Source organism: Gossypium arboreum, chromosome 3 (assembly GCF_025698485.1).
Source record: "Gossypium arboreum isolate Shixiya-1 chromosome 3, ASM2569848v2, whole genome shotgun sequence".
NCBI lineage: Eukaryota > Viridiplantae > Streptophyta > Magnoliopsida > Malvales > Malvaceae > Gossypium > Gossypium arboreum.
The window spans coordinates 4,343,931-4,485,845 of NC_069072.1; the positions used below are offsets into that span (position 1 = coordinate 4,343,931).

A 141,915-nucleotide genomic window follows, 5' to 3' on the forward strand; every position below is an offset into this window, starting at 1 on the left:
AAGTCTTCCTGGAGAATATCTTTGAATGCACGCAATTCAAACCAGTTTTTGTGCCAGAATTCACTTTTTGGCCATCCCTTATCACCTATCTAAGGCCTGATGCAATGATATGACTTATTTTCTTGAGTGACTTTCAAGTCATTGAAGTATTACCTATTGCTTAAAGGTTTCTAGGGTCCTGAACATATTTTGGTAGCAAAGTCTTAGCTCAAAAAGTATCTTTCCCCTTAATGAGTTTCCATCATCTCTCTCACTCAAGAAAAAATCTCGATTCATTTGGTTAAATTGATTAAGAATCCAAATAAATAGCATTCAAAATTACATAAAATAATTCGAGATGATTATCATAGATTGTATATCAACAAGTCTCCCCTAAGGGGAGGAGATTCGCTCTTCAGGTTTGTTTTTTTTGAACAATCTTATTATAGATTTTGATCATATCTGCTCTTTTTAACATAACGTCTTAAATGGGAGGATAATACGCTTCAGTACACTCGAATCCACGTCTTTTTATACTGACAACAATGCCGATGCCAATCAAATTAAGAATCAATCCACATTCAACTTATCTTTTCTTTCTAAACAAAAAAATAAAATAAAATACGTGGCTTAATCACTCAGCAAACTAATGTATATATATATTCATGATGAATGTGTTATACGGTCCAACTTAATTTATTGTGGAACATATGTAAAATCTATATTAATTAATAGGACAAGATTGAGAAGCCAAAAACTTTTTAAGACAGGTGCACCATGACTCACACACAGTCGTATGTATAGCAAATTGATTTGAAGATTTTGGCAAAAAGAAAAAGTGAAAATCCCAGAAGATGCTACAGCTTTGTCCTTTGCATAAAGGAGTGGTTCAAAATGATAGTATAAACTATATATATATATACAAATACATAAATATCATCTGTACTAGAAAAAAGAAAAAGGAAAAATACATTAAAAAAAAAGAAAGAATTGTACGACGACTTTACTAGAACTCTACACAATTTTGAAAATACAAAAACAGAATATGAAAATGTGTAATAGTTTTGAGTGATGGTTTCTTAAAAATGAGTAAAAAATATCGATTGAGTCTTAACTCGATTGGTACGAGTATTATTGTCAATGTAGAATGATATGGATTTGAATGCGCTGAAAAACATTCTCCTCCTATTTATGGGTTCGGGAGGAACTATGGGTAGTTCTAGATATAATGTAAAAAAAATAGATATAATCAAAACATATAATAAATTTATTTTAGAAGTAAGTATAAAATATAAAAATAAAATTTAAAATTATATACTAATTTTGATTTAACGTGTAATTTGGTATATAAATAATGATTTGGTATCATTATAAACATAGAATTTAAATTGTGGCTCAAATGTATACATAAAACACTAGTTTTTATTTAAACATACACGTTTAAATAAATACATCAATTTATTTTTATATTGAATAAATATAATTAATCATGAATATGATACGTAAACATAAAATGTTGCTATTGTATCCGCACATAAAATTTGAAATTATAATTATAAAAATATTAGTACATAAAGATTATAAAGAAGAATCGGATCAGATACAAAATTGTAAGGAATCAATTATATGGGGAGTGGCAAGGTAATATCACCTTTTAAATGGATTTTCAGTGCTACAAGCCTACACAGAATATAATCTCTAGACTTATTTATTTTCATTATTGAATAAATCATAAACTTTAATGCTACTTTCAACTTATTAATTATTTCATGACAATAATGTGTTTTTATTTATTCTTATATTATATACAAACAGTGTGTGTGGTGAGGCTACACCTTACGTATTTCCTTTATATTTTTATATTATTTTGTTTGTACAATTTTCTTTAGGGATAAATATTAAAATTATACATAAATTATGATTTAATTTGTAGTTGTATACATGAAATTTTAATTTGATCCGATTCTTATAAATTATTAATATAATTATTGATATAACATTATTTTATGTTCGTATATTGCATACACAAAATAATTGTATTTATCTAATATAAAAATAAATTGATGTATTTATTTCTTTAAATGTGTATGATTAAATCAAAATTAAAGTTTCAAGTATACATTTGAACTAAAATTAGAACTTCACTTGTATAATTGCACCAAATTACAGTTCATGTATATAATTGCACGTTAAATTAAAATTCACGTATAATTTTAAGATTTATGAGGATAGAAATTATTCGAATTTCGAATTTGAGATGGGCTGTTTAACTAAAATTTAGTGTTTTATTAATTAAATGAACACTATTCTTTGATTTTTGTTAATTAAAGCCCTTGAACTAAAAGTCTAAATCCCTTTGGGAGAAATCCGATACTCAAAATTTAATGTTTTTGAGATATGATACTGATATCACTATATTTTATGCATAGTTTGCGAATTTAGTCCCTATATTTTAATTTAGCTAATTTTAATCTATGTAGTTTTTAGTTTTGAAATTAATATGGTAGTAGTTAGATTCATAATTTAAATTATACTATTTTTAAAATTTTATGCGACAAACATATTATTACTATGCAATACCATGTTAATTTCTTATTCCTACATCATATTCACACAAAAATAAAGCACATCATTTTAGTTAATATATTTAACAGCTACTATTCGTGTTATGATTAAAATTTTAAGATTTGAAAAGTATATCATAGGGATTAAAATTGATCAAACTAAAGATTATGGGCTAAATTCACAACTTATGCATACTACAAGATTAATAACATGATTTGACCTAAAAATTTAACTACTACACTGAAATTTTAAAAATTAAAAAGTATAAGGTTTACAAATGATCAAATTAAAGTAAAAAGATTAAATCTATAAATTATACATAGTAAAGGGACTAGAAATACAATTTAACCTATTTAATTTCAGTATTTTTTTATAGATTAAAATAATAGTTTCTTTAAAATGTGTTTGTCCAAAGATGTTTTTTAAAAAAATAAAAGTCAAGAAAATTAAGTATTTTCATGAAAAGGATTTATCGGTAAAAGCATCATAAAACCTTTTGTACTATATTTTATAGATTGTATTTTAGTTTTTTTATTGAAAAATTGGACAAATTAGCCCTTGTATTAGTGAGCAAAACAATCCCTTTGTTAGAATTTGGTATTTGTAGATAAGATATAATAATAAATTTAGCCCTCAATTTTTACACATTTATTTAATTTGACTCTATAAACAAAATTTTTTAAAACTAATAAGGCTAAAAGGTCAAAAAGTCTTAGTAACAAATTGTAAAAAATCAATTAAGCCCTTTTAAAATTTAAAATTATTAAAAAATCATAAAAATATAAACAAAATTTATTTAAAAGTTATAACAAATTTTATTAAAAATAACAATACCGATCCAATAAAAGAGTAGGGTCAAATTGAATAAATTTGTAAAGATTGAGGGTTAAATTTGTTATTATACCTTATAAACACCAAAATAAACATTTAACCATGCAATTTTAACGAAGAGGTTGTTTTGCTCACTCATCGACATACAAGGGTTAATTTGTATCCCTTTTTAAATAAAAAACTAAAATACAATCTATAATATAATACAAGAAGTTTTGTGATACTTTTATTGGATTTATTTAATTAAAAACATAAAATTTACTACTTTGAGAGTATTTTTGGTAGTAAATCTTTTTCCATTTTAGAAAATGGAAAATAACTTTTTTTTTGCTAGTACAAAATATTAAATTAAAACATAAATGCTCTATATTTTTTTTTGTTAAAATTGAAGTTCTTTATTCTTCATTAAAATTTTCCTATTCTACTTATTTCTTTTCTAGAATTATTGTCATCATTCTATCACGAGTTCGTGTTTTTAATATCGAAAAAAAAATTAAAACACAAGTTTCTTTTTTTATCTAATTATTTTTTAAATTTTTAGGTGTCGCCTGAAACATCAGCGGCACTAAATAAATTTTTTTTACTTTTTTTCCTGTATACTGAAAAAAACTCGTATTTACTATACAAAATATGGGTGCCGCCGATTGATCCGGCTGCACCCAAAAAATGAATTTTTTTTATTAGAAATAAAGTGGTGTCGCCGATTAATTAAGTGACACTCATATTTTACTATGTATTTTGCCTATTCTCGTAGATATTATTCTTGTTATCCTATTTTCGTATATATTAATTTATTTTATATTATTCATGTAAGGAACCCATAATAGTCTTCTACTTATTGAATTTAAACATATTATTTTAATTTATTAACATCATTAAATTTTTTATATTAAATTTATATTTAGATGTGATCGTATAAAAATGGCACGGTCTTTGGAGACTAAAAATTTGATTCTCAAAATGGACAGCTTGACAGCTATTAATTTCATTGACAAAGTCAATAAACAGCTTTCATCAAATGCGTTAATCCGTTCAATACAATATATATCGAAGCGGAAATAATTTGTTCGTATTAAACATATATATTGAGACAAATGATCTAGACAACTTTTATGAAAACGAGAACAATAAAATACCATGTTTTCATTGATGCCTCCATAAAAATCTAAGTTGACTTTGAAGGCTGACCAAATTGAAATAATGTTCATGAGAATAGTCAGAAGTTAGATTTGAGTTTCTTTCCTGTTTATGGATAAATAAAAAAAACTATAAAGGGATAAATTCCTAAAAATAAAATCCAAATTCAGATTTACGAAAATTAATAGCAAATTTTCTTCCCCCCCTACTCTTAAAAGCCGCTTAGTGCGAAGCATATATACCTTCACCTATTAAAGCTTCTCCACTACTAAAGAACGAATAGCTTAATTTCAGAGAAAAAAATAAGTCATAAACTTCCGGAAAAAAGAAAGGGTTCCATTTTTTTCTTAATTGTGCAATCACTATAATCTTTAAAATTGTTGTAATAGCCGATTGAGTCTTAACATGATTGGTATTGGTATTGTTATCAATACAGGAGGACATAGATTCAACTACACTGAAACACATTATCCTATAATTTAAATGTTAAGAAAAAACATATAATGAAATTAATGTTTAAAAATATTATAATATTAGTAATTTAAAGTTTTCAATTATGTGTAATAATTTATATTTAAAAATAAAATTAATTTTTAAAAAATGTTTAGAATTTTATTTTAGGACACTATTAAAAATAAAAATAATTATATAAAAAATAATTATTTATCATTCTTTTATTAAAAATAACAGAGATAATATGAAATCACAATTTCGTTTAGTATGGTACCTACCATAAATCTTCCTTTTAGGCATTATTCTTTTGATTGGCAAATCACAGGAGTTCCAATTAATTTTTTTGACAAGACTAGAATTTAACTTAACTCGAAAAGTACTTTACAGATAATGTGAATTAGTACTTTTTTTCTTTGACCTTAAAAGTTAAAATTTACTATTAGTCTTTGTAAAAGTTGTAGATTTAATTTTTATATTTTAATTTGATTAATTTTAAACTTTTATTTTTAAATTATTCAATTTTAGTCCTTAAATTTTTAATTTTAAAATTTTATTTAAATTCATTTATTTATGTATTATGTATATGGTTAAAGATTTTGTCCATATTCTTCAATTAAATTATTTTAATATCTATATTGTTGTTAATTTATTGACTAAAATTTTAATGAGTAATATGCATATAATTTCACCATTTATTTACACTAATCTTCATCATCGATGCTTATAAAACCCAAAGATCAGTCGCCTCATAATCCGTGGATTACAAAATTAATTAGTTATAAGTAACAATTTGTAAAACCCTCTTTTTTCTTCTCGCCAAGATCTGAGAAATCATCCATCGGCAAGCATGGATATGCGAAGAAGCACACCTTGCTCAAGATGCAGGCAAAGATTTATGGCGAAATCAGTGACCAAAGGTGCAGATGTTGAATGCCCTTCATGCAAACCTAACTATCTTCCCATTCCAGCCGATGAACAATATTCTTCGAGCCAGCAGCAGCACTATGGGCTACGCAGCCGAATGAGATGCTTCTATAGCCAAGTCAGAGGAAAAGTGCATCAAAGTACGGTAACTCCTTCCTTAAATCCCGACCCCTCGGCTTTCAACTCGATGAAGAGATCAAGCAAGCGTGCAGTGCTTTGCGGAATCACTTACAACAACTGGAAGCAGTATAGGCTTAAAGGAACCATTAACGACGTCAGAAACATGAGAGATTTGTTGATTAATAATTTCGGGTACCCTGGACATTTCATTCGGGTTCTCACCGGTATGTTCTTCAGTTATATTTGTTTAATGTTTTACCATTTTCGTTGTGATGATTAATGGAAAAAGAAAAACTGCAGAAGAGGAGGCGGACCCACGGTTTATACCGACGAGGAAAAACATCGAGGATTCATTGAGTTGGTTGGTGAGTGACAGCCGGCAGGGAGATTCGTTGGTGTTTTTCTACTCCGGTCATGGGTTACGGCAACCGGATTTTAACAACGATGAGGATGATGGGTTCGATGAAACTATATGTCCGGTTGATTTCCAAGAAGCAGGGATGATAGTGGATAATGATCTTAATACCCTCATCGTTCGGCCACTCACCCCTGGCGTTACGCTTCATGCCATTGTTGACGCTTGCCATAGCGGAACCATTTTAGATCTTCCCAAAGTTTATATGAGTGAAGAGTAAGCTTCTCATATTCCCAAAGAAATTTTTTTGCCTTTCTATGATAAGTAAGAATATCAGATAAACAGATATTCTATTCTCTAAGTTCAATGAACTGAACTTTTTTTCCCATTTGAAAGTGAGAGGCACTACTCAAACAACCTGTTCATTATGCCCTTACTTTATCATCGTCCTCATTAAACAGGAAAAATTGGGTAAACAGCATTCCTCCGTCGGGAGCGGAGAAACGTACAAGTGGTGGATTAGCTATTTCTATTAGTGCTTGTCTTGATCACCAAGCCGCTGCCGATACCTCTGTAAGTGTTAATTTTTTTTCATTTTTCAAATATTAACCAGCCATGGATGATGATGATGAATTTAGAACTTAAATTCTCATAATGAATTTACAACACATGAATACTGGTGCAGGCCTTTACCGCCGGCAAGATGAACGGTGCACTGACCTACATATTGGCGGAGATTCTGAAGAAATTACCAGGCCCGACGTATGGAGACTTATTCGATTTAATTAATGAAACCCTTAATAACGTTAACCAATCTAGTTGCCTTGCAAATACAAGATTCTTGAGGAGACTCTTCAACTCCAATTTCTCACAGGTCATTTACTATACAATTAATCCATTTCTTGATTAACATTACATTTCAATATGCATGGCTTAATTCCTTGTTTTTGATTTCTATGTAGACACCACTTCTTTCGTCTTCGGCAGAGTTCGACGTTTACAAAAAGCATTTGTTCCTGTAAACAAATTATATTGTTGCAACATTATATATGTATACATATATGTATGTATATATATATCGCTGATTGACTCAGAGCTATGAGATGTTGACTGAACAAAGATCGTTATTACCCAAAATCAATAAAAAGGTTGAAGAAAAATAAGGTTGGATCATCGTCATTAGGTGATCTCTGGTGTGTACCTAAAACATTTTTATTATTGCACTGTGTGGATTCTCTCTGTATGATGAACAATGTACAATGTACAATGCTTCCAAATTAATGATAAATGCTTAATGTTGACTGTTGGGTTGAAAAATATCTTATTTAATCACATTATAGAATCGAAACAATCATAAAAAAAACTTAGTGAAAATTAAAATATACAACGAATCAAATTCCATTTAGAATTAGTTTAAATGATTTTATCATGTCATCATATGCAAAATATAGTAGAAGAATTTATACCTTGAATAAAGGTGGTTGTCATCCTCGTTCAATTCTTTCTTTGTTTTCGCACAAATACTAGGTTCGGTTATTGAGAACCTGTAGCCATCTAAACATACTGTCACTATGGGTAATCTACACTAGAAATTTAGAAAACCTTTATAAGGTTGAGATTCACTTTGTCAAAATAGTGTTAGCAATCTAATCACTTGGATCCACACCCTTTTTGGTTTCAATCTCAATACCGAAAAGAAAACTAAAAACATAAATTTAAAGAATAATTTTGGCCTGTTTTCTTTTTGTTTATTCTGAAAAAAAAAGGAGAAAAAAAAAAACTACCAGAGATATGTCGCTATGGTTTTAATCAACTTTTGATTAATTGTATTTTAACCCTTGAATTTTGTTGAATTATTCAATTTAATATTTTTTTTCATTTTAATTTTCAAATTTAATTATCATGTGCGACCCATTTTGCTTCCAATATTATGTTGGCAAGAAATATATATAATTTATTTCAATCTGTAAATAATTATATTCGTAGATTGATGAGCGATATCTAGCAATCCATAATGACCCCAAATTATTAAAATAGTCAAAATATATTTTCGACAAAATCTTTTAGTATTCGGTATTTATATGTAATTTGAACATTTCATCATATATCCCAAATTAATAAGCTAAAAGTCATGGCACAGTGTCTACCTTTGCTTATTCATGTTAGTCTACAACTCGTATTAACTCTGACTAATTGTCTTGGCCAAAGACTTGTAGCTAGTACAAGTCAAAAGAATATAGATCATGTCCCCTCATATTAGTTGGAGTGATGGATCATCTCTGGACCACTCTACCACCTTCGTATGCCTCATACTCAAAACTACCTTAAGCATTTGTCAATAGGGACCCATTTCGTGATGAATCAAAGTATGACACTGAACGTACAAGGTGAGTCAGTGCCACAAGTCTAAGGATTATTTACACTATCGACATATGAGAGTATTTTCATAGACACATGAGTGAAATGTCAAATGAAACTTTTATAACAAGTCATGTTCAATGTATCTGATCTTATAACAAGCACCTACATATTATCCTCAAGTATCCTATATTTCAATTTATGAAATTAGTTGCATGCATTCTATGCATGAAGTTTTAACATGTGTTGACCTTTGAGCATTATCAATGTCCTATCTCGATAATACAACAACCAAAAACAATTTAGGAATAATGAGTAATGCATAGAGAGATAATAATTATAATTCCTTATAATTTTGTTCCATGAGCTTTATCTATACAAGTGTTAAATATCATATACTTTACTTATGGATAAAGAAATACTTCAATTTATTATTATAAAACTATAATAATATCACTACAATTAAATATTGTTTAATCTTTACAAATGAATCACGATTGACTTGTAGGCTCACACTAACATATAATTTACTCTCTAGTGGTGTGATCAAACATTTTTAATTTTATTTATTAAATTATTAATTATTTTATGACAATAATTGTTTTATTTATCTTATATTATATATGTATACAAAGTGTATCTATTAGTGTCATGAGGCTAGAACTTACGTATTACATTTATATTATTAGATTTGTACAATCTTCTTTAGGGATAAATATTAAAACTATACATGAATTATGATTTAATTTGCAATTGAATACATGAAATTTTGATTTGATTCAATTCTTGTAAATTATTAACACAATTATTGATATAACATTATTTTATGTTTATATGTTGCATACACAAAATAATTATATTTATCTAAAATAAAAATAAATTGATGTATTTATTTCTTTAAATGTGTATGATTAAATCAAAATTAAAGTTTCAAGTATACATTTGAGCCAAAATTAGAGCTTCACGTATATAATTGTACCAAATTATAGTTCATATATATAATTACATGTTAAATTAAAGTTCATGTATGATTTTAAGATTTATCGGGATAGAAATTATTCAAATATCGAATTTGAGATGGGTGTTAATTCAAAACACATTGTTTAACTAAAATTTAGTGTTTTATTAATTAAATGAACACTATTCTTTGATTTTTGTTAATTAAAGCCCTTGATTGAACTAAAAGTATAAAAATACCTTTGGGAGAAATCTGATACTCAAGTTAAAATTTAATGTTTTTGAGATATGCTACTGATATCACTATAAAAACTACCATAGTTTCAAAATTTTGTTACATATATGATATAATGCGAAGCATATATACCTTCACCTATTAAAGACTAAGCTTAATTTCAGAGAAAAAAAAAATAAGTCAAAACTTCTAGGAAAAAGAAAGGGCTCCCTTTTTTTTTTTTTCTTAAATGTGCAATCACTATAATCTTTAACATTATTGTAATAGCCGATGGAATCTTAACTCGATTAGTATTGATATTATTATTAATATAGGAGGACGTAGATTTGACTACAGTGAAACACATTATCCTCTAATTTAAAGGTTAGAAAAAGAATTTATAATAAAACTAATGTTCAAAAATGTTGTAATATTATTAATTTAAAGTTTTCAATTATGTGTAATAATTTATATTTGAAAAAATTAAAATTAATTTTAAAAAATGTTTAGAATTTTATTTTGAGATACTATAAAAAATAAAAGGTAATTATATGAGAAAAATGATTGTATGAAATTATCATTCCACGTCATCCTTATCCCCAGAGGCAGATACAAGGGGCTGGCAGGGGCCCTGGCCCCCTTAAAATGGAAAATTTATATTTAGACCCTTAAATTTTTTTTAAATTTTAAATTAGTAAAGGTAAAATTGTACTTTAGCCCCCTAAAATTATAAAAATTCGATTTAATTCTTTAAAAATTATAAAGATATAGAATATAAAAAATTAAAATTTCATTCGACCCCCTAAAAATTTATTCTGGCTTCGCCCTTACCTATCCCTTTTCAAAAGAAGAATAACAAATCTGATTTTTTTCTCCTAATTTTTAGCTTTTTTCTTTGTTGAATTTAAATTTTTTTCAAGAAGAAAAAGATGAAAATCAGGATAAAAAATTTGATTTGTCATTCTCCTATTGAAAGGGATGACGTAAAATCACATTTTTATACAATCCTTATTTATTATATAGAAAGTCTTTATTAATTTTTTTCGAAATTAATTTAATCATTTTTAGCTTAGATTCCTTTTAGGCATTAGTATGATACCTACCATAAATCTTCCTTTTAGGCATTATTCTTTTGATTGGCAAACCACAGTAGTTCCAATTAATTTTTTTTGGGACAAAACTCGAATTATAACTTAACTCGAAAAGTACTTTACGGATAATGTGAATTAATTTTTTTTTTTCACAAGACTTGAATTAGACCTTAAAGTTAAAATTTATTATTAATCTCTAATTTGATTAATTTTAGCCTTTGTATTTTTAAATTATTCAATTTTAGTTCTTGAACTTTTGAATTTTGAATTTTGGTTAAATTCAATTACTCATTTATTATGTATATGATTGTAGATTTTGTCTATATTTTTCAATTAAATCATTTTAATCCCTATACTGTTGTTAGTCCATTAACTAAAATTTTAGCTAGTGAGTAATATGTAGATAATTTCACCATTTCTTTACACTAATCTTCATCATCTATGCTTATAAAACCCAAAGATCGGTGGACTACAAAATTAATTAGTTATAAGTAACAATTTGTAAAACCCTCTTTTTCTTCTCGCCAAGATTGAGAAGCATCCATCGACAAGCATGGATATGCGAAGAAATACATCTTGCTCGCGATGCAGGCAAAGTTTTATGGCGAAATCAATGACCAAAGGTGCAGATGTTGAATGCCCTTCATGCAAACCAAACTATCTTCCCATTCTAGCCGATGAACAATATTCTTCGAGCCAGCAGCAGCACTATGGGCTATGCAGCCGAATGAGATGCTTTTATAGCCAAATCAGAGGAAAAGTGCATCAAAGTACGGTAACTCCTTCCTTAAATCCCGACCCCTCGGCTTTCAACTTGATGAAGAGATCAAGCAAGCGAGCAGTGCTTTGCGGAATCACTTACAACAACCGGAAGCAGTATAGGCTTAAAGGAACCACTAACGACGTCAGAAACATGAGAGATTTGTTGATTAATAATTTCGGGTACCCTGGACATTTCATTCGGGTTCTCACCGGTATGTTCTTCAGTTATATTTGTTTAATGTTTTACCATTTCCGTTGTGATGATTAATGGAAAAAGAAAAACTGCAGAAGAGGAGGCGAACCCACGGTTTATACCGACGAGGAAAAACATCGAGGATTCATTGAATTGGTTGGTGAGTGACAGCCGGCGGGGAGATTCGTTGGTGTTTTTCTACTCCGGTCATGGGTTACCGCAACCGGATTTTAACAACGATAAGGATGATGGGTTCGATCAAGCTATATGTCCGGTTGATTCCCAAGAAGCAGGGATGATAGTGGATAATGATCTTAATACCCTCATCGTTCGGCCACTCACCCCTGGCGTTACGCTTCATGCCATTGTTGACGCTTGCCATAGCGGAACCATTTTAGATCTTCCCAAAGTTTATATGAGTGAAGAGTAAGCTTCTTATATTCCCAAAGAAATTTTTTTGCCTTTCTATGATAAGTAAGAATATCAGATAAACATATATTCTATTCTCTAAGTTCAACGAACTGAACTTTTTTTCCCATTTGAAAGTGAGAGGCACTACTCAAACAACCTGTTCATTATACCCTTACTTTACATCGTCCTCATTAAACAGGAAAAAATGGGTAAACAACAGTCCTCCGTCGGGAGCAGAGAAACGTACAAGTGGTGGATTAGCTATTTCTATTAGTGCTTGTCTTGATCACCAAGCCGCCGCCGATACCCCTGTAAGTGTAAATTTTTTTTCATTTTTCAAATATTAACTATCCATGGATGATGATGATGAATATAGAAATTAAATTCTCATAATGAATTTACAACACATGAATACTGGTGCAGGCCTTTACCCCCGGCGAGATGAACGGTGCACTGACCTACATATTGGCGGAGATTCTGAAGAAATTACCAGGCCCGACGTATGGAGACTTATTCGATTTAATTAATGAAACCCTTAATAACGTTAACCAATCTAGTTGCCTTGCTAATACAAGATTCTTGAGGAGACTCTTCAACTCCAATTTCTCACAGGTCATTTACTATACACTTAATCCATTTCTTGATTAACATTACATTTCAATATGCATGGCTTAATTCCTTGTTTTTGATTTCTATGTAGACACCACTTCTTTCGTCTTCGGCAGCGTTCGACGTTTACAAAAAGCATTTGTTCCTGTAAACAAATTATATTGCTGCAACATTATATATGTATACATATATGTATGTATACATATATATATATATCGCCGATTGATTCAGTGCTGTGAGATGTTGACTGAACAAAGATCGTTATTACCCAAAATCAATAAGAAGGTTGAAGAAAAATAAAAGGTTGGATCATCGTCATTAGGTGATCTCTGGTGTGTACCTAAAACATTTTTATTATTGCACTGTGTAGATTCTCTCTGTATGATGAACAATTACAATGTACAATGCTTCCAAATTAATAATAAATGCTTTAATGTTATCTGTTGGGTTGAAACACTTTTTATTTAATCTCATTATAGAATCGAAACAATCGTCAAAAGGAATTTAGTAAAAATTAAAATATACAACGAATTAGATTCCATTTAAGAATATTATAGTTTGAATGATTTTATCATGTCATCATATTCGAAATATAGTAGAAGAATTTATACCTTAAATGTGGTTGTCATCCTTGTTCAATTCTTTCTTCATTTTTGTGCGAATACTAGGTTCGGTTATCAAGAACCTATAGTCATCTAAATGTATAGCCACTATGAGTAATCTACACTAGAAATTTAAAAAACCTTTATCAAAATAGTGTTAGCTAGCAATCTAATCACGCGGATCTACACCCTTTTCAGTTTCAATCTCAATACTGAAAAGAAAACTAAAAACATAAATTTAAAGAATGATTTTCGTTTATTTTCTTTTTGTTTATTCTGAAAAAAAAAAGAGAAAAAAAAATACGAGAGATATGTTGCTAGGGTTTTTATCAACTTTTGATTAATTGATTTTAACCCTTGAATTTTGTTGAAGTATTCAATTTAATATTTTTCATTTTTATTTTCAAATTCAATAATCGTGTGCAACCCATTAGGCTTCCAATTATGCTGAAAAGAAATATAATTCATTTCAATCTGTAAATAATTATATTTGTAGATTCATGAGCGATATCTAGCAACCCATGATGACCCCTAATTATTAGAATAGTCAAAATATATTTTCGACAAAGTCTTTCAGTGTTTGGTATTTATATGTAATTTGAACATTTCGTCATATATCCCAAATTAATAAGCTAAAAATCATGGCACAGTGTCTACCTTTGCTTATTCATGTTAGTCTACAACTCGTATTAACTTTGACTAATTGTCTTGGCCAAAGACTTGTGGCTAGTACAAGTCAAAAGCATATAGGATATGTCTCCTCATATTAGTTGGAGTTATGGATCATCTCTAGACCACTTCACCACCTTCGTATGCCTTATGTCATACCCAAAACTACCTTAAGCATTTGTCAATAGGGACCCATTTCGTGATGAATCAAAGTATGACACTGAACGTACAATGTGAGTCAGTGCCACAAGTTAAAGGATTATTTACACTATCGACACATAAGAGTATTTCCATATACACGTGAGTGAAATGCCAAATGAAACTCTTATAACAAGTCATGGTCAATATATCAGTTCTTATAACAAGCACCTAAATGTTATCCTCAAGTATCCTATATTTCAATTTATGAAATTAGTTGCATGCATTCTATGCATGAAGTCTTAACATATGTTGACCTTTGAGTATTATCAATGTCCTATCTCGATAATACAACAACCAAAAACAATTTAGGAATAATGAGTTTAATGCATAGAGAGATCATAATTATAATTCCTTATAATTTTCTTGTATAGCCTAATGTGTTCCATGTAACACCCCTTACCTGTTACCGTCGCCGGAACAGGATACAAGGTATTACCAGAACATAACACATACCATTAAACATAACCGAAATATAAATATGTCATCCAATTTGATAGTGCATCGTATAATATATGTCTTGAACAATATTAGCCAACTTTAATGGCTTGTACAAATTAGCTGGTCGAGTACTGTAACTAATATTTTAAACCTAGACAAATATGACACGTAACAAAATAATTAAGCCTACTATACATGCCATAATTCAAAACGTTTAGTTCAAATACCCTAAAGTATGATAGTGCGGATAGATCTTCACGATCCTTAACTCTGAGCAAGTCAAGAACACTATAAGACAAAAGAGAGAAACAAAGTAAGCTTATAGCTTAGTAAGTAAGTATGTAAATACTAATTAAAAAAAAATCTAACATGTTTACACAACAATTCAAGTATATCTACTTTAACTTCACTATTCATTCCACTTTGATTAAGCTGTCTCTGCTGCGTCATATTCACTAAATAAATCATAACTCGAGTTACAAAACTCGAAATTTAAATCCGTAAAATTTCCCTGAATCTAGACTCATAAAGCTTTTTGCTAATTTTTTTCTATAATTTTTGGTTCAGCCGATTAGTACAGTTTATTAGTTAAAGTTTCCCCTGTTACACAGCTCGACTGATCTGACCTCTGTTCACTACAAATTGAATTTCTCTCAGTACACAATTCAAACAACCCTGAAGTCTGCTTCATTTAAAACTAGTCTCAATAAGGAATTTAGGCATGTAAACTATATTTCTTAATTTGCTTTGTACAATTTTAATGATTTTCAAAGTTGGAACAGGGGATCACGTATTCATCCTGAGCAAGTCACATACAATTGTAAATATCTCAAAATATAGAATTCCTTTGCTTGCTCTGTTTCTTTTACATGAAAGTAGACTCATTAAACTTTAATTTCACATCTCATTCAACTTCTAATTATATTCCTCCTATTTTTGGTGATTTTTCAAAATCACGTCACTGCTACCATCTAAAAACAGTTTTAATGCTAATTTCACTCTTTCACACATTCTTTATGCTAACCTCATTTTATCTTATATATGTTTATACCACAAATCATTTTCACCACATTTCATTCACCAAAAGTGTAGGTCCAAACCACAATATCACCACAAAACCATCCCGTTGAACAATTCGGATCAATCCTCGATATTTAATGGTTTCAGCACACATCCCCACCATCATACTTCATTTAGTTCGGCTATCTTGTACACATGGTGAACACTTAGTACCACTCATGCGACCTAGCCGATTTGTCTCGTAGCTCTCTTGTCTACATGGTGTCCTTCACTTGGAATCACGCATGCACCTAGCTACATTTATCTTTCACGTAGCTCTCTTGTCTACATGGTGTCCTTCACTTGGAATCACGCATGCACCTAGCTACATTTATCTTTCACGTAGCTCTCTTGTCTACATGGGATACATCTCGTATCACACATGTGACCTAGCTACTACAGGGTGTCTCGTAGCTTTCTTGTACACATGATGTGCACTCAGCATCATACATGTGACCTAGCTACGCTCCTCTATTTCATTCGATCTCTCCGATTGTTCAACCGGATCTCTCTCTATATTTATTTCCATTCTTCCAATAGTCGATTTACATTTTAACATCAGCTAGTATGTTTATATAATAGGCTGAAATATAAGAATGTACATGAAATTATTGTAATATTTACATACAAACTTACCTTGGTGCAAAATGTGGAAATTTTGCAATTTAGTCCAAAACTTTTTCCTTCCCTGCTCGAGATCAATTCCGCGTCTTTCTTGATCTATAATAACACATTTAGCTCATTTAATACTCATACTATTTATTTCAATCCAAAAATCACATCATGGAAAAATTACATTTTTGGCCCCTAACTTTTACAAAATTACAATTTTGCCCCTAGGCTCGGAATTTAATTTCAGCCCTTATTCTTATGTTTTATGATATGCTGAACAGTTTTCTTCTACAACAACATCAAATTCTCACTCTATCATATAGTTATGAACAATAGGTATTTTTACCGATTATGCTGCTTTTACTGCTTTTCACTTAAAACCGAGTAGCACAAGTTATTTAACATAATTTAAAACCTCATATTCTATCATAAAACATCAAAATACACAAATTTCACCTATGGGTATTTTTCCCAATATGAACCCTAGGTTAAATTATTACTAGCATAAGCTTAATCGAGCTTCCGGATTCCAAAACGTAAAGAACATTAAAAACGGGCTTGAAATCACTTACTATGGAGCTTGAAAATTGAAGAAACCCTAGCTATGGAGAGAGGGAGAATTCGCAGCAACTAAGGAGGATGATGATCAATTTTGTGTTATTTTTCCCATTTTATTTCATTTAATATCCAAATGACCAAAATGCCCTCCTTACTAAACTTTCAAAATTCCTTCCATGTCCTAATTTTGTCCATGAACTTAAAATTGGTCAAATTGCTATTTAAGACCTCCTAATTAATATTCCAAAACAATTTCATACTAAAACTTCGGGATGCAAATTTTGCAACTTATTCGATTTAGTCCCTACTTTCAATTTAAGCACTTTAGGCATAGAATTTCATCACGAAATTTTCACACAATCATGCAATCATATCATAAACCCCAAAATAATTATAAAACAATTATTTCTATCTCGGATTTGTGGTCACGAAACCACTATTCCGATTAGGCCCTAATTCGGGTTGTCACAATTCTCCCCCCCTTTTGAGATTTTCGTCCCCGAAAATCTTACCGGTAAAGAGGTTTGGGTACTGTTTCCTCATAGCTTCCTCAGGTTCCCACGTAGCCTCTTCTATCCCATGTCTGTGCCACAATACTTTCACTAAAGCTATACTTTTATTTCTTAACTGTTTAACCTCTCGAGCCAAAATCTTTATTGGTTCCTCCTCATAGGTCATATCCGATCGAATCTCAATTTCTGTTGGAGAAATCACATGTGAAGGATCAGAACGATAACGTCGCAACATTGATACATGAAACACGTTATGAATTCTTTCTAACTCTGCCGGTAAGGCCAACCGATATGCCACTGGTCCAATTCTCTCAAGAATCTCGTGACGGCCCAATAAAACGCGGACTCAACTTGCCTTTTCGACTAAATCTCGAATCTTTTTCCATGGTGACACCTTCAAGAACACTTTATCACCCACCGAAATTCAATCTCTTTTCTTTTAAATCGATATGACTTTTGTCGATCCGAAGCGACTTTCAAGCAATCCCAATTACTTTTATTTTCTCTTGGTTTCTTTAACTAGATCAACTCCATGAATCATTTCTCACTAAGCTCGGTCCAATATAAAGGAGTTCGACACTTACGACCATACAAGGCTTCAGACGGTGCCATTTGTATACTTGATTGATAACTGTTATTGTAGGCAAACTCAATCAAAGATAGATATTTCTCCCAACTACCTCCAAATTCTAAAACACAAGATCTAAGCATATCTTCGAGTACCGGATTACTCTTTCCGTTTGACCATCTGCTTGTGGATGAAATGCGGTACTAAAGTTCAATTTTGTACCCAAAGCTTATTGTAACTTTTTCCAAAATCTCGAGGTAAATCTTGGATCTCTATCGATATTATAGACATAGGTACTCGTGCAACTTCACAATTTCAGCAATATATAATTGGCTAATTTATCAAGTGAGTAATCGAGTGCGTCTTGGTATAAAGTGGGTGACTTTGTTAATCTATCAACCACTACCCAAACAAAGATCCTTCTTTTTAGGAGTTAAAGGCAAGCGGTTACAAAATCCATGGTAATCTTGTCCCATTTCCACTGTGCACCATTACCGGTTGAAGTAATCTCAAGGCACTTGATGTTCAACTTTTACTTGTTGATGATCAAACACTTGGTTACAAATTCAAATGTCCTTTTCATACCGCCACCAATACTGACTTCTTTAAATCATTATACATTTTTGTGCTACCAGGATGAACGATAAAATGACCATTGTGCGCCTCATGTAATATTTTCAATCAATTTATCGTTTTTCGGCACACATATCCTGTCTCGAAACATCAAGCAGTCATCCGGTCCAACTCGAAAATCGAGTCGTAACTCGATTCGCATTGAGTTCTCATGATCCGCAACTCACTATCATTCTTTTGAGCATCACAAATCAATCTGGAGAAATAACGGTTTAGCTCTCATCTCGCTAAGATTGACCCATCATCGACAATGCTAACCCGTGTTCATGGCTCTCAAAGTAAAAAGAAATTTTCGCTCAAGGCGTCAAGAACTACATTTGCTTTTCCGGATGATAATCAATCACTAGATCATAATCCTTTAATAATTCAAGCCATCTTCATTGTCGCAGATTCAGATCCTTTTGATTCATCAAGTACTTCAAACTTTTGTGATCGGTAAAATTCGCATTTTCACCGTACAAATAATGTCGCCAAATCTTCAAAGCAAAAACAACAATGCCGCCCAAATCATGTGTAGGATAGTTCTTCTCATGCGGTTTTAACGTCTCAAGCATAAGCTACCACTTTACCCTCTTGCATCAACACACATCCAAGGCACATCAATGATGCATCACTATAAATTACGAACTCCTTTCCGACTCGGGCTGTACTAAAATTGGTGCTTCAATCAATCGTGCTTTCAATTTTTCAAAACTTTGTTGACATTTATCATCCATTCAAACTTAACATTCTTTTGCAACAACTTAGTCATAGGAGAGGCAATCATCGAAAATCCTTCAACAAAACGTCTATAATACGGCTAAGCCTAAAAGCTTCTAACCTCGGATACATTCTTGGCGGTTTCCAATCAACGATCGCAGAAATCTTACTTGGATCCACCGAATACCATCACCGAGACTATATGCCCCAAAATCCGACTTCACGAAGCCGTAACTCACTTTTACTAAACTTGGCAAATAGTTTCTTTTCTCTCAAGATTTGCAATATAGTTCTCAAGTGTTCGCATGTTCAAACTCATCTCGAGAATAAATTAAAATGTCATCTATAAACACTACTACAAACTTATCCAAATATGGCGGAAGATCCGATTCATTAAGTCCATAAATATAGTGGAGCATTTGTTAAGTCGAAAGGCATCACAAGAAACTCATAATATCCATACCTTGTCCTAAAGGCGCTTTTCACATCTCGACTCCTTAACTCTCATTGGTAGTAACCGGACCTCAAATCAATCTTTGAAAACACTGTGGCCCCTTTAACGATCGAATAAATCATCAATCCTCAAGAACGGGTACTTGTTCTTTATAGTCACCTTATTAAGTCGACGGTAATCAATGCAAAGTCTCATTGAACCATCCTTCTTCTTACGAATAATACAGAGCACCCAGGGAGAGAAACTCGGTCTCACAAATCCCTTGTCCGTTAACTCCCGCAATCGAGCCTTCAATTCTTTTAATTCAATGAGCCATTCTATATGGAGCAATCGAGATCGGCAAAGGCTAAGCAACAAATCAATAGCAAAATCTATCTCTATTCGGAGGCAACCTGGCAATTCCTCCGAAATACATCCGAAACTCACGGACTATAAGATCGATTCAAATTTCAGTTGGGGCAACTCAATATTCATTACATAAGCGGATAAGCTTCACACCCTTTTCTCATGTATTTCATGCGGACATGTGCGAAATCACCATAGGCAATTTATTTGATTCATCTGTTTCAACCCACGAATTTCTCCATTTTCACATTTCAACTCTAGTGTCTTTTGTTTACAATCTACCTTAGCATCATACAATGTTAACGGTCCATTCCCAAGATAACGTCAAACTCACCAAATGGTAATGACATCAAGTTGGCGGAAAACAAGTGACCTTGAATCATTAATGGGCAATTCTTGCAAACCTTGTCAACTAGCACATATTGGCCTAAGGGTTTGACACTTTAATCGTAAACTCAATAAATTCAACAGCAACTTTTTATTGGATACTAAATTCATGCAAATATAGGAATGAGTGGACCGGGATCAATCAATGCAATAACAATAGTATCATAGAGAAAATGTACCAAGAATAACATCGGAGATGATGCATCTTCTGGCACGTATAGCATAAGCTCTAGCAGTGCTCTAGCTTCGATCTTGCCGTTAAATCTTTCATCACCGTTTTACTACTAGTCCCACCTCCAAGATTTCTCGGTGGTCTACCTCTACTAGCGGTGGTATTCATCTAGCACTCAAATCTTTCTTCTTTAACTTTCTTGGACAATCTCTAATAAAATGCTCATGAGAACAAGACTGAAACAAGCTCGCTCGGTCCCCAACACTCACCATAATGTTGCTCGCCACATTGTCGCACTCGGGCTTTCTAGGTCGCACATTACCCACACTTGCCACCAAGTAGCTTGAGCTTTAGACCCGAATATGCTCTACCACGATCTCTGTGAATCCCCAATTGAAACTGTCATTCGAGGGTTTGTCTCTTTGGACCTCTTTGGTTGAGATTGAAATGGCTTGCTTATCTGTCTTTTTCGACATCTCGGGCCTCAATAGTAGCTTTTCTTCTTTCTTTGTTCAATTCTTGACTTTAAGAGCTCGATCAACCAATACTACAAATTCTTTCAACTCCAAAATTCCTACAAGCATTTTAATGCCCTCATTCATCCATCTTCAAATCTTCTACACATAATGGCCTCGGTAGACACACATTCTCGAGCATACTTGCTGAGTCTTACAAATTCGCGTTCATACTGCTATGAGACATTTTCCCCGCTTCAATTCAAGGAACTCCTTCCGTTTTTGATCAATAAATCACGACTTATGTATTTCTTTCTAAATTCTTCCTGGAAGAAATCCCAAGTAACTTTTTCTTTTGGCACCACTGCAACCAAAGTCTTCCACCGGTGGTAGTCAATCTCTCAAAAGTGATACAAAGACACTTTAAGCATTCCTCGGTGTACATGAGAGCTCATCAAATACACGGGTAGAATTTTCAAGCCGTAATTCGCTTTCGGGATCATCATCGACATTTGCTCTAAACTCTTCGCCCCTTGTTTTGAATCTTGTCAACCGGAGGCTTGTTCATTCTTACCAAATCTATACCTTGAGCAGCTACTGAGAATCGCCCGAGGTATAGGAGGGGTGGAGGAGGTTGAGCATTTGGATTTGCTCGAATAAATTCAAGATACCAATTGTTCATCATTTGGAGAAAGGCATCCGAGCCTCATCTCCTTGTCTCAATGTCTCAGTCTACTTTCCATAGCGCGGTCCCTTGCGCGGAGCACAGCATTACAAAGATCATCACCGCAGTTCCTTCGGGATCCATTACTATATTAAAACAAAACACAGTTTAGAATAATCAGGAGTCACCACACTATCACAATATTTTTATGGCATGTATAGCTAGACCTTTACACACACTTTATTAGTCCGAGAACCGACTAAATCATAGCTCTGATACCACTAAATGTAACACCCCTTACCTGTTACCGTCGCCGGAATAGGATACAAGGTATTACCAGAACATAACACATACCATTAAACATATCCGAAATATAAATATGTCATCCAATTTGATAGTGCATCGTATAATATATGTCTTGAACAATATTAGCCAACTTTAATGGCTTGTACAAATTAGCTGGTCGAGTACTGTAACTAATATTTTAAACCTAGACAAATATGACACGTAACAAAATAATTAAGCCTACTATACATGCCATAATTCAAAACGTTTAGTTCAAATACCCTAAAGTATGATAGTGCGGATAGATCTTCACGATCCTTAACTCCTGAGCAAGCCGAAGAACACTATAAGACAAAAGAGAGAAACAAAGTAAGCTTATAGCTTAGTAAGTAAGTATGTAAATACTAATTAAAAAAAAATCTAACATGTTTACACAACAATTCAAGTATATCTACTTTAACTTCACTATTCATTCCACTTTGATTAAGCTGTCTCTGCTGCGTCATATTCACTAAATAAATCATAACTCGAGTTAAAAACTCGAAATTCAAATCCGTAAAATTTCCTGAATCTAGACTCATAAAGCTTTTTGCTAATTTTTTCTATAATTTTTGGTTCAGCCGATTAGTACAGTTTATTAGTTAAAGTTTCCCCTGTTACACAGCTCGACTGATCTGACCTCTGTTCACTACAAATTGAATTTCTCTCAGTACACAATTCAAACAACCCTGAAGTCTGTTTCATTTAAAACTAGTCTCAATAAGGAATTTAGGCATGTAAACTATATTTCTTAATTTGCTTTGTACAATTTTAATGATTTTTCAAAGTTGGAACAGGGGATCACGTATTCATCCTGAGCAAGTCACATACAATTGTAAATATCTCAAAATATAGAATTCCTTTGCTTGCTCTGTTTCTTTTACATGAAAGTAGACTCATTAAACTTTAATTTCACATCTCATTCAACTTCTAATTATATTCCTCCTATTTTGGTGATTTTTCAAAATCACGTCACTGCTACCATCTAAAAACAGTTTTAATGCTAATTTCACTCTTTCACACATTCTTTATGCTAACCTCATTTTATCTTATATATGTTTATACCACAAATCATTTTCACCACATTTCATTCACCAAAAGTGTAGGTCCAAACCACAATATCACCACAAAACCATCCCGTTGAACAATTCGGATCAATCCTCGATATTTAATGGTTTCAGCACACATCCCCACCATCATACTTCATTTAGTTCGGCTATCTTGTACACATGGTGAACACTTAGTACCACTCATGCGACCTAGCCGATTTGTCTCGTAGCTCTCTTGTCTACATGGTGTCCTTCACTTGGAATCACGCATGCGACCTAGCTACATTTATCTTTCACGTAGCTCTCTTGTCTACATGGTGTCCTTCACTTGGAATCACGCATGCGACCTAGCTACATTTATCTTTCACGTAGCTCTCTTGTCTACATGGGATACATCTCGTATCACACATGTGACCTAGCTACTACAGGGTGTCTCGTAGCTTTCTTGTACACATGATGTGCACTCAGCATCATACATGTGACCTAGCTACGCCCTCTATTTCATTCGATCTCTCCGATTGTTCAACCGGATCTCTCTCTATATTTATTTCCATTCTTCCAATAGTCGATTTACATTTTAACATCAGCTAGTATGTTTATATAATAGGCTGAAATATAAGAATGTACATGAAATTATTGTAATATTTACATACAAACTTACCACGGTGCAAAATGTGGAAATTTTGCAATTTAGTCCAAAACTTTTTCCTTCCCCTTCGAGATCAATTCGCGTCTTTCTTGATCTATAATAACACATTTAGCTCATTTAATACTCATACTATTTATTTCAATCCAAAAATCACATCATGGAAAAATTACATTTTGCCCCTAACTTTACAAAATTACAATTTTGCCCCTAGGCTCGGAATTTAATTTCAGCCCTTATTCTTATGTTTTATGATATGCTGAACATTTTCTCTTCTACAACAACATCAAATTCTCACTCTATCATATAGTTATGAACAATAGGTATTTTTACCGATTATGCTGCTTTTACTCGTTTTCACTTAAAACCGAGTAGCACAAGTTATTTAACATAATTTAAAACCTCATATTCTATCATAAAACATCAAAATACACAAATTTCACCTATGGGTATTTTTCCCAATATGAACCCTAGGTTAAATTATTACTAGCATAAGCTTAATCGAGCTTCCGGATTCCAAAACGTAAAGAACATTAAAACGGGCTTGAAATCACTTACTATGGAGCTTGAAAATTGAAGAAACCCTAGCTATGGAGAGAGGGAGAATTCGCAGCAACTAAGGAGGATGATGATCAATTTTGTGTTATTTTTCCCATTTTATTTCATTTAATATCCAAATGACCAAAATGCCCTCCTTACTAAACTTTCAAAATTCCTTCCATGTCCTAATTTTGTCCATGAACTTAAAATTGGTCAAATTGCTATTTAAGACCTCCTAATTAATATTCCAAAACAATTTCATACTAAAACTTCGGGATGCAAATTTTGCAACTTATTCGATTTAGTCCCTACTTTCAATTTAAGCACTTTAGGCATAGAATTTCATCACGAAATTTTCACACAATCATGCAATCATATCATAAACCCCAAAATAATTATAAAACAATTATTTCTATCTCGGATTTGTGGTCACGAAACCACTATTCCGATTAGGCCCTAATTCGGGTTGTCACATTCCATGAGCTTTATCTGTACAAGTGTTAAATATCATATACTTTACTCATGGATAAAGAAATACTTCAATTTATTATTATAAACTATAATAATATCACTACAATTAAATACTGTTTAATCTTTACACACGAATCACGATTGACTTGTAGGCTCATGCTAACATATAATTTACTCTCTAGTGGTGTGATCAAACATTTTTAATTTTATTTATTAAATTATTAATTTTATTCTAAATATGGTTTATAAGTTGTTAATGAAAATTAATTAAAAATTATATAGTAGAAACAATTAAAATAAGATAACTCTACTTACAGAGTGTAGTATAAATCATGTAATGGCACTTGTTAGAAATTCATGGTGGATATCCAATCCAAATTACACATTATATAGTGTTATCTAATCCTTCTTATTGAATGAGATTAAATCATTAAAAAATCTATGGATATTTTCCTTTCATAATTACCAAGGAATTTTCCTCTTTTCTTTACCCAATTCTTAATATTATATATTTTTATATTTGGTTTATGTGATTATTTTAATTTATTAAATAACATAATTTTATTTATGTAAAATAATATTATAAATTAAGTTCGCTAAATGATAATATCAAGAAAGAGCGTTTGCTCGCACACGAAGGCCCGCCTAAAATTTGAGAGGGTTTGGATAAAAAAAATTAGGCCCTAAAAATAAGCTTGGGCAAAAAAATAATTAGATCCGTTTAAAATATGGCCCAGGCTCGGGCTTGAACATTTAAGGCTTGAGCCCGACCTAACACGTTTTTAAGTTTATAATACTTTATATTATATTATTTTTATATATACTACGTAATTTAGAACACATTAAAAAATAAACTTATACAAAATATATAATATTACTCTAATGTAAACATTAAAATAATGTTATAAAAATTCAATAAATAAAAATGTATAAAATTATTAAATATTAAAATAATATAATATAAATATTTTAAAAAATTAAAAATAGTATGGGTGGGCCTAAAATGGGCTTGTATTAGTCTTTTGCAAATATGGGTAGGTTTGAACAAAATTTTAAGCTCATATTTTGAGTCGGGTCGGGCTTGGGCAAAATAAAATATGTTAATATTATGCTTAGTCTCGACCTGAACCCGTCCCGACCCGGCCCAAGAACACCTCTAATAGTGTACATGATAATAATCCTATATTTTATTCATTTATAATATATTTATTTGATTATTTCATGTCTAAAAAATAATATATATTTATTGATGGTTTGTTTGCTTAGTATTTATAAACATATTTTGCGAACATGTTCAATTATATGTTTTGTTAAACATGTTCGTTTAAAAAGAGCATGCTTGTTTAATGTTCTCTAATAAATTAATATAACTTAAATGCATGAACATCAACACAAATAACTTTAAACAAAGACGAACGCAATTTTGAAATTATTAATAAATATGAACCAGAGACAAACATGTTTAAAAACAAATAAGTTAATATAAATCATGTTTAAAAATTAACGATTAAATTGAAAAGACGGCAAAAATTAAATAATACACAAAATTTGTCTTGTAGTTATTTATCCGTTGCTAAAATTCTAACTTTCGATTTTGAAATATAAATTTTAAATATTAAGATTCAAAATTATAGTGGCAAATCAGTAGATATTTTTAATGGATAATTTTTTTTATAATTTATTTTAATGTTTTGAAATTATTTTCAAAATTTATTATTGAAAAGTATCGACTTTAATAGTTGTATGCAAAACTCAAATTTCATTTGATTATATGGTCTTGAATCTTTCATATTAAAATAAAAACAAAGAAAAATTCTTTCAATTAATTGAATTTATTAATTTTGTGTTTCATTCCAAACAAAACTGTAACACCCCCAACCCGTATCCCTCGCTGAAACTGAGTTACGGAGCATTACCGAAGTTTACAGATCAAATAGATAGAAATTTCAAACATTTCATATCATCAAAACATGTCATCAAAGCATCACTTTAATCCAAATTATAAATATTCAAATCTAAATCAATTTTGCCTAATTCATGAGCATTTAAACATAGAATTAAATTCACATGCACCTATTTAGATTTAGTTCAATTTACCATGCTATAATATGGCTTCAAAAACAAACACATATTTATATGTATAAACCAACCAAAATTAAACTTATAACCTCATTTACAATCAAACCACAAAATAACTATTATTTAGACACCCTAGGTACATGCCGACACAAAAGATAAGCATCACCACATTTGAGTTCGGGATCGTTGTTGGATGCTAAATCGGTGATCAAAAGTTAAGTACCTAACCTGTACACAGGAAACAAAACCATACGCTGAGTAAAACTCAGTGATATTTCTATAATTCGAATATTTAAAGACAAATAATATAATAGACACAATTAAATATTAAGCACAATTGAATATTTAAAATTCACATTTATTTATACAATAACATTAACCATTCAATACTCAAATCATAAATACATCATTTTGTACCATACTCAATTCTCATTATTTGCCATAAAATAGCTTCTCACAATATAATATACATTTCACTTAAACAATAATAATGTTCATTTCATGTCCAATTCATGAATACACAATTCATGTGTCTCAATCCATATTTCAATTCACAGTACCATTTTCATTTCACATATAATATCATCCAATATCGATCATAGTGTCATTTCTTTTAATTACCCCTACTAACACAACTTGGACTCAGATGGATACACGGATCCAACCAAAACACACCAGCTTGGCACCCAGTGCCTCATCGGATAATTCGAAGAAATAATTTGACACTCAGTATTTCATCGGCTAAACCGAAGTAAATTGGCACCTAGTGCCTCATCGAATTAATCTAAAGTAGTAAATTAACACCCAGTGTCTCATTGACTCAAAGTCGAAGAAATCTCTGAACTTTTTCAATCCTGTGGCATGCCATCTATATTCGACTCAGCCCGATACAGTTAATAGGGTTTAACTTCACTTTTCAAATACAACCAATATTCAATTCAATTCAAATAATCAACATATATTCAATTCATATACATTCATCACATACTAAATCAATTTATTTCAATTGTAAAACACAATAATCCTCACCTCAACACTTACCATATACATTAAATTAAATCATAACAATTAACAACTAAATTCGGATTATAGAAATACAAATAAAAAATTCCGAGCTATTTCTCGTCGACTTTATATTTTCCCTTTTCAATCGAGGATCCCGGTACGACGTTAGCTACGGAACTAAAACAATTAAAATTTCATCAATACAATACAATTCAATTTCATATTGCATATTTCATATTTTAAATTTTTACTTAATATTTGTCTAAATTCCAATTTAGTCCCTAAACCGAGACTAATTTTATTTCTTCACAACCAATTCTTTATTTTTATTCAATTTTCACTTTAAACTAGATTTAACTCTCTAATTTCACTTAAATACCTAAATTTTGAATTTTTCACAATTTAGCCCCTATTACTCAAAATTTACTATCTACTCTACAATTCAATCCTTTTTCATTTCTAACTTAAAAATCTAGCAATTTAGTCCCTTATAATCTAATTATTCAATATAGAAAACATTTAAAAACTCAATATTTTCAAAAATTTTGACATAGGTTAAGCAATATTTAATACCGGGATGTCAAAAACATAAAAATTACAAGAAAATGGACTAAATTGACTTACCAATTAAGCTTTGAACCTTAAAACCCTAATTTCTCCTCTCTCTTTTTTTCCTCTCTTTTTATTCTCTGTTTCGTTTTAACTCTTTTTGTTTCTTTTAATTCTTTTCTTTCTTTTATTTTGTTTTATGTTTTAATTATAATAATATAATATAACAATATTTATATATGCTTAAATATTAAGTAAGTATGTAATATAAATAAATATATGTATATAAATTTTACACATTTCCTTACCAAGACCAAACACTTGTTAATTTATGGCTTAATTGTTTATTTAGTCCTTTCACCTTTCTTTAATCTATAATTCAATTTTCTCTTTTTATGCAATTTAATCTTTATACCTAAGTACTCTTAATTCAAGATAATTCACCTAATCAGAACCTAATTAACTACACAACTAACCTCGTAAATATTAATAAATATTTACGAGTCCGTTTTACGAAAACGGAAACCTGAAAGTACACTTTTTTTTTAATTTGATCTTTTTTAATTAAGTAACCATCGAAACATTAAAATTTCTTAACAAAACTTTAATACCATCTTAATGACACTACTTAAATATTTACGGCTCGGTTTATAAAAACAAAGACCACTTGAACTTAATAAATCACTTATATAACATAAATTATCAAATCAAAACCTTTTTAAAAAATCACATTTGACTCGTAAATATTAAATAATAATATTTACGAACTTACTCGTTAGATTTGGTAACCCCGAAACCACTGAAAAATTGGTTGTTACAAAAACTCATATTTTTTCATCACTTCTTTACCCAAACAAAAACAAGCAATAATTTAATTAATTGTAAGCACGTTTTTTCCCTTACTTTTAGCTTAGCATGGAAAGATTTGAGATTATATAATCAAAAGAAATTTAAGTTTCATAGAAAATTATTAAATTTGAGTTTTTGAGTTTATTTCATTAGAGATAATTTGGAAACACAAAATAAAATTTATTTTTTAAAAATAATTAATTTTAATATTATATAAACAAATTGGTTGACATAATCAATTAATAAAAAGAATTTCAACAATTTATTCAATTTATTTTGATGTTTTGAAATTTAAAATTTTAATGTTAATTTTTTTTAAATTTTGACTTTAGGATAAACAAGTACAATTTGACAATTTTGTATATAATTTTAATTTCTATCTCTTTTCACTTTAATGCTTGATTTTTTACCTCAATCAATACTTAAAAAATATTTTTTGGTGACTAAAATGAAATCAACCTAAAATTGAGTGATCAAAATGAAAGTACAAATATTATATTGCATGTTCAGTTAACCGCCATTAAAGATTTAAAACTTAAGTGACTAAAATGAAAGTACTTTAAAAAGTTGGGTGACTAATTAAATAATTTATCCTATAAAATTTAGAATTTATGAAAGACTATATAACTACATACACCAGAGAAATTATTTTTTCCCACCACATTATCTATCCTCCTTTCCAATTACAATTTGAATCCTACAACACGGATCCTTAAACTCGAATCTCAAAATATCTAAATTTAGAATTTAAGGTAAAAAATTAAAATTATATATCAATAAAATGAATAAATTTATTAAAATATTAATAAATAATTAGAAAAAAAGGATGAATAATATGATAGATTATAAAATAATTTTTCGGAACACAAACATGAATTATAATAATCAATTAAAATTAAATAATAAATATATAACAAAAAAAAAGGAATAAATAAAGATGGTTTGCCAGTTGGCACTTGAAGATTAAACAAATGAGCTGACTTTAAAGGGACTTCCACTTCCTTTGGTGAATGATCCAAGAATTCCCAATTTCCAGTTTCTCAAGCACTAATTAATGGAGATTGATAAAATAATGAAAAAGAAAAAGAAAAAAATGGTAAAAATATTACCTTTCTTAGTACTCAGTAAACAATGAAAAAAACCAAACCCAGACATAGATAAAAGTCAATAAGGGTACCCTATTTATTTTCGTTCTTTTTCCTTTTGCCCCTCCAAAGACTTTATTTTGCGTTTCTTTATCAGTCAATATACTATTCTAAGGTTTTTTGTCCTTATTTTGTAAGCATTTAATTCTTGTACATATATTTGTCACTTTTCTCTATTGAGAACAAGGGAAGGATAGTCAACAATTGGGGAAATTCAAGTCTTGTACAGCTGTGGTTTGTTTGTTCTTAGTATTTTTATTCTTCTTGTGAATTGGGTGTTTTGGTGGATCGGTAAGGAAAATTCTAACATGCCCATTTCATGATTTTGTTTTGATTTTCTGTTTATATGGGAAAATTTAGGCCTGGGGGTGTTTAAAGTTGTTTTTGTTGCTGGGTTTTTTTGTTTTTGCCTGTTTAATGTTCTTTGATTATGCAGGTTGAAAAATTCTTGGGGGGAATATTGTTTTCTTTTAGATGTTGAGTGATAATAGATAAAGAAGTGAGAAGTGTGGAGGGGGAATTGAATTTTATGGATAATCTATGTTGCTTCAACTCAGTCTATTCTCAGGTCAGCATATATTCAGTTCAATCTTTTCGATTTAACTTTGAATATTTGAATTATTCAAGTCCATATATCAGTTTCCTAGTTGTTCTCATCATATGTTTATGTATATACCTGTATATATTTGGTTGGTGATTTCAGTTAGATTCTTGTAAGGCCATGATCTAGTTTAGTGGTAGATTTGACTTTATGCCAGATTCTTTGTTTCATTCACTTTGAGTGCATAGGCTATTGTAGCTCAGTGCCAAAGCTTTATTTTGGTTTTTTTTTTTTTTTTTTGGGGGGGGGGTGTTCAAAAGAAACAAACGAAACATGAAAGTATTTTTTGAGATTTGAAATGCTACCTTTAAATTATGGGAATATTTGGGGCTTAGATGATTGCACAGCACTAGAATCCTGAAATTTAGTTATTTCAATAAAACAGGATACCTTTGTTTTAGTGAGGACACTGAAAAATAAGTTTGAAACAGTTTTAATGCATTTTATCTGTGGTGTTTTGATTTATTCTGATGTTATATGCGAAATACGGAAGATATACCGTACTGGTTTTCTATTTATGATTCATTTAGGGTTGTTGATATCTGCATTCGTATTCCTTTTATAGTTTGTGTTGGATCTTGAAAGCATTGAAGAATAGCGCTAGTTTTTTGCTTGTATACTAATAAACATATCTTCGTTTTAGCTTTACTCGGTTTTTTTCTTAGTCTTTTTGAAAGCTTCAGGACAGATTCTCTGTTTTTTGTTTGGTTAACAACTAGAGGAATCGAGGCAATGATTTTACCCTGCAAAAGTGGTCATCATGATCTCCCTGGTTCTTAGTTTTCAGGAATCAGTTAAAAAAGTTCTCTTATATACTATTCAGTTTTGAATTTGATGTTGCCCATGTGGAAACACGATCCTATGAAACTTTTCACTGTTACCTTTGTTGGTAATTAGAAAGATGATACCTAGATAGAGCTTGGTTGCTGTTTCTTCTTCTCCGTTGCTTTCTTTCAATTTGTTTTTGGCTGCAGTCCATTATGTAATATCATAAAAGTTTTTATCTTTTAGGGAGGACGTTCTTCGTGTAGCTCTGGAAAGGGTAGAAGCCATCAGGGGCTTGTCAAGTATGGCTTCACATTGGTGAAAGGAAAAGCAAATCATCCCATGGAGGATTATCATGTTGCAAAGTTTGCTCAGCATCGGGGACATGAGCTCGGACTTTTTGCCATATATGATGGCCATTTGGGAGATAGCGTACCAGCCTATCTTCAAAAGCATTTGTTTTCCAATATCTTGAAGGATGTGAGTTCTTGATTAATCCAATATGAATAATTCATTAGGGCTTAGCGGCATCAGATACCACAGTCAAACAGAATAATTCTTGTCAGTTAAATGCTACACTCGAAAAAGAGTGTCTTTATTGATCTAGCAATGGTGATTCTGTTTAAAATTATCTTTGAAAATGAAAGGCGAAGCTATAAATTTTTTAATTGGCGTTGAAATGATGGTGCTTTGATTCTTATTGTTATAGCCTCAACTCCCTGGCTGCATCTGTTAAAGTATGTCCTTGTGTTATGTAATAACTTGCAGGAGGAGTTTTGGACCAATCCCAGGGGGTCCATCTCTAAAGCTTATGAGCAGACGGACCAAGCGATTCTCACACACACTCCCGACTTGGGTCGAGGGGGATCCACTGCTGTCACTGCAATTTTGATAGATGGGCAGAAATTATGGGTTGCCAATATTGGAGATTCACGTGCTGTTCTCTCAAAGAAAGGGCAGGCGATACAGATGAGTATCGATCATGAGCCGAACACAGAGCGTGGCAGCATCGAGAACAGAGGTGGCTTTGTATCAAACATGCCAGGTTATTATTTCACATCTCCCCCGTGCATATGTATGATTTTCTGTTTAAGGAAAATTTGTTTACAGATTGAAAGTAAATAAGTTCTCTAAACTTAATAGAAAGCTTATTGATTGAGATTGCTAATCTATCGCACTATATCGGTTTTGCCTCCGAATGCAAATTAATTAGCACTAAAATTTTGTATGATGATGACTTGTACTGTTATTTGTTGATAATCAATCTTGTTGGGGCATATTTTTCCCCAGGGGATGTGGCAAGAGTGAATGGCCAACTTGCTGTTTCTCGTGCATTTGGAGATAAGAATCTTAAGTCACACCTCCGATCCGATCCCGACATGAAAACTGTTGATATTGACTCGGATACCGAACTTCTCATCCTTGCAAGTGATGGACTATGGAAGGTGATCCATGTCTCTCTCTGTGAAGACCAACAATGTCTAATTTATAGTTTATTTTGTTCTCATTTTTGTATGCAAATTTAATCCAGGTCATGTCCAATCAAGAAGCCGTTGATATTGCCAAAAAGACCAAGGACCCGCTTCGAGCAGCTAAAAGGCTAATAACCGAGTCACTGAACCGAGACAGTAAGGATGATATCTCCTGTATTGTAGTTCGTTTCAAGGGTTAATTGCAAAACCAAAAATGCAATGGAAGAACAGTTCCTCGATCAAATGCGATACGATTCAAAAGGGTAAACACCAACTAGCAATCTCATTAAAAATGCATAATGCTGAAAGTTTGTAGTAGATTTCAATATCGTTAAGGTACCCCCTTTGATAGGAAAGAAAGTAAAAGAGTAATAATCTAATGGTTGAAATTCGTGCATATAATCAGATCAATGTATGCTATATGTTCTTGGTCGAGTCATTAGATTAGATGTGTTCCTTTCAATTTTCCTTTACTTTCCTTCTTACCAAACAGAGTGTTAGCGTTTGTGGCGGCAAGCGGCGGCTTGCTGGCTTTGGTATTTGGTTGAATTCTTCATTGTAGATTCATTTCCATAATTTTATGTATAATTTTGCATTGCACCTCTTAAGGCATTGAAGATGGAAAAGCTCAAATCTGTTGAAATAGCTTCAGCTCTTCAGATTTTTTGAAGTCTAATTATGTCTCCAGTCCTTATACTTTTCAGATTTTTGCAATTTAGTCCTTCTACTTGGTTGATACATTGATAACTAATTTCTGTTAAATTTAAATATGTTTTATAAATTGAATTTTAATTTTTTTAATCAGAGGCTTAAATATTCTATGGTCAAAGTTAACGAAAATTTATTAACAGTGTTATCAATTGAACTTTGTAATATTAGACATTCATAGTAGTTATTATTGTACGGGTCTCACAAAAAAGCCCTTTATACATACCCTCAGAGGACAAAAGAAAAATGAGAACTCTCTTCCATTTCCCTCACCTTCCCTCACATGAGAACCCCATTTTAAATATTTCATGAAGTGTAGCTTCTCTCCCTTTGTTTCACCATTCTTTCAAGATCATTCGTCTTTATGGCTCTCCTCCCTTTCAGGGTGAATCATTTCTACTCTCAATCTAAAGCTTGTATTAATTGTTGGTGTAGTGAGCATGGTATTTTAAGATACACATCGCTTCATCTGGTGTTGAGCTTTCCAGTGCTCTTGATCTTTTCAGGTCGCATACCTCTTAAGGTATCTTATACTTTTAAGATACACCTCACCTCATTAGGCGTCGAGCTATCTAAAGCCGTTGGCTTTTTCAGGTCATGTACCTCTTAAGGTATCATATCTCTTAAAATACACCTTATCCCATCAAGTGCCACTCTTTCTAGAGCTCTGGATTTTTTTCAGGTTGTATATCTCTTAAGGTGTTGTATCTCTTAAGATACACCTCAGCTTATCAGGTGTTGATCTTTTCAAAGCTATTGACCTTTTCAGGTTGCATAGTATTGTATCTCTTATGAGAAGAGGTGTCAAATTTTTTGAAGCTTTTGATATTTTCAAGTCACATACCTTTTAAGATACACCTTCCCTCGTCTGGCGTTGATCTTTCCAAAATTACTTTCCATGTCACTTACAATACTTTGCCTTCTTAGCCAATTAACTTTTCAAAGTTGACCTTCCCAAGTCATGTTCTTTCTCTAATAAAAAGGATTTCGTCCATGACATTGAAGTTTCGCCCATGCTTTTTGTCTTAGAGAATATAACTTTCTCTTTAACATGAGAGCAATTGCTCTCATCTATTACCGAAAAAAAAAAAAACTCTCATCGGAGTAATTGCTCTTACCATTGCATGGCACCATAAAAAGTTAAATCTCTAACAACATTTAATTGTACATGTCATATTATTTTTATATTTTCGTTTTATTTTGTTCACTTAAAAATATTTTTTAAGTCTTGATTGAGTAAAAAATTAAGAATTAAAGTGAAAAGAGAAAGAAACTAAAATAATACATAGAAACTATTAGATTGTACTTCTTTATCCCATAGTTGAAATTTTAATTTTTTATTATAAAAATTTATATTTCAAAATATCAAAATAAATTGAATAAATTGTTGATTTTTATCCATTAATAATGCCAAAACAATTTTTACTATAATATTAAAATTAAATTAATTTAAAATTTTAATTTTATGTTTTCAGATCATCATCAACGAAAGCAATTAAAATAACTCATATTTAATACTTGTTTACAAAACTTAAATTTCTTTTGATTATATATTCTCGAATCTTTCATACTAAGCTAAAAGTAAAAGAAAAATATTTGCAATTAGTTAAATTAATTGCTTGTATTGTTGTTTGGGTAAAGAAACGATGAAAATTTTTTATTTGGAATGGAAGATAAAATTAATTAAGTTAATTAATTGTAAGGAATTTTTTTTTGCTTTTGTTAAGATTCAAAATTCAAAAGATCATGTAATCAAAAGAAATTTGAGTTTCTTAAACAACTATTAAAGGCAATACTTTCATTGATAATTTTTAAAATAATTTCAAAATATTAAACTAAAATTAAATAAATTGTTGAGATTTTTTATCCATTGATAATGTCTATGGGTTTGCTACTATAATTTTGAATCTTAATATTTAAAATTTATATTTCAAAACCAAATTTAAAATTTTTAGGAATGTGATAAACAGGTACAAGTTGACAATTTTGTGTAGTATTGTAGTTTTTAACCGTTTTTTCATTTCAATCCTTAATTTTTTTACCCCAATCAAGACTTAAAAAAGCTAGGTTTTGGGCGACCAAAATGAAAACGACCCAAAGTTAGGTGACTAAAACGAAAGTACAATCATGTTGTGACGTGTACAATTAACTGCCGTTGGAGATTCAATGCATAGGTGACTAAAATGAAATTTTCCTAAAAGTTGGTGACCAAATTGCTAGGATTTCACTTTGGGTGACCAAAATGAAAGCTTTCTAAAAGTTGATTGACTAAGTAGGTAGTTTACCCTAATTTTAATTAGTAAAGGTTAAAACTAAGAAATTCGGATCAGTCAACAAAATAAACATCAGCAATACGGCAAAGCCCGAAGCCCGGCGCGTATTATTTACGGCTGCTTAACCATTAATCCATGCTTACGCCTTACTGTAGCAAATTTCATTCCTCTTTGATCAAATAAAAAATCCTTGGTTAAAACCCTCCCAAAACCCTTTTAGCTGCTCCGCCATTCTTATTTACCTTCATTTTTTTTTTCCGAATCCGATCATGTCAAAAACGCTGAATCTAATAAAAGCCAACGCTTCCAACCCCAAGGTATGGCTCGTGGCGGGAATAACGGTGGCCGGAATTATAGTGGTGGCGGAGACCCGTAGAAGGAGGAAAAAAGCGATGATCATCAAAAGAGAAGATTTTGGCGCTTTCATGGAACGCTTCGAATTGATTCCTTTTCCTCAGCCTCCACCACCCGCCGCCAAACTTCCACTATCGGGCCTTACGTTCGCTATCAAGGACATGTTCGTAATTCCATCACTATGTCTTTCCCCCTTAGTTAATACTTTCTATCATATTTTTTTAATCGTTTATTTATTTATTTTTTAATGATCGTAACAGATTTGATGTGAAGGGTCACGCGACGGGGTTTGGGAATCCCGATTGGCAAAGAACACACGAGGTTGCTGACAAGACGGCGGTTGTGGTAACTGCTTTGTTGAAAAACGGGGCTAAATGTGTTGGCAAGACAGTTATGGATGAACTGGCTTTCGGGTAACCTTTTATTTCGTCCTTCGGTATTTCCCATTTCTTTCTAGGAAGAATGTATCTAGTACAATGTAATATTTTTCTTTTTGTTAATGTTAATAGAATAACTGGGGAAAATAAGCATTATGGAACACCTACAAATCCAAACATGCCGTCAAATGTTCCAGGAGGTTCTTCAAGTGGTTCTGCTGTTGCAGTTGCTGCTGAACTTGTGGACTTTGCTCTAGGTAACTTTGCTGCTGAATCTTGTTGATATACTGGTTGTTTTCTTCCTAGTGTTATCTATAAACATATAACACTATTTTGATGACTTTGTAGGTACTGATACAATTGGTTGTGTCAGAGTTCCTGCATCATTTTGTGGTGTTCTTGGGTTCCGTCCATCTCATGGAGCTGTATCTACGATTGGAGTTCTTCCAAATTCACAAAGTTTGGATGCTATTGGTATTGTAATGTGGCATTCTTGTTTGTAATATTTTGTTTCCTTTCCCTGCAGATTATAGGTGTTGATATCTTTAGCTAGTATGAATTATGATTATGCCAACTCGCTTTGCCTTGACCTTCTTTCTCTTTTTACTAAAGTGTGGCGTAACTGTTCATGATATATTAATGGATGGATACTGCTCCGATAAACAGAGCAGTTCCCCACTAGGTTTTTGTAGCATATCTGTTGTTTTGTTATAAGAATGCCCAATTTCATATATTTAGTGGGCATTTAATATTCTAGTTTCTTGCTTAGCATTAAAATTTTGGAGAGTTCACATTGCTGTTTTTTAGAGTTCCTTTGTTTCTTTTTACTGATTTTGTCAAATTATTATATCTAAGGATGGTTTGCTCGTGATCCATCTATTCTACATCGTGTTGGGAATGTTTTATTGCAACTAAAAGCAGTGGAACCCAGAAGGGGAAGGCACCTTGTCTTTGCTGATGACTTATTCCAGCTTTCAAAGGTTCCCAAGCAAAAGACAGTGCATGTTATTAGCAAAGCAGTTGAAAAGCTTTCTGGCTGTAAGTTGTATGGCCTTCAATTTTATTCATATCAGTTGCATATTTTCTGGTCTGAAAATCTTAATTATAGTCTACTGCTACCTCTTCTGTTACAATGATGTGAATCTTGCTTCTTGATGTGTCGACCTCTTGCTAATTGCACAGATCAGCTGCCAAAGCATGTCAACTTTTGTCTGTTCATTGCTTCAAATGTACCCAGTCTAAAGGGTTTTTGTCAACATTCCACAAACCTGCAAAATGGAATTTCTGCTTTGCAAGCCCTTTCATCTGCAATGGTGTCATTACAAAGGTATCTGAGAATACTTTGTCATTACATGCAGGACCATATACCTCTTGCACCTGCTTCAGTTGTTGCAACCCTTCAACTGGGATATAATGATCATCATTATTGTGCAGAATTTTGTTTCTGGCTTTGTAGACGACCTATTTACCTAATATTTAGTACTTCTACTTTTTAGATATGAATTTAAAACAAACCATGAAGAATGGCTTAAAGATGTTAAACCAAGACTAGGACCTGAAGTTTCTCGTTGTGTTCTTGCTGCAATCAACAATACATACGAGAATGTAAAAAGTTTGTACAAAGTCAGGACTGAGATGCGGGCTGCAATGCAGAGTCTTCTAAAGGTGTGGCAGATTCTTTTCCTACATCCGCTTTCTTTCTGTGTCTATTTTGTTCACACTGCTAAGCTGTTAATTTTCTTGGCCTTTGTTATGGTTAATTACTGTTACCATTTTTGACAAGAGTGTGTACTATAGACAATAATACAAATGAGTTGTGTCCCATTTATGGCCAGGATAGTTTTGGTACTATGATAACTTCGTAGAATGATCTTGTCTTGTAATTATAAATAAAAACTTAGTTTTCTCTTTTTCTAATAAGAAATGGGAGCAATTTGCATCTTAGTAACAATTTAAACTTAAAATTTGATATTTGGGAGATTGTTGCGATAGATGAAATGATAGAATGATCAGAAGAATATAGTATGAGAGATAGCTAGAATTGATCAAATTAAATATGTATATATATTAAATGTCTGATGTATGTCATTATCATAACACTGTTCAATTTGGGTTTACTTTCATGGTCTCCAAATGGCTTTCAGATTTCTGTTGCTTCTCTTGAAATGGTATGGGTTTGGATGATAGGGATGGCCTGGAATCGGATGATGTTACTTAATTGAGTCGTCCTATTTGTTTCAGGATGATGGGATATTAGTTATTCCCACGATTGCAGATCCTCCACTAAAGCTTAAGAAAGGGAGTTCCACCGAGTTTCATGATAGAGCATGTGCTTTATTGAGTGTTGCTAGCATGTCTGGGTGCTGTCAGGTGGCTTTTGCTGGCACAAGGCTTAAGTTTTCCATCTTGTATGTTGTTTGTAACCTGGATATCAGAAATTTATTTAACCTTACAATCTCCTCCCAGGTTTCTGTTCCATTAGGAGAGCATGATGGTTGTCCTATTTCTGTTTCATTTGTCACATACCATGGAGCGGACAAATTTCTTCTTGATACAGTTTTGGACATGTATGCTTCTCTGCAAGAACAAGTCAGCATAGCATCCAATTCAGCACCATTGCCTGATCTCAATGGTAATATGGATGCTTCTGAACTGTTGAAGGAAAAGGTTTTCCCTCCTCTAACATCTCCCAATATCTGAATGGTTTGATTTGCCTAATGAAATTTCTGCAAATGTGAATGATGCCACAGGGTTTATTATTGTTGGGAGTCACTTTGCACCTTGTTAGATTATAAGTTGTTTACTAAATGGCATGTTAAAATTGATGAGTTCTTACAATCATCTTGACAAGAAAAGTGGAAAGAATGCTTGTTATTTGGATGGCTAAGTTATTATACCTGTAAAGAACTATGAATAACTGCTATTCTCTCTTAATTATTTGCTCAACTTCTGCTTTCTTTATGTTGCAACATTTCTAAGTAATGTAGCGTCCAAGCCCCTCATGTTTATATGGTATGCCATTTTGTTCTTAAGGTCATTAAGAGCGAGTGTGATCAGGATTAAAAGTAGTATTTTCTGTGTTAAATGCTGGTGAACATTATTTTTAGTTTCGGTGTCTGCAGCGTTAGCACTTGTTATAATTTAAAGTGGTATGTTTGGTTTGCTGTGAGTTTTAATTCACAGAAAGGTCTGCCGTTATAAGGCTTTTAATGACAAGTTCCATTTCAGGGAAATGCTGCTTTTAAGGGAAAGCAATGGAACAAGGCAGTTAATTATTACACTGAAGCTATTAAGTTAAATGGGACAAATGCGACATACTATAACAACCGGGCAGCAGCTTACTTGGAACTAGGATGGTATGCTGTTGCTAATATTTGTTGCTACCAATTTCATTACATTGTTTCACATTCACAAACTTCCGAAGGGATCTGACTTTTGAAAATGCAGCTTTCAGCAAGCTGAAGAGGACTGCAATAAGGCAATATCATTTGACAAAAAGGTAATGAAATATCTTTTTTTTTTTTTTTAAAGTTGAAATGTTGGAACTTTGAAATACGTATGCACACATGAGAACAAAGCTGTTGTTCTCGAGTGATACTATTAGTCAACTAATACTTCTATGCAGAATGTGAAGGCATATCTGAGACGTGGGACAGCCAGAGACTCACTACTCTGTTATAAAGAGGCCCTTGAAGGTGAGAATACTTTAATAATTTATGAAATAGTTTAATAGTTGAAGGCCCTTGAAGATGAATACGGTGTTCAAATCTGTCATAAGTGTGAGAGATATAAAATAGTATAACAGTTGATGCATGTTTCACTCTGCAATCCTATCACCCCCTCGATCTTAGAACAATAATTTTCCTTTACCCCCAGCATGATCTATTTGTATTTTAAAAGTTTACAAATTCAACACTATGCATCATACCACTCATCTTAACCAGTTTCGATTTTGCTAAGCTCTTGAGTGGTTTCTTGGTTTGGCATTTGCAGATTTCAAACACGCATTGGTTCTAGAGCCTCAAAATAAAGTAGCCAACCTCGCAGAGAAAAGACTACGAAAACTGGTTAGTTGATACTGCTCTTCTCTGCTTCGCTTCTTGTCTAACAAATGCGAAACAAGGTTGACCGAAGATAGGCGCAATCTTTGTGCAATTTACCCTAACCTTCGGTAAACGGAAAATCAAAGTAAAAGCATGTTGGTTAGAGGGTGCTGCTGGTGCAGTTTTTGGCCGCAATTTCTTTTCCTTCGACACATTGTTTCTGTGTAATCAGTATATGTTCGACCTATGCAATCTTGTTAAGACACCTATACAATTAAAAGTTATTGAACTGCTAGTTTAGCATTTATGTTGAATAGGAAAAAGGGGAAAAAAAAAAAGTGGGGGTTAAAAAGTTTCTTATATGGTGAAAAATAATGCTAGTTAATAGTTTTTGATTGTTTAGTAATTGTTGGAAAAAAGTGTGAAAATTCAAATATTAAAAATATATTTAGAATACTAAAAGTTCAGAGATCAAGGAGAATTCTTTTTCTTTTTTTCCCTTCAGAAAAAATCGATTTTCAAATAGTAAAAGTTCGATTTATTGGTTTTTTTTTCTTAATTTGTTCTTCAGAAGAACCGCAAAAATTGCACCGTAGAAAAAAAATGGCATTTCTTTTGAATTTAGAGATTAAATTGTCACACAATGCAAACATTTTCACATTAAAATTAAGAAATACGAATTGTTTGCAAAGCAAAGGAGGAACTTCAAAGCTCGTTTACAGCCATTAATTTCGTTTTTTTTTTAATTTAATAATATTAAAACTTAATACAGAATTTGGCATCTATGCTATTTTTTTGTCATATTTGATTTGATGAAATATTTAATTAATATTTTTATTAAATCAATCTTAAACCTAAATTAAAAATATCAATCGGATCAAAATCATGAAAAATATAAATTTATCGATATTAACAAAATTAATTTTAAAATCTAAAATTAATATAAATACTACCTTAAAAAATGTTAAAACTCAAGTATAAAATAATATATTAAGCATTATATTAATTATTAATATTTTCTGTTTGATTTTGAGGAATTATGAATATTTTCTGTGAACTTAATAGTTTAAATTATCACTTAATTGGGATGTCCAGAGGCGGGTTTTCCAAAGTTATAATCTTACAGACAAGATTCGTTGAACTCCTTAAATGTAGAACGTCCAATGCAAGTGGGGTGGTGGAGATTATCTCATTCCAACTCTTCCCATCTTTTCAATGATGTTGTTAAAAATATTTTGGTTTAATTCAGTAGGAGGTCCTTAAACTATGTTCTTTGTTTTAGTTAGTTTTTTTTTTTTTTTTTGGAACCAAGTACTTAAACTTTATTCCATAACTGAAATTGGCCCTTGTTACATTCCTTAAAGAAAAAGGGTAAATCCAATCAGATTTCGCCACCTGACACTTTTTGATTGGTTGAAACGATTTTTATAACGAAACCAATTTCAATTACAAGATAAAATTTAAATGCCTTATTCGACAAAATAAAGGGCATAATTTAAGAGCTCCTATTATATTAAGCCAAATATTTTTTATCATGAATGTTGATCATATTTATAACCATTTTATATTACACTAGGCATATAATTTTTTTTATCTTCGCTTATGAATATAATATTATTTTGCTATCATTTTTATTTTACTTTGTTAGAATATAATATTTTATTATTTAGTTGACAAAATAATTTTTTTACTTAAATTATCCTTATTTTAACATGTAATATAAGTAAAGAAGTTGGAACAGTTTAAAATATTATTAATAAACAAATTATTTTCTTTTAACGGTGAAAATTTTAAGTTCACAATAAAATTAAGAAAATATTATATATCTCTTAAAATATATTTAAATTTTAGTTTTAAAATAGTTAAATTATAACAAATGATTAAAAAAAAAAAGTTACTCAGGGCTTTCATCACGACCCTCAAATTTGCTATGGTTGTGATTAACATGCTTTGTTAGAGAGGCACAGACTTAGCTTTGCTTGGTGTACACCTTCAGGCGGCTTATACCATTATTAGCTTGATGCACCATTTCTGGTTATTCGTTCAAGTATGATATTTTGTTTGAAATTTGAAAAGATTTGAATAAAGATATTAGACTCGAAATATAGATTTGTACAAAAAATTAGACCTGTTTAAAATATGAATCGGACTAAAGTTTAAACATTTATATTATGTAATTTATAACATATTAAAAAATAAATCTATACTAAATATATAGCACAGTTCTAATGTAAATATTAAAATGATGTTATGACGACTATAAAGTTATTAAATATAAAATTAAAATAATATAAGTAATTTTAAAAATAATATGAGTGGACTTGAAATGGTTTAGGTTAATCTTTTGTAAATATAGATGGATTTAGACAAAATTTTAGGCTCATATTTTGAATCGGACCGGACTTAAACAAGCATAAAATATATTAATATCATGTTTAGATCCGACTAAACCCAATTCGACACAGTCCATAATTACCTCTACTTTAATGTTTAACTGAAGTTAATATATCATGAGTTAAATATTTTAATTAAATTAAATTACACAAATGTTAAAATTAAATGGTAAAAACTTTAATTTGTAATAAATGATTTTCAGTGTAAATATTATTTTTTAAAAATATTTTCTCCTTTTATTTTAATTTTTCTAAATTATATTTTAGAAAAGCTAAAAAATACACAAACTTTCTATTTTTCAGTAAATTTAAAATTTAATTCCTATTTTTTATTTAGAAAATGTAGTCTTACTTTAAGAGTTCAATTATTAACATTATAAAAATTATTTTATTAATTCGGTACATTATAATGTCATTTTTAGTTATATTACTACAAATTGAGTATTACTTTTAAATTTCAAATTGTTACACCAACAAATCTAACAAAAGAATTTAAAAATTGGATCTAAATATTAAAATTTGAAAAGTAAAAAGACAAAATTGTTAAAAATAAAAATATATGGTTAAATTCTAAATTTGTGAAGAACAGAGGGATCTATGGCAGATTTTAACCTTTAGAAAAATAACGGTGTTGGTAACTTGAAACAAAATTGGGTTCGTGATAAAGCCGTTAAAGCAGCGACCGAAACTGAAGAAAACCATCTGTTTTCGGTTCCCACGGCACCAAAAGATCCCATACTAATTAACGCATTTTTCGAACAAAAAACAAAAACCCAAAACTTCAGATCCCTCTCTATTTGTTTGTTCCTTCTTCCTCTGGAAATTCTTTCCATTTATACAAAAACTCAACCCCAAAAAGAAATTCAAAGGAAAAAGATAAAATTAAGCAATCATGGAGGTGGAGATGGACATGATGGAGAACTTGCCATCTACCATATCCCCATTACTCCTCCGGTCGATGGCTTCTTCTGTTTTTACTTATGCTGACAAATTGTTCATCAACTTAGCTAAGAAATTCAAGCCCTTTGAAATCATTCGTTATGTTCTCATCACTTCCTTTCTCTTCTTTCTTCGTTTACTTTCTTTTCTTTTCCTTTCCGATTTACCCCCTAAATCCCAGTCGCATGTTTATACGTTTAATCCTCCCAAAAGCAACGATCGCTATTTGATTGGTTCTGGGGTCAGCGATTCCGGGATAGCTCGGGCCCTTTCGCAGGTACTATCGATTGTTAATGACATTCCTGTTAGTTCGAGGAAGTACGCGATCGTTCGGTCTTTAGCTGAAGCACTTATAGAAGAGAACCGTAGGGAAGATGCTGAGGGTTTACGTGAAGTGAACCGGGCGGTTTTGTCTTCGGCTTTTTCGAGGACTCTTTCTTATCTTGAGGCTGCTATGGTTGAGTTGGGGCAAGATAGGATCGGTCATGATGGTGCTGGACCTGCTCCGGTTCAGTATTGGGTGAAAAGGGCTTTACGGGTGGTTCGGTCTGTTGGGGATGGGGTTTGGGCTAGGGAAGGGAGTGGAGCTGTGAGGGAGGATGTGAACCGGTCAGGAAATTCGGCTGAGAAGCTGGCTGCTGAGCTTCTTTGGTTGGCGCAGAAGTTGGTTGATTGTGGGTTTGGGGAAGAGGCTGTTGAGAGGTGGGCATCGGCTTCAAATCTGGCTTCGCTTTCTCTTTTGGCTGAGCCACGCCTTCAAGGTTCCCTGGTTAAGGTTTCGAGTATGTTTCCCATTTCTTCTTCCTTTGTTAAATCGTTAATATTTTCTCAAATTGGTGAATTAGGGTTTTTTCCCCTTCTTAGATACTTCTGTTGAATTGGGTATCTTTCGTTATTGATGTGTGCTGAAGTTTCAAAGGGGGTTTGCCATTTTATTATAGGGAGTTAAATTTGGGTCGATTTCATACAATCCTTGATATGAGAAACCATTAATTTATAATCTATTTAATAACTCCCATTTTGATGTAGATTTGGATAAGAATGTCAATTAACAAAAATGTTTAGCCTTTAATTCATGAAATTTGGCTTTTAACTTCAACTCCAAGTGATTGCCTGATTCTGTATGAACTGCAGCATTGAGGATTTTTGTTGCTGAAGTTTTATCTGTTTATATAGATAGATTTAAAAAAATGGTTGCCAAAAATGGTGGTGAAATACTTCTAAAAACTCTAGTCCTTTAGCCTAATTAATCAATTCTTATTATTATTTTTTCTTTAAACTTCTTTTGTTGGCTGAAAAGTGCTTAGGGTTGAAGAGGTATTATTCAAGGAGGGACTTAATTCTTTATGGCGTTTGTTTGTTTGTTTGTTTGTTTTTTTTTTTTTGTGCCAAGTTAGAACCCTGTTAAAGTTGTTTTCGTTTCACCTATCTTTCGTTTGTCCTAATTAGCGCTTCCCACAATTTCTTTGAGTTGCAATGCTCCACTTTTTCTGATCTGTTGGAACTTACGTTCCCTTTTTTGAATGACATTCTCGTTCCTAGGAGTTTGTAGTACTGTATCACAGTATCTTTCATTCTTAACATTGAAATTAGAGTAATTTATGATTGTGGTGATTTTACTTGTTAGGTATGGAATTTCACATTTGCGAGTCCATCCCAAGGTGGAGATGACACTGCCTATCCTTCACTTTTAAGCCTATAAACTAAGATCAATACAAATTATTATCAAGGAATTATAACATTCAAGGTCTTAAACCAGCAATTAATGTGGCTTGCTTATAGTCTCATGAGTTCTGTTATTGCTTATAGTGCAATGGTGTTGCAAATGAGGTTTGACAGACTGTTCATTAGGACTTTGGTTAGTATTTGCTTTTATAACCAAACCTTTTCTATTTTTATAAGAAAAATTGTTGAATATGTAGTCTCGTGAGCAATCGTGTTTGATAGAAAGTTTCTCCTTTTCACTATGTTTCAAAATATCTGCAACTGATGCCAATTCTACTCATTAGTTAAATAATATCAGTAAAGGTCTTTGATCCGCCCATTGGCAGAGTTTCCATTCTAATCTTTCTTCAAAAGGATAAGGACTCCAAAGAAAGTCTCTAATTGCCTGTCATTTATGTTCAACAGAAACATGCTTCAGTATTAAACGATTCTCTTGGATTTATCCGTATATATACTAATTGTTGAAAATAGAAGATTGATGTTCTTACTTATTGCTTAATTATTAAAAAAATGCAGCATTCTTGTTCAAACAAGCAAGGGATATGGAGATGGCACTGGATGAGACTGAAGAATTCTATGAAGAGAGCCGCAGGCAAACAAAGATGAAGATGCTAACGTCATGGTTGCCATTGCTTTGCAGGGCTAGCAATGGCACCGACATGCCAGTGCTCAGCATAAACGAAAAAGCTGAGCTAGAGAAGGTCTTGGAAGAGACGATAGAACTACTAGACCACGAGGAGCAAGAGCAAGTACTCAGCCTGTGGCTCCACCACTTCGCATATTGCTCATCCTCCGACTGGCCCAACCTTCATGCCTTGTATTGTCGCTGGTGTACCAATTCTCGGAAACTCTTGTTACTCCATTGAAGATATGTTCACCAGAAAGAATTTCTTGTGTAATACAATATATTGAGTTGGTTGCCTATACGGATATGAACCTTTAAACAATTGTTCCTAGTATAAGTCTATTATTTTAGTCATTATCCGAATATATTCATAAAGAAAAATTTGGAAAAGGCTCAGCAAGTTTATGTAGTCCTCTATTGCAACAGGTTTCATTATACAAGGGAAGCATATAGCAACAGCGTCTAAGAAAAGTTCATAAATATACACAACACTATTTGTACAAAATAAGTTTATAGTCTGAGAAAATACATACATATATTTATCTTAAACACGATTAAAACATGAACACGAATATACAGACGATGACCGTAAAGCCAAATCGTTGTTGTAGGCAATTTTGGAAGAAGGGAAGCTACTAGAGCACAAACCGCTTTGAGTAAATGTCAAATGTATATGATGAAGATAGCTGTGGCTCCTGTGATGTTGATCCAAAGAAAACTTTGTTAACCAGAGTTGCAATAGGACCAGATAGGCGTAAACCGGCTTTAGCATCGCGAATCGCATTGCGCATCGCATTAAGCAAGCGGCCGTACGTCAATCCAGGTTCGTTTTCCACAGCTTGGATGAAGCTAAACGTCATGGCACCGGTCCTGGTACTGGTTTTGGTGAAAGCCTACAAAGAAACCAATTCAAATAATCTATAACGTTATTGGTTTATGTTGATGCATCAAGGCATAACGTCAAAACCATTATACTCACAGTGGTATCTGCAGAAACTTGATTATCATCACAAGCACTAAAACAGTAGGCTAATCCTCCACTTGTACCCTTGTAAAAGGAAGGTTTTCTTTGATCTTCCCATATATAGAACCCTTCCCTGCATAATTCAAAACAAAAAATGATGGGAGACAATTAAAGATTCATTGAAATGAATAATGGCATCAATGTAAAAAAAAAAAAAAAAAAAGACTAATGGACTGACTTATTCATCCTGCAAACGAAAGGCAGATCGAGAATGGTTCCGCTGTGGCAGGCATCGATGATGGCATGCAACATGGCTCCTCGAGGCAGTGGCCTAACAATGGTGGCATTGATTTCATCATCGATGATTTTCCCTTCGGTGTCGTGATCTAGAGGACATAAGGCTTCGTCAAATCCATCGACCTCGTCGTTGTCATAATCAATTTGCCGATCACCATGGCCAGAGAAGTGAAACACTAACGAGTCCCCTGGCTGGCAGCCATAGACCAGCCATTTCAGGCCTTTCCTGATGTTCTGTTTTGTTGGGATCTTGTAAGGGTCTTTCTCATCTTCTGCAGATCAATTGAAGCAAAGATAAAATAAATAAAAGGTTCCGACAGAGACTAAAATTCGAACTTGATGTATGTCATCTAAATCTATCGAACTAAACTTCGAGTTTAAAGTGATTACAAGGTGAAAAATATATATATATATATACAGCACCTGTAAGCATGAGAATGGAGTCAATAGGAAACCCCAGTTTCTCAACAAGAAGATACCTCATACACTTGACATCATTGATGCTTCCTTTAAGTCCATAAGGTTTGCCATAGTAATTCAATCCGCAAAGCAATGCTCTTTTCCTCCCATGCACCGAAACAGGCGATAATGGAGGCCGTGGTTGCGGAGGTCGTTGATGAGGACCATATACGTAGGGAAATGCATGCGTCCCTGATCCATGAGGGCTTTTCATAACAAAAAAAAAAAAACTGTAAAAAAAAAAAAACACATACCGAACAGCAACAACATAACATGTAAAAAGACTGATAAAAAACAAGTAAACCTGGTCCGCCTTGGTCCTATCAACGAGTCATGGACATGACCCCATCGAGCAATGGCTGCGTTGTTGGTATTGGTAATGGTATGGCACACAGCACAACGAATGGATTGTGCTTCTGGTGGAACCATCAGATACAGCTTACATCCATTGCATCGTTCTCTTCTCGCCATTGTGGGTGGAATGGATATACTGCTAAAATGGGTCGATGCGTATGTGTCTAATAAAAATGAAGAATTTTCAAGGCTTTATTTAAGGGTGGAAGGGAAACAGTAAAAAGAATTGATGGGTAAGCTAAAATTATAAGTCTCATAATTTATTCGATCCCTGCAAGAAAATTTTTAGTGCAGAACCAGATTCAGTTTCTTTTTTAAACTCCTTCGGTGGAATAAATATCTTGGATCCTGTTTGTAGATAAGATTTGTCGTGGTCTGCTAGATTTCTAGTCAAATCAACTTTGTTCATATAGAACCAGAGTGGATAATGGTCGCATGTAAGCTTCTTGCACTGAATTTTGTGAAATGTACATGAAAGAACTGGTTTTTTTTTTTTCATTCATGAAAATTAATTTTCGAAATTTATGTTCGTTTTAAAATTTTTAATATTTAATGTATTGGGTATATGTTTTTTCAACAATTATAATTCTACATTAAATATCCAACAATGATAACAGGCGATATTCAAAGTAAGGACCATTACTTTGAGGGAATCAAATATCCATTTTGGGCTAATCTTGACTAACCCTAATAATATTATCTATTAAATACTTGAATTCTGGTTACTTATTTTAATAACTATTTCCGAAAATATATTTTTATAAGAGATGATAAGTAATAATTAAAATCAAAATAAATATTATCAAATTAAATAATTAAAATTATATATAAAATTAAATCTAAATTGAAATCTTATCCAACTTACACAAAATGAGATTCTAATATAAAGAAATAAACTTTCTTTTATTATATCATTTATTGTATAATGTAAGATTTGGTGTTGATTGAATTTTGTTCGATTAGTATGAGTATTATTGACAATATAAGAGGACGTGTGTTCTTTTTATGAGTTAGGAAAGGGTTATGAGTAGTTATACACATTATGCCAAAAAGATTAATATGATTAAAACCTATAATGAGATTGATCAAAATATATTAAATATAATTTAATAAAAATAATAATATATAACAATAGCCATTGACCTAAACAAAATTCTACTAAGGGTACTCTAGTTATTTTAGTTTTTTTTATATGCTATTACAACATCATTTTATTTAACCAAATAATTGAATTATTGATTAATTACATCTTTACTCCATTACAATGAACCAAACATAATGTTAGTTTTTTACTATAAACAAGAATTTTCTTATCTACGTATGAGAAGTATATTATAATATTTATAAATTATAATATTCAAGATTCCAATAAAAATAGAATATGAAAATATATTAAAATGATTATATAATACATCCATGTTGAAATTTGTTGGTTATGATTAAAAGAAGATAACTCAGGATAATATAGCATTTTGTGTCACTTTTCTAATTTAGAAAAAGAAGAAGAAGATGAAGATTGTTTTTGGCCTTAGATTCCAGGTGTCTTGCAACCATAATTTTCCTTTCCAAACAAAAGTCTATGGAATTTTGTTAGGAATTAGGTTCTCAAGTTGAATTTAATGGCCAAATTATGTATCCAACATGTTTAAATTATACAATTAAATTATTAATATTGTGTAATTTATACTTACATAATAACGATAAGTGCATAATATCATTGTCAAGTAATAATTAAACGGAGTAAATTCATTAAGAAATATTTTGAGAATTAAATTTGTAAAAAAGTGAGCAGTTGACTTGAACTAATTAACTCAACTCACTGACTAATTTATTAATACAAAGTAAAAAATAATAAAACAAGTAAATATAAAAAATAAATAGAACAATAAAACATCCTCTATAAATGTCGTAGTTAATTAACGATCTATGTTGAATTAATCTTAATTTAGAATTAATGACACGAATGCATCTCCAGATTTAACCAGATTTAAGCCAAGTGCTTACAAAATCACAAATATATCTACTGTGCACCTTCTTAATCACCCCCAAATGGTATACTACAAATATCAACTTTGATTAATTTGACTATCATGGTCGTCCAATCTTGATTAACTTTTGATTTGAAAACCCACTTTTCCCTAAACTTCCATTAACATATCTGTCATTTAAAATTAACAATATTTGCATAAATTAAGAAAACTAACTGTAATCATATTTTCTAAATCAGATTTTGATCGTATTTTAATTACTAAATTATTAATCTATGAATCTCTCAACCATATATATATATATATATAAACAATTTAGCTTAAAACATAAAATATATGAGAATAAGCATAATGAAAGAGAAATAAATAAAACTAAATCAAACGAATTATTGTAATCCAAGTACTAAAAATAACTTTAAAACATTAAAATTAGCAAAGATTCATTTTACAACAATCTAAGAGATTCAAAACTAATTAAAAATTACTCATAACAATGCAAATACGAGTGAATAAGAGCCTAAAATAGATAACAAACATTTGTTTATCAAAGCAACATGTACTGAGCAAGCGCTTACGGATGCATTCTCCCCTAGTGGTAGATCCTTTGCCAGAACCTCCAAATCCTCTCTCCCTTTTCCTCCCTTCAAAAACATATCGACAAACTCTTCCTCCGCCCCTAACAGAATTTGATCGGGAATAACTAACTATCATTTATGACATCCATATTTGAAAATATTTTCTCTTAAATTGTGAATATTTTTATTCTTTATATATTTAGAATTTAGTCTCTTTATTTTTATTTTAAAAAAATTATTGCTACATTTTAAGTCAAATTATCAATAAAGTTAAATTTATATTAAATTCAAGTTAATTACAATATTATTTTTTATTTTAAAATGTTACACCGATATGTGATATTTTACGGAAAATATTTAAAGTATAGAATAATTCACTGTTATAAATATGATGAGAGGTGTAATTTCCAACCCCCAGTTGCAAGTATCTCTTCGAAGCTCATCACAAAAGAATGTTTGAAAGGAAGAAAAGAAAAAAGAAAAGGAGAAAAGACATCACATTTGACATTCCTTGCAACTATGGCCACTAATGAATTAATAATTAGAAACCTGGGAGCCCTTGCCTCCGGCTACCAACATCTGAGTTGCAACAAAAACTGTAAATGGCATTAATTATTGACATACTAAATCTTGAGAAGGGATTAAATGAAATAATAAAAAGATAAATCCTAATTGAGGTGGGAATATTAAATGAAATATTAAAAAGAAAAACTTATATAAATACTAATTGAAGTGGGATTAATTCTGGGTTTATATACAATCTTAACTCAATTGAGTGAAATTATACATATTCAATAAACAAGCTTTAGAACAATTCTTAAAGTCAGCACAAAAAAGTTCTTAAATTCTGTACTCAGCAGAGACAATAACAAATTAAAACACTACAAAACAGAGAAAGAAGAGATTATTGTGACCAACGATGTCGATTTTTGGCAATAAGTCAATCGTTATGAGATGGGTTTTTGCTAAAGATTTGGGCAGTGAACTCTCATTGATTAAGGCTGCAATTTTGAGGTATTCTTTTGTATCTACAGATACTGAATTTACTAGGACGATATTTAAATCCAATAAACAAGTGATCCATGAAGGCAATTCAGTTACCAATTGTCACTATATGAAGGCAAATGTTGACGCGCTTCAAATTATTCAGCTCGGCTTGAGTCTTTCGGATGTTCGAGCTAATTTACTAGACTTTGATTCTCCCTTTTCGAGCCTGCTATGCTAGAGATTCGATTGAGCTGCTCAAACATCAAATGATAGATTTTGAGAAGAATAAAGAGAAGGGGAATGATTCTAAAGATTTTGCAAAGAAGGTTTGAGATTACGGCTTAGTTTTCAATTGCTATAATCTGAAAAGTATTAGTTGGATTACTTTTCACAGTGCTTATGACTTCCGGTTTATGCTAAAGATTCTTACTCAAAGTTGATTGCCTTTGCATCTTCACTCATTCGTGGATCAATTGGCTTATTTCTTCGGCTACAATGTTTCCGACCTCAAGCACACCTTCAGGTTCTTGGGGCTGCTAGGCGGTTTAGAGAAAATAGCTCAAACATTAAACGTGGCTCGTATTACCGGATCAAGTTGTTAAGCCTGATCAAACTGTCTACTCACACTTCAATGTTTTATGAAGCTCAAGAGTGAGAATATTTTTGAATTTAAGTGGAACAAGACGAACTAAAAATGTTGCTGCCAGTTCAAACCATAGGATGAAACATTTTGCTCTCATTAGTCTCTTTTGTTTAGAGACATAAAAGCAATGTCATCGAAAATATTATTTTAATGAATGAATTACATATTAGTAGTTAATAAGAAAATGATATATTACATTTATAATCAAATGCAAATATGGCTACTTCTCGATGAGGGGATTTGCTTAATAATATGTTATATAGAATCGAGACTTATTACTGTTTGAAATTATGAAATAACATAAAATGTGGTTTATACTTTCACCTGTTCCAACTGGAGTTTGTTCATTCAACCATCGTATAGCTGTAGCTTTTTTTTTCTATAATTTAAAGTTCAAATTTTACTATTAATCTTTAATGAGAAATACCCTGATGGGTACTTGGAGACGTAATAGGATTATGAAGAAATTTCATGCAAATCCGAGTGTACAAATTGAGTCGAAAGATCTGCCAGATATTGAAGTTGGCGACTTGGATGCAAGGCAGGAAGTATTGGTTCGTGAATTGTGACTTGACTAGTAATTAGTCTTAACCTCAAAATATTGAGTGCACTATGAAAGAGAATAACTGCACCAATTATATCTGTTGGGGTGGAATTGATATGTGTATTCATCTACGTATGCATGTTATATTCAGTTTTATGTTCCTAAGAGAGCAAGAGGGAATTCTACCTCTAAAAAATGAATTTATATGGCATCTTCTGCTTCGGCCAAATGGTAACGAAAAATCCACAAGCCTTTCCGTTTCTCATCCGACTGTGTTTTCAGCGCAGACTTCACTGATCCCAACATTCAACTGGCAGCAAGGAACTGCTTTATTTTGGAAGATCCACCGGATGACAAGAAGGAACAAACTGGTTCTGAGAGGTATGTAAAGCTTTTTCAAGCTTATATCTCCTTGCCACTTTGTGGCTCTTATATCTGATGTGAGTTAAAGAGTTTGGCAGTGTTGTCAATGATGCCGGTCATCAGGATGCTAGAATGTCAAAAATTCAGAAAACAAAAGCCTCAAGGAGGACAAGTCCACCCCAGTTTTGGATCAGACAACTTCATCCAGCAACCATGCTGACCAAAATGCTGAAACTTCTCTTCCTGAAGAAAAGGTGACATCAGCTTCACCTAATTGCCTATCCACTGATAAACAGTGTACTATAAAAACCGCATTTTGGAAAACGGGTACTTTTTATCTTCTCATTTTTCTTATTATTCTCGGCAGATGTGATTAAAGAAGGTAAAAGTAAGAGCCATACCTCTACGGAAACAGAAGATGATAGTAGACTTCATAGGAGTGAAACATTGATGATATATATTTTTATGCATCGTCCATGAATAAGTTGATGGCACAAATTTTAAAAATAAAATTAGAAAATTTAGTTTTAAAAATTTACGATAATGTATCTCCATTTGATTTATTGGTAGTATACATTGTCCATGCATCAATATTTTTATATTAATATAAAATTAAATTGACTTTATAGACTTTGTTTGCTTTTTGGGTTAATTTCACTATATGTCCTCGAACTATGATCCAAATTTGAATTCAATCCTTAGACTTCAAAAAGTTCTAATCAAATTCCTCAAAGTATCGATATCCTATAATCAAATCCTTATATCAACATCTCCACTAGCTTTATCGTTGAATATCATTTCAAATTTAGTGTGAAATATATTTAAAATATATAGGTCAAATTATAAATACGTGTATGTTTATTGTTTGAATTGCTTAAAATTTGACTTGTTAAATAAATTTTCATAAATTTTAATGACATTGTGCTTCTTTTTTTTTAACATATCAAAGCCAAATTCTTCATATAATAGGTACAAAAGTGTTTACAATTTGATCCTAATTTTTAAAAATACTCCAAATAATTCATATTAACTTTTTTAATCGAGCTATGATTCCATTATTGTGAATGAAGTTATGTCATGCATGAGCCTTATACTCAACATATCAATTTTTGACCCATTACCATGAGAGTAAATGTTTTCAAAATATCATACGAAAGTTACACACATGATTATTTACCTACTCATGATTTAGGTAAGTTACACCATAAACAATACAAGTATTGTCTTATAATAATGTATTACTAGTTTAGACAATCACATCTATATATCTATTTTGGGAGTCAATCCAACTCTAATAGTGAAGACAAGTTATCTCTTTAACCAGACTTACAGATAACATAATAGTCTTAACATGAATCATTTGCTCAATTTGATTCCATAGACTATGAATAGTTTAGATTGCAGGTTAATATAAATTGTCTTATAGCATTATAACTCAACCATATAATGCAACTTATCATTAGTTAAACCTAAATCGCGAAGTTAATATTTGTTTTTACAATTTGCCTTTCATGCAAAAAATCATTGATGACAGTCATAACAGGAATATTAAATAAACATGTAGTAATTTTCTTTATCCAATTACTTATAGACATATTTATGGGTTGAGCTACCTGTCCAAGCCTAAAGGTCGGCTTAAAATTTGGAATGGCTTGAACAAAAATATTAAACTTAAAAAATGAGTTTAAGCTAAAAAAATAAGTTTGTTTAAAATATGGGTTGGGTTTAGGCTTAGCCCAACCTAACCCACTTTCTAAGTTTATATTTTGTATATATTTATATTAAAAATGTTAAATTATATTTATATGAAATTTTAGTAAATGAAAATACATATAAATTTAATAAACATTAAATTAAAAGTAATATAAATATTTTAAAAAATAATATGGAAGGGTTGAAAATGATTTTAAATTAATTATTTACAAAATAAATAAATTTAAAAAATATTTTTAATTTATAATTTGAATTTATCTAAATTTAAATAGATATAAAATATATTAATATTATGTTTAAACACGAATTAAACAGACTTGAGCCGACAATGAAAAGACATTTACTCCTCCATTCCATATTCATATACTCTTTCCCCTATAGAAATTTCGGATCACACAAACATCACCTGCAAACAAGGAAAAAAAAAAAAAACACTGCTCATGAAGTGGCCTTCGTAGCAGTCCTAACCAATTAAATTAGCCTGCAACATACCAACGAAGTAATTAAACAAAATACAAGTACAACAAAACAAAAGGATATTATTATTACAAATGCTTGGGTATGATCTCACGTAATTTCATTCCCCTCTCCAATATTATTCCCTTGCTAAAACAACATCGATTTGATGTATAAAATCCTGAGGCACAACTTAAAAAGATTCCCATGTCGCCTTTTACTTCTTTCTTTGTTAGTACCAAAAACCTGTCTCATCCCTGCACGATCCACCATTTTTACATGTTTTTTTTAATATTTTTATATTATTTTATTGTTTTTTTATCATAGTGTACTATTCCTTATCACTACTCCAACAATAAATTCAATTTAAACGAACTTAATCACAGACTTTCTTCATGTTTGCAGCTAAGAAAGAAAAATCCAAAGGTTTTCATGAAAGAAACTCCATTTTTGTATGAAAAGAAAAAAACTCTATAAAGGGGTAAGGTTATGGCCATGGCTGCCATCTTAAGTTTGAAGAAAAAAGGAATTGTATAAAAAGTAAAGTCAAGCAGAAAAACAACGATATCTGGTTAGCTTTAGCTTTAGCATCGATTTAATCACAATTTATAAGTTTTTGTAGCCATTACCAAAGCAAAAGCAAAGCATTGTCTGTTGCGAAATCAACGAACATGCCACCAACTATGTTTCGGCCGTTGTCCTTTTTTTTTCCACACGTTGCCCATCTTCCATTATTTCTCTGTGTTTTCTTTTCCTTCATTTCTCTCCACGTGTCCCCCCTTCCCCCCATTTTCTCATTTATCTTTCTCTCCCTTTCTATAAACTTTTTTCTATTGGGTTCTTTTCTCTCTTTTTGATCCATTTTTTTTCTTTTTGCTGTTTTTTGTGTCCATTGATCTCTCGCTGTTTTGTAGAGTTCAAATGGTGAGAGTAAAGGGTTTTGTTTTAACTGAAAAACTCTTGTTTAAAGATGGAAGAATAATGTTTGATTGGTGGGATGAGATTGATGAATCTAAGGAATGGCAGAGATTCATTTTCCATTTATTATCTGCCTCCTATGCTGTGGTTTCCATTGTTGCCCTCGTAATATTCTGTTTTTACTTAGCTTCATTTTCATGTCTATTTTGCAGATAAAGAACTGGAATTGGAAGGAAAAATAATGTCATTTAGAATGGAACTTTAAAAAGCCATTATTGTGGGTGTATTTCTTTTATCATGCATGCATGCATGTAATATTTTTTGTAATCTTGAATCTTCAATCAAATCAAATCAAATATATAATTGTTGAAATTATAATTATATTGATTGGTGATTCTGGGATCACATTAAGGTACCTATTTGTATGTTCGCTCATTGCATTACCCTGAAAATTTAACTTTTTTTTGCCATCGTTTCCTATAGGCAACAAGTGCTTAGGTGCTCTTCTTTAGCCTTGTAGGGGGAAGTTATGTTACATGGATTTGAGGTGAATGCTTGGTATGGATATGTGTTTGATTCGTCTTACTCGCAATTTTATTAAGGTTTTTTCATATATTTGGAGTGTCGTAAAGTGCCCGATACTTTAGTGAAAATGAAGAATTTGAGTAACATCGGAGAATTAATTCAAAAAATGAAGAGGGATTCAGTAACTCCTAGGGACTGTAGTGTTAGTCTTTATGTTGTTTGCAATTATAATCTTATGGATTGTTGTCGTGTTCGGATCTGTAATATGCTAGTGTGATTCATGTGAATCCCGACACTGCTATTTTCGCTCGACTTTCATGTTTCTTGCCCTATGTAATGAGTGCGGGATACGGATTAATGCTTAATGCTTCAATTTATAGGTACAACTATGTCGCATTCAGTTGAGTGTGTCAGAGTATGGGTGGACAACACAAAAGGTTTTCCACTTGATGAACTTTATTGTGAACGGATGTAAGGGTTGTGTTTTTTTTCTGCCATAGTTGTGCCAGCAGCTGTTTTATCGCTTTGCTAATAACTTTCTGCTGCATTTTAACAGTGAGGGCTGTTCTATTCGGTTTCTACAAGAGCGTGTTTCTCGTTAAATCTAAGGTATGCATCATTGTTTACAGTCAATGTACCTGTGCTCCGGTTTTTATATATTCCGGGACTCATTTCTGATTTCTGGTACATTGATATAAGAAAACACGCGAATAGCCTGTCATATTATACGTAAATAAAAAAATGCATATATCCATACATACATACATACACAGATACATGCATGCACGCATACGTACATATATGATGTCTAAGAGTTCATATTGTTTAAGTCCACTATCAATAATAGGAAACTAGACTAGTTGATCATTGAAGTATATTAGAGACAATAGATAACTCCGTACCTATTAGTTTGCGGTACGTTGGAACCGTATTATGATCTGCTCCATCTTTTAAGCATGTGTTATCTCTTCGGAATTAGACCCCTGCTTATAATTTGCTCCATTGTACAGGCACTTGAAATGGTGCTTCTGGATCTTCCCGGTCTTTTATTTTTCTCAACATATACATTACTTGTCCTTTTCTGGGCCGAGATATATCACCAGGTAGACAACCATATCCCTTTCTACAAAGTAATTCGACATAAGTGATCACTATCACTTTACGGATAGATGCTCAGGGATTCTTCTTTTCTTTCTATTGTTTAGGCAAGAAGTCTTCCCATTAATAAACTTCGGCCTGCATACTATAGCATCAACGGATTTATATACTTTGCTCAGGTAAAAGTAAAAATGTAATCACTTATCAGAGCTATTAACTAGAAAATCCATCTTAGGTTACCTATTTTGTTTCCTATGCTACCAGGCATGCCTATGGATATCAGTAAGATTAAGTCAAAGCAATCTTGCAGTGGAACTTAGTAGACTCTTCATTTCAGGTAAGTTCTTTATATTTTATCAGCTATTGGACTCAATAACCCTATTAATTTGCATTAAACTGACAAGAACCGAACCGAAGTAATGGACATGTCTGGTCATTTCATTTTTGTTTTTGCAGTAATATCATTCTGTGCTGCATTGGGGTTCATGATATATGGTGGGAGGTAAGAATCGATATCAACCCTCTGACGGGTTTTAGTTTCTGTTCCTTACCTATTCACTTTTCATTCGTCGGTAGGTTGTTCTTCATGTTGAGGCGGTTCCCTATCGAATCAAGAGGTCGTCAAAGAAAGCTGTTCGAGGTATGTTAATTTGTATCATTTAAGAATTTATCATTTGTTTAAAGATGACTTGTGCATTGAAAGTTAGCAATAACAGTGCCTTATTTCTATGACAGGTCGGCTTTGTAACAGGAATCTGCTGTACTTGTTTCTTGATAAGATGCATTGTGGTGAGCCATATTCGATTTAGAAGTAAATACTACATTCAACTTACATATATGTAACAAAAATGGCTTCTCTTGGTTTTATTTTGCAGTCCACACTCTCGGCCAACATGAATGCTGGTCTTGATGTTCTAGATCATCCAATCCTAAATCTTATCTATTACATGGTACATTTTATTTCTATAGTGTGCTACTCATTTATTCATGCAACAATTAGAAGGATTTCTAATCATCTTAGACCAGTTTATTTGCTTAAAGACTCATTTATTCATTAACATCATCTTAAACAACCAAGAAGAAGAAATATAACATCTAACCTTTATTTTGGAGCTGAGATTTCGGTGTCTTTTCTCTTCTGTAACAAGCATGTTAGGTCCATAGAAGGACAGGTTAGGATCATAGTAAATCTAGATATGAACAAACTAGAAAGCTTATAGCATATTGTGAAGTTTTTATGAATATTTTCCAGTTTATTCAAGGAATACTTGCCCTATTTTCCCATTCTTTTTCTTTTTCTAATTTTCCTTCTTGTGGGTGTGACAGTTCGTAGAAATCCTTCCATCAGCTTTGGTACTGTTCATTCTTCGAAAATTGCCTCCGAAGCGGGTCTCTGAACAGTACCACCCAATAAGATGAAGAGCTGAAAGCATTTGTATTATACCTGCAACTCCAAAGATTATATTCTCCGGGAAAATATTAGCATCCGGCTCGAATCTTTATTCATCTTATTCATGATCATTTATTTAGCTCGATGAATGAACAAAAAACAAACAAAAAAATCATCTATTTCTTCCGATGAATGAACAAAAACAAAAGTCAAACCATTCATTAGCACTCTGTATGCTTAATCCATAGTCTAAAATTTCCTGTCACAGGGACTTGATTCATATGTATATTCATTCACTAATTTGTTTTTACTTCCTTTTCTCAAGATAAATCCATTTCATGAACTTCTTTGCTACTAAAATTTCGGTAGTGGTAAAGAGAATTTAGCAATGCAGGGGAACTTTGTTTCTTTCTACAGTAAATGGGGCAAAAAGCGTTATTTTTCTCTTCCAAATTTATTCAAGTAAGGCTTATGTTCAAAATTAGATCTATGAACCGATTAAATAATCATCTGATCAATTCAATTAATTTGTATAATTTAATTGAATAAATTATTTAAAAAATTATAAAAATAAAGAATATATATTAAAAATAGAGAATTGATTCAATTGACTTTTTAATCTGATTCAATTAATTTGTACATGTCCATGAATCAATCGGTCTAATTTCTTATTTCGAACCAATAAAGTTCCCAACACAGTTTTGAAAATGGTGAAAAAACTTGAAATTTTTTTTTAACAGGTAAAATTCGGTAGATTTAACAATGCAGATATGGTAACAGTAAAATTCAGAATGGTAAAATTTAAAAACCGATGAACAAATCCAAACCGGTAAAAATCAATTTAGTTAGATAACTTATGATATTTGGTTTGGCTTTTTTAAAAAATCAAAATACTAATATTTTTCCAAAATTTATTAAAATTGAACCGTTACGAAATCTCTGACCGGAATTTTCTAAGCCTCCTCTTTATATAGGTTGAGTGTATGAAGTCACATCTGGACGAAGTAAAACACACAAGGAATCAGTATATGTTCGTATTACATGAAATATCAGAACTCCACAATAATTAGCCAGCCCCATTAACAAAGCAAAGTCCATCATTCCTCTCAACAGATTTTACAAAATACTCGCAACCAATAAATACTACTCTACCCCTTGAACTGAGAATTTATGAGATAAAACTATATATTAACCTGAATAATAGAAATGGGCTGCTCTTTTACGTTACCTAGAAACAAGGAGATAGTGCTGAGTACATTAGAACCTAAAAGTGTTAGATATATTGTATTTACAGACAGAATGAAGTTAAACACCTGTCTATGTACAACGTTCGACATCCAGCCAGGTTATTCAAATGCAATAGACATGAAAGTGTCGTCATCCAAAAGAGAGTCGACGTCGAGAAAGTCTTCATCAGCAACAGCCACTTCTTCTGTACTGTTTAAAACCATGTTGCAAGCCTGTAGAAGGATTATCTCAAAACAATTCAGTTCTTTATACATGTTTTCACAATCAAAACAAAGTATCCTCGATTGTTTGAATGATCATGGATATCTAAACATCATTGAAGCCTTCTGAATTGGAACTTTACTAAAAGAGAAATTTATATCAAAACAACACATACCTTATTTTCTTGAATCCCTTGAACCAATGTCAGCAATCTACGATATTGACCTCGTCCTTCAGAATTCTGAGCCATGGACTTTACCCTAGTAAGTGCCTTCTGAAACCTTTCTTCAGTTTGTTTTCTTCCCTCCTTGAGAAAATCATATTCGTCCTCTTCTGGGGGTGTGCACTGTGGGTCAGGTTTGATAATTGCATCCCGACGAAATCCTCGCAAGCCACTCCCTTTACGTCTCCACCGTAAAATAACTTTCTCCAGAATTCCCACTGACCAGACAAAAGTTTTATACTGTTTCCGCACCTGGTGTCCTCTGACATGGGCCTTCACACCACAAAATTAGAAATCAATAAATTTGAAAATTTTTCTTGAGGTAAATAATAGATCAACAGATCCTGAAACTAAAGTGTTAAATTTTACATTTAAGATAAAAACAATCAATGAGAAAAACTGCCCTATGAAAACATCACTATATCAAAAAGCCACCAAGTTTTTCATGACAGGATGAAGTATTCTTCGCCGTAAGGCAGGCACATAGAGACAACCGGATTATGACATAACCCCTTGCCAAGGAAAAGATGGAAAAGAAAGAAAAAGAAAAGAGCAGCAATGAACCTGAATTTTGACAATTCTTTGCCGGATCAATAAGAATTCTTTTCTTTTCTTCCAACCACGAAATTTTTTCTGGATTTGTGTTGCAGCAGCATGAGCTACCCCATCACTTTGAAATGGCCTGCGTGTCTTAGTAGTTAGAAGTGAAATAACATGTTCATCAGACACAGCATCACTGGACTCTCTCAACTGTTTCCACTGGAAGGATTGCATCCTGAACATTTGATGTATTCGATCAGCAGCTTGTGTAGCATTACATACAGCAGTAATTGAGTCCTTCAGTGACAGTATGTCTTGCGCATCATTATAATTGACAGAAGTTGCTATTCGATCAGAAACTGTTTGTACAGCTTCCTTCTGATCATCCATCGTGAGTGAAGAAAGGTAACTGGTCAAGGAAGATTCTGCAAGGAAACCAGAGATTCCTTTGTGTCCATTAGCAGAAGCCAAGTCAGCTGGAGTTCTGGCCAAAGGAAATTCTGGAGATGGGTCTGTAAGAGCTCCAGGAGCTGCTCCCACAGAGACTAGAATTGCAACGGTTCGCTCTCTGAATTTCAAGGAAAAAAACAGAACACAAATCTGAAATGTCATCAATGATTCATAACCAAAGAGTACATAATGAGATTACTGCAAAAACAGTGTAATATCAGTCAGAATATAAATTGAAGGCCCAAGGTGCAAAGTGTGCACACAACACAAACAAGAGTAAGTTTGGAGGTCCTTGCCTGCCACAAAAAGCAGCCCAGTGAAGTGCAGTCCATCCATTCACATCACGAAAATTTATGCTCACTCCAGCAGAAACAGTAGGATTTATTGCCCAATCATAACCAAGTGCAGCTGCTAAGTGTAGCACACCTTGCCCCTTCTCATCTAATATATTCGGCCCTTTACCATCTTCCATTATTTTGTGAAGAAGCCATGAGTATAGCTTCTCTTTCATCAATCTCTGAAGTAGGCGCTCCTTTTCTTCATATTCAGACAAATCCTGGTCAGATGAGGGGTCTACAAACTGGTGACGTTCCTCTTCCTCTTTCATTGATATAATTTTAGCAATTAATTCTCGTTTCTCCACAACACCTTGACAATGATGATTACAAGGACTGAAAGATTTCAGAGAAAGTAGTGTTTTAAGTCGCAGCAGCATTTCTCTTGAAGTAAGACCATATATATCAAAAACATTTATGTCTTTAGTGACCCCAGCTCGATAGTCAAATTCTCGGACTTCACTACAAGCTACCCTGTTGGTACATGTGACATAAAATGGGACTTGCCCAATATTGTGAGGTGGAGCATAACAGGAAAGAATGCCATCAGCAATAACCTCAGCCGGAACCTCCACTTCACCAAACATGCATGACCAGTTATATTTTGCTACTTCCTCTTGACTCTTCAAAAATGTTCCAATAATCAACACCTGTTTCTGATACAGAAAATGAGAAGGGGGAACCCACTTTTACTAACTTGGCATCTATCAAATAAGAAGACATCACAAGAAAGTGAAAACCAGATAGACATCTAAAGTGGGGAGGAGTGGTTACATGAACTTGAGCAACACATACAGCAGGAGGGGAGAGGAAAATGTGCAGTGACATATATAACATCAATAAGATAAAAGCAAAAAAGGAACAATAAAGCATGACAGTCATCTCTTTTCCAACAAGAAAGCTGGAGATAGAAAAGGCTATGGCTTTGCTTGGCAAGGAGGATGGAAATGAGCAAAGATGAAGGATTGGTTAATCTAATGGTTAACATTCATATCCACGTTCCTACTTTCTAGCTTAACCATTGGATTAACAAATATTCCATCCTTCATACCAAGCAGAGTTGAGTGAATAAGCAAGTATACAATTAAATCTTCATCCTTCTAGTTCCTGCAGAAACTTAACTTCAGAAGCATAAAAACTTTAATACCTCAGTTTCTAGGTCTATATAAGCCCACTTTGGCGAAAAATCAACTATGCTGAAAAGTTGGTCTTGGGAGAGAGAGGGGCTCAAAGAGGCATCATCCGATACATTTCCACACTCAACAGTGCTCCAGGCAAGACCAGATGAGGACTGCATCTGCAGATCATCTACTTCTCCAAGTTCTTTAGTAATCCATCGTGAAAAACTGTCAACTTTCTTCAAGTTTTCTTCTCCATTAAGTAATGATTTTTTCAGAGAGAAAGCATAGTTGACGTTTCCATCCAAATATATATCATTCTCAGGATATGTTTTCATGACAGAATCAGAATCATCATCTTTTAGAACATCATGACTGGTAATTTCCTCAAGAGCATTCGGTAACTGAAAATCATGAGTCTTTTGCTCAAAAAACCTAGTATCATATGGCAATTCGAAATTTGATGATGAATCCATCAACCATTTGGGCAACTCCAATGCATTGTCAGCTGAAGGAATCTGAAATGAGTACTGGAGTTAGACGATCTATATATGAGAATGGATTTGAGAAAAGATTCAGATAGATTTGAAGATAAAAAGTACAAATCCTTTGGGCATTACATAAGCCACTGAAAAAAAACTGAAACCTGACAGTTCACCTTAACCGTCTTTTGATCAACTTATGACACCATTCCATACTGTATGCAAGGATGGACACTATGGAAAGCAAAAATAATACTACCTTCTAGCATTAAAGCACTATATAAAATATTTTGCATTACTAATGAGGTCAAGAAACCACACTAAAACATTCAAAGATTCACAAAATTCTACATTATATGATACATCATAAAAATTTAAATAAAAAAACTCAATTACAGACAATTGTATAAGTGTAAATATCAGTTTTCATGTCTCAATCTCAGAAGCTTGACCATGAGATGCAAACTAAATGATTTATAACTAAGCCACAAAATGCAGTCACCACGAATACCTGCCAATTTGATTCTGTTGACAGAGGATTCCCAAACTCTGGGCTAGCACTCTCGACAGTTAATAACTTTCCTTTCATCTTGTTTTGTTGTTGCAGGCTGATACTCATAGTATCAGGTTGAATGGAAGTCGCTGAAGTATGAGAAGATGCAGCAGCACATACAGGCAAATATTGCCCCAAGTCTTGTTCCCAAGATGGCAAATCAGGTGTTCTTCGAGCTTCAGTCGTGCAAGTTCCATAATCAATATCCCTAGGTCTATCTCCATGAAGATGTGAAACTTCATTTACTCCAGGAATTGACGACCAACCTTCATGATCATATTGTAACAGTTTCAGGTTTCCATATGGTTCAAATGCAAAATCATGCAAAGCATAAAGCAAAAAGATATTAACCGAATCTGTTGATGAAAACAAAATCGTAAGATAATTCTTACCTGGATACTGATGCGGAGAACAATGGTTCGAGAAAACAGAATCTATCTTGTCCATCACAGAAGCATTTCCTTGTTGGGGCAATGTACAGAATCTAGAACTTGCTTGGTGACCATCTTCTGTATTGAATCTCATATAAGTTACATTCAAAAGTTGTATGCACAATGAGGGAGAAGAAAAAAGTAACTTGACCACAATTACACTATAATGGCATTTGTATATGAATTTGAACAAAAAACAAAGGGAAAAAAAATACCAGAATCAGCATCTTCACATAAGGATGTTAAAGTGCTGGTAGGGCTTGTCGAATCCGCATTTCCAGAAGGTGCTTTTGTATGACTATCAGGGTAGCTAGAAGTTGAAGGACTGCTTGTTTGTGAATTTGATACATGACTTATGCCTCCAATTGTCCTACCCTGAAGGAAAAGAAAACAACATGGTCTGAAATAAGAAAAAATTTAACATGTGGAGTAATTAACAATTCAAAAAACCTAAATGGTGGCTTAGTCAAAGTCGAACTGTCAAATAATCAATAACCTAGGCAGGAAATAGAATAGTTTAAAAATTAAATTTAAATTTAAAATCATTAATTTCTGAATATTCAATCGATTAACATTGATACTTATGACAGCAATAGTAAATTGAAAATTTTAGTCTTGAGCACAATACAACAAGGAACAATGCAATATCTATCAAGTTCAACCTTAACTGCCCTCCCCTCACAAATATCCCCCACAATCCCTGCCCTCCCCTTAAACCAGTCAAGCAATAGTTCTTAATTTATTAATGAACTGCCAGACATGGATTTAGGATGCCAAAGAAACTAGTCCACCCGAGTCCTAATCCATGCTGATTACATCTCTTAAATTTCTTAAAGTTCCAATAAAAAAACAAAGGATGTACCAACCAATGTTCTTTGTTCATTTCTTATATGAAGTTGTTGGGTAAGAATACGGCATATTAGAGACCGTATGTTACAGTACAATAATTCTTCCAAACAATCAATCATCAAGCCTTCCTAAAAATAAAATAAAAATTAGGGATTTAAAGAAGTGAGCAGTACCTTGACTTCCAAATAGTGCACAAAAACTATATGCGTCAAATCCCTACGATATTAACAAAATCATTCAAACCAAAATTAACAAAGCTTATAAACAAGAAATTAAGTATATAATTACAAAATACTTCACAAAACCAGAAACATGAAATTTTCAACAAAGCAGATCCCAAATGATGTCATAGACCCATGACGCTTACAGAACACATAGTATTGTTACATTATTTGCAAATTACTGGATATAAACTTTTCAGCCCTAAAAATGCTCAACGTGCAACCCTAAAGGTTCTCAACTTGCTTTACAAGTCTATGTAAGAGAAGATGATGTACTCTCGTAACTGAAACTCTAAAGAAAATGGATCATGCCATAACTATACTTCACAAGCTCCTACTGTTACGAACCAGTAGAGGCCTCTTAAGAAGCACACATGTATTATATGGTCCATGAGGCAAAACCATAAACAAATATTTGAACACTGTTATCTGAAACACTACTTTATACCCTCATTGCTGGAATGCATAAAGGTACCTTACTAAGCATTCCGGCATTAGCAAACAGTTTTAGAGTAAAATATAAAAGTAACTAATTTTAGGTAAGCATGACGTCCTGGAATGCCTATAAGTGATTGCAAAAGCAAAAAAGATACGTATACATATCAATCCATACTGTTCAAGCATCCAATAGCTGCGCCTTTGAAAGTTTTCATTCTCTTCTCCATGGGCGTAGTAGCAATGCAACACATCAATGCTTCCAACCTAAAAATTGCTTAAAGGAAGTTACTCTTAGGCAAATTTTCCAATCCAGGAGTATAAGTCACTAAATAAAGACTTCTGAATTGGTAAAATTATATTACAAGAAGATAAAAACTTCATCTTCTATAGATGCATTGCTTACCTTCAGCTTCTCATGAGCTTCCTTCACAGTCTTTCCATCCTTCTTCTTCCTCCAATTATGCCCATCCTTCCTGAAGTATCTTAAAACCTTCCGATCAAAAAGAAAAAGTGAACCACCTGGCAGGTTTAAAGTTCACATCAATCCACTTGGTTTTCTAACCATAAAATCAACAATAAATTAATAAAATAATCTTTCACAATCATAAGACCAATTTGCATGTTTTACTTAAAGCACTAGTTCAACTTAATGATTAAATTAAGCAATTTTTTAGGAATGTAATATATAACAACAGAACGAGATTAATCTACTTCCAAAAGAATTATATCTACATGCTTTTTATCAAGTGCTTGGTGATCATGATAACTATGTCTATCCACATTAAAGAAAACAATGTCATAAATTTTATCCAACTCTGAAATGTTTTTCAACAATCATACTCGGAGGTCCAGTAGGAGGCTCTGATGAAATATGAAACTTTTGATAATTACGAAGAATTTCACAGATCTCAGCAGGTCGCAACCATCTATGCTGGGCTTCCAGTAATATCTGGTCAATATCTGCAATCAGGAAAAAGATATAATTAATAGAATACATATTGCCACAAGCAAACATGTGAAAATGGAGTAATAAAACCCTGAATCTAGAAAACATAAAAAGCGAAATCAATTCATTAGTCCAGAGTTCACATGTGTCTGGAAGAGGGGGGGCTATTTTAGCAAAAAGCTTCATTGATGCCATCATTCATTTTGTGACCCATATTTCGCTTAAAAAACTTGAGGTCTGCTAATGAATGAAAAGAATTATCCAACTCAAATCATGCACCAATTCCATTTTCTGCTTTGCATAACCTAGGACGCAAACTTAATTTTCTGCTTTTATAGCAGATTATCAAGCATCAAATTGCACTTCCAATTGATATATATATATCAGAAATGATTACCGCTGCCACATTCTCGTATTCATTATGCCTATTTGAAAGAACTGTTTAGTATTATTTATCTCTTCAATGTCTTTAAAGCTTATACAAAGTGATCTTACTTCAAAACAACTTTATAGCTACTTTCCAGTCCACTGAGCAAGCAGAAGAAAGCTAAAATCACTGTTCATTCAATCATTGGACAATCAAACCCTAATTAATGGAATTTTAGCAAACAATTTGAATTCTTAAATTCTATCAATTAATCAATTCCTCCCACAGAGTCTCACTTATAGAATCAATCCATATACCTTGGACCTAACTCTATTTTCTCAAGAAAAAGCCCCGTAAATTCCCACTAAAACAAACACAATTATCCCAGGTATCAATATAAAAATAATAATCAATAGTAGACACGCAAGTTCAGATTAAAAACGCGTTAAAAGTGTAAGCAAATCTAAACAACAATATATCAAATTAAAAAAAATTTGATGAAAAAGACCGACAGAAAGCTGACCTAATCGGGGAGCCAAACTATACGAGGCTCGATCCGCCATGAGAAGACGAAAAGATTGATGGATTTGAATTATTTGAATTTATTGTTTGATTTTGGAGATAAGCAAAGGATACACGAAAGCTGAGATGAGATAATTTCTTCTATTTTGACTGTTAATATTTTTCTTTTCCCTTTTTATTCCTGGGAGCTGAGAAGACTTTTCTGAATAAGGAAAATGTGAAAAGGATTTTCCTGTGTGAAAGTCGAAAGACCAAGGAAGGTTCAGGTTGTTGAATAGTAGGAAGTTAATGTTCACCAATTAATGGGCGACATGTGGCGGCGTTCAAATTCTTAGCGGCGGATCTGAAACTACTCTTTTTAGTACCGCTTTTACTTCACTTCTTTTTCGGTTTTACTCTTTTTTTTTTCTAAAAGCATGTTATGATTGGTTCAAAAGGAAGGAAAGTTAGGCGAAATAAAACAAATGGGTTAGTCCTTGAAACTTTTTTTTTCCCAATTATTCCTTATTTTTTTGACAAAAAAAAATTTGGACAAAAATATTAAGTCTCGATATGGGATTAATTGTTAAGTTCAAGAATTAACATGAATAGACCAAGGACAAAGCTACAAACTTTTATTAGTGGAGGTCAAAATTAAATTATATATGTTTACGATAGTAAAATATAATTTTACTATTTTAATATTTATATATTTATAATTTTAAAAGACTAAATTAATTTTTTTCATTTTTAATGGGTCAAAGTATAATTTTATTTTTACTAATTTAAATTTTTATAAATTTTAAAATGACCTAAATGGAAATTTTTTCATTTTAATTGTCAAGTTCAATGATTAACTTGATCTATAAAAAGAGTTCAAACTTTATCGTGAGAACACTTGTCAAATTCAATGCCCAAATAGTGCAATAATCCAAAGGGAATAATTTTTCTTTGATAATGTATTTTTGTTAGAGAAAGGTTAATATATATGAAGGTACCTAAACTTGACAACTTATACCTACTTAGCACCTAAGCTTCTTTTTTTTTTTTACCTAATTGGTACTTAAACTTAAAAACCGTAAGCTAACTTGATACTTTTTGTAGGTTCCTAAATAACACTATTAAAATATGCTGACATGGTGCTAACGACTAATAACATGGTTTCATGTGACAGCCTCATATTTTGACATATGTCAAATAAATAATAAATTATTATTTTTTATTTTTTGTCACATGTCAAAATGCGAAGCCACCACATATCCCCATGCTATTGATCATTAGTGTCATGTTAGCGTATTTTAACGGTGTTAGTCAACTCTTGAAAAAAAAGTACCAATTTGGCTTAAAAATCCCTCTCTTAAATGTTTTTAAATATAGGAAAGCCATAAATAATGTGATTTTTAAAATAAAAAGACTTTTTTTTGTTACTCTTAATTTTGATGTTGAGTAAATTAGTCACTCTCAAATAAAATTAGAGCAACTTAATCATTCTCAATTTCAAAGGTGAGCAACTATGACAATCAATCATAACATTAATGTTTTTCGACAATTTATACATTTTTTGTATTGATACAATAACAAATTTAGTCTTCAAAGTTTACTCATTTTGTCAAATTAGTCTTAATTCAACAAATTTAGCTCGTAAAATTTACAAATTCTATCAATTTAATATTGATTTAACAAAATTAACTCAAATATCTACCCATCCTATCAACATTTACACAAAATATATAAACATCAATGGTTAAATTTATTATTATACCAAAAAATATGTACAATTGATGAAATACATTAACATATTGATTAATTGTTCTTAGTTCCTAACTTTCAAATTTTATAGAGATTAAAAATATTTTTTAAAATTAATAAAAATTTGTTATTTCACAAAATTATTCACGAGCTTGATGATTTGGAAAAGAAAATTCACAAACGATATAACACCGGTAGCATAATAAAATACATATTGATAATTCAGTATCACATTGGACAATTTATGAAAATAGAAACACCATAATAAAACTCACATTAACAATTCAATTATCATATTAGACATTTTCAAAATATAAATATCACATTAAACATTTTAAAAGTACAGTCCCAAATATGATATTATATTTTTAAAATATTATTCAAATTTTGAAAAATTAATAACTATTTTCACTCTCCTATCTTTTATTAAGTGTAAATAAAAGACAGTGATTTTATTGTCATTCAACCACCGATTTTAATTTTAATCACTTAAATATTAAAAAAATGATAAAATGATGACTCTGCATTTTCAAGTTTGTCACTTTATCCATTTTGTTAAGTTGGTAAGGAAAAAATGTTTGGTAACCTTTTATTTGGTAAAATAATATATTATGCTAATTTAGTCTTTAATTAATTTGTATTCTCATATGATAAGTGTATATTAAATTTATATTATTTTTATAGTTTTTGTTTAAAAATTTCAATGAATTTCTTAAAAAATCATCAATAAATTACAAAATTAATATAATTAAAAATATTTTTGAAATATTTGGCTAAAAATAGGTTATATTAATGTTATTTCATTTTAAAATTGTTACTATTTGATTTTTTGTAATTTTTTATCTTTACTCTACTTTGATTAATAAATGTAATTAACTCTTATTATATTTAAAATATAAATTTAATTTAACAAATGTTATTAATATGAGTCTTTTTAAAAAATTATATTTTAAATTTAATAATTTAATATTTATTAATTTTAATATCATAAAGTTAATTCAATTACATAAAATCTTAAAACAAAGAGATAATTTATTTAAAATCGACTTTATATTTAACATATAAAAATTATAAAAAAATTTAAACAAAATAACTTTAAAAATTTAAAAGATAAAGGGTAAGTGAGTAATTTACCTATATTGTAAATAAGTTACTCAAATTAAGAGTGTCAAGTGTCAAAACTGGAATCTGAACATGACTACTTTTTTTTTTTTTAATCTCATATTACTATAGTATGTATACTAGTTATTTTACTCTCACACGAACTGATAATGTGTATTAATTAAAATATTTTTATTAAATTGAAGCTTTTTGCTTAAAATTTATAAAATGTATTTAATAATATAAATGTTTCATTCATTAGTTCATATATATGATATTCAAAATGATTTAAATAATTAAATATAAATTTCTATGTTCATAAAAAATTCAAAAGTAATATTGTAATATTAAATAGATAAAGTGTTTATAATTTGATTGATTTAATTTAATTAAAGTAAATATGAAACTGAATTAAAAGTGAATATATATATCAAATAATTAAAATTGAAAATTTAATTGATTTAACTAAAGCAAATATAAAATTTGAAACTATTACCTACATTTGTATAAAATGAATGCAATTTTGCCAAATTAACATAAAGCTTAAACAACTATACCAAGATGATTGTTTTAGGCTAATTTTATGTTACTCGAAATTAAGTGATTTATTTATTATATGTTTTGATTGTATATGTTCTTCTTTAGACGATGCTTAGGACTATTCATAATCCCTTCACAGCCTATAAATAGAAAGATAATATATTTCAATACACTTAAAACGACGTCATCTTGCATTGACAATAATACTCATACAAATAGAACTAAGATTCAACCGACTGCTTTATTTTAATTCATTCACTTGTAAATATGGATGTTTGACTGGTTCAAAAAACTTAAACATACGTAATTTACCCTAAATACAATTGTGTTGAATTTTAATTTTATTTAGTTGGTGGATTGATAATAAATTTTAATAAAGTTTTAATTTTGACTAATGACATACACTTGTGTTGAATTTTAATTTTTATTTAGTTGGTCGGTTAATAATAAATTTTAATAAAGTTTTATTTTTGACTAATGACACCAGATGGTCCAAAATGAAAAATGCACTAAAAATTTTCAAATTAGAAAAAAAAAAATGTGTAATTTGAAACTGTCATTAGTCAATCATCGCAAAAGTTCTTTTCTCTAAAAAATTCATTAATAAAGTTAATTTATAGAATACGCTAATGAGTCATTTATGAAAAATTTTCATGATTTTAGTTTTAAATATTTATATTTTTCACCAAGTTGGTCATTAATTCGGGTTAAATTTAATTATTAACCTTTTAAAAGAGTTAAATTATTTTTAACGGGACTAAATTACTAATTTTTTAATGATATTAGATTGACAACCTGTATGATAATCCGTACGTAATTCATGCCGACATGATACTATTTATCTTATATGTCAACAAATAATTTAAAAATGTAAAAATATAAAAAAAAGTTCATAAAAACTAAAAAGATAGTATGAAATACTCATAGATTGCATTATAAGTTGCCATATTTGAAAATTTAGTATTTTAATCAATATTTCTATTAAAAAACTAATAATTTAACTGTAACGCCCCAATTTTCGGGAATCCTGTGAATGTTGGCATAGGTTTAATTATGTTAGTGGGCCTCTAGAAAGCCCAAACTTAAGATAGAATCCGACAATTTTAGTTAATTTTTGTTCCATAACAAAAAGGGGATGAAATTATGAAATAGGACCTATGTGAAAATGTTTGAAAATGCTATAGGCTAAATTGAAGTGACCAAATAAATAGGAGTGCAAAATAGGAGGCTTTGCATGACAAACCTCCCATTTTACATGAAGTGGCCAGCCATCATGTTGTTGTAGACAAAATGTACACTTGATATCCATAATTTATGGTACAAATTGATACAAATTGATAATAGGTTAGGTAAATGTTTCATGATAATAGGTTAGGTAAATGTTCCATGACAATGGGTTAGGTAAATGTTTCATGATAATGGGTTAGGTAAATGTTTCATGATAAGAATTTCATGTCTTTTGTATTAAAGAATTAAATGGATGAAATATGAAGTTTTATTAAAAGAAAAAGGGGTGAAAAGAACAAAGTTTTGTCCATCTTTGTTCATCATAGCTGAAAGTTAGAGAAGAGAAAGGAGAGGAGAAAGCTCTTGAGTATTTGGTCATTAGGAGGAGGAAAATTGAAGGTAAGTTCTTGGTACCTTGCTTCTATTTTGAGGTTCATGAGTTCTTCTTGATTCTACCTTAACTCTTGAAGTATATTTTGATTTTTAGTTGTATTGTGAGCATTTGGTCATGAATTAAAATGAAGGAAATGGTTGTTGTTTCATGTTTTTTTGATGAAAAATGGAAGATATGTGAAGTTGAGCCAAACAAATGAGCATGCATGTGCCTTAGATGCTAAAGGGAAAAATCGGCTAACATGTTGTGCTTTGAAATGATGAAATGGAGATTTTGCTTAAGTAAAAATCATAGATATGTGATGATTGATTGGTGATATACATGTTTAAATAACATGCATGCAAGATAGGTGTATGAAAGAGTGATTTGGTAATAAATCTGCTTGGGACAGCAGCAGTAACGTGACTTTGGAAAATCACCATAAATTGTGGGAGATGAGTTAGAAGCTGCATAAATTATGTAATTAAAGCTTAATGAGTCTAGTTTCAAATGGAATAAACTAGAACATATTTTGAATTCTGTACAATGAGAAATTTTATTCGTAATGAAGTGTGGTCAGATTAGTCAAACAGTGAAACATGGGAAACTTTAAGAAAAATCTGGTATTGATTGGCCATACCAAAAATTCTGAAAATTTTATGGATAGAAGATATATGAGTCTATTTTCAGGGAAAATTAACGGCACTTGATTTGGAGTTTCGTAGCTCTAGTTATAAATGATTTAGTGACTGTTGTTCAGAAAGACAGCTTGCAGTGAAATTATGATTATGTGGTAAACATTGACAAAAATTTGTTAATGAGTTGCTTATTGATTTCTTATAAGCTTACTATGATCTGTAGGTGTGGTTGGCCGAATATTGTAAGGGATTAATACGTAGTTCGTATTTGAATAGTTAGATTAACGTGTTAGTAATCCAATTGTAGGCGGTTCGTGTGTGGATCTCGTCAGCATATCGTCGCAAACAGGTGTGTAACTAACACCCTCTTTCTTAGTTTGGATCGGCAAAAGTCGAAAAGTCGAAAAGTCGAAATGCCGAAAACCGGTATTTTGTAGATTTGCGAGTGTGCGAATGCTCGTGAGGTAAATCGATTAATGTTTTTGGTAAGCTGCAAAATGTGGACTGCAAAGTGCATGATTTCTGTGCCCTCGATATTTTTGGGCTTAATGGGCCAAAATTGGAATGATGGGCCAACGGGCCCAATTCGGTAAGAACCCTCGGTACGTGAAAAGTAGGAATATGCATGAAAAACCCTAAAATAGATAAATTACTGAAATACCTTTAAAAGTGGAAAATTTACGCTTTACCCTAGTAGATGAATTACCAAATACCCTAGGGTTAAATTGACCTAAATGCATGTTTGACTATTGTTATTTATTGCATGCCATGTTATTATCTCGATGCATGTGAGGGATATTGACGGAGGAAGTCTGAAAGTGGCTTGTCCACGATTGGAGGCTTTGCCTCAATTTATTGTTAACTGAGCAGCAAGGTCAAGAATGTGGAGTGTTGGGTGGGTGGGTTGAGCTATTCCCCACATGGAGTGTATGGTTGGTACGGTGGAGTGTAGTGGTTGGTGGGTTGAGTAGTCTCCCAAATGGGCTTGCATATGTTTCTTGATGTTGCATGTATTTTGAAATGGGCCTATGGGCCATACTGTTATCTGAATAAGGACTAAGGCCCGCTTTATTGTAATGTGAAAAGGGCTCGCCTAGTACCACTATTACCCAAATGGGCTTGCATATGTTTCTTCGATGTTGCATGTATTTTGAAATGGGCCTATGGGCCATACCATTATCTGAATAAGGGCTAAGACCCGCTTTATTGTAATCTGAAAAGGGCTCGCCCAAGACCATGTTACTTGAATGGGCTTAGGCCCAATAGGCTTGAGTGACTTGGACTTTGAATGGGTTTTCCTTACACACCGAGTTTCCCCAAACTCACCCCTTTTATTTTCATCCACGCAGAAATCCCCAACCATAGTGGGCTTGGAGTTGTGAGGAATTCGGAGTGACCACCCGCTCGAAAGTTTGATTTTCTTCCGTGAACTGGACATCCTTTTAATTACGTTTGAGGTTTTGGGCTTTTAAATGTAATAAGGCCGCTTATTTATTTTTGATGGTTTTTAATATGTATTACTAAGATAGGTAATACTTATTTTAACTGTTGAAATTGGATAGCTTTAGTAGCGTTTTCAAAAACAACAGTTGATTTCAAAATAACACGACAACAAGCAAAGCTTCCGAATGAAAGTATTTTCCAAAATTAATCACTTTTCCTAAAAATCGGTTTCCTAGAAATATCCATGACGTTAAGGTGTGGCAATGGCGGTATGCATGTCAGGATTGGATCCGAAGGAGCTTGGTACTTAGCAATCGATGGACTCACCACCTCTTTTCCGGTTTCCTACCGGTGCATGACTTCCATTCACTTTAACCTTTAATGAATTAATCTTTTGAACATCAAGTACGATTTTCGGACTTAGAATGGAATTTTTTTACGTTTTGATGTGGCATGCGGATCCAACCATAACTTCTAGTCGGGTTTGGGGTGCTACATTAACTTTTATGAAAAATTAATGGTTAAATTCGACTCTTTTAATATAATTTAGCTTAAAAAAATAATATCAAATTAATAAAAATATAAATATTAAAGGTTATTATGCCAATAATTAAGGCTAAATTAGGCCAAAAAATAGTTTTTTAAATTAATTAAGCTTTTAGGTCAATTTTAAAAAAGAGAAATGAAAAGCATATTTAGCTGAACGAATTTTCTAGATAGGTGTCAGGTCTGAAAAACTCGTCCAATTAGAAACGCTTTTACCTTTTATCTTTCTAACAACGACCTATTTTTTAAATTAAATTTAAAATCAACTTAAAAGTCTAATTTAAAAAAAAAAAATATCGCATATTCGCCTTTTTTAACCTATAGTTGTTAATAATGAAAATGACACTTTTTTTTTTTAATATTTGCACGCGCTATCAACCAATTGAGTTCAATGCTTTTTATCTTGTTTGAATTAAATGGATTTGGATTTGGAAAAGCTGAAAGCTTAGATTTTGGAAAAACTGTCAAAAAACCCATTTCTAGAAGACCTTTTCATATTTTCTTCACAATAGATTAATAATATTTTATTTTTAAATTCCAACAATATTTCAAACAAATTATTAACAAATTAAAATTTTGAAAAAGAATTTCCAATTTTGGAAATAGTATGATTCCCATGTTTCGTGATGGGTTATATAGATTTTTTCTTAAAAAGATTCATTCAATTTGTCTTAATAAAATATATTTTTAATTAGAATAATATTTCTAAGAAAAATTTATGTGAACATTTTAATTGAAATAGTTAATAATATTAAATAGTTAAACTAACTAATGACATTATAAAAATAAAAGGATCAATTTTATGTCAAAAATAAGGTATATAGAATAAACACCAAGTTTCAACATGATATAAGGGCTAAAACTGAAATTTGATCATTGTTTTATACTATAAAAAAGAAGCAAAGAAAATCTAAAAGAAATAAAAGCCATGTATCCGTCTCTAAAACCCTTGTAGTATTCAAATTATTAAAATCACTTTATTTTTAATTAAAATTTAATGATATTAATTATTTAGACTACTTAATAATAATAATATAAAATTACAAAGATCAAATTACATTAGAAATTAAAGTTAGTTAAATACCAAATTTAAGCATAATAAAAAGATGAAACACAATCTATTTTCAATCATCTGAAGCCCCGGTAATCGGAAATCAGCAGCAGTAAACGCAAAGTTCCAAATATAATCTGAATCCCTTGAACCTCTAGTAATTGAAAAAAAGAAAAAATAGTAATAAATCCCTAAAACAATTTCATATATGAATGACCCAAATCGAAATCCAATAGTAAGGTTGGACCCAAAACAATTTTTTCTTTTTTGGCAAAGGCCCAAAGGCCTAAATCGATCCAAATATACTTATTTGCAATTTCAAGCGCTCAATTTGGATAATAATTGAACTAAAAGGCTAGGGATTATAAACCCTAATTTAGGTTTTGGAACTCTAATTAGCATATTTTTTTCCCAAATCAAATTATGTTTCTGGAACCTGAATTCCTAAATCACAATAGATTTTTTATGTTCAAATCCCAAATCAAATTTGTTTTTTCTAGCAATATGCCAAAACTTTAAAAAGCCATGTTTTCAATATGGAAAAATATGCTCTAGATCCCTTTATGTTTTTTTGTAAATTTAAAATTTAATCCCTTTCATCACTAATATTCTTTTGTTAAATTTAGGTTCATTACATTACTATTTTTGTTATATGAATACTTAATGAGTGCTTTTATTTAATTTCAAAATATCACATCAATAAATTTAATGAAGAAATTAGTTAGATTTAACAATTGAACTTGAGATTTGAAATCTGAAAATCAATGACTAAATTCCTTTTAATAAAAGTAGAAAAATCTAATTTTTAAATGTACGAAGTGTATAAAGATTTAAAGCATATTTTAAAATTTCAAAATTGAGATAGTGAATGGAATATTTATATTTGAATGTACTACTAAAGAGAAGTGAGAATAAAGATTCGTATGCGAGGGAATAGCAACGAGATTAACCAAGGTTGTACCCTATAAGTACTTTGATGTTATATTGGGGTGGTATGATATTTAGATTGATAAGTAAAATCCAACACTAACAACAAACAATTATAAGTAATGGGGTGGTTGCTCTAATTTATTATTTTGGAGTTCAATTCTTACTCATAGAAATGAAACATATTTTATAATTAATTGTTTATCTATTCGAAAAGCAGCTGTGATGAAAGAATTGTATTTTGCTTAGTGATAATTAGTGGCGGAATTAAATTGTATATTTTTACGACAATAAAAATATAATTTTATTATTTTAATAGCCTATATCTTAATAATTTTGAAGGATTATATCAAATTTTATCATTTTTGAGAGGATAAAGTGTAATTTTACTATTATCAATTTAAAATTTTATAAATTATAAAAAAATTTAAATGAGAAAATTTTCATTTGAAGGACATGACACCCTCGCTCCGCCGCTGGTGATAATGACTGCATGTGGTTTAGTGACTTGAATATTCTTTCTTGTGTTTTACTTGGTTGGGGTGGAATAGGAATAAACTTTTTAGTTGAATAATTTATGTCTATTAAAGATGAAATTATTTGTTGTAATATGTGAGTTATAATTACATTATTCTTTGTTTATTTTGTTCTTACTTTTCCTCATTATTCATGAATTATAAAAATGTTTGTTTTGTCCTTACTTTCTATCATTATTTGTGCTTTAATGTCTGCGAATTAAAATAATATATTTTTAGAATATTATTACTTTTTTAAAAATCATTTAGCCTCATTATGCAATTAAATACTTTTTTATATGCAATGTAAAGCCGCCACACTCCAGCGATATTGAACAAAATGCATCATGCGTGAAAAATAACATTGTCGTTATAGTGCAGGCACTAAACTGCAATTTGTAAGTATCATATTACACGTTTCAATAAGATTCAGGGGTTAACCGTGATATTAACCCCATAAAAGTTACGAAGCTTTTTTTAACCATCTAATTTTCAGTTATTTTGCGGTAATTGTTTTTCTGGACAGCAAACGTCAGGTCGGCTTGACATAATTTTCAAATATCTGCCTATTAATCTGACGCGTGTCACTAAAATGCTGAGCCGCGACGTCAAAACAATACAAGCGGCTCGTTGAAGATACTCGTGGCCGTAATAATTGTACTAAATTAAATTCCCATAAGATAGGAAAATCTAGTGGCAGGGACGTAAATTTTGTGAAAAATCAAGGGTATAATAAACGTTAGCTACCATGAAGCGTTTAATAAATTAAATAAATAATACAAATTTGATTAGATCTCATCCTTCAGATTTGTAGGATTCCAATTATAGCCGTTGATTATTAATAAAAAAATATCTTCAATAAATAACTATGTTTTCACCCGTAGAGAATTCAGATCAGAATGCAGCCGCCACACTCCAGCGATATTCGCTGGGTAACAATTTGGTAGTGCAAAAGTCACATCATATTTGACCCTCTTCAAATCTGAGCTTAGCATAAAATTTCTTGCCCCCCAAGGAACGGCAGATTAAGACCCCAGTAAGTCAATAAAGATACACCGCGAAACAGCGAATCATAAACTGTTTTCCTCCTCCTCCAACCTTTCTTGATCCTTCTCTAGCTTCTTTCCTCTATTATATATAACCGCTACCCCTCCATGCTTTTGTTGCATTTTAACAGTAAGAGCGCAAAAGAAGAAGAAAATGAATCGTTTTGTAGTAAGGTCGGTGATGCGGGGCCTGATCAATGGCCGAAGTTATTGCAGTAGCAGCATCTGCATCGGCAACGGGCAAGTCTACAGGTCCGCCATAGTTGGAAGAAGCTTGCAGTTGAGCGGCCAACGTAACGGTGTGGCGTTTGGTGGATTTGAATGGAGGAGGATGATGAGCTCTTCTCCTGCTTCTGTGGAAAAAGCGACATCTGAGAAGGAAGACAAAACGGAGAACTCGGTGAAGGAAGAGACGAAGGAAAATGAGGTTATGGCTGTAAGTTATTGGGGAATTTCAAGGCCTAAGATCACCAGAGAGGATGGCACCGACTGGCCTTGGAATTGTTTCATGGTACCATATTATCCTCTTTAGTTTAAACTTTAAACTTCAAAATTCATTTTATTTTTACAAGATATGAGCGTTTAATTATCATCCGTTCCTTTTTTATGCATTTTCCATTTCGTTAAACTTGACATTTCTTTGGCTGTTTTTAATAATTTTCTGAAAGGTTTAATGATCTTATTGATTTGGCCTTTTTTTGCATTATTTTTTCTTTTCCTTCTTGGGTCTAACTGACTTGTAACTGTAGATCAAAATCTAAGGTCGTGTTTGGATGTTATAGAAACCAAAGTACGATTCCTCTGTTCTTTGATTTTTTTAGCGGATAAAATTAAAGATTAAAGATGAATAAATTCGTTAAATCGAAGAGTCAACTTGAAAGAAATATCTACATGTAGCGGAAATAAACTCATTATTTATTTATTTTTTGAAGGATTTTGAAATTATTATTAATCTTTTCATATAAAACTGATCTGAAAGAGCTCTAAGGATTTGAGAAATTTCCATTGCTCTGTAGTTTGACCGATGATAATTTGTTCTGTTTGTTTGTACTCATGTAGCCATGGGAAACTTACAAAGCAGACCTGTCAATTGATTTGAAGAAGCACCATAAGCCAAAGAATTTCACGGATAAATTCGCTTACCGGACGGTCAAACTCCTTCGCGTTCCTACAGATATCTTCTTCCAGGTTTTCCTTCTACCTTTTCCGTTTCATGATTACATTGTTATGTAATTGGTTCAATTCAACTTTCACGCGTTCTTCTCGCATTTGACTTATACATGTGTATACGCCAACACTTGCTTAGATCCGTAGTTGTCTTGACATGATTTTGAAAGCTTTCGTTTAACTATTTTGGTATTTGATGTATGGTTTTCTTGAAATGCAGAGACGATATGGCTGTCGAGCTATGATGCTGGAAACAGTGGCGGCCGTCCCTGGTATGGTTGGGGGCATGCTTCTGCACCTGAAATCTCTCCGTAAATTCCAGCAAAGTGGTGGTTGGATCAAAGCCTTGCTTGAAGAAGCAGAGAACGAGAGGATGCATTTAATGACAATGGTGGAGCTTGTTAAACCCAAGTGGTACGAAAGGCTCCTTGTTCTAACCGTGCAGGGAGTCTTCTTTAATGCCTTCTTTGTTTTGTATATGCTTTCGCCCAAATTGGCGCATAGAATTGTTGGGTATTTGGAGGAGGAAGCCATTCACTCATATACAGAGTATTTGAAGGACATTGATAGTGGTGCGATTGAGAATGTACCAGCCCCTGCCATTGCAATAGATTACTGGAGGTTACCTAAAGATGCCACGTTGAAGGATGTCATAACTGTGATTCGTGCTGATGAAGCACATCATAGGGATGTAAATCATTTTGCTTCTGTACGTATTATATTCCCTCTTTCTCATTATCTGTTATTTAATAATATTTTTTGGATTGGATTATGATGTTAATGCCTTTTTGCGCTGGGTTCAATGTTGTTGTGTGCAGGATATTCATTTTCAGGGAAAGGAATTGAGAGAGGCGCCTGCTCCTCTTGGTTATCATTGAGACTGATATTGGATCGTGTAGAATCTGTCCGAGATTCTTGCTTGATGCATACTTGAATTACGTTACATTTTGTATATTGATGTATGGACGATTGGACCACGATTAATATGATAAATTTTCCAATATTGAGTGACCATTATAAATGGAGAGTATTTGACATTATCTTAACGCCGTATCTTCAATGAAGGAAAAAACCACCGTATCTTCCTGCTCTTCTCTGGTGTTTCTTATGAAAATTGAAAAAAAAAAAAAAACCATTGTCTGAGCCCGGGTTCGAACCGGGGACCTCTAGTGTGTGAGACTAGCGTGATAACCAACTACACCACCCAGACAGTTGTTGTTCCCGTTAGGGATATTATTTTACATTTGTAAAGCTGACCAAGGCAGTTTGTTACGGACAGTGACGATTTAAAGAAAGAGACTCAGCGTTGATGAAGCAGCCTTTGCGCTGGTAGCAGTGGTGGTAACAGGCGATGCATTAGACGTGCAATGTACAATGAAGGCGGGCGTTAATGGACTTGTGTTAAAACAGACAATGGCGTTGATATCGTTAATTTTCGTGCAAATTGAACCCATTTTGGTTTAGCAGATTCAGACTGAAGAATTTAAACGATATTAGCCTTGAGACTTAAAAACATCATGGCCGACATATTATTACCCCACCAGTAGCTCGCAACGGTTCTGATGAAGACGAATGAAGCATTCCAAGACTTCTTCATGGGTGGGCCGGATAAATTTATATAAAAAGTAGGAGTGTTTAAGTAAAAATATAGGTTCGAAAAATAAATTTGGACAAAAAAATAAGTTCTGTATAGAAAATAAGTTAGAACATATGTAAGGGTTTTTTGAGTCGACCCAACGCAAACTTGAAAAGAAAAAAGTTACTTTTTTTTTTGTTTTCTTGCTGGTTTGTTGTTATTTTGTTATTATTTTCTCAATATTTTACTATCATTTCACTATTATGTTACTATTATTTTATTGTTATTATTTGGATATTGTATAACTTTTGTTTTATTGTTAATTTTGATATTATTTTAGAGGCATTTACTTGTTAAGTTGGATTTATATTAGCATTATTTAAGTATACATTTTTTAAAATTTATTTTTAATACGTTGGGAAACATTTATTTTAATGTTTTAATTTTTTATGTATTATATTTTTAAAATATATATAAAAATTTAATACAATCGGGCTGGGCCAAGTTTTAACATTCTTATTCGAACCGGGCTTAGATAAAATTTTAAGTCCATTTTTCGAGTCATGTCCGGACCTAGCCTAAAATTTTGGTTGGACTTGGCCCAAACTCGACTCAATCCATGTACACCTCTAATTCCTAGTAAAGTAATACTAAGTTTCAATCCTTTTATTGCATAAATTAGGTTCATATTATTTAATTGTATTTTTTAATATTAAAAAATATTAATTAGACTTAACAAAAAATCTAAAGTGTTAAAAGATCGAATAGAAGAACAATAAAAGAAAATATAAATTTAGTTGAATTGGAATTATTCATTTATAAAATATAAATAATTTAAATCAAGTAATGTGAAAGCATGTATCACACTCAACTTTGCTGGAATTTGGCATGTGCATGAACACTTTGTTTAATATTTCTAATTTTTTTTAGTCAAATTTTGTGTATATTTACTAATTAAATTATGCTTATTTTATTTAATTTCATATATATGCCTAGTAGTAGCAGCTCCGCTTAAAATTTAATTGAGGCTTATTTGGCGGCAATTATTGTTTCTCGACAACAATTTGGCAGCTCGCTAAAAATGTGGTGTACATGAACGTCATAATAGGTTGACGCTTTTTCAAATATCTGATCTGCGTATGAAGCTCACTAACATCAACTATTTCCCCTTCTTCGCTCCATATTATATAACCTCCACGCTTTTATTCGATTTCCACAAATTCATCATCAAAATAAAACGAAACGAAAAAAGAGAGGGAAGAAAATGAATCGTTTTATAGTAAGGTCGGTGATGCAGAGCCACCTGAGCCATGGCCGAAGCATCAGCAACGGTCACATTTGCAGCTCCGCCATAGTTGAGAGAAGCTTGGAGTTGAGCGGACAACATAACGTTGTGACGCTTGTAAGATTTGAATGGAGAAGGATGATGAGCTCTACTCCTGCTTCTGTGGGAAATGCGTCTTCTGGAAGGGAAGAGAAAATGGAGAACTCAGTGACGGAAGAGACGAAGGGAAAGGATTCGTCGGCGTTAAGTTATTGGGGGATTTCTAGACCTAAGATCACCAGAACGGACGGCACCGACTGGCCCTGGAATTGTTTCATGGTACCATTTTATCTTTTTTCCATAGTTTAACTTTAAACTTCAAATCTCGTTTCATGATAATTAGCGGTTTATTATCTTCTTCTGTTCTATTTTACGTCTTCTCCATTTACGTTAAACTTGATTTATTCTTGTTGTGTAACAATCTATAGTTGCTCTGTTCTTTGCATTCTTTTTAAAATTATTAGCGGATAATTTAAAGATTTAAAATGAATAACTTCGTGTTAGTCAAAAGAGTAATTCAGCTTTACTTAAACATTTACATGTTGCAGAATTGAGAAATGAACTCCTTATTATGTTCTGTTACAGCATTTTAAATTATTATTTCATCTAAAGCTGATCTGAAAGATTTAGAGATTCGTTTTGAGTAATTTCCATTACTCCTTAGCTTTGACGTCTGTTTGTTTGAACTCCTAATGTAGCCATGGGAAACTTACAGCGCAGAGCTGTCAATTGACTTGAAAAAGCGTCATGTCCCAAAGAACTTCGTTGATAAATTCGCTTTCTGGACTGTTAAACTCCTTCGCCTTCCTACAGATATCTTCTTCCAGGTTTTCCTTTTTTTTTTTTTGACCTTTTCTAATTATTTTGATATTTTCTTATACAAATCCTGAACTATTCGTAGTGGCATGCTCGAACTCACGACTTACATATTGTTCCAACAATAACGGTGACAATGGACTTGATATATGGCTTTCTTGAAACGCAGAGACGATACGGCTCTCGAGCTATGATGCTGGAAACAGTAGCGGCCGTCCCTGGCATGGTTGGAGGGATGCTTCTGCATTTGAAATCTCTCCGTAAGTTCCAACAAAGTGGTGGTTGGATCAAAGCGTTGCTTGAAGAAGCAGAGAACGAGAGGATGCATTTAATGACAATGGTGGAGCTTGTGAAACCCAAGTGGTATGAAAGGCTTCTTGTTCTAACTGTGCAGGGAGTCTTCTTCAATGCTTTCTTTGTTCTGTATATGCTTTCACCCAAATTGGCACATAGAATTGTTGGGTATTTGGAGGAGGAAGCCATTCACTCGTATACAGAGTACTTGAAGGACATTGAAAGTGGTGCAATAGAAAATGTTGCAGCCCCTGCCATTGCAATAGATTATTGGAGATTGCCTAAAGATGCTAGGTTGAAGGAGGTTATAACTGTAATTCGTGCTGATGAAGCTCACCATAGGGACGTAAACCATTTCGCTTCTGTACGTATTACTTTCCCTCACTATATATCAATGTTTCTTGCCATCATATTTGCCTCTAACAGTTTCATACATTGTTTTTGGGGACTTGATTGTGATATATATGGGGTGGTTTCAATGTTGTTATAAGCAGGATATTCATTTTGCCGGAAAGGAATTGAAAGCCGCGCCTGCTCCTCTTGGTTATCATTAAGACTTCATGTTGTGGATCGTGAAGATTCTTTAAAAGGTTCGTGCTTGATGCAAACTTGAATTATATTTATCTATGTTTTTGTATAAATTGAGGACCACGATGAATTGTATTAACGATAATAATTGCAAAGTATGGCTTACACTGTTGGCATTTTCTCAGCTACCATATATCTTTCTTCTCTTTGGTTTCATAAATTGCAAAACTGAGAAAATGGTTGAAAAAAGATATATTCTGTCTGAGCCCGGGTTCGAACCGGGGACCTCTAGTGTGTGAGACTAGCGTGATAACCAACTACACCACCCAGACCGATTCAATTGGTTGACGTTAATGTCACCAGGTATATATATATTATTTTAGCAAGTCGTACTGCCATGTGCGTAATTGGCAGCATTGTCTCGATCTGGTATAATCCTCCTGCCAACTTTCATACCTTTTGTGATTGTCTATCCGTAAAGATCGCCTTTGGCTTCGGTAGATTGTATGCTTTATTTTGGGTAGGCACATATGGTGGCCAGTTGCTCCTATGTGGGGAACCCTTACTAAAACGAAAACAAAGGAAAAGAAAGCAAACAACTGTGATTAGTTACACCTGTCAGCTGTTGATATTAACTTGTATTGGATTAGCACTAACAGGGATAAGAAGCAAGGAGAAATGGGTTCTTCTTCAGTGAAAGCATTAGGCCTTGCTCTAACTTGGTGTAGCAATCAAGTGGCTTCCTCTTCTCTTTCCCTGCATGTTTTGTGTCTTTACCTTTTCTATTTTCCAGGCCATACAAGGACTGCAAAAACCTCTTAATCTCAGTCTGGATATATGAAATATATTATGGTTAGAGAACATTATGAGAATGAAGTGAAAGAGCCGATGAAACCTTGCATGTTCTATCGCCCCTTGTCATCATTGAACTCAAGGGGTGCAATTGGTGCGATCGGGATCCTGTGGTGCGTACGGATGTGAAAATTTTTTTGAGAGTAGAGTTTAGACCCTTACATCTTGGTGCAAGTAGAGCATGGAACCTGTTAATACACACAATCAAAATACCACTTATATGTCCCTTAACGTACCAGTAGTAGCATCCACGCACACCGGCTTACAACCCAGCCAACCGATGTATTAATCACAGCAGGATTTACAATTTTCTATTATTTCTTGTAGTGCCGTTAACAGTTTACGGTACAGGAACATAGACTGAAAGGAAGGAACATCATTATAAGTTTGATCCCATCATTTTTTTTTTCTTTTTTTATTAATTTTAGAATTCTATACTGATTGAAAATATACTATTTAAACAAAATTTACAGTTATCAGTTCATTACAATAACGGTCTAATCTATCATTCATAAATTTTTTCAGAAGATTTGTATCCCTACATATGCGGATTCAATATGTAAAACTACTTTCTATTAGGTTTTTAACCAAATCTTTACTATTAAAATTTGAATAGTTACCAAATTAGAATAATATTACATTTGATTTTAAACAGTGATATTCAAATTATAAACAAATATTAAATTAAAAATTCAATAGCCAGCAAAATGAAAATACACTATAAGAAAAAAGAAATTAAGGGATCATTGAGTTGTTTACAGATTATCAGCCGAAAAGATTTTAACTTATTTGAATGTAAGTGAGGAAAAAGGGTTAGGTCCCTTAATTTCTAACATTTCTGCAGTTGTAGCTCATTCCATCTATAAGAGGCAGAATATATTCTTAGCTATGTTATAGAATCAGGCTTCTTCAATTTTGCTTTTGAATGATCCATCGCAAGATCATTGTTGATATCAACGGCAGCATAGGGTGGCGGTGGCGGTGGCGGTGGCGGTTGCAGTGATGATCTGTAAGCTTGCTGCTGTTGTAAGGAAAATCTGAATCTTAAGAGCAGCGAATTTGTTACCACCCCAATAGAACTCAGACCCATAAGGGCTCCAGCAATTGATGGCGTTAGCATTGTCCCCGTAAGGGGCAGTAATGTTCCAGCGGCAATTGGAATTCCAACCTATATTAGTAAAAACCAAAGCAGTATCAGATGTTCACATAAAGAAGTACAATAAAAGTGAATTATTAGAAGGAACAAACTGGATTTTGCCTTTCAGTCAGGCTCAGGCACACCCAATATTTACAGAAGTCGTAAGATATAAAGGGTTGGTATGAAATTGTTTCTGGTAACAACAATGCTACAAGAAGCGGCAAACACTTGTTATCAAAGTTTATTACTTGCTTGCTTTGCAAGAAAGAGAGCCATAAGCAAATCCAAAAGACAAAAAACAGATGAAAACTTACAATGTTGTATGCAAAAGCCCACCAAAGATTTTGCTTCACAGTTTTCATTGTTAGCTGGCTTAGCGCCAAGGCATCAAGCAACTGCATGAAGATAAATCGAGTCGATTTACGTTATACATTTGGCAATGTGGAATATGGAGTTGATAGGAGAAAAGGCAACTGAATTCACAAAATATATTTCATCATATACTACTGCGTTCATTCCGGATTTTTAAGGCCTGCCAGAATTGTGATAGACATAGCCAATATGCTTGAAATGCTTGCACCAAGTTGCATATAGAAAGAATATGTTTGACAGAATAAAATTGACCTTTTTGTACGCATATGTGTTCACCCTAAATAAAAATTTAATTCATTAACTGAAAAGGAATTCAACAGATTTAACTATTAAAATAAGAAAAAAATTTATTTCGACCATTTGGTACACAAAATTTAGTTTAAGACGATACCTGTGACAGTCGATTGCCCATCAATACAATAGAAGATACTTCACTTGCAGCACCAACACCACCACCCATGGCAACTCCAATATGTGCTGAAGCCAAGGCAGCAGCATCATTGATTCCATCGCCAACCATAGCTACCACATTTTGATTCTCCTGAAGTTCACTTACAAACTTCCTCTTTTCATCTGGTTTAACTTGAGAGAGCACCTGGAAACCATATAGCACCATCTTTAATATCTAATCAAGCTCGATTTAGTGTCTGAATGCTCTAGATGGTCACTATAAATTCTGTAAAAAGGGAAAGTATGAACAATCTTCATATAACATATTGCCTCTTTTTTCTTATAGGCTAGGAACAAAATATTGCAGATTGAGAAAGTTTTCTAATCCTTCACCAAGCATGGATTCTTAAGTTGCATCTGCTTTTTATCCTGTTATTCTTCCATAAATTTCTGTCAACTAATGCTACCAACATAAACCCCAACCACCTCCCACCTCTTTTCTTGATTCTCTCTTCCTGGACTAAACAAAGCAAATTTCTTCTGATAGTAAATATAGTCCATAAATCTAAAGCTTTAGCTTGTTTACAGAGTGTTGGACCTATGATAGATTGATTAGCATTCATAATGGTTAGTAGTTTACATATATGTTAAACAGTAATTCTTAATATCAGTCAGGATACGTTTAACTTCAACAATGATTTCTTAAAGCTGATACAACCCAAGTAGCTCTAACCATCTCTTTCTCAAGCAGAGCTCAAAAACTAACATCTATAACTATATATAAAAAGAAGAAACATTGGAGTACTGTAGAAGTGTAGGTCCCAAATGATGACACATTAGGAGCTTTTTTTTGTTGGTTTTGGTTGGAGTTGGGAGGGAAAGAAAGAGAGAAAAAAGGTATAATTACCTGTCAATCCTTACACTTTTCAATCTTCTAAAATTTAGTCTCTTTACTTTTAATTTTATGAATTTAGTCTTTTTACTTGCTTCTAATTTCAAGAATGTAGTCCATCTACTATTTTCATTTACAAAATAAAGTTACTGACAACATTGTTAATTGATATCTATTAAATTTGAATATGTTTATGTTTGTGATCACTTAAACTTTATTTTTAAAACAAACTTTGAATATTAAAATGCCACATATTCAAAATAAATAGAAGTCTAATAAAACTGTTGTCAATTTGATTTTAATTTTAAATCAGTCAAGTAGAGGGTTAAATTCCTAAAATTAAAGTAGAAGACTAAATTTCAAAATTTTGAAAGAGTACGGAGATAGGGACATAATTAAACTAAGGAGTGAGAGAGAGAGAGAGAAATTATATATTCATGTTCATGTTTTTTTCTAAAATATTGTATATTTATTGTTATGAATTTATATGAAAATGACATCATTATTTTATTGTGAAATAATGCATTAAAAACTATTAGTTTAGATGTTGAATCGCGGATTGATTTAATATTAGCATATGTCTCAAGTAAACAAATATTTAACTACTTATTTTTTATTTTAATTTTGAATAAAGTACAGAAATGTTTTTCTTCATGCATCTACTTCCAAGTTGATTTAAATCCATATTTGATTTGCTTGCAAATTGTTTTATTTATGTTTGTAGGATTATTATCCTATCAATTTCCACTTAAAACTTTTTAATTCTACAAGCAAAATTTTAAATAAATAAATAAATAAACTGAAATAAATCCTTACAAAAATAAAATTTAAATAATGTATTTAAAGTTACTAGTATTTGACCATTACTCAATCCAAAAAATTTTAAAATTAAAATAAATATTCAAAACAAATATCTTTATAAATTATCATAAATTTAATTTTAGCAATAACAAAAATAATATTATTAATGGTCGTATATTTAATCTATACATAATTTGTTGGTAATTTTTCTAAAACATTTTTAAAAATATTAAAAATAGTTATTTTGTAAGTTTATCTAGAGTTTCATTTAATATCCAAATTTAACCCATATTTAAAATGATTATCCCAAACATGCCTCAGAAATAAGTTCAAAAAATTAATCAACCTTAAATTATTATCATAAATTTAATTTTCATAATTAAAAAAATTAGAATATATTAAAATTATAAATCCCCATGAGTAAGCAGGGACGTAAAGGCAAGTAATATTTCACACCAAATGCTAACCTATATGGATAATGTGTTCAATCATCGGGAACAAACTTACCTTATCCTTTGGGATTCCAACAATTGATGCAACATACTCAGCAGTGCTCCTTTTGTCCCCAGAAAGCATGTACACACTGATTCCTTGCCTATATAAAGAATCAACAACGTGCCTGGCATCTTCTCTGATCTGATCCTCAAAATAAATAAGACCAGCGAGCTTATTATTCACTCCAACATAAACCACAGATTTATTCCTAAGCTCCTCATCTGTTTCCAAAAGCAAACTATCGCCAACACCATGCCTGCAGAAAATAAACTCCTATGTCAGACAGAAATTACCTGATGATCCCTATGTCAGAAATTACCTAATCATTCCTTCAACTTTTTTAAAAATAAAAAGATGAATTTCTGCTAAATGAAACTGCTCTTAAAGATCACATTTACTAGTATACTATATAATAACTGAAAACACACACACACGGAGAATACATACCTCTGAACCCACTCTAATGTCCCAACTGACACTGTTTTATCATTAATGACAGCTACAGCGCCAGATCCAGGTTCCTCAACAAATGTTCCATCCACTACCTGCAAGAAAGCCCTTTGCATGAAAATCACAGCCAATAGATAAATGGAAAGGACATCATCACTATCCAGACAGATGTAATGAACATGGATGTTTCCGGAAAACTGAAGAACTGTCACTGTAAGTTGAGCTTGAAAGCTCAAAAAGAAGAAAAGGAAATTTCATTGCTGATTGAAAATGACAGTAATATTGAAAGCTAAGTCACAGTTATTTGTTCTTTACTATAAATTTTTGCGTTTCTTATTGCATATTTGTGTATCAAAGGAAGGATTAAATTTATACCTAAACAGAAGCCTATATCAAAGATAGGGGTAAAAAAATGCTAAGCACCTTTATGTTTGGACTTTTCACAGCCTGGGCAGCTTCCACGATTGCTTTACCAACTGGGTGAATGGTATTTGATTCTACAGCGGCAGCTAACTTAAGAACATCATCTTCAGACCAACTACCATCGAAATGTTGTCTGCACCAAAGCACACATTTTATCATCATAAAAAATGTATAACCTGGCAAAAGCTGCACACATTTTTGTTAGCATAATACTTGGCAACTTTAAACTGGGACTTGCACCAAGGATATCTTCTATCCAGCCATAGTGTAGATGAACCATCAAAATTATCGATTCTCAATTAATTTCATATCATGGATTCAGAAACTGGTCTTTTAGCAAATATTACACTTCCAGACTGAATAACTTATAACAATATAGAGCCAGAACGGCACATATGGATAAATTTTATGAGCTAGGACTACCATCTTATTTAGGCTACATATCCTTTACACTTTTTTTTTATTGTTTCTCATATTTTGCTATAAGGCAAGAGCAAATAGAAAAATCATAATATAAAGAATGGATAAAAAGCAAAAAATAAACCAATATAAATAAAATAGTTCCACATAGAAGTAAAACCAAGCCTTTTCTCATCATAAAAGTCAGTTTTAAATTTCAAACTCCCTAAAATTTATCTTTTGCTTTAATATGTTTTGTTTTTCCTTCTGCAAAAAAACAGCAAAACTGACGGTTGAATGAAGACTCAAGTTTTATCGATTTCCTAAATTGTTCATCATCAAACATGAAAAACATGAGCAGAATAAGAATCAGTCCACAAGAAAATATATCTTTGGATAGCAACATAGGCAGTTCATGAAGAAAAAAGAGACAAAAATTTACGTAAAGATAATTTTAGATTAAATACACTAGATCACTGATAGTTCTACTCCAGAAAGTTCAATATGAGCCATTTAATGTTAAAGTTTCAGAAACCACTCAACCTGGAATCACTATGATCCATGCCACTTGGAGTTACAACCTTTGTCACAACAGGTCTGCCAATAGTAAGGGTTCCCGTTTTGTCAAATATAATTACATTCACCATAGAAAATTTCTCTAAAATATTTCCACCACGCAAAAGCAATCCTCTTGTTGCCCCTAATGAAGTTCCGACCTGAAAATACCAAATATAGGCACTAAAACAATATTAACTATAACTTCAACTATGTCACTAGTCTAACATGGTGTAAAATGGTGAAACAAGGATTACCAGCATAGCTGTAGGGGTGGCTAAACCCAGGGCACATGGACATGCAACAACCTATGTCAACAGATAAAGGTTCAATGAAACTGACTAAAAAGTTAAGAAAGAAAACAAAATGGAAGTTACTAATATAATTCTAGAGTATATCAAAATGGATGCCAAAACATCCACATTTACATCAGATTATGAAGTAAAGCAACAACTAGGAGGCACTTTGAAGAAGCAATATCAACCAATTCATCATATTTTTTTCTCAATCAGATAATATGTGAACTGTTCTTTTTTTCTTTTCCTTTTTTTTTTTTTTTTTCACTTTCTAGTTATATAATGCACACACAAAGATCGTTCAATATGGATGTAGATTTCCATGTATCATACCAGAACACTACAGGAAAGCTGCAGGGCAAGTGAAACTGTACTTCCTTGATAAATAGAAGCTGGAATAATTCGTGCACCAAACAGATTCCAGAACATAAAGGTAGCAGCAGAGAGAGCCATAACTCCATAAGTGAAGTGTCCAGCCACCTGGAATTCCAATTTTTTTTTTGAAGAAAGTTAAATTGCCTTTCCACCAAAAGTAAACAACACATGCCATGGTTCTTTTTCTTTCTCGTTACACCAATTAATTAAGAACACGATACCAGAATACAACTCTTTATGTTGATTGATTATTTCATTTCTTTGTATTGAGCTAGGATCAGGAAAAAAGAAAAGGGGGGGGGAGGAATTAAGTCACCTTTCACATCAACAGCTCCTCACTTCAACAGAGTTTTTTAACTTTTAAACCATGGAGATCAGAATCAACCAGAATTTATCAACCATGTATAAAGCTTCATGCATGCAAGAATAAAGGTCATGTGAAACTGATGCAGGAAAAATAAAAATTTTACTGTTCCATTATAATCTTCAAATATGCATCATTCAAAATTTTATCCAGACATGATATGCTTTCCAGAATTACTTCTTTAGTTTGCAGCTGAAAGGCTGAAGAAAACCATGTTGAATAGACGAAAGATTGCCATGTGTGTAAGTAAAAAGTAGCCTAACAGAGTTATTCAACCTGGGGAGGTGTGGTGTTCTAAAACCATTTAGTATCTGAGGTGGCACCGGAGAGCAGATAAGACTAGTGCCCTATTTTCCACAACTAAGCAATCCATGTTAACCATGTGAACAGTAATTCCAAACAAGTTCTCTGATAACATTCCTTGTATTTTTAATGTATCTACCAAAAGATCCCTTTATCCCACTGAAGATGAAATAAGTTCTGCAAAAAATATAGGGAACAAATTGAAGAACCTTGTCGGCCAACCTCTGCACTGGAGCTTCCCTGCTCTGTGCTTCTTCCACCAAACGAACAATGTCTCCCATTGCAGTCTCACCACCAGGTCTCCGTACTTCAATTGTAAGAGTTCCATTAAGGTTGATGCTTCCAGCTGCAACTTGACTCTAGCACAAACATAAGTTTCAATTTGGTATAATATGATGAAAGGAGGCCAGTATTAATACTAGGGACTGAGTGATTGACATTGTGAATCACGTAGAAAGAGGAGGAAGAGATAGAGAAGGAAATTTTTTTTCCGTGAGGAGGGAATGAAGATGGCAAATTTAAAACCATACCCCTGGTTCTTTGGTTACTGGCATTGGCTCCCCAGTAAAACTTGACTCATCAATGGTGCTTCTACCGGCTCTGACTATTCCATCTGCAGGAACACGGTCCTAGAAGAAAACAAGAATATTTGTCAAGAAATAACAAAGTCTTCTACAATAAAAGAAAATTCATGAAACTGTTTAGCACTTCAACATATTAAATGGATCACAGTGAAAATCAGCAATAGTAATATAGCTTCCTAAGTTTAGAAAGTAAAGAAAGCAGCAACATAACTCATATGTCCTAAGAAGGAACAACACTCTTTGCTAATAGAATAAACATTGAACATGAATAACAAAATTATAAACAGTAAACATCAGACACACCAAACAGGAAAGCACTAAGATACGAGATGATAACAGATTAAAGCACAAGTCTAATTTACTTACTCCTGGCAGTACGACAATTTGGTCTCCAACAGAGAGACTGCTACAAGGAACTTCAACAATTGAATCATCAACCATCAGACGAGCTTGTGAGGGCAAACTACTAAGAAGTCCAGTCATATCACTGGTTGCTTTGATTTTTGCTCTCTGTTCAAGATTCCTTCCTAACAAGACAAAGGCTATTAACATGACTGGTTCCTCAAAGAATGCCCTCCAACCCTGCAAACACGATATCAATTAAAAAGGACTGATGTCTAACCTGAATGTCCCCTTCACATGCTCTCTACAGTCTACACCCCCACTTTAATCATGCAACAGAATCTGAAAACCAGACCAATCATTGCAAATACACTAGCAAATCAAATTGCAACTCAAACCATATGATAGAAACGTCTACTTTCAAATTATTTGAAGAATTTTACAATTTAGTAAGAACAACCGGAGATGGAACTCCATGCAAGAACCAATAAAATATTATAAAACTGGAATAAACCAGAATCTAACTAATGAAAAAGCTGTCTTACCCAAATAAAGAAACAAAATATTTGTGAGGACTCCCAACTATTCAATCCTAAATAGTCAAATTCTAAATAGTCAAATTTACCATGTTTCTTTCTTATTTACTTAACAGATAATGAACAGTCACATCTCTCAGATAAATAGCATATATATATGGAAGACCTAAGCATACAAATCTCAGCAGCCATGTCGGTCTTATAAAACTCTTCATCGTTTCTGATAAGATATCCAGGTTTTTTACACCCCCTAGGTTCCATTTTTATCCTCTTACTATGCCTGCTTGAGAAGTATCCCCGTATATACTATACAAGACTGAAATAGATGATAAAGGCCTTCAATTTATTTGCTTAAAACATCTTTATGTTCTTTTGACCATACAATCACCCAACAGCTATGATAGTGAGAAGTCAGAATGAACCACAAAAGTTGAGATTGGCAACAATTCCATAATAAATTTAGTAGTTAACAAGTGACGGTAAACTTAGAATATTTGTGATTGGCTTTTCTTCTACCTATTCTAAATTCCAATATGTGGATGCTATTTGGTTTTTCATGCTAAACGGCCTTAATACATCGTGGCATGCAACTTTTGGTATTTGTCAACTCATACAAGGTGTATTTCAGTTCAAATACAATAACAGAAGGAAGGAAGGCAAAAAGAATAACAAGAGAGTCAACAAGTCCAGGAAACCCTGAACTGAAACTACTCTAGAATGTATAAATAATAATCTGAATATCATATACGCTGACTCTAAACACAAAATTACTCTCAATGGTGAAACTAATTGAAATGAAATATGAGAAGCTGATACTAAGTACTGAAAAAGGAATCAATAACCTAGAAGTTTATTTAAAATGAGAAGTCAAAGTATGCTTACAACAAGACATGGCTTTGTTAATAGGAAAAACAGAAGTCATAACATGACACTCAAAATTTTGAAGTCATAAACATGCTATAAACAACATAGATTTCAAAACGTAAGTTATTTTACTGCATTTCATATGTACGTATGTCTACATACACAAAGGTGGATATCCATAGACTACACAAGTAGGAATAAGTATCAAGACTTACCAATTTTGGTATTAACACAGCTAGAGAACTAACAGCAAAAGAGGATAAAGCCCCAAGACCAACCAAAGTGTTCATGTTTGGAGCTCCCTTAAAAAGATTTTTCACACCCTCAAAGATAAGTTGACGCCCAGGACCAAGCAATGTAAACAAAGACAATGACAAATGGAACCCTGTTGAGTGAAATGCATGCATCCATGAAGCCTTAGCTCCTAAAAAATGGGCGACATGGCCAATGAGGCACACAGCACATAAAGCCCAGGAGACAGCAAGCTCGCGACCTATAACAGTGTAAGCAATTAAACCCGAATTACTTAGGAAGACAAACATTAGCATACTATTAACAATCTACTGAAAAGCAAAAGAAATATGAAAAGGTATCTACCACTTTATCTACTGAAAAGTAAAAAGAATGTGGAAAGGTACCTACCACTTTCTCTTAAGCGGCTGCGCTTTTCATCCATCTTCCGTTCAAAAACTTTGAAGAAATTATCTCGACCTGAATCTATATGGAAGAAATAAGCCAAGCAATCAATCCATAATGTAGATTAGTAGGAGGAACTTATGGAATAATTTACAACTCTCCAGAACACAAGTCATATCAGGAAGCAAACCAAGGGAAGTCTGTCAAGAAAATAGATCAGAAAGGCTAAACTTGGCCACGAACAATAAGAATAAATAGAAAAGTTTCCTAGTTAAATTATACTTGACTGACTGGCAGCACAATCTTTTCTAGAAATTTATCTCAAAGCAAAACAACAAGAGAGCCTTTTTTTTTACACTGGAGATGGCTACATAGATAAGATCCCACCATGACAATCTATTTAGGATCATATCAATCCATGCTCTCAAACAATGGCAAATACCATATGGTATGGGTTAAAATATGAGGAAACAAATTAATAATTAATAAGTGTAAAACAATTGGGAGGAAAATTATAGGAAATTAAGAGATACACGGCCATAATATGAAGCTGAAGCAATCATGTCTTATTTAACAAACTGTTATTAGATAGCCCCCTTGTAATGCATACAGGTTACTCGCAAGAGATTCACCGATGAGAACCTCCAAAACAAAATTAAGGTTGTTAGTATTCCTTCAGTCTTCAACTGCAATACAACAACTTTGCTGTAAATTAACATAGAACGAGGACTCTTGTTATAGCTACTATAGAATGGACACAACTAATTCTTCAAAAGATTAGCGTTCCGCACGACCAGAAAATCCTCCAACCATTTTATCCAAGTGGCCGCCACAGCTGACCTATTGAAAGGAGAAATGGTAAATTAATTATATCTATGACTTCAATGCTTGTATTGTTGCATCTATATATAGATGAGAGTCTTGAGTTTCAGAGACATACCATAAGGAATTATGGTTGCTCTTCAACAAAACCTTTTTCATTATTATAGTAAGACATCTCCTTCAGTAGTTCTCTGACCTATCACTAAAGCCACCAAACATACATGAATCATATGAAAAAAAAATGTCAACATGTGTTATGACTCTCTCATCTAAAGTTAGAGGAGCTTAATGGATCGTCATTCACAAGAGATGCTATAATATTTATTATTCAAGACCATAAACATTTTGGCCCGTCCAATATTTCATAATTGATAATCTTACATGAGAGATGATAGATTATACTTCAAGCTACTAGTACAGAGGAAGTTCAAATCTATGACTGAAACCTCAATGAACAATACAACTCATGGTCTCCGAGAGCCATGTGCATGACACCAAAATTTTAGAAACGGGCCCTTAAGTACATAGCTCTACCATGCCATCTAAATGCATACTAACTCAAATCGTGATTAATCCTTAAATAAGCACATTACTACCATGATGAAATTTTAGCAACACTTTTTGGTCTTATCAACTATCAAGGCTCCCTTTGGTTAACACTTCCACTCTTTTAGCAAAAAAAAAAAAGAAAAAAAGAATAGAAGTGGAAAAAAGCAACAAAAATTCAAATTAAATACAAAAAAAGCACTTACCAAATGAAGCACAAACAGTTTGCTTTACACAGAATTGATGAAGTTTTCTAATCGAGCACATTTTCTAGAAATAGGTGAAAAGAAACATGCAAAGCATATTCAAACAACAAAAAGTTGGACGACCAAGACGATGAAAATACTTAGTACCTCGAAGGTTAGAATTAAAGCCACAGCTAGTCAATTGTCTAGCTAACGCCTCCCCTAACTCCTTTTGCCAATTTGGTACAACCTTGGCTTCGGAAACCGGCCACACTATTGCTGTTTCTGTTGTGAGATTGACACTAGCAGAGGACACTTGGGGCTGCATTTCAAATCGGTGATACAATGAGATAGGAATAACTGATTCGATTTACAAAAGAAGCAAGAAAAAATTGAGACAACTTACTTGATTTTCTAGTATCCTCTTCACACTCGCAGCACACCCGCCGCAAGTCATTCCCTAAGCCCGGAGAAATTAAGGGAAAGAATCAGTAACCTGACGCTATTTCTTTTCTTTCTAAATTTATGAATAAAATACGGAGTAAAAAAAAAAGGGAAACCATACCCCAACATCAAGAATAATAATATCGGGAGATAAAGCAGATGGCTCGTCAACGGCTCCCGCTCCCAATTTCGCCTTCAAGTCCCCGTCGCCCGTTCCTTCCCCACCATCTCCACCTCCGCCACCGCTACCGCTACCACTTCCATCGCCGCCGCCATAAACGCCGCCGCCGCCAGCAGCCCCAAAATAAGCTGCGGAACTCGCGACGCACTCCAAACGGCGGTGTAAACGTTGGGGAACTGGAGCAGCGCACAAGCTCCTAAGTGGAGACGAATAAGAGCGGGAAGCAAGAAGAGTAACTCCTCGGCCCTGAGGAAAGAGACGAGAACGGATGCATCGAGCGATGAGAGAGCAATTGTTGTAGTAGAAATGACGGTTTAAGGCTCTGGGGATGGAGAAGAGAGCCAATGTGGGCACTGTAACTGAAAGTGCTGACTCCATGTCAAGATTGGAGTTGCAGCATAGAGAAGAAACTATCTCATGAAAGTCCAAGGCATTTGAGGCCCCTATCTTCTTTACTTTTCAGTACAATATCCCGCGGCTGCACGTCAAACTCAATATAAACGTTTTAAAATTTTTATTTCAGCTTCTCTGCGGTATAAAATATATTTTTATAATATTTACAAATACAATATATTATTAAACTAACTTAAAATAAATAAATAAAAATCATAAATGCGGTGCTATTTTTGTTGATAGTGGATATATGGAATGGGCTGCATTTGTGCATAATGAGGGGAAATTTTGTGTGCTGTATCTCCAATTTTATGGAATTTTTGATCCTTTTTAAAGTTTTATCTTAGTTTCGATCATGTTATAGGGATGATATTATTCTTGAATTTGACAATCAAATATTGTGGAAAGTTCTCTCTTCTAGTGCTTTGGACGTTTTTGATTATGATATATAATTTTAAGTTTTCACTCTATATGTCTAATGGATTGGTATGGACGCTAATAAAGCAGTTTGTACATTAGTAATGGTGACTTTATTGAAAGCGAACTACTTTGATTGTATTAGTTGTCCTTCTTCTGTTGTTGGTATTGTTCATGTTGATAGATTAGAGCATTTGGGTGAAAACTAGGGGGTTTAGGTAAAAGTGTATGAGGCAAGCTTGTTGGTTTGAGTATAGTTGTGCCCTGAGTTGTTTTCACTTTGTTTTGTTCTTTCAATCTATTCGTTTTTTAATGAATATGATTTTATTTTAAAATATATATATTTTATAAATGTTGATTGAATTTTAACTCGGTGAATATTAACATTATTAATATATAATTATGATTTATAAATTTATTTCAACAAAATAGATTTACTTATTAATATATAAATTGTAATAAAAAAGAAGAACTTGTAATAATTTATCATATTTTTATAGAATTTGAGTCTAAAATATATTAAAGGAATTAAAATTGTTAAAAAAACAAATTCCATAACAAGGACAATTAAGTAAAACGTGCTTCGAAGTAATCTTACATCCCGTCAACCAAACACATCAATATTACATTCCAATCAAATCAACCAAGCAATATAATCTCATATTCCACCCATAATTTACGTTTCCGTAATCCTATTACAAAACATAATCTAAGACTTGAAAAACCAAACAACCCCTAACAGTTTGAATTTAAACTCTTAAATTTTAATAATATTTTCTATTTTCAAACCATCAAATTTAAACTATTCATATAATAAGTACATGTATCTAAAATTTCATCTATGTATTTTAAGTATGCTTTACATCATATCCCATACACATCGAACTTAAGTTATTTACATAATAATTACCCATAATTAAAATTTAATTACATGTATTTTAAATATATTTTGTGTCATATCTAGGTCAACTTCCAATACTTAAGCTGATAGTTGTATTGGCAGAATGGATTAATTGAAATGATATTAATATTTTTAAGAATTAATTAATTTGTTTTAAAATTTAAAGATAATTTATAATATACTATATAGTTTGGGGATGTATAGTGTAATTTACCCTAAAGTACATACTGAAGTGCTAAACAGCTAAAATCATTTACATAATAATACAAAATGTAGATTAATTTAAAATAAAGTCACGATATTTGATAAAAGAAAAAAAATATCACGTTGAAGTTCAACCTAACACTTTGAAATTAGGTGTAAAAAGTAAATACACTTGGGTACGAAAATAAATGTGCGATCTACATGTACTGACATTTTAAAATTTTTGAAAAGAAAAGTTAAAATATGGAATAAATTTTCATATATTTCATAAATTTAAAATTTATTTTTATATTTTTATTTTTAAAATTTAAGTTATCTATTTTTCAGATTTTAAAGTTTAGTTCAATTATTAATATTGTTAAAATTATCTTGTTAAATTCATATTTATAATGAAGTCAAATTTTCAATTACTTTACTATTAAGTTTGTTTTTTTTTGAAATTTAAAATATGAAAGGTAAATAGATTAAATTCTTAGAAATAAAAGTATATGGATTAAATTTCAAATTTATAAATAATATAAGGACTTATGATATATTTTAACCATAAATTTGAAGTGGAATTGGCTTGCTTACATCTAAGGGGGTGGAATTGACATTTTCTAAAATTTCAATTACATGACCCCAGACGCTTGTAGTCCTTTTATCCATTCCCAAGTCTTCTTTTAGGGCCTCTACGACTATACCACCTTTCTCTCTACATCAGCTCAATAACAGCGAATTTTCCACTCCCGAGACCAGACCTGAAAACGATTCCTATTCAACACATTGGCCTCAAAACAACAAACCATAAACAAAAAACAATAATAAACGACCAACTCCCTGACAACAAAGACAAAACCGGGTACCTCCTCGACCACGGAAAGACTCTCTACCTCCTCCACCACATCATGCTCAAAGCTCCAGTTCTGAAAACAAACATCATTTTGAATTTAGAAATCACAACAGACAATAGACTCGCATGATGCGCCACTAGAATGTTGAACACCACTAGCATGATTAACAGTTCCCATGTGTTGGTCCTGTTTTAGTCAAACAAGTAGCAATCCTAAAGCAAAAGTTCAAGGAATTGAAACAATCATTTAAGGATGATTACGAGTGGTTAGATGTATAAAACAACCCATTGTCTGTGGTTGTTTGATAGGTCCCAATACCACCAAGATAAAAGCTTATTCAGAAACTTGTAATAGTCTTGCAGATCACTTGAATCATTTTAGGTATTTCCATGGTATATGTGGCATCAAAGATCCCTTACAATGCCATATTCCATTACTTTTTTGAAGGGAGTGGTACGATCTTGGTGGTATTCCTTACCCCCAAAGGTTCATTAAGAACTTAGTTGTTGTTTGCTAGCATATTTTGGGAACTGTGATACCACCTTATAGGATTTGTTGAGCCTAATACTATAATAAATCTGTGAAGAGAGCAAGGGTGAAGGGGGTTGGCAGGTCCTTGGACTCCTTAATGAAAATTTTCATCTTTAGTTTTTTATAATTTTAAAAATTTTAAATTAATATAATAAAAATTATAATTTGACCCTCCCAAGAATGAGAAAAAATTGATTTAATCATTTAAATTTTATAAATATGTAGACTGTTAAACTGGTGAAATTTTACATTTGTTATAAAAAAAATACAACTTAATCCCCCCAAATTTTTTTGGCTCCGTCCTTAGAAGAGAGATTAGGAGATTTCATTAATCATAAGTTTTTTTTAAGTTAGAGATAGTAACCAGGTTAAGTAAGAAATTAACCAAGTTAAGTAAGAAATTTTAAAAATTGAAAATCGAACCAATTGGTATATTTATATGATTTATGGAATGTAAGCTTTAAAATTACGGTTACAATTTTTTTAATATATATTAATTTTAGTTTTTATATACAAATAAATATTTTATATTTAAAATAGTAAAATAATTTAAAACTTTTAAAATCATTATTTTTAAAAATATTTATAAATAATAATTTAAATTTTTGTCAAATAATATCTAAAAGTTACAAAACAAAATTTATTTTGTCAAAATAAGACTAAAAATTTAAAATAAAAAATTATTATGAAAAACTGAGAATTGAATCAAGCCAAACCGAATTAAAATAGCTAGCTCAAAAAATCCTTGAAGCTCGACTAAACCAAACCAATATCACCCCCAATCTTCACCTTCATCTTTATAACACTATAAGCCCTTACGCCTCATTTGGTATAACGAACGTAAAAAAAGGATTGATGTATTAAATTACTTAAGCGTTAAAAAGATGGATGTTATAGGGGTTTAGTTGTAAAAAAATTGTGATATTTATTGCTTTTCTTATTTTGTCTTTGATACGAGTTAAAAGATAAGTGTTATCTATGAATGTACTATATTACTTTTAAAATTTTTTTAGTTTCAAAGCTGAAAAATAATTAGCCTATAAATACGATAAATCAACAATTAGAACAAAAGCATATAATGTAAAAAATAAGAGCAGAAAATAACCAACACAAACGTTATTTGTTAACGCAATTCAAACACAAGGATTTTATATCTGCAGAGTCTTGACTTAAGCTCAATTCACCCTAATATAAATAAGCAATTGCAACTCCAATCTTGATCCCAATTGTCACAAATCACTCACCCAAGTTTAAAAAAATGAAATTATCCCATTAATGATCCTGAGTATTTATCAACTAAAAATCATCATAAATTAGTCTTTTAACGACACCAAAACTCTCTCAAAAGATAAACATTGTCATTACTTTAAACTTCTTAATATGACTAGTTAAAGAGATGAAAAGTCCTACAAAACTCCATTGAATAAACATGATATTTATCACTAAAACAATATTTTTATCATCTACAGCTAATAAAACTTTCATGTTTATCCAATCACCTCAAGCAATTTGATTAAAAACCTTTAAAATCCTAGTTCAAACATGCTTAGTGTTTTGTCAAATATATCACACTCAAGTGGATTTAACTCGGCACAAACAAAATCCATTCACAACCCAATTCGATAACTTGAGCAGAGAAACAATTTTGTTATAACAAGACATGGAATGAGCAGTAACAGTTTTTCCAAATAGGATAATAAACATGATAATTTTATGTATATTTTTATGAATGTCTTGAGGCAAAATTATTTTATGCATATATTTATGTATCTTTTTTTATACATTTATGCATAACCCTATGTATATTATAATGTCTTATTTACTAACATTATTTGTATATTGTCATATGTATTTTTATGTACACTCTTATGGATATTTTATGTATATCATTATGTATGTTTTTTCTAATGAATCTATATATATTTTATGTATAATTTTATTTGTAATATATATATAATTTTTATCGAACATTATTTTAATTATAAATTTTTCTTATCTATCATGAATTATTATGAAAATTGTTGAATGTTTCATTGCTAGTTTATTTTCTTATATATTTTCAACTTTGTATAGTATTTAAAACTAAAATTGACTATCATTACTAATGATAGATAACCTTAATTAATAGAACGTTATTTAAAAATTAATTAAGAATTAATTATTTAAAATCACATGCACGCATATACATTAGAAATTAGTCTATCCAAAGACTCACAAGCTTGAGAGAGAAAAATGGACTAAATTGAAATACATGGAGTAATGGTAATTTCAAGTTTATTTTGATATAAATTAATATATACACTTTAGTTCGGCATAATTTAATTTTTTATAATCTTATGAATTATTCAAAATATCTAAGGTGTTTTAACTAGTTAAAATGAAGATGTAGATTTTCTTAAAACATTTATTCAACGAGATAAATTTTCATGTTAACATGATTAGTTAAAGTGGGGAAAATAATGGGACAATTAAAATCTATGGGCTAAAGTCTAATTTCGAGCATCATAAAGGGTGGATTCAGAATTTAACCTACAAATCAAAGCATAAATTAGAAAGTAGGTCGTATAATTGTAATTATTTACAGCAAGAGCGTTGTTCACAGCGCAAAAGTCTATAATACCCACAACGTTATATCATTATCCTCTTTCTCTTCGCCTCTTGATTTTAGCTTCCGCAAGCAAACCCTAACCCTAAACTTTCTTTTCTCTCCACTCTTCATCTCTTTTTTCCTCTCAATCGCGATAATGTCTCACTTCGGAAGGTCAGGCCCGCCCGACATCACCGACACCTACTCCCTTCTCGTCCTCAACATTACCTTCCGTAAGCTTCTTTCTCTCCCAGTCTCTCGTCCTTTCGTTTCAATTTATTTAGGCACGACTGCTGGCGGTTTATTTATACTGTGACTAAAACCTTTAATTTGGTTCGAATTTGTTTAGGCACGACTGCTGATGATTTGTTTCCGCTCTTCGACAAGTACGGGAAGGTCGTCGACATCTTCATTCCCAAAGATCGAAGGTTCTTTTTCTCCTGTTCTCTTTCTTTTTCGTTCTTTTTGGTTGCTGTGAATTTATAGAATAATATTTTTGTTCGCTTGATGGTAGGACTGGTGATTCTCGAGGCTTTGCATTTGTGCGCTACAAGTATGCCGATGAGGCTCAGAAAGCTGTAGATAGGCTCGATGGTACATTTCTTTTACTCGTTTACTCTCTGTCTGTCTGTCTCTTATGTTAGCTCTTTTATATGTATTAAATGCGGTGTTGTATCAATTACGTAGGTAACTCATTTGATATATTATGACATTTACTCTTCTTTTAGGGAGAGTTGTTGATGGTCGGGAGATAACTGTTCAGTTTGCAAAATATGGGCCTAATGCAGAGAGAATGTAAGTTGTGTGCTAGTTGTCATTCATATATATTTCTTCTTTCGCTGGAACATATTTTAAGTATAATGATAGAGAGGATGTATGCAGTGTAAGAAATTATTTGATAAAAATGTCAATTTGGCTCGTCTAAGAAGGTATTTTACAAAGGGAAACGCCTTATTGTTTTGCTTTAACAGGGAAAATGTCCGCTTAAGTAATTTGTATTGGTGATCAACAAATTAGTATCTACAATGGAAGTTTGAAAGGCTTGTTTGGCATGCTGATTTATAATTTGCGGCTATATCTGGCTTTTTTTTATTTAATTTCTTTTGTGTGGATATCTCGTTATCCTTGCAGTATTTTCATATCCCTAGTATTTTATCTTTAGGTCTTTAATTGTGTAGTGAGTTTCATGTATTTCACTGATTTCCCTTGCAGTCAGAAAGGAAGGATTATTGAATCATTTCCAAGGTCAAGAAGCCGCAGTCCTCGCAGAAGGTAAAGTTGTTATGTGCATTCTTTTTCCTCTTCGACGACTTTTGTTTGCACTCATTTTGCTTGATAGGTAGCATTTTCTTCTTGTGCCTACTTTTCTGAATAAATTGCAAGAGATATAAATGAAGGGATAACCATATGGATTTTTCACGTATGCTTTTTCCTTTCCTTACCAACGGAAGCACATGAGATTAATAGTGGCATGAAGATGATGGTGCTATGCAGTAGTACTTTTAAGATAAGTCGATGGTTATCTGCCTGTTCCCACATGAGTATCTGAATGCAGTAATTGTGGTTTATCGGTTATTTATTTCTTGACAATTCGATATTAGATTTCTTTATCCTATTTGATTTGTCAGAGTAACTTTAACTCCAGTACTGCCTTGGTTGGATATGTGATGCCTTTTAAGCTTGTTTAAGGTCAAAACTATATGGGTTGATTTTATCTTTTTATGGTTTTGTGGACATGTGATGTTTGCTGCATTTGATATATTCAGGCACCGGGATGACCATTATAAAGATAGGGATTATAGAAGAAGTCGAAGTAGAAGTTATGACAGATATGAACGTGATCGATATCGTGGGAAAGACAGAGATTCTCGGCGTCGAAGCAGGAGCCGTAGTGCTAGTCCTGTCCATTCTAAAGGCCGAGGAAGAGGTCGTTATGATGATGATAGGCGAAGTAGAAGTCGATCAATGAGGTTTATGCTTTGCAATTCATGGTGTTCAGTTTCTTCTATTTTCCTCCCATTCTTTAGTTACCTCATTCTGATACTTCCGTATTTCAGTGCTTCTCCTGCTCGGCGTAGCCCTAGTCCTCAGAAGAGTCCTTCCCCACGTAAGACATCTCCCCCTAGGGGTGAAAGTCCTAGTAGACGGAGCCGTGATGGACGGTCTCCAAGTCCTCGGAGTGTTTCACCGCAGCGCCGCCCTGCTGATTCACGGAGCCCATCTTCTTGAAACTCATAGATCAATGTGAGTTTTTCCCCCATCTCATTTACTCTCATTTGTCTTTTTTTTGTTTGCTTTTCAATCTTTATTTTTTGGGTAAATTTCTTCATACAACCATTGATTTTGACTTTTGACTCTCTGATTTGTGTTTGTATTTTGTAGGAATGATCTTGCTGATGACATTGGAATTCCTGGAGACTTGACTTAGCATGGTTCCTGTTGCTATTTTGTTAATGTTGAGGACATTCAAATATCATTTGTTTTCTAGTGTTGGTAGGACTGGGTTTTTTGTTGTTTTATTGACTGCCTGAACCTTTTGTCTCAATTAGTTAAGTTGTGTAGTTTGTAGCTTGATGTTTCAGTACTCATCAAAGATTCTGTGACGCAAGTCTGTCATCTTACTTTGCTCCTATCTTTAGATGTTATATTTTGCTCTGGTTTTTTGTGGTATTTGTTTCTCTGATTAACTGATGGGTCTCCATTATGCAATGGTTTTTAAAATTCTTTTATTTTTTATTTTTATTTTCTAAAAATGCTGATTCATATCCAATCGCCTGTTTGCTTTTATAGCAATGTTCGGGGAAAGAGTGAGTTGGGCAAATGGACATGATGTTGATGTTGATGTTGCTGTTCGTGCTGTTTTTATCTATAGATGAATGGTCGTGATTGTGATGCTGGGTTATAGCAGTATGCTGGTTGCAGGGACTGTTTGTTAACTATTTTTTAACTGAAAAGATATGGTGATTGGTAAGAGCTATAGTCATGTCTTGGTTTCCAGAAAGCTTTGGACCATTCTCGTTCCTGATTTTTGCATTTGATTATCCTTGGGTCTTCTGATTTCTAAATATTGGCTCTGAGGTTTAGTTGCTGTGATGATATTAAAGGACCCAAGATGATTTTTTGACCTGTGGAATGCCGTGTTTGATGAGCTCTCTGGCATTAGACCTGATGTGGTTGCTAAAAATAAAAATGTAATGTCTGGTTTAAATCTTATAGTTGCATTAATTGAACAAAATAACTTGTTCCTATTTAATTGTTTGATTGTTGTATTCCATTAATCATGTTAACCACTCCCTCTTCCTTAATGTTTTGAGTTGTAGCAACTTTGACCGTGATTGTAGCTGGGAAGTGGTTGCTGTGCCAATTATGTTGTATGATACACATTGCTGTGAGATAACCACTGAGTACAAATTAATAACCTGTACCAGACTGTTGCTGCCTTGTTGGATCATGTTGAAAATGGTTTTAGCTGTTGCCTAGCTTTCCACCTTGTTTGCTTGTAGCGGGCTGTTGCTGCACTTCCTGCAGGATCGTGTCAGTTTTAATACCTCGGTGTTTAAATGGATATGATATGCTGCCCCCTTATCACATGTTTGGTCAAATTTTATTATCTTTCCCTGTTTGAAGTTACTTTGCTATTATAGTGATTTCCTTCTTATCTAGAACCGATCACTATTCATTCTAACTTCAAATTTTACTCATATGACTACAAGTTCGTTCTTGTGCTCTGAGTTTGCTTTAGATGCTTAAAGAATGAAAGAACCGATAATTTTAGGCATGCATACCTTAGTGGCTAAGCATGTTGAAAGATGAATAGACTGGATGCCATTGCAGTTTTGTTCTGATACCTCACGCTATGTTGTTTACTTTGATCACTGCTGGTATCTGTTGCATGTATCATCTACATATATTCCAATGAAAATTTTGATTGCTCTGATCTGTGTTTTACTTTCTTGGATCTCCCTTGTCGTTTCTGAGAAATTTTTCGATGGCCTAGCAATATTGCGACTCCTGACTACTTAATTTGCTCTTGGCATGGCATTGAGTTAGACTTCCACAGTATTAAGTGCTTAAGTAGTTTTGAATTTTAACTTGTGGTTGCCCTGTTTTAGCTGAGGGTTCTGGCTTGAACTTATACTTTGTGTTATGTTGGTGTGCATGAATTTTTGTTTGTCATTGAATGAAATTGCAGACATTTTCTGTGAGGGGACGGAATTGAAGACAAATTAGATTTCAGTGGATGAGTAAATTTTCGCCCATCAGATGTTTCTTCCTGGTGATTGTGAGGTGGAACTTGCTCTGCTGCATTGCTGGATGCTTTCGGATCTGACACTAACCTGATTTCCATCCAGCATTTGCTTGTGCATATTAAAAATCATATAGCCTTATTTTGGCCCTTGGCCAAATGATAATGATACATATATGAAGGTAGACCATGACTAGAGTCCGGAAATGGACAAATAACCACTTTCTTTGTTCTAATGGAAGAGAAGGGATGAAAACATTGCAAAGCAAAAGCAATTCATAATGCTGGAGTTCAGAAAACAATTAAACAAAAAAACCGAGATAGGCACCACAACCCAATAATCTTATCTCACCATTGCCAATATGCCCGCCTGAAACCGGGGAGTCCATACCATTGCAAGGGCTAATAGTAAGCACCGATAAATACCTTGGGAATTGGATATATCCAATAAGCAAGAAATTTGCTATAAATCATCAAGCACAAACCTTGGGTGAGGAAAGAACAGCAAATTTTTATAAAAAAACTAGGGAATTTAGATTACCTTATTCGTTTGATTGGAATATGAGTTTTTATTTGTTGTCTTTTTCATTGAATATAAAATTATTTAGGAGTTTCTCTTGTTAAATTGTCTTTAATTATGAATAAAGTCTCACATGTTTGTTCTCTTGTGCATTGAATGTAAAATTATTTAAGAGTTTATCTTGTTAAAATTGTCTTTAATCATAATTAAAGTCTCTGTGAAAATTATTGAAGAGAATATTTCACCAAATCGAATATATTGAGAGTGAAAATTATAAACATACAAAAAGATCGCCAAGAATTGTTTGTCAGGATCATTATTGTATAAAAAATGAAAAATCTTATAATAATTATATAATTGACAAAATGCAATACAATCAACAAAATTTATTTTTCCTAAATTAATAATAAATAAAATTGTTGTTATCATATGAGATTATATTAGGTTTAACCCTACTACACATTGTTACCTTTAAATTTTAATATAACCATGTGGACCAAAATCTCAATTAATTTTCGTATCAAATATTTTATAAATATATTTTCACTTATGTTTTCTCTTATTGTGTCATAATCTAATATTAATTAAAGAAATAAACTTTTAAAAGAATTACATTGCATATATTAATTAAGGAGATAAATGTATAATTTAAGGATAAAATGATAAAATTGGAAATTAAATTTGATATAAAAGTAATATTCCCTAAAGAAAAGAAAGTGATAATAAAATCTTGATATACTATTTTTAATAATGTCATTTTGAAACCTTCCACTAGGAGATTTCTTGAACTAAGCAACCTTGAGCCTTTAATTGGGCTAGACCACAAAGGCTTGATCCGTTCCACTCCACATTTCATTACTCTTCAACGTCTCTTCCTCTTGTGTCTAGATTTCCATTGCTATTGTTGACACATTTCTCATTAGAAATCAAAATTTTCATTTTCAGTTGGAAGGTAGGAGCTCAGAATTTGCAAAGATGGAAGAAAAACCACCGAGCTCTCATCTCAAGCGCCCCTTCTTCGATGATGACGATTCCAACAAACCTCCCGCGTACGTTTCTGCTTCGCCCTCTCTCTTTTACCTTTAAAACGAATATATTTTATATCTCAAAGTATTGATGCAATTGTTTCAGCTCCTTAATTCTATAATTTTTTTTTCTCTTTTATGCCTGCTATTTCTCTCTCTCTCTCTCTATATATATATTTATATTTACTTTGGAAAAGTTAAGTCTTGATGGTTTCGTAAATTCATCTCCTTTTGAGAAAGTTAGGATCAAATACAATTCTGTTCTTTTTCAAGAATTATGTCTATTGTTTTAATTTTAGAGTTAAATCATTTTTTTATTTGCAGGCAGAAGAGGATTAGGTTTCCCAAGGGAAAGAAGGTAAAGCCTGGAGAAGAAGCAGTGAACCGAGTTGATGTTGAAGACGGTTCTCGTAACTTGCAAGATCCCCGTCTCGCTGCTAAGGAGCGTTCCAAGCGCCGCAATCAAATTACTACTGAATTATTCACCGAAGATGGACGTGGAATGCTTAATGATATCACCTTAGCTGAAGTTGCATATGAGGTTAATTTCCCATGCTGTTAGTCTGTCTTAGCTTCTATGTATGACTTGACAGTATGATGTTAATTCTGCAGTCAGTCTTTTGTGAATTAATGCTAATTTACACTAAATGTCTAAACTCAAGAAGCAGATGATGTGCACATATCTTATACTTTTTAGCTTCCAAATAGATGCTTCTTTGCATTCTCATCCAGTTTTATGATTGGTCCTTCTGCCAATTAGGTACTATAGTTTCTTTTCTACCTAATGTGTCCGCACTAATAAATTCTAAAAGGGTGTTTCATTTTTTTCTTTTTGGATAATTGAAAATTTATTCCAAAAATTTGAAGATTCAAAACGAATCTGCCATTTATAATGACAATAAGGGATTGCAGCCAAATATAATTAAACTCAAAATGGCTTGGCTTATACGCTGATCCATGCAAAGTGTGCTTAGCCTATCCAAAATAGCCAACCATGTAATGGAAGAGAACATAGGTAGTTTTATTTCATATCTAATGCAAAAATGCAGTTTATCATTTCATTTTGCTGGAGTTTTGGTGTGTTGTTGGCTTTTACAATCTTCAGTGCCACTCTGCGCTTTGATACAGCAGTTCTGATTCTGTTATTGAGTGAGTTTATAACTTTAGGATGCTTCTTTCCTGAACTGGCAGCCTTTCTGCAGTCAAGATGACTGCCAGATTCCTCATTTATTGGTTCAGGGGAAAAGATAGGCAATGATGGGAATTTCTTTTGGTAGGATAATGAGAACTTCATCGACGATGGAATTCAAATAGAGCCTTTCAATCTAGACAAAGAAAGAGAAGAAGGATACTTTGATGCAGATGGAAACTTTGTTGAATATGTCAATAACAATGGAATCAAGGTAAAGCGTTGCATTGACCTGGAGTTTCTCTATAGAATATCAGCACTTCTATTGACAGCCCCTTGGATTTATTGTAGGATGCGTGGCTTGATAGTGTTGAAGCTGATGTACAATATACAGGAAAAGCATTTGCTACAAAAAATGGTGAAGATAATGAAGATGTTGCACAGGATCTTTCTGCCCAAGACATTGGGATAATAAAGAGACGTATTGCCAATGTGCTTGAGCCTGGAGAAACGGTAATCTTTTTTTTTTCTTTGTTTCTGAGAGAAACGGTAATCTTACATGATAATTGTCTTACATATTTGTTTAAAATTTGCATGTTGCTTTAGTTTTCATGTTATGAATACATTATAAATGAAATGAATATTGAATACATGGTGTTGTAGTAGATTATCATATTGTTACAGGCATATGGATCTTATCTGTTATGTGTATATATATATATATTTACCATAATGATTATTTCAACATCCATGTTTACTCTTTTGAGGGGAGTCAGCTCGAGGTTAGTTTTTCTTTTTGTAAAAATGATCATTGCTCACCCAGGCATGGATTACACAAAGCTGCCAAACAGTACAGATTATTTCTTCTAGATAGTTTTTCTTTTTTAGGTCAAAGTCACAAGTGATGTTGTCAGGGCAAGAGCCTAATTGCTAAGGCACAGCTCATGTACCAGTTCGCCTCAAAGAGCCTCCAAATGAGGCGAGGGATTTTTTTTCTGAAATTTAATGCCCCAAAAAGGCACACCTAAATAAAATGCAACTTGGGTTTCTACCTTTAAAAAAAGAAATTATTAGCTTTTATTTAAGAGGTAAAAAGAAAAAATACCCATTATCTAGTCTTCATAAATAATAAAAAAGGTAATATAGTCTAACCTAAGAATTTTTGCTGCTTGTGCCTTAAGCGATGTAGGGGTCTCAGCGTGTTGCATATGCCTTGGCCCTTTGAACACATTGTTCTCGGCTGTATTAGAATGTTAGATACAATGTTTTTTTGCACTTGTTATTTTCAGTTCTAAGCTCTATCCTTATGTGCTGATGTTAAATCCATTTCTTTATTAGGTAAATAAACAGTTACAAGGGGAAAGTTTGAAGCTACTTTTAATTTACCTTTTGACAGGTTTTGCAAGCTTTGAGAGGGTTGAAAGGACCTTCAAATAACAGAAAGGAGAAAATGTCAGCTGAGACAAAGCGTGTATTTGACCAGCTAACTGAGGATGCCATGAAGTTGATGGAGAATGGTGACTACAGTTAAGTTTGTTACTTTCTTGTGCTTCTAGTTCACTAGGGTTGAGAAGTTACCTTGAATATTCTAGCTTTATGCCACTACCTTCTATAACCCAAAAAAATGACTACCAATATATTTAAAGCTGTTGCACACTTTGAGGCAAAGTGTCATTGAAATGTTTCTAGCCTTAAATGTCACCTTGACCTTTAAGATTATTGGTGCTTGCTAATGGTTGTGGTCACTTCAATTGGGAAGGATTTTGTGAGCATATCTATACTTGTTTATATGAGTCTTAACTTAGTTGAGATTTATGGCTTTGTTGGCCACCAATTGCCGTTTACTCCAATGAAGAAAATCTGCTTTTGCTGATATTTTCCTGCTTGTGATAATTACAAAAGTAGGTGAAGGTTTAGGTATATTTCTTTGGCCCTAGTATATGCTTATTGGTTTAAATTTTGTTCTGCAGATGTGTACCATGAGAAGCAGGAGGTTTTCCAGCGTGAGGCAGGTAGGTGCAATGTTTTAGTGTGTGTGTGTATTGTTTTATTCATATTGATTGTTTCTGAAGAGAATTCCATTTCTTAGTTCAAGGCACCCCTTTACTAACTGGAATCAAAGAATTAGTAAATCTGTTAAGCTCAAAATGGGAATGGGCTGGGGCTATGAACTTATAATCTATAATCTGATGATCAACTCAATTCCACGATTTTGAGTTCATTCCATATCGGACCAGATTTGAATAGGGTTATATACTTTCTCATTATGAGAAGGGGTCATTCGAGCTTATCCAAATAGATACCATGTTTACATATGGACCCCTACATCGTTACATTCCATTTAGGATTAGAAATGGGCATAATTGGGTCTGCTTTTTGCATCTCTCTCCATTATGCTAATATTGACATGTGATTTTGTAAGGGCAGGTGTATATATCGAATAACCTTTATTAACCATGCTCTCGATATATATATATTTTTTCAGAGGGATATGAGAAGTTAGCTCTAGCCAGGGGAAAGAGCAAATCTGCAAATGTTGTGCTGGAAAATTCTGATCCCAACTTGGGAAGTGACATGCTCACTGATATTAATAATCCTGGAACTGCTTCCGTACTCCCTGACCCAGCTGTGGGTACTTCAAGTCTAACTGCTGCAGAAGTTTCAGGCGATGCTGCTGATGGTTATGATATGTTTGCAGATGATGAGGATGATGAAAATCTTAAGCAGTCATCTGAGGCTAATTCTAATGCATTCATTCAATCATCATCAAATGCTGTGAACACATTTTCTGAGAGTATGTATTGTCACTGTTATTTTGGTTGTGAATGTTAGTGTTTTGGATGAAATTAGAGTACATTTGCTACTTGACCTACAGATCTAATTTTCCCGTTTTCTTGATTTTCAGCTGGAGATGTGCTAAATGATTACATCTATGATGAATCTTCAGGGTACCCTCTTTTATCCTTACCTACCTCCACACACACACACACACACACTTACTTCTGTTTAGGATTTTCAGTTCTTGGAGTTAATTGTGACTAATGAGGCAGTGGATTTTGAAGAGAGAACTGTTTCCAAGTATATATGCATGTATGTATATTGGTGTTTGGCAACCTTCTATAATAACATTTCATTATAACAGCCAAATTTGTTGTAGAACCTAATTTTATGTTTTATTTGTATCCTTCATAAAACTTTTCATCAATAACAACAACCGTAAACTATGAAGTACACTCTTTACTAAATTAAATTTCTATAATAGCTTCATGTCTCTAATTTTAGTAAAATTAGTTTTATTCCTAAGTGAAATAAAAATCATAAATTTTAATTAAGATATTATTTCAATAAAATGTTCAAATTTTACATAAAAAAATCTATTTATTATATTATATTAAATGATCTTTAATAAATGAAATTACATTTGTGAATTTTATTAAAGATTTGATTTAAATTTCACTAATTAATATTATTAATATATTATAAAATTTTAATTTGAAAATTAAATAGACTTGAATATGATTTAAATCTCAAATGTTTATAAATGGATAACAATCACTTTTCTGTAACCTCCAAATTTTTAGCAGACAAATAAGACTAGTATAGAGAGGGTTGACTGATCTTACAATAATCTTTTCATTCAGGTACTACTACAGTAGCACTCTGGGGTGTTATTATGATCCATCTACAGGACTATACTGCACAGCAGCATCAGGGCAATGGTAATAACTTATGCATCCCTTTTTGGACTCTGATTATTAGCACTTGAATGCATCTGTGCTGGTTCATTCAAAGTTCTAACTCCTTAGATCAGTTTATATAGTGGATGCTTATAAGTTTATGATTTTGTTTAGAGGACCTTGTGAGTCCTTGCTCATGTCAATAGCCTGAACACTGAAAGTAAATTTAAAGACCTGAATCAAAGATCCATGAACCCACCATTTTCATCTTTCTAGATGTAATGTTTTTTTTTTTTTTGGGTTGGGGGGATGTCTAATGCTTTATTGTAAGATTTTGACTATTCATATTTATTTGTGTGGATTCTTGATTTTTGTTGTCTAGCCACAGAGTTGATAGAACCTGCTGTTTGGGATTTTATCTGTTACTTATACAGCTTGATTTTTAAAGGCTGTGCTTAAGATATGTCCGTGTGAGGGAGTGTTTCAAGCATTAAGGCTTGAGCTATTCCAAATTATCTGGATAAATGTTGCAAGCATTTGCTGCTTAGAATCTTATCCCTCTGTATCTCCTATATAGGTATTCCTTTAATGAGTCAACTGGCACATATGATGAAGTTACGGAGGTTGCATCTGCTACAAATTGAGAGCATGGGAGTTACTGCTGTTGTTGAGGATGTTGTACAGACTGTAAAATTTGATGTGTGAAATTGGCATCCTAAGTCGGTTTTATACAGTAAGCTCCATATTGTTTTCTTCCTTTCAAATCTAACATTATAAAGTTATTATACTGTTCTTGTTTGCATTTCTTATTTTGTTTGGTAAAAGGGAGGGAGGGAGGGAGGTAACTGCTAGAATATAAGTAGTGTAAAATGAACTGCTAGAATATGACTAAAATCACCATGTATGACCGAGGGTGTGTTATCTGAAATGACTTGAACCACAGATGAACGAGCTAATGAACAAACAAACATAATATAGAAATCCTTGACGAGTTTCAGCCAAAACACCAGATCTGGTCAAAACAAAGTTCGCCCCGTCAACAAATTTATGGTTACCAGGTAGTATGGTGCAATTGAAGGTAACCCTTTTCTTTGAGAATAAGTAGTCTTACATCGAAGTTGATCTAGGAAAAAGGAGCCCTTTTCATTGAAGTCCTTTACCAATAAATTCTGGCATAAGATGCCCATCGGAAAATTGGCCGGTAGGGTTCTTAAAAAATTTTCACCATATGGCCAAAAGTTTGCCTGATAATTAACAGTGGTGCTGATATAATTGTTATTTCCAGCATAACAAAAAGTTGACTAACCAAAGATGAAGAAATCATCATGGTTTTCTAGCAAAGTGTAGTGGCATACCAAAAGCAAGAAACATATATGGGTCCTTAAACTTCTCATTTGAAAACTGAAAACATGTTTGCTTTATCTTATGTTCTTCCCATGGCTCAAAATTTCTTACTTGTAGGGGGTTTGTTACGTAGACTTTACTGCATAAATATAAGCAAAATACAATCATTTTGGTTGCCTTAGATGTTGCTCTATGATTCCATGAAATATCTGAATATGGAATAGATATTCAAAAGTTGAATACGAGACCACGAATGGCAAGCACAATTTGAGCTTAAGATGACTTTGATTTCTTCATATAAAAATGTTTGGGGGTATAGACAATAATACAAAGGGGGGTCAATCTCAAGCAATTTAATTTTTCGTTTTCAAAGACTAACCTTCTTAGAATTTTCATAAATCTCCATTTCCCAAAAACCCGGAGAAATATGCATTGAGAATAATCAACAGGGCAGAAGCTGGTGAGATATGCAATTTTGATAAATTAAATAATCCCCGAGATTATGACATTTTTGTATATCCATCTTATATAACATTTTTTGTAAGGGATAATGGCTCGAATTGATAGCAAATCTTTCAATGTGGTACATATGCTTTAAAGATATTAATATCTAAAGTTTTATTCTATTTATTGAAATCACCGTTAAATAAGAAGTGATGTGTCATGTTGCTTCAACTACAATTTGATACATAACACTATGTAAGGGTAAAATTGTTTAATTAACACAATAAAAAGATTTGACACGTAAGTAGTATTTAGAAAGTCACCTATTAATTGGATTTGGGTGTAATTGTTTATAATTACACAATGGTAACATATTTAGGTAACCAGTTTTGTCCGAAGCTCGCCAGCTCAAGGATTGCCTGAAATGAAATTCTAACTAATTCTATCATATATCTTGCTCATATTAATTTTCAATGCCACCAAATAATCTGTACCTGTTTTCTTTGCTTTAATGGTGTTCAGGAGTTCCCTAACCAACAAGATGTCGTTAGTTATTAACCTTCTTTGTATGATAGCATTTTAAAAAGGGAAGTCAAGATCATTTAAGACTTCTTTTAAGTTTGTACACTTTTGAAGTGTATCTTCTAAGCTACACTGTAAAGGTTAATGGTACGAAAGTCCAAATGCTTTTAGTATGAGTGCAATAATCATCTTGTTAAGTTCCTTTAGCAAATGTCCCGAGCGCAGAAATGTGGCCTTAGTGGTAAGATGGCCGACAATATCTTAGAAAGCTTGATAGAAGATTGTTGGATTTCCATCAATTCCTAAGGACTTAAGAGGACCAGTTTGAAAAATAGCTTGTCTTACCTCACTTTCAGAGAAAGATTCATCAAGGGTATCCACGTGATCTTGAGAGAGTCTTGGGAGATTGAGTGAGAGGAGTTTATCCTTAATACGACCTGTCGCATAATATGCCATTGAGTTTTGAGGGGGTCTATTTAAAATTTTTAAAAATTTTGAGGAGTTTAATTAATTTTTTTGAAAATTAGGGGCTTAATATGAACTTTCAAAAATTTTGAGGGGATTAATGAGAATTTTAAAAAAATTTGAAAGGTTCAATTAAAATTTTTAGAACTTCTAGAAAGCTTAACTATAATTTCTAAAAGTTTTGTGGGCTAATTACAATTTTTAAAAATTTCAAGGGATATAATCAACATTTTCCAAACTTTTTGGGGCCAAGGTCCCCTCTGGTTCTAGTGTAGTTTTGCCATGGGATATGACCAATGTTGTCAGAACTGTCCGGTCTTGAAAGTGATTGAGGAAGATCTGTTGGGGTATCAACCCAATTGTTCTTGGAATCCCATAATCTCCAAACCTTGTTCATTTCCCTTCTCCTTTTACTGGTGGTATAGAAAACTTTGCATTCAATCGCCTTTAGTGTTCCATAATATTTTGTAGTTTTGCATTCAGTGTATCTATTCTATTCTTTTAAGAATTCCAAGTTCTTCCCTTACTACTACAATCATATTTCAAGATAACGTTTGATTCAAGATGATGTCCTAAAACTTTTTTCCTTTCTGACAACCTCTTTTTTCCATTTTTGTATTTTCTTAAAAAAAATAAAATTTAAGATCTTTAGATCTAAGCACTCCAAACTCCAATTATTATTTTTCACATAGTGGATGAGTTAGCTACTTCGCTTCAAATCTATATGGTCCTTTTTGAAAATGTGGCGTAAGATATATAGAGACAACTATGAGCCCATTAGACTTGTTTATGAGATGAGCTATTTAGCCTAGTTTGAAGGCTTATTCGAAAAGTGATAGGGTTTGAACAAAAATATAGGCTCGAAAAATAAGTTTAGACAAAAAAATAAAACTTATTTTTTAAACATTCCAGGCCTCAGGTAAACTTTTTTTAGCCTGAGTCTGCCTTGACTTGGCTCGAATTTGTAGAAAAAATTGTTACTGCCATTTTTTTTGCTATTTTTTTATTGTTTTTTCATTGTTTTGTTTTCATTTCGCTATTATATTACCACTATTTTGTTGTTATTGTTTGAATATTATATAATTTTTATTTTATTATTAATTTTGCTACTATTTTAAAGATAGTTGCTTGCTAAGTTGTACTTATCTTAGTGTTATTTAAATATATATATATTTTTATTTTTTTATTTGTTGAGATACATTTATTTTAATATTTTTAGTATATTTAATGTATTATATTTTTAAATTTATTTTATATAAAAATTTTAATACATGTGAATTGAATCAATTAATTTTAACATTTTATTCGATGAACTAAACTTAAACTTGAAAGTAGACTTAAATTTTTTAGTTAACCCGAACCGACCCGAGTTGACTCATTGACAGCTTTAAATCCCGTGATAGAAACAAAATAAAGGCAAATCATGAGCTGCTTAAGTATTCATGATTTTGGAAGCATTTATCAATTAGAAAAAAAAGCTCTATCCAACCTTTCCCAAACAAGTTACTTCTTCTACCTTTTAGTTGGTACTTCAACCAGACTACACTTGTTGATACAATTAAAGAGGTTATCCACACCATGTGTTCCCTTGTTGGAAAAGGATAATTTATCTTTGTGCAAGAGCTCTTAGTCCAAGTCTCCAACTACAATCCATTCCACCTTTCCTATAAATGTATTTGCCAACTCACAAAGTCAGGGTAATCCAAAAAATATCTTTACATACGTAAATAAAATATTATTTAAGAAAACATTCTTAAAAATTAATTAATCATTTCACACTAAAATTGTCGCTTCACCTTTTCTAACACAATCAATTTCTGTCGGAAAAGAAAAAACTTACTTTATCGCCACTTTTTCATATGCTAATAGACATTTTTACTTTCATTAGGAAATATGTTGATGCTAAATTTTTTGGTGAAGTACCCAAAATGATAGGATGTTAAAAGGTTGACCTATACCCTTAACATTTCAACTTAATAAGATTGTAATGAAGTGAGAAATTGTTAAGGACAACTTGCCTTAACCCATCTTTTATATTAATTACAACAATACGAAGACCCCATCATTAACAGCAGTCTCAATCCTAATACTTCTTTTTTTCAAAGTTAAATTTTCTCAACTAACATGTAACGTTGTTATGTGGTGTCACAAGTTATAATTAAAAAGATATATCATATTTTTTCTCAGTTAACATTTTTGTATTACATTGAAATATTTGTTAGAATTCAAACCCCATTCATGTGATTATCTCATTATTGATTTTTTTTTTTTTTAAAATTTCATGTGATCATGTAATAATATTGAGTCCACTATTACCAAATCTAAGTAGACAGCCAAAAACAAAGGATATTATGTTATCATGTAATTTGAAAAAGTAAGGATGCCAAAAATAGAAGAATCTAAAAAATGCATGCCTTTACCATAATTTCCTATAAACAAACCAACTCCACCGAAAGATTTCAACAACGCAACAAGTTTTATTATTAATAAAATATATCTATATTTATCCAACGCCATTGGAGATACCTTCCCTCTGAATTTCCGATCTCCGCAGAGTGCTTAGCATTCAGGTACCCCCTTCTTTCTCATTTCCCCTTTTCTTTCCCTTCTCCTTTACATTTAACCAGCACCTAGGGTTTTCTTTTTAAAATTTATGTAGGCTATTTTATTATGGTTTGATCGCCACTTAGGTGGGGATCTGCATATCTTTTTAATTCAAATTTATAGCTTAAGAATCTCGTTTCTTTTCTATCAAATGAATTATATTTAATGCTCAGTTTTTATTGTATATTCATGGATTTTAATTTAATGCTTTTTACTTTTGAATTTTTGGTATGTATTATAAATTGTTTAAGTTAGGTGCATATGTTCTTAATTCAATTTTCTAGCTCAAGGATCTCATTTCTTTTCTGCCAAATTAATTTAATTTAATGGTTAGTTTTTATTATCATTATTTATATATTTTAAAATATATGATGTTTGGGATTTCCTTTGTTATTGCAATTGTGTTATTGGTTTTCATGTGAAGGACGTGCATCAATAATAAATATGCAGGGATACTGAACTTTTAAGCCTGGAAAGTTGTAATTTATTGAATGAATACGGTTGTCTCTCAAAGTTTTTTTCTTTTGATGTTTTTTTTTTACAAAAAAAATTCTTTTAATATGAATGTTTAGTGAACTAGTTAATTTGTCATCAAGTGCTTTTTGATTATGTAGAGAGTATGGTATGCATTCATTGAAAGCTGTAAACAACTGTGTCATAGCCTTTTGGCTGTTGTTTTTCCTCTTAATATACTAGGAGTCTAAGATTTTATATTTTTATTCTACATTGCCAACCTTATTATTAGTTGGGAATAAGTGAAACTTCTTTTGTGGTCTCTATGATCTATAAAAGTTTTAGCATTTCTGAAGATTTATGCAAATCATTTGTGTGCTATCATAGCTGCTATTAGTTGGGTGGTTGCAAGGAACTGATCTCAGGCATGGAGAATGACAAGGAGCTAGAACAAATAGATGTACAGGAGTCTGAAAAATCCATGCCGTCATCTGAAGAGGAGGTGTGTTCTTATCTTAGCTGTGTTCCCCATTAAATGATTTTTCTAAGGAGTTTTACAAATTGCAGTGATTTATTTATTATTTCTTATCTATATTTAGGATGCAGCTATAAGGAAAAAATATGGTGGGATTAAGCCTAAGAAACCACCACTCATTTCTAAGGTAATCTCTGTGGTGAAATTGTAAGTTTTTGGTTTTTGGTTTGGGCTGTTTCTCATCTAAGTTTATGTCAGGACCACGAACGTGCATACTTTGACTCTGCTGATTGGGCACTTGGAAAGGTACTTTAAAGATTCTCCATACTCCAACTAATCCTTTTTTTTTTTCTTCCCCTTTAGTTTTATTATTGTAGTTTGGTAATGCTAATGAATCCAGATTAAGCTGAAGTTTCCGATATATATATTTTTTTATGTTCTTGGATACCAACAGCAAGGTGTTGAGAAGCCCAAAGGACCACTTGAAGCCCTCCGGCCCAAATTGCAGGTATTAATCTAATGCTTATAAAAAATTTTAATTTACTATTCCCTTCTTGTGTGTCTTTTAAGAATTGTCCTAAATTACCATGATTAGTGATAGAAACAGAGTAGGTAGTCCTTTGCTAATGCTGCAGGATGTGACTGTTTAAAGTAAGCTTAAATTGATCTGGTCCACTTTAATGGGATTCTCTAATTGGTCCAAAGTTCAAATCACTTTGTCTACTTAATTAAGATTCTTTAATTTGGTCACAAATAGGCCTGTTAATTGGTTCAAAATAGTGAACCGGCTTTGCTAGAACTTTTTCATGTCAGGAGGAGCGAAAGGGATTAGAATATGTAGATTCCCTAAGGCATTTAACTACTGGAGTGAATATTAGGTGTGAACTTTTTATTAAAATGAGTTGGAAGACAGCCCATGCAGAGTTTTGGTTGGGGTTTCCTGATATACTTGCTTGATATTATGCATACAGTGGCTACTCTGATCAGGTGGATAATTTTGGTATTGTTTTAACATGATGCTATTGGTTGTTTCTTTTGCATAATTAATTTGACTTATATCTCATGGTGAGTATCTGTGTGATGGTTTTATGAAGAGCAAAATTGATGGTTCTGATACATGATTTATCACGAATCATGATGTAATGAGGATTTTTTGCAGGTCATGTTTGTGATTTTAACCCTTTACTTTATCAATAGAAAAATTCGGGTTTGAGGATGATATGTTCATCTGCAGTTTACCTTGTTCTCCCGTACAATATTTTTCTTAAATGTGTTTTTGAAGTCTGCTAAGCTTTTTCTGATTTTGATAAAGCTAATAATTAGCATCTTATCGTATGGTCTAGAAATGGTTCTTTAGTAATCTTATGATGCTTATGATTACGTTGTTTCTGCCTTCTGTCTTCAGCCCACACAACAACAAACACGATACAGGAAGTCTCCTTGTGCCCCATCTGATGGTGAAGGTATGCCGAGTTATTGACAATTTGACATGGCAAACTTTTGTCGATGAATGTTTTTTTTTGTGCATTGGCATTTTCCCTTTTGGTCACAAAACGGTGCTTTAATCAATTCAATTCATCATGCTATTATATAGTTGGAGGGAGTGCTCAACCGGAGGATGAAACCACCAACGAATGAGAAACTGCTGCCAATCTTCTAAACTTGTGAGGACTATTGATAGTTATTCTAATACCTCGACAGGTAATGAGTAATTTTCAATTGTTCCCATGAATAAAGCTTGTTAAAGATGCTTTGATCTTAGTCAAGATTTACAAGTTACAACATTAATGCAGTCGACTATATTATGGGAACTGAACTGTATGTTGTTCCAATGTTTTTCCTGATGTGGAACATACAAGTAAATCACTTATAAAATGATTTTTCGCTCTACTAGATTCCCATTTGGCTCCTAGTGAACGTGAAACCAGTCATTTTCGCTTTCACATTTTTTTAAAGGGTATACTTGTTCCTAGTAATAATTTTCTGAAGTATTAGCATGCAAATTAGTTAGGACTAGGGATGGCAAAATCTGATCTGCTTCACGGATTTCATGCCGATCTGTTATGAATGATGAGATTTTTTTTTTTAATGGAGACCGATGGCGGAGTGAGCCATTTTTGTAAATGCACCAAATATTGCAGTTCCTACATATCTTTTCTTATCTTATTCTTACATATGTACCCAAAAAGATATGTTCGGACAGGGATCTTTGTTGATAATTACAAGGAATTGTTAATTTAGAAACATATAAACAAGACAATTCATTTATAAACCAAATCTGCCTTGATCCTGAACCATATTCCACTAAATTGTGTCTTTAGCCACCTTTGATTAGCCCGACCAAGATACCGACCACAATGTCGTTATTCTTGTTCTTACTGCTGCCGAATTCTCGTACCACAAGGTTTTCTAAAGAGCTGCCCGTTTTTGTTGCAAAAGCTTTGTTTATCCCTTTGATGTCTATTCTCGATCTGGTAACCACCGTTCGAATCAAAATCTCTCGTCCATCTGCATTTTTCATCCTCAGTTGTTTTGCGAAAAATTTCTCTGGATGTTGTATGCATCGGATCACGACCTGAAGCTCCTTCCCGAATTGACCACATTTGCTTCTCTTGACGGACTTGCTCAATTCATGGCCATAAAGTTGCTTGTATGAGCTTAGTATGGCTCTTACTTGGCCATTGTTCCTTCGGCTCAAAACCGAAATTATCGTCCTCTGATCTATGTTTTTCCCACTTTCCAGTGCTTCATACAGAGTCTTTGCATCGCACATTGCTAAGCTCATGTCTACTTTGCTACCGTAATTCCGACACGATCTCAGAACAGCCACCAGAATCTTTTGCAAAAAGATTAAAATAAATAAAACGAGTCACGACTTCAAGTTGAGATAGCTAACATTAGCAAATAGCAGATTACCTCTTTGAATCCGCCATTGATTTTCATAGTTAAATCCTTTTCGAGGTCGGATTTATACTGAGTTTGATAGCAATGTTTGATCTGTAACAGCTCCGAAGATGGTCTGGTACAAGCTACTTCGATTAGAGTATTGAGGTTTAGACTTCCCCCAAACAATGAATGCCTCATTAGCTGAGCATCACGTTCGTAAGGTTCAACTATGCGGAGATAAGCTATCCTCTACATTAATGGCATGTAATGTGCTCATATCAGCATATCTAAACCAAGTAAATTCCATGTAATTAACTCTAGTTTGTTTACTTACCGCAAACGAGTTATTCCTCTGAACATTGAACACAAACTGAAGAAGATCTTGGCCGTACCAATGACTGTAAGTTTGGCGAATGAGCTTGAGCGCATTTGAGTCTCGATTGACAAATATTCCGACGACTTCTTTATTGCTGATTGCCCCAACATTGCCTGTTAAATTAAGTTACCGATTATTTCGAAAACTTGATAAAAAAGAAGCAGAAAACGAAAAGTTGAAATACCAGAGAAGTAAGAGTGAAGGATATGGCAATCTTGCTCATACTGTCTAGGGGTTCGAATGAAACTAGTGGCCATCTCAAAGTTTCCTGGAAAAAGAGATCCTTTTATTTTAAGTTTCCAAGTGTATATATGCAATGCAATATGACAAGACGCCAATTGGAACCATTTATATAGGGGGAGTTGGTTTGGTTTTGCCAAGGAATAAATTTAAGTTTGGGGGTACATAAAGAAAGAAAGCGATGGGGCAACGGGGGGAAACAATAAGAACGTCCAAAGTGGAGGAATAAGAAAGAAAGAACATATCCTCAATTCCAATATCAACCATGCTCATCTCTTTTTACAGCAGTTCACTTTCTCTTGCCTGCTGACTTGCACTTTGCGATGATTAATGCAAGCAAAAGTCTTTTCGAGTATCTTTCTTTCATTGCATACATTTTGAAATTACTTTAACGTGAACGGATTTTCCTTATTTTATTTTAATTTGATAGTAGTTGTTTTTTGATAGTTGATTCCATGACTGGTTCGAGTTCGAATCGAATTGAATCTCGTTTAAGGGGATAAATTTTTTTAGTACTGTTTTTTAGTTCTGTTTTTTAGTTCATAAAACTTGAATTTATAAGTTATGAGCTCCTTATCATTCGACTCAACAAATATTAAATTTTGGTAAAAAGATCTCTCTTGTCTCTCTAAAAAATTAGAGGAACTTAGTCTCTGTCAATTTCAAAAGTGAGCAACGAAGAACAATTAATCATGACGTTAATGTTTTCCATCAATTGTACATGATTTTGATTGGTATAATAACAAATTTAGCCTCTTGACCTTAATTCTAAAAATTCAACAATTCAGCCTCAACACTTAAACAAATATTACGGGATAAATTTGTTAAATTAAAAACAAATTGATAGGATTTATAAACTTTGAAGGCTAAATTTGTTATTATACCAATCAGAATTATGTACAATTGATGGAAAACATTAACATCGTGATTAATTGTCCTTAATTGCTCTCTTTCGAAATTGACAGATATTAAATTACTCTGATTTTTTTTCTTGAGAGGGACCAATTTATTCAATTACAAAATTAAGAGGAACCGACTTGATTTTTGTATTTTTCTAACCTATCAAAAACATTATAATATAAGGAAAATGATGGAACGAATTATAATTGAGATTGCCATCAAAACCTGTTAAAAACAAGCTTCAACATCCACATAGTTCTTTATTTTGTAAACCCCAAACTCTTGCTTAGAATCAACCTTCAACCCATCCTTCTCCCAAGAAAAGTTTCTTGAGATGGAATAGTTATATAGTAGATTATCCAAAGAAAAATTTAAGTTAAAATTTTCTTTTATCACCATCCTTTGTGCACCATGCTCTTTCAACCAGCAAGCTTAAGAAAGTATCCCAAAAAGTACACACTGACAATGTTCTTTGGCTACAAAAGATAAAAAAGTAACAACTCAGTGTTGCTAACAACTTTACAATGTTGATTTTATTTATATATAATAAGTTAACACGACAATAGAATGAACAGTTAAATATATATTTAAAAATAATTGAAGACGAGATGAAGTGAGACCATACGTACAACTTACTCATAATACAAAGAGTAATAGAAAAATGTGATCATGATTATATGATTTAAAGTTGAGTTGGATTGCATCTGGTACCAAATAGACAAGCCCTATCAAACAACTTACCCATAGTATAAGGAGTAATAGCTGAATTTCACCATAAGTTGAGTTGGGTTGCATTTGTTAACAAATAGACAAACCTTGACAAACAAGAAAATGACATTGAATTCATTAACAGATTCATTTTATTTATTGGCATAAGCTCTTTACATCCAATACATTAGTTATGGTGGTAGAAGTATTATAAAGAATTTTGTATTAGGAATTAAATTATATTTTATTTTTATATTTAAAAATAGATAAATTAGTTATTGTACATTAGATCAAATAATATATTGATCATTTTGTTAAAAATTTCATCTTTTGTATTGTTTAAAACTAGTGTGGTGATGAAAAACTAGACAGTGAGCTCATACTAATGTACATAGACCAATCTTTAACAATAATAATGAATAAAATTTTGACAGAAATATCAATTTGCTTTTTAATCTAACTTATAATGATTAATTTGTCAAAATTTTAAACAAATGAATAAAAATAATCAAATTTTAATAAAAAACTTTTATAATATTTAAACAGTTACACTTAAATCAATTTAAGAGTCATAAAAGCAGACAGGTTAAAGAAAGACAATCATAATCTAGAGCCCCAGAGTGTATTGTAAGCTCAATCATTTTCTTGGTATTTGTGGTCAAAGCAAAGGGAAAAAGAAAAGTTAGAACCAAAAACTGTAGATGTAGAATGTGTTAGTTCTTTAGTCAAATATAAACAGTGGCTCCATGTAAATAGCACAAGGCAGTGGTCACTAATAAATTGAATAAGAACTCATCAATAAGTTTCTTTGAGAATGAGTGGTAAAAGATTATTAATAACCATTGTCTCCCAAACAGTACCCATTTCTTTTTGCTGACCACGTCATTGCATACGCTTCAATAAACAACGCCCAAAGTCTATTCCATCAATTTTATTGGTTTTTTTGGTAACATTTTCACAATTTATATAATGCTTCAACAGTTGTAAATGAAGTCTTGCAAACCAGAAATTATCACTATTCATAGTAATAAGTTATGTCTAGAGGTGTTCATAGGCCGGGCTACTCGGCCTAGCCCGAAAACCTGCCCGAAATGTGGGAGGATTTGGGCAAAAATATAGGCCCGAAAAATGGGCTTGGACAAAAAATTAAGGCCCGTTTAAAAAAGGGTCGGGCCTTGGGTAAGATATTTTTAGCTTGGGCCTGACCGGGCCCGGCTTGAATTCACTAAAGGAGAAAAAAATTTGTATTTTTTTAATTTTTGAATGTTATTTTCTTGTTGTTTTCTCTCTATTTTTGCTACAATTTTACTATTACGTTGCTACTATTTTGTTGTTATTGTTTGGATATTGTATAAAACTTATTTTCTTGTTAATTTTGTTATTATTTTAAAGGCATTTGTTATTTTTATTATTATTTTAGAAGCATTTACTTGTTAAGTTGCATCTATCTTAGTGTTATTTAAGTCTACATATTTTTAAAATTTATTTTCAATTTGTTGGGAAATATTTATTTTGATGTTTTTAGTATTTTGATGTATTATATATATATTTAAAAATAATATAAAAATAGTATAAAAAATTAATACTGGGCGATCAAAATTGGGCTCAGGTTTTAATAGTTTTATCTGGGTCGGGCTTGGGCAAAAATTTAGGCCCTTTTTTGAGCCCAACCCGACCCGGGCCCAATAAATGGGCATGATTTTTTAGTTGAGCACGGCCTAAACCCGGCCCAGTCCGGCCTATGAACACCTCTAGTTATGCCTATTGAATATCAAAAGTTATATTACTTGGTCATTAACAAAGAGTTTTCACTATTCATAGTAATAAGCTATGTCTCTTGTAGATATCTATTGAATAATTATGTTTATTGCTAAAAGATATGATTATCAATTAGGATAATTATCTCTCTATGAAGAGACATGAATATTCTTCAAAATTCATTTATTTGGTACACTAAAAACATATCAAAAGTTTCTTTTCATTCTTCTCCATCTAATATTCTTAGATTATTCTTTTAGGAATTACTATAGAAGTTTTTTTTTTTAATGAAAATTGATATTCTTTCTATGCTCCGATCAATTCTCAGTGCACTATTCCTATTAGTGTAAAACGTAGGCAATCATTGGACTTCATTGTATCCTTGAGATTCATTTGCCAGTAACTCATTTGCACACCAAAATATAAATAGAGTCGAATAGAACCTTAAAAAAAGTGACATTGATACTTGCCTTGAAACCTTCATTAATTTATCATAAATTCATTTTATCCCCACCTACCAACATTTTTCTTAAACAAACTTTAGCTTCACAATACATTATTACAAACTTTCACCAACAACACACAAATGGAGAAGGTGTCATTTGTTCCCCCATACAACAAATGCTCGTATATTTTCTTTCGAGAAAACATAAAGAAAGAATATTTGTCACTATTGTCCTTAAATACTTGGATATTTCAAATTTCTTTTCGACTTTTAATTGAAAGAATGTTTTTATGTTACATTCGTGATAAAGGTTTTCTTCATAAACTATTATAAGTAACCCTCTCGCCAAGCCAATCACCCTTGTTAGAGTTGTGTGGCCCAAATTCTAAGAGATTGCTTGCAAGTCAAGTTAAACAAAAATATATTTTCTTTCTAAAGGATTTAGTATTTATTAGTATAATATATTTAGCATTTATTAGTATAGTTTATTTGACTTGCTAATTTAGCCTATAAATAGGCTCTTTTACAACCTTAGAAAATACACCCATTAGATATTAGAACTCATAACACATTTAGAGAATTTTGTGTTTACGTTTTGAGAGTTCTTTATTTTGGGGGTTTAGTTTTTATCTCCATATTTTGTACTCTTCGTTCTTTTACCATTATAGTAAAATTATCTTTGCCCGTGGTTTTTTGTCCTCTTTTGAGGAGTTTTTTCACGTTAAATTTGTGTGTTCAATTTCTCAATTTATTATATTAATTTTACTTGTTCGTTGCTTAAATTAGGTCGATCCTAACAAGTGGTATCAGAGCTAGTTCAATTTTCATAGATCAGCTCATTCAAAGATGGCAACAACAATGTTTGAAATTGAGAAGTTCGATGGTAAGGCAAATTTCAATCTATGGCAAGTTTGGATGATGGCAATTCTAGTTCAAACAGGCTTGAAAAAGGTTGTTATCGGGAAAAAGCTTGAGAATCTAAATCAAACAGAATGGAAAGAGCTTGATGAACAGGCCTTGTCTGCAATCCAGTTGTGCCTCGTGAATACGGTATTGCAGGAGGTATTGATGGAGAAGACCTCATCCGCATTGTGGAAAAGGTTAGAAACTCTTTATGCGACTAAGTCTCTGGCTAACTGTTTAGAGTTGAAACAACGTCTATTTATGTTTCACATGAACGAATGTGAGCTTCTTAGAGATCACATCAGTCAATTCATTATTCTTTTAAATGATTTAAGGAACGCTGAGGTTCATATTGACGATAAAGATCAGACTATGCTATTATTGTATTCTTTACCCCATTCATACAAGTCTTTTAGGGAGACCCTAATTTATGGCAGAGACAAACTCTCGTTCGAAGATTTGAAGGGTCATTTGTTGAGTAGAGACAAACTCGACAATGAGTTTGGTTTGGATAGCAAGGGAGATAGGCAAGCTTCCGTTTTGGTAGCATCAAAGAAATGAGACAGAAGGTGTTGCTATTTTAAAAAGTTAGGTCACGTCAAAGCAAATTGTTATAAACTGCGAAATAAAAGAGCTGCTGAGAGTAACGAGGAGGATGTAGCCGGTGCTAATTTAGCCGATGAAGGTGGTGATGATTTCTTGTTAGTGTCAACGAGTGATAACTCTAAGCTTACGTCTGAATGGATCCTAGATTCGGGATGTTCTTTCCACATGTGTCCCAATAGAGAATGGTTCTTCACATACAGTTTGGTTGAAGGTGGAGTTGTGTGCATAGGAAACGATTCATCCAGTAAGGTAATTGGTATTGGTACTGTTAAAATTAGGATATACGATGGGACGATTAGGACACTCTCAAATGTTAGGTATGTACCTGATTTACGAAAGAATCTCATCTACTTGAGTATTTTAGACTTGAAAGGATGCAGAATTAACATTGAGTCGAGCGATATTAAAGTATCTCGTGGAGCTTTCATTTTGTTAAAAGGTAAAAGAACCGACAGTCTTTATATTCTGGAAGGATCTACAGTGACCGATGAAATTGGATGTCCCTCGTCCGTTATGGAATCGAAGTAAACTCATTTGGAGCGGAGGCAACTTGGTCATAGGAGGGAAAAATGTATGACTGTTTCGTTGAAGAGAGGTTCTCTTTTGTATGCAGGTTTTGAAAAGTTAGGGTACTGTATTCGTGAAAATCAAACCCGGGTTAGTTTTGATTTGGCAGTGCACAAGTCGAAGGCTAGAAGTCTTCCAGCTTCTAAGCATAGATTCGAAATTCCCTGCATAGTTCAAGATAGGCTTGTGGAGGGCTTTGGCAAAGATGGCTGTACAAGCCCAATTTTTGGGCCCAAAACCCTCTAACCCGTTTGACCCAAACCCAACCCAAACCTTTAAAGAAAAAAGTTTCAAACCCTAGGTGCGCCGTACCTAGGGTCTCCTGGCTCCAACTACTGCCTCATGCTAGTGGCACTACCACCGCCGTTTGTCTGCCATACAAAGAAGGAAAAAATAGTAAATATGTAGATGATAAGCATGTAAATAGCTATAAAAGAGCAAAATCAAAGCCTTTGTAAGGGGGATCGGCACTTGTGAAATAAAAAGCAATATTAGTTTTCAAATATACAAAAAACAGAATATAGACACTAGCAATATCAAAAGCAGAAAAAGAGCCCAATATCAGAGATCGGAGAACGAAAGTAGCGAATCCAAGGTGATTTAACTTCATTTTCATTTTGTTCTTAGATTCATTCCTCATTTATACATAAATAAAAAAACATAAAAAATAATAAGAAAAAGAAAAATTACCCCAAAGCGATTTTCACCACAGTGTACGGTGGTCGGAGCGGCTGAGCCACTGTAATGACTGACGGCCGGCCGTCGGTGGCCTCCTTGGTTTGGTTTTCGGGTTTAGCCAGAGGAGAGAAGAGATTTTTTTTTTTTAAAGAGGCTGGAGAAATGATTTTTTTTGCCAAGATTTTGGTATTTATAAAGGGACCATACGATGTCGTTTTGGGCCTTGATTTCATGCGCCAAAACGGCGTCGTTTCGACCAAGACCCAAACACTCGACCCGCCTATGCCCAGGATCCGCGTGTTTTTGGACTGAGGGGTTATTTGCGCCCTCAGTCCTTCCGCTTTTGAGGCTTAGTTCAATAGGGTCTCGCGCTATTTCCTTTTTCTTTAATTTTGCCCCTATAACTTTACTTCTATTTCATTTTAGTCCTGTATAAAACGTTGTGTTTTAGGGGGAAGGGATATTTTCCCTTTTGGTCCCTCCTGTTTGCTCGCGTATCCAAATTAATCCCCTTTTTCTTCATTTATTTTAAATCAGCCTCAAGATTCCATTTTTTAGTTCGATTTCGTCCTTTCCTTTTCCTCATTATGCTAATTTAATTGTAATATTATTTATTGCATTTTATTATGGTTGTATCTTTATTAATGGATCATTATTATCGTTTTTATTTGATACTTATAAATATATGTTATAAAGATATTATTAATAGTCTTAATACTATAATTCTTATTAATATATTTGTATATAACCTAGGTATTCTTTTAATATAGGTATTATGCTCCATGTTATGTATATATGTGTTAATACTATCTGTGTCTATATTTTTATACATCTGTACATATATATTATGCATATTTCTCCTTTTAATACCATATATACATATATATATATATATATATATATATTCTCTTATATATTACGTATAATATCCAAATATATATTCTCACATACTGTTAATATCACCATATATTTATTTTATTTTTAACATGCGTATGTATTTTTAGGTAATACCTTTAATAATTGTTTTCTAATATTATTATCATTTAATATGTGTATCATATATATATTCTTTTAATATTGTGTTCTTCTATACGTTACGTATATATTTTTAGTAATTGTATTATACATTACCATATCTATATAGTATTATTATTATTATTATTATTATTATCCCTAGTATATATATACATCTTTTAATATCATAATATAAATATATATACTTTTATTTACATATTATTATTATATCTATTTTTACCCTATTATATTTTATACATGTATATATATATACTCTTTATATATGGTATTTTTTTATATATCATTATATTTATTATTATACTTATTGTTCTCATTATTGTTACTTATCATTTTTACTTTTCTTATTATTCACGTCATTATTATCATTACAATTTTTTTATTTTCTTTATTTTGTTACTATCAATATTAGCACCATTTCTGTTACTATTACTTTATTTAATATCACTATTATGATTTCTTTTATTGCTATTATTATTATTTTATTTATTATAATATTTTATTTTTACTATTATTGTTATTATTACTACTATCATATTATTAGCTCATTATTTTATTATCTTCCTTATTAACATATTTTTACCTTTTAGCAACATTATTATTATTTTTCTTTACTATTTTATATATCACTTATTTATTTACCGATTTACTATTAAACTTCCTTTTACTTATTCTTATTATTCTTGTTTATTTTTATCGGTTTTTTTTATTATTTTTACCTATTATTCTCCTTTTAAGTTTCATAGCTTGTTTGCTTTTTTCATTTTTGTCATTTTTACTACTCATTTATCATTAGGCTTGTAAACATCATGATTTATGTCTTTTCGTCTTTACGAATTCGCGTTATATCATTCAACCCAATAATAATTCTTTCCTAAAAGTAACATTCCGTATTTGGTAATTCGAGACAATCGTGCCCTAACTTACTGGGTTTCGATTTTTCTCCCTTAACCTAAATAACGGAATACTTTTTTAAATCGCGACATGAGTTTTGAAAAATGCTTATTCTCGGAGATACGAGGTGTTGTGCCCTAACTTACTGGGTATGGCATTTTGTTACCTCGAAATAAGATTTTTGCAAGTAAAGGCAATAGTCGGTATTTGGGAATTCGAGGAAACGTGCCCTAACTTACTGGGTTTCGATTTTCCTCGTTCACCTTAACTAACTGAATAACCTTTTGAAATACACGAATTTTATATAAAAGGCAAGCTCGTTCTCGAAAATTCAAGATGTCGTGTCCTAACTTACTGGATGTGACATTTTATATTGTGAGACGAGAAGGTCCTTAACATTTGAGCATTTTCTTTACAAAGAGGGATCGTATTTTAAATTCTTTCAAGTTTTCAAATTTTCGACACTAAGACACTAATTAATCAACTAGGTACCAATTTTGGGCGTATCAAAGGTGCTAATCCTTCCTCGTGCGTAACCGACTCCCGAACTCATTTTCTGATTTTCGTAGACCAAAAATTATCGTTTTAGTAAATCTTAACTTTTATTTAAATGATTAATTTGAGGTGACCCGATCACACCTCATCAAAAAGGATTGGTGGCGACTCCCGTTTTTCGCTTCCACTTTTCAAAATCTAAGTCGATTCCCATTTTCTAAAACTCAAAGTGAAAAAAATGGTTACGACAGCTTGGCGACTCCGCTGGGGACACGAATGAGAGAGTCAAGCCACAAGTTGATTAACTCTTGTCTTTTTATCGAAAAATTGAAAATTTGGTTTTCAAATACGATCCTTTCATTTCATCAGCTATTTTTGTGGTCTAAATAATACCTGCTACGTTGGTCCGATTCTTTAAATAGTGTTGCATATTGCATTGCGTGACCGTTGTGGTCACACCCTCTTAAGTGGGAGCGCGAAACTATTCCTTCGTGAGGTTTTCACCTCCGTGCAGGATAGTGGATTGCTTTCGGGATACATCCGTACCTATGTCTTCGTGAGATTTTCATCTCCGTGCAGCCATAGAGAAATGTATTCCCCTGAACTGAACTCGATCTGTATGAGCCTATAATGGGTGAAGATCGAGGAATTTGCTGGTTCAGGTACCCTTATTCTAGAATCAAACCCCATGTAACGAGCCTTAAGAACCCACCCTAGGTAGAGCCACTCCGAAACCCTAGTGGTTACCTGAGCAAGTGCTATATTTATTATTCTTCGTTTGCTTTGAACTGTGCATAAACTACTGACTTGCTTTGCTTTACTTTCATTGTATTTGCATGGCATTTTCATCATAAAAGGTGTTGATTCGTGTTCGGTTCCTAAATAGATAGCTTATCATGGAAAAGGGTTTTTGATAAAGTAGAAGACAACGTTTGTCCGGATATGGGTGAGACAACACAACAAGAGAAAGGTGACAGTCTTACCAAGGGGTATGTGTCAGAGCTATGGAATTTCACTCGGATCAGCGTAACCCAGAATAATCTCCAAGAGTTGAAAGAAATATGGAACCAGTGGGACGACGAGGTCAAACAGTTATTCTATTGTCATTACGGTGATTTACCTTATCTGCTTGATGTCAAGGTAGACGAGCACCTGTTTCGAGCCCTTGCCCAATATTGGAATTCTGCTTACAGTTGCTTCACTTTTGGGAAGGTAGATTTGGTACCTACTATAGAAGAATACACGACCTTGCTCCGTTGCCCAAAGATTCAGATAGACAGAATTTATACCAGACCTGCCAACGTCCCAGCATTTTCAAAAAAACTGATGAACATCACGGGGATGAGCGAACAGTGGGTGACAACCCGGATCAAACAAAAAGGAGATTGTAAATGCATCCCATGGAGGAAACTGAGGGGATCTAATCTTAGCGCACCCCGACGTGAAGAAAAGGGTAGATGTCTTCGCCTTGAGCATCTATGGATGGTCATCTTCCCAAGGCTTTGGGGCATGTAGACGAGGTGTTGTTGACCTTTTGATAGGCTTGGTAAAGGAACCACACTGCACCCGCAATCTTGGCGAAACTTTCAGATCATTAAATGCTTGTAGAAGAAGCGGTGAAGGGAGATTTATTGGATGTGCACAGCTCTTGCTATCCCGGTTCCATGACCATTTTGGAAAGTAGAAAAGGTCTCATATCGTATCTTCTCTGAAAATTACTCTCCGCTGAAAGAGTTAGTGGCTACACTGAGGCGAGATGATGTAACAGAAGAAAATTGGATGACGGTTCTCCAAAATCTGCAAGAAGAAGATGTTGAATGGAGAGCCCCGTGGATGGTCCCTGATGAAATATTATATCAATGTGGAGATTTTGATTGGGTTCCCTTGTTAGGAGTATGGGGAGCCATCGGATATACTCCTCTGCTTGCATTGCGACAATACAGATCCAGACAGTTTACACCACCAACATACGGGTTAGCCCAGTGCGAGTTCACGTTCACAGGGAATAATTACAAAAAGAAAGTTCGCGAGATATCAAATGCCTGAAACCAGACTCGTAAAATGAAGAAGTTTGCTGCCAATCCCATGACTACTCCTGAGTACGACCGATGGTGGAATCAGAGGATTAACGACAACATCCCTACATCAGATCAAGGGAATTCTCAGTCGATAGAAGAGCACTTGAAAGTAATCCCATCTGAGCTGGAAATCATCAGGCAAGATTTCGAGAGAAAGAGTCTGGAGCTAGAAAAAAGGATCGAGCATTTGGAAGAAGAAAAGATGCAGTTAGGGTTAGACGTCGATGCCCAGAAACTAGAAGCTGAAAGACTCAGAAAAGGGAAAAACAAGGCTGAAGAGGACTTAGACAGTTTGAAAATGGACTATAAGAAGCTGCGCAGATCAATGAGAACCGTTGGGTTAGGAAAAACATCCGAACAATGGCGACATAAAGTTAAAGAAGAACAAAGCAAAGCCAACCAGTGGGAGGAAAAATTTCGCGATGCTCAAGCTTGAGAAGGTGCTCTGAAAAGAAGTTTGGTAGAAAGTCAGAATGAGAAAGAAGGGTTAAAGATCCGGATATCAGAGTTAGAGAGGTTATTGTACCAGTATTGCTCGCGTAACTCTGCAATCGAGTTGAAAGCTAGTCAGAACAGAATCGAAGAATTAAAAAAGAATATAGAAGAACTCAAAACAGCGCTACAAAATCGTGAACTTCAGATAGAACTCCTCGAGATAAATAACGAGCGATGGAAGGAGCAACTTCATCAATCCCAAGACCAAGTCAGGAGCAGGGACTACATCATGGGCGAGGCTTTGACTCAAGTACGAGAAGTGGCTGACCACTTGCAAACGTTAGCAGTACAAGCCGATGTGCTGAGTTTAAAATACGAGTCAGAGTCGGACCGAGGCCAAAAGCTAGCTTGGCTTCTTAGACAGGTCAAGGCCTTAAGTATCAGGGCCAAGCCTTATATGTAATCTATTTTATGTAAAGAAACTTGTTTTCTAGAAAAGTTACTCTAATAAAATCGAATTGGAATCAACGCCTTTTTGCATGCATCGCATTCATTGCATTCATGCATCAGCATTGCATCATACGAACTAAAAACTCACAAGAAACCCTAAAAATCATGGCAGTTACCCTGGAACATCATTACGGTACAAGAGGGAAAACAAAAGCAATGGATCAAAGGTTAGAGAGATTGGAACAAATGCAAAAAGAGATGCAGGATCAACTACAAACACGTATGCAAGAACAGCTGGCCAAAATCCAGCAAGATGTAAGAGACCAGATGCTGGAGTCCCAAAGGAGTATGATGGATCAATTAATGCGTCTATTGGCTGGTGGATTAGAAAAAGGGAAAAGCCCCATAATCAATGCTGGAGATGACAACGAAGATCCCGTCTACCCTCCGGGGTTTGTCCCATCAGACGTTCAAACACAACCTGATGTGTACCCAAGAAGGCCATCAGTCACAATTAGGCCTCAACCATTTCAAGCCGGTGTCTCGGCACAGATGAATTATCAGACTGGTTCGGGCTCTAATCCGGGGGACAATCCGACCAACCTGTGGTCCTCAATCTCGATGAAGTAATAGAAGCAGAAAAGAAAAGGGTAGAATTCCCGAAAGAGCTTGAAGAAAGATGTAGATGGTTGGAAGAAAAATTTAAAGAAATGGAAAACACCGACTATCGTGGTGGAATCGACGCTAAGGAATTAAGTTTGGTTCCAGACCTGGTACTCCCTCCTAAGTTCAAAACTCCAGAATTTGAGAAATACAATGGGACTAGCTGTCCCGAAGCTCACATCACTATGTTCTGCAGACGAATGGCAGGCTATGTCAATAATGACCAACTATTGATCCACTGTTTCCAGGAAAGTCTGGTTGGGGCCGCTTCTAGATGGTACAACCAACTGAGTCGTAACCAGATCAGTTCATGGAGGGATTTAGCACAGGCTTTCATGAAGCAATACAGTCACGTGACAGACATGGCTCCTGATAGAGTCACGTTACAGAACATGGAGAATAAACAAAATGAGAGTTTCAGGCAATATGCTCAAAGATGGAGAGAGGTAGCAACGCAAGTTCAACCACCTCTTCTGGAGAAAGAAACGACCATGCTCTTTATCAATACGCTGAAGGCTCCATTCATTAACCACATGCTAGGGAGCGCTACTAAAAGCTTCTCAGATATAGTAATGTCTGGAGAAATGATAGAGAACGCGATAAGATGTGGAAGGATTGAAGCAGGGGAAAGTGCTAAGAGATCAACCCCGAGAAGGAAAGAGAACGATGTGAACAACACGAGTATGTATAATAAGCCGGTCACTATGAGCTAACCAAAGGTGGTGACTACCAGCCATCAGGGCTCCGCAAGGCAGGACTTCAACCCAAGGCCTAACACAGAAAGAGTCCAGTTTACTCCTATCCCGATGTCCTACAAGGAATTGTACCAGAGCTTATTCGATGCCCATGTAGTGTCGCCCTTCTATCTAAAGCCAATGCAACCCCATTCCCCAAATGGTATGACGCAAACACCCAATGCGAATACCATGCAGAGAGCCATGTGGCACTCAATAGAAAAGCGCACCACTTTCAAGAAGTGGTTGAAAGACTCATCAACATGGGCATCGTGAAATTTGATGATACACCTAGTGCAGAAAACCCGTTACCTAATCATGGGGATAAGGGTATAAATACCATAATCGAGGGTTCAGGGAAGGAAATTAAGATGAATGTTGCAGAAGTGAATACTCCACTAAAAGAAATATAGAAGAAAATGGTGAAAAAAGGGTTGGTAACACGTAATTGGGGGATGACACCAAGGAGCAAAAAGTTATTGCGAGTTCCATAATCAAGAGGACCATGAGATTCGTAAATGCAATGAATTCAGGGCTCTAGTACAAGGGTTAATGGATAATAAGGAGCTGGAATTCTTCGAGTATGTTAGGAACCCAGAAGGAACAGACGTGTGTGCTTCAGAGGAAGGGTCGACGAGAAATGCCTATAAAATCAACCACCCATTGTTATCATATTACGCTTAAGAACAAATAAAGACGGGACACAAGTCGCACCAAAAGTCGTGATCCAGAAGCCCGTTGCTTTCCCTTATAAAGATGGCAAGAGGGTACCATGGAATTACAGCTGCAATGTGACGATCCCAGGAAAGAAGAGCCCGGCCAGTGCTTCACAACAAAACCAAGATATAGGTTTTTTTACACGCAGTGGGAGACGTTATGTTCCCGAGGGTACAGGAACCAAAATTGCAGAAGAAAAGGTCCCAACAGTTGAGAAAAGGAAAGAAAAGACGGTCGAGTTCGAATCGCCAGTCAATGAGTCAGTAACTGAGAATGAAGCCAGGGAATTCTTAAAATTTTTAAAACACAGTGAGTACAGCGTCGTTGAACAGCTACATAAGCAACCAGCTCGCATTTCGGTGCTAGCCTTACTCTTGAGCTCAGAAACGCATCGGAGCGCGTTAATGAAAGTGCTGAACGAGACACACGTCGCGCATGACATCTCTATCAACAAACTGGACCGCCTAGTCAACAATATCAGCGCTGACAATTTTATTTTCTTTAACGACGACGAAATACCACTAGGAGGTATGGGGTCCACAAATGCCCTGCACATTACTACGCGTTGCAAGGGATACACATTACCGGGGGTATTGATCGATAATGGATCAGCATTAAACATCTTACCCCTATCCACACTGAATAGGTTACCCGTGGATAGTTCCCATATGAAAACATGCCAAAATATAGTAAGGGCGTTTGACGGTACTGAAAGGAAAGTAATGGGGAGGATTGAATTATCCCTTCAAATCGATCCTAGTACGTACGAGGTAGACTTCTTAGTAATGGACATCAAACCCTCTTACAATTGCCTATTGGGAAGACCATGGATCCACTCGGCAGGGGCAGTGCCGTCATCATTACATCAGAAGCTCAAACTTATAACGGAGGGTCAATTGGTGACTATAAATGCGGAGGAAGACATTATTGCATCTGTTACCAGCAATGCACCATATGTGAGGACAGATGATGAAGCCATAGAATGTTCTTTTCGATCGTTGGAATTTGTAAATGCGACCTTTGTTGTCGAAGGAAATAAAGTCCCGACACCCAGACTTTCCAAAACCACAAGAATGGGACTACAACTGATGGTTGAGAAGGGAGCCTTGCCAGGGAAAGGACTTGGAAGAAGCCTACAAGGAAGGGCCAAAGTACCTATGCCCACAGATAAACGGGACCGTTTTGGCTTAGGATTCAAGCCAGATGCAAGACAAAAGAAAAATGAACTTGAGAAGAAGCAAGAAAGAAGGAGAGCGCGATCGAGCGGCGGAGAAATCGAATGGGAACCAATGATCTTCCCCCATATTTCAAAGACTTTTGTATCTGGAGGGTTCGTTCACTCCGAGTGGAAGACATCGGGAAAGGAAATCTTGGAAGGAATGATGGAGAGTTTGGACATCAACACCACATATGAAGAAGGAACTGGGGTAGAGAATTTGTCGGGCATTCGCCCCTATGAGCCGGGAAGCGTTCTGAATAATTGGACTGTGGAAGAGATTCCTGTAGTCTTTAGAACTAACTCAGAGTAATGTCCAAAACACACTTATTGCTTTAGGCCTAGGAGTAAGAAGTGTCCTTTTGTGAAATAGGCTTATGTTCGAAATCATTATTTCAATAAAATGCATCCTTTAGACTTATTCCATGCAAATATTTTTCATTCATCATACCATACACATCTTTGTTCTTAGATTCTCTTGTTCTTTGTATCTTTCTTCGTACGTACAACAGGTCTTCAGATATCAATGATGTGAGTGACGTTGCTACTCATTCAGAGTCTCCTTTTGAGCGGGATATGTGTCTAGAAGGATCTCAGAACTTTGACGGAGACTGTAACTTGTCCCCTGACTTGTTAAGGATGGTGGAACACGAGGAGAAACAAATTTTACCCTACAAAGAGACCGTAGAGGTCGTGAACTTGGGAGATGAACTAGAAAGGAGAGAAGTAAAGATCGGAGCTTGCATCACCACAGAGACAAAGTAGGACCTTATTGAGTTACTCCAAGAGTTCAAGGATATCTTTGCATGGTCATATCAGGATATGCCTGGGCTAAGTACTAACCTTGTGGTACACAGGCTCCCCATCAAAGAAGAATGCAAGCCAGTTCAGCAAAAGCTTCGAAGGATGCGGCCGATGTTCTCGTTGAAAATAAAAGAGGAGGTCAAGAAGCAATTTGATCTGGTTTCTTACAAGTAGTTAAGTATTTCGAATGGGTAGCCAACATCATCCCGTCCCTAAAAAGATGGGAAAATACGGATGTGTGTAGACTACAGAGACTTAAACAAGGCCACTGAAAGATAATTTCCCATTGCCTCATATCGACACCTTAGTGGACAACACGGCAAGTTACTCACTTTTCTCCTTCATGGATGGTTTCTCG

General features: G+C 32.8%; 15 protein-coding genes and 2 non-coding genes across 26 annotated transcripts; 11 read left to right on the forward strand and 6 right to left on the reverse strand.

Moving 5' to 3' along the window:
• The first annotated feature begins 5,668 nt into the window (after positions 1-5,668).
• Positions 5,669-7,681, forward strand: LOC108475790 (metacaspase-1-like). Its single transcript, XM_017777771.2, has 5 exons — positions 5,669-6,233; positions 6,310-6,640; positions 6,826-6,937; positions 7,050-7,238; positions 7,327-7,681. The coding sequence occupies exons 1-5, from the start codon at positions 5,813-5,815 to the stop codon at positions 7,384-7,386; spliced, it is 1,113 nt and encodes a 370-aa protein (XP_017633260.1). The 5' UTR covers positions 5,669-5,812; the 3' UTR covers positions 7,387-7,681.
• A 3,677-nt stretch (positions 7,682-11,358) lies between these two features.
• On the forward strand, positions 11,359-13,413 carry LOC108475247 (metacaspase-3-like). The gene is made up of 5 exons (XM_053026164.1): positions 11,359-11,958; positions 12,035-12,365; positions 12,550-12,661; positions 12,774-12,962; positions 13,051-13,413. The coding sequence occupies exons 1-5, from the start codon at positions 11,538-11,540 to the stop codon at positions 13,108-13,110; spliced, it is 1,113 nt and encodes a 370-aa protein (XP_052882124.1). The 5' UTR covers positions 11,359-11,537; the 3' UTR covers positions 13,111-13,413.
• A 17,041-nt stretch (positions 13,414-30,454) lies between these two features.
• Positions 30,455-34,158, forward strand: LOC108474403 (probable protein phosphatase 2C 10). Of its 4 annotated transcripts, none has more exons than XM_053025424.1 (6): positions 30,473-30,595; positions 31,081-31,212; positions 32,257-32,490; positions 32,779-33,055; positions 33,301-33,455; positions 33,542-34,158. In XM_053025424.1, exons 2-6 carry the CDS (start codon positions 31,174-31,176, stop codon positions 33,680-33,682), a joined length of 846 nt encoding a protein of 281 aa, XP_052881384.1. In that variant the 5' UTR covers positions 30,473-30,595; positions 31,081-31,173; the 3' UTR covers positions 33,683-34,158. The 4 variants fall into 4 exon arrangements, with proteins under 4 accessions (XP_052881383.1, XP_052881384.1, XP_017631805.1 ...); XM_017776315.2 differs by lacking the exon at positions 30,473-30,595 and adding an exon at positions 30,648-30,935; XM_053025423.1 differs by lacking the exon at positions 31,081-31,212 and having other exon boundaries at positions 30,455-30,595.
• Positions 34,159-36,531: 2,373 nt separating this feature from the next.
• Positions 36,532-41,712, forward strand: LOC108474721 (outer envelope protein 64, mitochondrial-like). 2 transcript variants are annotated; one of them, XM_017776726.2, is made up of 13 exons: positions 36,532-36,980; positions 37,078-37,230; positions 37,327-37,451; positions 37,543-37,668; positions 38,050-38,232; positions 38,377-38,521; positions 38,691-38,859; positions 39,436-39,564; positions 39,661-39,861; positions 40,423-40,550; positions 40,642-40,693; positions 40,820-40,889; positions 41,188-41,712. In XM_017776726.2, the coding sequence occupies exons 1-13, from the start codon at positions 36,733-36,735 to the stop codon at positions 41,268-41,270; spliced, it is 1,812 nt and encodes a 603-aa protein (XP_017632215.1). In that variant the 5' UTR covers positions 36,532-36,732; the 3' UTR covers positions 41,271-41,712. The 2 variants fall into 2 exon arrangements, with proteins under 2 accessions (XP_017632215.1, XP_052881385.1); XM_053025425.1 differs by lacking the exons at positions 39,436-39,564; positions 39,661-39,861.
• Positions 41,713-44,280: 2,568 nt separating this feature from the next.
• On the forward strand, positions 44,281-47,309 carry LOC108474379 (uncharacterized). The gene is made up of 2 exons (XM_017776285.2): positions 44,281-45,351; positions 46,811-47,309. Exons 1-2 carry the CDS (start codon positions 44,523-44,525, stop codon positions 47,158-47,160), a joined length of 1,179 nt encoding a protein of 392 aa, XP_017631774.1. The 5' UTR covers positions 44,281-44,522; the 3' UTR covers positions 47,161-47,309.
• A 58-nt stretch (positions 47,310-47,367) lies between these two features.
• On the reverse strand, positions 47,368-49,272 carry LOC108474380 (metacaspase-3-like). The gene is made up of 5 exons (XM_017776286.2): positions 48,944-49,272; positions 48,604-48,845; positions 48,122-48,452; positions 47,899-48,016; positions 47,368-47,812 (listed from the first exon to the last, which is right to left on the reverse strand). The coding sequence occupies exons 1-5, from the start codon at positions 49,108-49,110 to the stop codon at positions 47,555-47,557; spliced, it is 1,116 nt and encodes a 371-aa protein (XP_017631775.1). The 5' UTR covers positions 49,111-49,272; the 3' UTR covers positions 47,368-47,554.
• A 4,345-nt stretch (positions 49,273-53,617) lies between these two features.
• LOC108475248 (tobamovirus multiplication protein 1-like) lies at positions 53,618-60,610 on the forward strand. Its single transcript, XM_017777224.2, has 14 exons — positions 53,618-53,751; positions 54,013-54,111; positions 54,192-54,347; positions 57,177-57,345; positions 58,086-58,176; positions 58,262-58,314; positions 58,716-58,808; positions 58,911-58,982; positions 59,068-59,140; positions 59,260-59,305; positions 59,380-59,443; positions 59,539-59,592; positions 59,679-59,753; positions 60,130-60,610. Exons 1-14 carry the CDS (start codon positions 53,618-53,620, stop codon positions 60,220-60,222), a joined length of 1,272 nt encoding a protein of 423 aa, XP_017632713.1. The 3' UTR covers positions 60,223-60,610.
• Positions 60,611-61,142: 532 nt separating this feature from the next.
• Positions 61,143-69,539, reverse strand: LOC108476088 (calmodulin-binding transcription activator 2-like). 6 transcript variants are annotated; one of them, XM_053025427.1, is made up of 14 exons: positions 69,119-69,520; positions 68,123-68,242; positions 67,686-67,801; positions 67,458-67,546; positions 66,797-66,839; positions 65,990-66,149; positions 65,736-65,849; positions 65,302-65,609; positions 64,338-64,826; positions 63,152-63,846; positions 62,430-62,973; positions 61,818-62,138; positions 61,507-61,653; positions 61,143-61,188 (listed from the first exon to the last, which is right to left on the reverse strand). In XM_053025427.1, exons 1-13 carry the CDS (start codon positions 69,156-69,158, stop codon positions 61,540-61,542), a joined length of 3,153 nt encoding a protein of 1,050 aa, XP_052881387.1. In that variant the 5' UTR covers positions 69,159-69,520; the 3' UTR covers positions 61,143-61,188; positions 61,507-61,539. The 6 variants fall into 6 exon arrangements, with proteins under 6 accessions (XP_052881387.1, XP_052881386.1, XP_017633654.1 ...); XM_053025426.1 differs by having other exon boundaries at positions 65,736-65,852; positions 69,119-69,519; XM_017778165.2 differs by lacking the exon at positions 61,143-61,188 and having other exon boundaries at positions 61,199-61,653; positions 65,736-65,852; positions 69,119-69,539.
• Positions 69,540-80,241: 10,702 nt separating this feature from the next.
• On the forward strand, positions 80,242-82,440 carry LOC108474728 (ubiquinol oxidase, mitochondrial-like). Its single transcript, XM_017776738.2, has 4 exons — positions 80,242-80,763; positions 81,312-81,440; positions 81,640-82,128; positions 82,238-82,440. The coding sequence occupies exons 1-4, from the start codon at positions 80,407-80,409 to the stop codon at positions 82,295-82,297; spliced, it is 1,035 nt and encodes a 344-aa protein (XP_017632227.1). The 5' UTR covers positions 80,242-80,406; the 3' UTR covers positions 82,298-82,440.
• A 115-nt stretch (positions 82,441-82,555) lies between these two features.
• Positions 82,556-82,629, reverse strand: TRNAV-CAC (transfer RNA valine (anticodon CAC)). Its single transcript has one exon. It is a non-coding gene; the product is annotated as a tRNA-Val (tRNA).
• Positions 82,630-84,101: 1,472 nt separating this feature from the next.
• Positions 84,102-86,177, forward strand: LOC108475249 (ubiquinol oxidase, mitochondrial-like). The gene is made up of 4 exons (XM_017777225.2): positions 84,102-84,598; positions 85,018-85,146; positions 85,305-85,793; positions 85,924-86,177. The coding sequence occupies exons 1-4, from the start codon at positions 84,260-84,262 to the stop codon at positions 85,981-85,983; spliced, it is 1,017 nt and encodes a 338-aa protein (XP_017632714.2). The 5' UTR covers positions 84,102-84,259; the 3' UTR covers positions 85,984-86,177.
• Positions 86,178-86,215: 38 nt separating this feature from the next.
• On the reverse strand, positions 86,216-86,289 carry TRNAV-CAC (transfer RNA valine (anticodon CAC)). The gene has a single exon. It is a non-coding gene; the product is annotated as a tRNA-Val (tRNA).
• A 1,089-nt stretch (positions 86,290-87,378) lies between these two features.
• LOC108476013 (copper-transporting ATPase PAA1, chloroplastic) lies at positions 87,379-99,726 on the reverse strand. The gene is made up of 17 exons (XM_017778055.2): positions 99,143-99,726; positions 98,984-99,037; positions 98,746-98,899; positions 97,031-97,105; positions 96,604-96,881; positions 95,013-95,228; positions 94,593-94,691; positions 94,272-94,421; positions 93,354-93,500; positions 92,982-93,032; positions 92,713-92,885; positions 91,771-91,903; positions 91,345-91,442; positions 90,910-91,153; positions 88,711-88,914; positions 88,262-88,342; positions 87,379-87,977 (listed from the first exon to the last, which is right to left on the reverse strand). The coding sequence occupies exons 1-17, from the start codon at positions 99,578-99,580 to the stop codon at positions 87,696-87,698; spliced, it is 2,877 nt and encodes a 958-aa protein (XP_017633544.1). The 5' UTR covers positions 99,581-99,726; the 3' UTR covers positions 87,379-87,695.
• A 5,315-nt stretch (positions 99,727-105,041) lies between these two features.
• On the forward strand, positions 105,042-107,755 carry LOC108476159 (serine/arginine-rich splicing factor SC35-like). Its single transcript, XM_017778277.2, has 8 exons — positions 105,042-105,301; positions 105,418-105,496; positions 105,583-105,662; positions 105,797-105,863; positions 106,281-106,340; positions 106,835-107,038; positions 107,126-107,312; positions 107,451-107,755. The coding sequence occupies exons 1-7, from the start codon at positions 105,226-105,228 to the stop codon at positions 107,295-107,297; spliced, it is 738 nt and encodes a 245-aa protein (XP_017633766.1). The 5' UTR covers positions 105,042-105,225; the 3' UTR covers positions 107,298-107,312; positions 107,451-107,755.
• Positions 107,756-110,587: 2,832 nt separating this feature from the next.
• On the forward strand, positions 110,588-116,467 carry LOC108474486 (uncharacterized). Its single transcript, XM_017776427.2, has 10 exons — positions 110,588-110,883; positions 111,184-111,400; positions 112,137-112,262; positions 112,340-112,501; positions 113,385-113,514; positions 113,959-114,000; positions 114,474-114,782; positions 114,894-114,936; positions 115,630-115,707; positions 116,243-116,467. The coding sequence occupies exons 1-10, from the start codon at positions 110,810-110,812 to the stop codon at positions 116,307-116,309; spliced, it is 1,248 nt and encodes a 415-aa protein (XP_017631916.1). The 5' UTR covers positions 110,588-110,809; the 3' UTR covers positions 116,310-116,467.
• A 4,510-nt stretch (positions 116,468-120,977) lies between these two features.
• On the forward strand, positions 120,978-123,862 carry LOC108474673 (uncharacterized; the record flags this gene model as incomplete). Its single annotated transcript, XM_053026141.1, has 7 exons — positions 120,978-121,010; positions 121,895-121,999; positions 122,097-122,159; positions 122,231-122,278; positions 122,427-122,480; positions 123,378-123,435; positions 123,567-123,862. Coding segments are annotated over 7 exons (405 nt in total), but the record flags the coding sequence as incomplete, so codon positions are not given.
• A 224-nt stretch (positions 123,863-124,086) lies between these two features.
• On the reverse strand, positions 124,087-125,551 carry LOC108475251 (annexin Gh1-like). Its single transcript, XM_017777226.2, has 4 exons — positions 125,419-125,551; positions 125,193-125,347; positions 124,889-125,107; positions 124,087-124,808 (listed from the first exon to the last, which is right to left on the reverse strand). Exons 1-4 carry the CDS (start codon positions 125,489-125,491, stop codon positions 124,290-124,292), a joined length of 966 nt encoding a protein of 321 aa, XP_017632715.1. The 5' UTR covers positions 125,492-125,551; the 3' UTR covers positions 124,087-124,289.
• Between the last annotated feature and the right edge of the window lie 16,364 nt (positions 125,552-141,915).

Excerpts from the sequence above, each read along its gene's own strand:
- LOC108475790 (XM_017777771.2), top strand. The coding sequence starts at position 5,813 with ATGGATATGCGAAGAAGCACACCTTGCTCAAGATGCAGGCAAAGATTT. Across the intron at positions 6,234-6,309 it reads TTTCATTCGGGTTCTCACCG|AAGAGGAGGCGGACCCACGG; the intron begins GTATGTTCTTCA and ends GAAAAACTGCAG. Across the intron at positions 6,938-7,049 it reads AAGCCGCTGCCGATACCTCT|GCCTTTACCGCCGGCAAGAT; the intron begins GTAAGTGTTAAT and ends ATACTGGTGCAG.
- LOC108475247 (XM_053026164.1), top strand. The coding sequence starts at position 11,538 with ATGGATATGCGAAGAAATACATCTTGCTCGCGATGCAGGCAAAGTTTT. Across the intron at positions 11,959-12,034 it reads TTTCATTCGGGTTCTCACCG|AAGAGGAGGCGAACCCACGG; the intron begins GTATGTTCTTCA and ends GAAAAACTGCAG. Across the intron at positions 12,662-12,773 it reads AAGCCGCCGCCGATACCCCT|GCCTTTACCCCCGGCGAGAT; the intron begins GTAAGTGTAAAT and ends ATACTGGTGCAG.
- LOC108474403 (XM_053025423.1), top strand. The coding sequence starts at position 30,554 with ATGGAGATTGATAAAATAATGAAAAAGAAAAAGAAAAAAATG. Across the intron at positions 33,056-33,300 it reads CTTTGTATCAAACATGCCAG|GGGATGTGGCAAGAGTGAAT; the intron begins GTTATTATTTCA and ends ATTTTTCCCCAG. Across the intron at positions 33,456-33,541 it reads CAAGTGATGGACTATGGAAG|GTCATGTCCAATCAAGAAGC; the intron begins GTGATCCATGTC and ends AATTTAATCCAG.
- LOC108474721 (XM_017776726.2), top strand. The coding sequence starts at position 36,733 with ATGTCAAAAACGCTGAATCTAATAAAAGCCAACGCTTCCAACCCCAAG. Across the intron at positions 38,233-38,376 it reads AGTTGAAAAGCTTTCTGGCT|ATCAGCTGCCAAAGCATGTC; the intron begins GTAAGTTGTATG and ends CTAATTGCACAG. Across the intron at positions 40,694-40,819 it reads CAATATCATTTGACAAAAAG|AATGTGAAGGCATATCTGAG; the intron begins GTAATGAAATAT and ends ACTTCTATGCAG.
- LOC108474379 (XM_017776285.2), top strand. The coding sequence starts at position 44,523 with ATGGAGGTGGAGATGGACATGATGGAGAACTTGCCATCTACCATATCC. Across the intron at positions 45,352-46,810 it reads TTCCCTGGTTAAGGTTTCGA|CATTCTTGTTCAAACAAGCA; the intron begins GTATGTTTCCCA and ends AAAAAAATGCAG.
- LOC108474380 (XM_017776286.2), bottom strand. The coding sequence starts at position 49,110 with ATGGCGAGAAGAGAACGATGCAATGGATGTAAGCTGTATCTGATGGTT. Across the intron at positions 48,017-48,121 it reads TTCGTTTGCAGGATGAATAA|GGAAGGGTTCTATATATGGG; the intron begins GTCAGTCCATTA and ends TGAATTATGCAG. Across the intron at positions 47,813-47,898 it reads AAGTTTCTGCAGATACCACT|GCTTTCACCAAAACCAGTAC; the intron begins GTGAGTATAATG and ends GTTTCTTTGTAG.
- LOC108475248 (XM_017777224.2), top strand. The coding sequence starts at position 53,618 with ATGGGTACTTGGAGACGTAATAGGATTATGAAGAAATTTCATGCAAAT. Across the intron at positions 59,141-59,259 it reads TAGTAGACTCTTCATTTCAG|TAATATCATTCTGTGCTGCA; the intron begins GTAAGTTCTTTA and ends TTGTTTTTGCAG. Across the intron at positions 59,444-59,538 it reads GTCAAAGAAAGCTGTTCGAG|GTCGGCTTTGTAACAGGAAT; the intron begins GTATGTTAATTT and ends TTTCTATGACAG.
- LOC108476088 (XM_053025426.1), bottom strand. The coding sequence starts at position 69,158 with ATGGCGGATCGAGCCTCGTATAGTTTGGCTCCCCGATTAG. Across the intron at positions 67,802-68,122 it reads GCCTCCTACTGGACCTCCGA|GTGGTTCACTTTTTCTTTTT; the intron begins GTATGATTGTTG and ends TAAACCTGCCAG. Across the intron at positions 66,840-67,457 it reads AGCTATTGGATGCTTGAACA|GGATTTGACGCATATAGTTT; the intron begins GTATGGATTGAT and ends TTAATATCGTAG.
- LOC108474728 (XM_017776738.2), top strand. The coding sequence starts at position 80,407 with ATGAATCGTTTTGTAGTAAGGTCGGTGATGCGGGGCCTGATCAATGGC. Across the intron at positions 81,441-81,639 it reads CTACAGATATCTTCTTCCAG|AGACGATATGGCTGTCGAGC; the intron begins GTTTTCCTTCTA and ends CTTGAAATGCAG. Across the intron at positions 82,129-82,237 it reads ATGTAAATCATTTTGCTTCT|GATATTCATTTTCAGGGAAA; the intron begins GTACGTATTATA and ends TGTTGTGTGCAG.
- LOC108475249 (XM_017777225.2), top strand. The coding sequence starts at position 84,260 with ATGAATCGTTTTATAGTAAGGTCGGTGATGCAGAGCCACCTGAGCCAT. Across the intron at positions 84,599-85,017 it reads GGCCCTGGAATTGTTTCATG|CCATGGGAAACTTACAGCGC; the intron begins GTACCATTTTAT and ends CTCCTAATGTAG. Across the intron at positions 85,794-85,923 it reads ACGTAAACCATTTCGCTTCT|GATATTCATTTTGCCGGAAA; the intron begins GTACGTATTACT and ends TGTTATAAGCAG.
- LOC108476013 (XM_017778055.2), bottom strand. The coding sequence starts at position 99,580 with ATGGAGTCAGCACTTTCAGTTACAGTGCCCACATTGGCTCTCTTCTCC. Across the intron at positions 91,904-92,712 it reads ATGGATCATAGTGATTCCAG|ACAACATTTCGATGGTAGTT; the intron begins GTTGAGTGGTTT and ends GCTTTGGTGCAG. Across the intron at positions 88,343-88,710 it reads TGGGCAATCGACTGTCACAG|TTGCTTGATGCCTTGGCGCT; the intron begins GTATCGTCTTAA and ends ATCTTCATGCAG.
- LOC108476159 (XM_017778277.2), top strand. The coding sequence starts at position 105,226 with ATGTCTCACTTCGGAAGGTCAGGCCCGCCCGACATCACCGACACCTAC. Across the intron at positions 105,497-105,582 it reads TTCATTCCCAAAGATCGAAG|GACTGGTGATTCTCGAGGCT; the intron begins GTTCTTTTTCTC and ends GCTTGATGGTAG. Across the intron at positions 106,341-106,834 it reads AGCCGCAGTCCTCGCAGAAG|GCACCGGGATGACCATTATA; the intron begins GTAAAGTTGTTA and ends TGATATATTCAG.
- LOC108474486 (XM_017776427.2), top strand. The coding sequence starts at position 110,810 with ATGGAAGAAAAACCACCGAGCTCTCATCTCAAGCGCCCCTTCTTCGAT. Across the intron at positions 111,401-112,136 it reads TAGCTGAAGTTGCATATGAG|GATAATGAGAACTTCATCGA; the intron begins GTTAATTTCCCA and ends TTCTTTTGGTAG. Across the intron at positions 112,263-112,339 it reads TCAATAACAATGGAATCAAG|GATGCGTGGCTTGATAGTGT; the intron begins GTAAAGCGTTGC and ends GATTTATTGTAG.
- LOC108475251 (XM_017777226.2), bottom strand. The coding sequence starts at position 125,491 with ATGGCCACTAGTTTCATTCGAACCCCTAGACAGTATGAGCAAGATTGC. Across the intron at positions 125,108-125,192 it reads AGAGGAATAACTCGTTTGCG|AGGATAGCTTATCTCCGCAT; the intron begins GTAAGTAAACAA and ends CCATTAATGTAG. Across the intron at positions 124,809-124,888 it reads TCAATGGCGGATTCAAAGAG|ATTCTGGTGGCTGTTCTGAG; the intron begins GTAATCTGCTAT and ends TTTTTGCAAAAG.